The 136,202-nt window shown below is 45.1% G+C and overlaps 1 protein-coding gene and 1 pseudogene across 1 annotated transcript; both read left to right on the top strand.

Moving 5' to 3' along the window:
• The first annotated feature begins 14,660 nt into the window (after positions 1 to 14,660).
• LOC149438133 (U2 spliceosomal RNA) lies at positions 14,661 to 14,776 on the top strand (annotated as a pseudogene).
• Positions 14,777 to 46,931: 32,155 nt separating this feature from the next.
• Positions 46,932 to 77,294, top strand: LOC149438132 (forkhead activin signal transducer 3-like). Its single transcript, XM_089660226.1, has 4 exons — positions 46,932 to 47,008; positions 47,109 to 47,200; positions 47,588 to 47,715; positions 76,558 to 77,294. Exons 1-4 carry the CDS (start codon positions 46,932 to 46,934, stop codon positions 77,203 to 77,205), a joined length of 945 nt encoding a protein of 314 aa, XP_089516352.1. The 3' UTR covers positions 77,206 to 77,294.
• Positions 77,295 to 136,202: the final 58,908 nt, after the last annotated feature.

Genomic DNA, 136,202 nt, shown 5'->3' with positions numbered 1-136,202 from the left:
GGGAAGGGATTGGACCCTTGTCATGTCGGGAGGTTTTCAACAGAGATATTTCTCCTCAATTCCTATGCAAATATCAATGTTTTACTAAACAGGAAGTGGGGAGAACTCTCCAATGGCAACCAGACAAACACGGCCTTCAGTCTATCTGCAGTGTTTTTACATCTTCCCTGCATATGTGCCCAGAGGGCGCCAAAAGCAAGAAAAGAGATGGATTTTGTATTTCCGATGACTGTGAAGTCCGTCTCGCTGCTTCCCTCTACTGGTGGCCAAGAACAGCTGCTGCAAGAAGAGAAAAAGTGTGCATACTGCTCACAGGCTGGAGATTTCTGTGTCTGAAATGCCTGGTTATCACCTAAACAGGAATTGGACTTATTAGGGCATTCTTCAGGCCAAGTAATTAAGGACAAATGTTTAAAGTGCACTTATGCTTTAAGGAAATAGTTAGACCAGCCTTTCTCAACCTTTTGTACCATGAAGGGACCCCTGAAACAGAAAGGTTTTCAGGTGTCAGGAGCCCTCCAGTAAAATGATTAGCCCAGCAGTTCATAGCACATTAGTCTGATCAGTAGATTGCAGAGAGTTTAATAACAGACTACAGAATGGGGTGCACTTAAGCTCTTGCCAGCAGTGCAATGCATATATGCAGCAGCAAGAAAGGTGGGCTGTAATGTCCGGCCACCGCACATACTGTATGCATCCACGCCGGTCTGAGGTTGACAGCATTCTTTGATCATACTGACTCAAAGCTGCTGACTGGGAGCCAGCAGGACAGGCTTCTGATCCCGTGACCAGTGTGGGAGCCAATCACAGCAGTCATCTGATACAGAAGCTGTGCTGGTGACCCTTTAACTGGGCTTCAATGCCCAGGAGGCGGCATGTTGTGATTGGCTCCCACAGTGATCACATGATTGGGAGACCGATGGCTATTGGTTAGCAGCCTTGATCAAGAGCTGTCACTGACAGCTTGGTCAGTGTGCTTGAAGTGCAGTTAGCATGCTCACCTCAGACCTCTATGGATGCTGAGCCCCTTTCTTTGCTCTGCATTACATGGTCAGCAAGGGGTTAATTAGGAAATTAAAGTAAAAATAGTAATTGTCGGTGGTGGTCGGTGTAAAAGTCACTTCTTACGTTGGTGGTCAGTGTACGTAATCTGCCACTACTCTCTTCTCAAGGAACCCCCTAGTAACCTCTAAAGCAGGGGTCTCCAAACTCTCTAAACAAAGGGCCAGTTTACTGTCCTTCAGACTTAAGGGGGGCAGACTGTAGGAAGTCAAAGAAGAAAATGTCCTGGCTTCACTGGGAGTAAATAATGCTAAATCTTTGGAACTAGGGGAGGAATAGTGCCCTATCATTGGTGTCATTGGGAGCAATAAAGCCACATCATTGGTGTTGGTGGGAGGAATAGTACCCCATCATTGGTGTCAGTGGGAGGAACAGTGACCCATCTTTGGTGTCAGTGGGAGGTACAGTGACCCATCTTTGGTGTCAGTGGGAGGAATAATGTCCCATCTTTGGTATCAGTGGGAGGAATAGTGCCCCATCATTGGTGTCAGCAGGAGGAATAGTGCCTCATCAGTAGTGTCAGCGGGAGGAACAGTGCCACATAATTGGTGTCAGTGGGATGACTTGTGCCCCAACATTTGTGTCAGTGGGAGGAATTGTGCCCTAATGTTGGTGTCAGTGGGAGGAATTTTGCCCCATCATTGGTGTCAGTGGGAGGACTAGTCGCCTGCCATTGGTCTCATTGGGAGGAACAGTGCCCCATCATTGATGTTAATTGGAGAAATAGTGCCTCATGGTTGGTGTCATTGGAAGGAATTGTATCTAACATTGGTGTCAGTGAGAGAAATTGTGCCTCACTGTAGGTGTCAATGGAAGGAATAGTGCCCCACTGTTGGTGTCTTTGGGAGGAATTGTGCCCCATAGTTGGTGTCAGTGGGAGAAATTGTGCCCCATCCTTTGTGTGTTTAGGAGGAATTGTGCCCCACTGTAGGTGTCAGTGGAAGGAATAGCGCCCCGTCGTTAATGTCATTAGGAAGAATAGTGCCCCATCATTTGTGTGATTGGGTGGAATTGTAGACTATCATTTGTGTCAGTGAGAGGAATTGCACCCTATTGTTGGTGTCAGTTGCAGAAATGATGTCCCATTGTTGAGTTACTGGATGGAGTAGTGCCCCAAGGGCGGGATGAAAGCAAGCAAAGGGCTACATTCGCCCCGGGCCACAGTTTGGAGACTACTGCTCTAAAGGAACCTCTGGATTCCCCCGAAACCCTGGTTTAGGAAAGGCTGAGTTAGACGCAACACAGTATTATATACCCAATCTTTTGTTGTTTGTTGGGATTTCTGGTCTCCCCGTTGTATACAGTTTTATGAAAATAGAGCTGTTCTGGTTGATAAATTGAAGCGATAATGCTGGAGAAGCAGAGTCTTCCTATCATTGTATGTTTCTCCAGCTCTTGAGGCCGATGTCTCACTCATCTTCCCCGTGCCACGAAAATGCTGATAGGAAGCTGCATTAACAAGATCACATTTCCTAATGGGAAAATGAGGTAAAAGCCTGAGGGAGCCAGGCACACATTTCCCTATAATTGTGGTTTATCTGTATGTTTTCAAGGGTCTGTATAGGCAGAATTAGATATCTGAGTATTTAAGTGAGATAGAAAGAAATATGGTGCCTGAGTGTTCAGGAACACTATTATTATCAACAGATAAGAGATTGTCAGCTGTAATATGTGTACATATAGACGGGGTGGACAAAATAACGGAACCTGATGGATGTGTCAGCCTGGTGTTTTTGGACCACAAGCGGTTGTCAATGGTTTAAGAATTTAGATTAATCTAGGTCCCAGTTGTATAAATTTCATTTTTTACTCTATATTTAAGTACCAATAGTTACAAGCAGGAGACGGTAAAAGGTGAGTGTGCCAGCATCAGCTGCCATTGAGGCTGTAGGCATACGGTCCTAGGAGGTCTCGGATCTGGAAGAAAGTTGGTTCTGGAAGACTTGCCTCTGCCAAACGCTGTGTTCGCAGGTCTGTGCAGGAAGCAACTGGTTATACAGTATGGGTCACTGACTGGGGTCTGATTGATGATATGATCAATGTCTGAATGGTGAAGAACCTTCACTCAGCACCACCAACACAACACACACTTTTAAGTAGTTTTTTATTATTAAATCATAGGTACAGACAGCATTATCCATCAAAATCTTCAAAACCAAAGGAATGATACAAAAATTGTAGACAATACTCATATCTGTGGTAAACTAGGTTATCTAAGGGATGTACAGCTATCTCAGTTGTACAGTATAGCATATCAAAAGTAAATTGCGCAGTTTACACAAACAACCTAAAGAAAAGAATAAGGAAAACCCTTTCAACAAGCACCATTGGTCATGAAACATCCGATAAAGGAGCTTTAGAGAGTCCACAATTTTCTCTACATTCCTAAAACATTAAACATATGGTCCCAAATTGACCACTTAGCATTAAAAGCCTTAAGGCCTTGGTTACTAAACACAAGGAACATCTCATAGGTAAAATGGAAATGAACTCTATGGATCTATTAGGAGTTAATATATTAGGAGTTCATTGATTTCTAGTTATAAGTCATAGTTAGACAAGCCAACATCAGAATATGGGAAACTACAGTTCTAGATTGAACCGGGCAAGTGTCCATAGACAAAGTGAGTAGAGCGAAGTGTGAGGATGGGGTAGAAAGAATAGCAGCTACTTTGGATCCAAGAGAAAACACTGTATTCCAAAAGCTACATACACTTATACACTCACATACAATGTAAGTTACCCAATCTCCCACATTGTCGCCTCCTTGTCGTCAACATACAGTATGCCCTTTCAAAACTGGTCTGAGCTTGGGAGAAAATGATATTTCAATTATGGATGAAATCTGCCAGGCTGGGGTTCACCCATTGGCTTCCCATATCTCTTGATGACTCAAGACATTTATTTATTTCAGGTACTTATATAGCGCCATCAATTTACGCAGCGCTTTACATATATATTGTACATTCACATCAGTCCCTAACTTTCAAGGGTTGTACAATCTAAGGTCCCTAACTCACACTCATACATACTAGGGCCAATTTAGACATATTCCAACTAACCTACCAGCATGTCTTTGGAGTGTGGGAAGAAACCGGAGTACCCGGAGGAAGCCTACGCAGGCAAGGGAGAACATGCAAACTCCAGGCAAGTGGTGCCATGGTTGGGATTTGAACCAACGACCCTAGTACAGCCAGGCGGGAGTGCTAACTATTTAGGCACTGTGCTGCCCCATGGGGTTTTTTGTGTATTTCCAAATTCTGTCCCTTCACATTTCGGAGTTTAGAGTGTTCCTGACCAGGATGAAGCTCATCCTGTTTTGAGTGGGAAGCTTTATAGCCACTACAGCAGTTATGCAGACCTGAGAAAACAAGACAGAAGGTCCACCAATAGAATATCCAAATAAATAGAAGGAACATGTTGGAGGATATAACTCCCCAACATTTACTAAAAACATAAATACCAGTTTTGTTTGGACTGGCCCACTGGCTTCCTATATCTCTTGATGACTCCAGCCATGGGGCGTCTCTTTTTGTAGTTCCTGGCTCTGTTTCTTCACATTTTGGAGTTTTGAATGTTCCTAATCATGTTGGCAGGTTCTAACTCATCCTGGTCTGGGTGGGAAGCCTTTTAATGGCTACAGCAGTTGTGCAGACCTGGGAACACAAGGCAGATATCTCACCTAAAGAGTCTCCAAAGAGATACAAGAAAATTGTTGAAAGGTATAACTTCCCAACATCTAAAAAATATATCATAACCAAAAATGGTGCAGCACATTTAGATTAAATACCCCAAACCTTATACAATAAATATACTCCAAAAAATACTCCACATATATAATTCTTTACAAACATGCAAAAAACAAAGTGCATTATCCTAAAGTACAGTAATGAGGTAGATTACTCATAAAGTGCAATACTAAAATGTCGGTCTAATTCTTCTCTTGTGTATCTTTCAGAGATGTTGTAGTTCATTAAATAATGCATATAACCATAACTGCAATACAGTGTTCTTAAAATAAAGTGCTCTTGAAATGCATATAATGGTGACTGCAATAAAGTCCTCTTGAACCAGGGACTTGTTCCCCAGTCACTCTAGTGCTCGTGTATCACCTTCCAGCACCCCTTAGTGGGCGCCACTCACCAGATCTCATGGAACCCCATACATACATAAGAAGGTCTTTTGCGCTTGTGTCATGCCTCCACAGCTTTCTCCTTCTAGCTCTCCCCCGACTCTCCACCAGCTCCCGGCAGCTCCATCATAAAAAGAGGACTCCCAATAGTGTAATACCGCTTTTATTAGATTTAAAAAACAGTCCAACGCACCAGCATGCAAATAATAAGAATTCAGCTTAGGGTTCCATTGGCTCCGTGCATTCCATGACACTGGAACCTGCGTCACCAGAGGTGACATAAACAGCCGTAGTTAGCGAGGCTCCACCCAGCACGCTTTGTCTGTTATGATGTCTTCAGGGGATCATTGCATTGGATTTGGTTAGATTTTCTGCACTATCGCCCCAAAAGGTAATTGGAGGGTACTCATCAGATAAATTGATATCGGAGGTGAAACCAAAAGCGCAGAGTTTGGTGGTTTCTGGTTTTATGTAAAAGAATAAAAAATATATCAATTTTGGAAGGACTAACCCTTTTAAATAAGCAATATAAATGTAAAAAATATAAATGTAAAAACCAGCATTGTTTGCAGTGTTATAGTTGTTAGATGAAGAGCTTGCTGTATCTTCCCACTAATCAGAATTCAAGGAAATAAGTTTTCATTTTTGTAATGCCTCTCCACTCAGTATTCCACTCAGGAAGTTTTCCAACTATTCTTATACGTTAATGAGGGAAACAAAAAGCTCCGAGAAGGTTATTAAGCTTCATAACTCACTCCACTCTGCCTGCAACTTCCCTTTGTCGTAAACAGCAATACGGCAGATTAATAAAGGTCTGAAAATAAATTGCTAGTTCAGACTTTCAAAGGGATTTATGTAGTGGTGCACCAAAATGAAAATTCTCGTGACGAAAACGAAAATTCAGGATGCACTTGGCCAAAAACCAAAACCAAAATGGACAGTTTTTAACAATTTTTTTTGGAATAACATACACTTTAATAATTGAAGAAAAAAAGACAACATATACTTGTGACAGAAAGCCAGGAAGAACTAGGGGATGTGTCCAGGATGGGAGGTATATTTGTCCCAGATTCATGCTCTACACTGACTGTCTCTCCTTTGTGCTGTGTAGTGAGCCTGTTTAGCTCACTGATGATTTAATGAGCTCAGCTGTAGCAGGTTAGGAGCTCTGGGCTCTATAAAACTCCCAGGCTGCTTAGGGAGAATGCTCCAACCTGGAACCAGTTTGCTGTGCAGGACAGACTGGGGAGCAACCAAACAATACTGTGATGAGAGTAAATCTCTGTGATTTTGGACTTGGAGACGGTCTGTGTGAACAAGGAAAAAATGTCACCAGCACACCGAGGATCACCAATGTGAGTCCAAAGGTTTTAATAAACCATCACATAGTTACAGCAAGGCAACGTTTCGGAGTCTCGCAGGACCCCTTCATCAGGCATGTGACTCACTAACCCTCCTGTAACCCCAACACACCCTAACACTAACCCCCCTGTAACCCCAACAGACCCTAACACTAACCCCCTTGTAACCCCAACAGACCCTAACACTAACCCCCCTGTAACCACAACACACCCCAATACCCTCCTGTAACCCCAGCACACCCTAACACTAACCCTCCCTGTAACACTAAGATCAACACTAATCCCCCTGTAACCCCAACACTACCCCTCCTGTAACCCCAACACATCCTTACACTAACCCTCCCTATAACCCTAACACTAATCCTCCCTATAACCCTAACACTAACCCTCCCCGTAATACTAAGATCAATACTAACCCCCCTGTAACCCCAACACACCCTAACACTAACCCCCCCTGTAACCCCAACACACCCTCACCCTAACCCCTCTGTAACCACAACACACCCTAACACCGCCCTGTAACCCCACCACACCCTAACACTAACCCTCCTGTAACCCAAGCACACCCTAACACTAACCCCCCCCCCCTGTAACCCTAACACTAACCCTCCCTGTAACACTAAGATCAACACTAACCCCCCTGTAACCCCAACACACCTTAACACTAACCCTCCCTATAACCCTAACACTAACCCTCTCTGTAACCCCAACACACCCTTCCACTAACCCTCCTGTAACCCCAACACACCCTAACATTAGCCCTCCTGTAACCCCAACACACCCTTCCACTAACCCTCCCTGTAACCCTAACACTAACCCTCTCTGTAACCCCAACACACCCTTCCACTAACCCTCCTGTAACCCCAACACACCCTAACATTAGCCCTCCTGTAACCCCAACACACCCTTACACTAACCCTCCTGTAACCCCAACACACCCTTACACTAACCCTCCTGTAACCCCAACACACCCTAACATTAGCCCTCCTGTAACCCCAACACACCCTTCCACTAACCCTCCCTGTAACCCTAACACTAACCCTCCCTGTATCTCTTTGGTAACTGGTGGTATAAGGCCTGAAGCAGGTGTACAGGTGACTGTCAACAGGTACCGGTAAAGCCAGGACGGGTCACCCTACAGATGCCGCCACATGCAGGAAGGGTAGTATGGTTTCTGTGGGGTTCTATAGAATACTGTTCTGGCAGGTCCCTACCCTGGGACTGGTTGAAGAGTGGACAGCTCCCCTTCTACATAACAGAAGTATTCCTTGTTTCCCATTTGGTTTGACATCCAAAGGCTCATCCCATGAGCCCCTTCTGTAGAATAATGAAACTCTCCAAACCTGTCAGGCACATCCACATAAAGAGGCCCTGTCACCTGTCTACATTCTTGCTATGGCAGGTTTACCTTATGTGAAGTCAATATAGATAAAAGGTATTTTCTGTATGTCACAGGCGCCATGACTGCATCTTATCACGCAGAATATCCTCAGTATAGGCTGAGAAAGTGAAATCCAGCACCAGTCTGCCAAGTCACTTTGGCTGGACAAAATCTGCTCTAAGAACATAACTGTCTTCTCTTTGGAATGATATGGATACTCTGTGTCAAGGCCAGCTGTGTCTCTTGAAACTCCGGTGCCAGCAGTGATTTAGCGGAGCGACTGTGTTATGACTCCACCATTGTTTGAAAATTGTACTTTATTGCATTCTTTGGTGAACCACATTTACCTCAATGTTCATTAAGTGGCAGATAATACATTTCTCAATACAGTTTTTACTCCGACCGAATCTACTACTTTTATTGATGGGAAGGCATTGCGGTTCATGTGAATTTCATTTTATTTTTATATATAAATGTTCAGAAATCCATAAAGGCTTTCTTTTTTTTTACAGGTCAGTAAATTTCACTGCCAAATTAGTAATCCGTGCTACCACACAATGGAAGATAGCTCCGCTGTGGGCAGGTGACAGTCCTCAGGTGGTCATGTGATGTCAACTATGCAGCAGTTGGTAAATGTACAGATAAAAGAAATCATTGTCATTGCTCATATAGAAATGATGTAACTAATCTTCAGACATAAAAGATGACATGCCTTTGAGGTTAGATCTCATCATAGTTTTTTTAAATTGCAACATGATTTTCTGCATTTGTGAACCTAGAATTAAAGTGGAGAAATAAACTTGATGTTCTGTCTAGTTGTAGCTAACGTGTACATTTGTGATGTGTTATTTTATATAAATAAATCTGATAAAATATGTATAGTACAGTATGATTTTCTTTTGGCTGTTCTGTTGTGTTCTTATCTGTCCATATACTGTATACACTGACCGACCACTTTATTATGTACACCTGTTCAATTGCTTGGTAACACAAAATTCTGATCAGCCAATCACATGGCAGCGACTCAATGCATTTAGGCATCTAGACATGGTGAAGACAACTTACTGAAGTTTAAACTGAGTATCAGAATGGGGAAGAAAGAGGATTTCAGTAGCTTTGAATGAGGCATGGTTGTTGGTGCCAAACAGGCTGGTCTGAGTATTTCAAAAACTGCTGATCTTACTGGGATTTTCACTCACAAACATCTCTAGGGTTTATAGAGAATGGTCCAAAAAAGAGAAAATATCCAGTGAGTGGAAGTTGTGTGGACGAAAATGCCTTGTTGATGTCAGAGATCAGAGGAGAATGGGAAGGTTGCTGCTACATTCAGATGGTAGGGTTAGAATTTGGTGTAAACAACATGAAAGCATGGATCCATCCTGCCTTGTATCAATGGTTCAGGCTGGTGGTGTAATGGTGTGGGGGATATTTTCTTGGCACTAGCAATGTGTACCTAATACAATATGCCAATCAGTACTGTTAAATCACCTTTTAAGAAGTGGAAAGTTCGGGGATCTCTTGACACCAAGCCAAGGTCAGGTAGACCAAGAAGCTTGCAGCCACAACTTCTAGAAGAATTGTTCAGGATACAAAGGGAAACCTATAGGTAACCACAAGAAAAATACAGGCTGTTCTGGAAAAAGACAGTGTGGTTGTTTTGAGGGAGCACAATATGATGACACTTGAACAAAAATAACCTGCATGGTCGAGGTGCCAGAAAGAAGCCTTTACTGCATCAATAACACAAAAAGGCCCGGTTAGGCATGTCAAAGTGTTGTCGGCCATATTGTAACCGGGCTTTTGTGTGGCATTGGTGCAGTAAAAGCTTATTTCTGGCACCTCGACCAAACAGCTCCTTTTGTTCAAGTATCACCGTATTGTACTCCTGAAAAACAACCACACCATCTTTTTCCAGAGCAGCCTGGTTTTCTTTTGAGGTTGTCTGTGGGTTTTTCTTTGAATCCCAGACAATTCTTCTGTCAGTTATGGCTGCAATCTTTCTTGGTCTACCTGACCATAGCTTGGTATCGAGATCCCTGAACTTTCCACTTCTTAATAGGTGATTTAACAGAACTGATTGGCATATTCAAGGCTTTGGACATCCTTATATGTCCTTTTCCATCTTTATAAAGTTCCATTACCTTGTTACGCAGGACTTTTGACAGCTCTTTTCTGATCCCCATGGCTTAGTATCTAGCCTAGTCAGTACTTCCACGTAAGAGCTAACAAACTCATTGACTATTTATACATTGACACTAATTGCAATTTAAAAAGCCACATATGTGGGACATTAACCTCTAACTGGCATTTTAACCCGTGTGTGTGTCACTGTGTGTGTGTCACTGTGTGTGTGTCACTGTGTGTGTGTGTGTGTGTGTGTGTGTGTCACTGTGTGTGTACCAAGGCCAAACATTCCAGGGGATGGAAACGTTTGATGCTGGCCATTTGGGTGATTTCTGTTATTATGATTTAAAAAGGAGCCAAACAACTATTTGATAATAAATGGCTTCATATGATCATCATCCTTCAATAAAAGAGCATTTTTTGGCATGATCAGTCTTATTTTCAATATCAATGCCAAAATTTCACAATTTCTGCCAGGGGATGTAAACTTTTGAGCACAACTGTAAGTTCCCACTGACACCAATGATCTTTTTAGCTATCTGTAAAGAAGTAATTCTTCCCAATGTGTAAGGGCCATGTATAATTGGAAAAAAAAAAGAGTTAATTCCCCCATTCAATGTGGGTGGGGGAATCCTCCCACCGTCCTATTGTATTCTGATAGTGGGGAGCCTTCACTGCCAACAGAAAACAATGATCAGTGTTGCTGGCTATAGTGGCACTGATCATTCAGGAAAATCTCAACAGGTTGGTTGTACACAATTCGATCGATAGATCGACTTGAGTACAACCAGCTAGTGAATACATGGATTGAAATTCGGCTGGTCTCTGCTGAACCGGCTAAATTTCTTTCCATGTATGGCTGGCTTGAGAAGCATTCTTCTCACTGACCATCACACTAATGTATCATGAATTGTACATACATTCATTTTTACCAGGGGTTCCCTGATACTGGAAAGTTTTTTTTTCAATGGTTCCCCTGTGTTGGAAATGTTGAGAAAGGCTGCTATAGAGTGTCACTAGAGTGACAGCTCTGGGTCTGCTGGAGCTGCTGACATCACAAGATGGCGGTGCCCAGGAACAGTCTTGGGGCTTTTGAGAGACACAATGAAGACTTACACGGGTAAATAACAAGCCTAAAATACATTAAAAGTACATCATCGTACGGAAATCTTGTTCAAGTGCATGGACTGGTAACCAGGTCTCCAAGTATATAGCTTGCAAGCTTACCACTCCCATTCAAAGTGTGAGACACACCAGTCATTGGTGGTTTCATATCTAGAGATACAATTTTTTACCTTCACCCCAGAAAAAGATAAGTCATTGTTGAGACTGCCAGAAGAAGGATATTGCATTAAGCAATCTCATTAGTGAGATGACAGAGACAAGTCTCCAGAAATGTCAAATATACAAGGCCGGGTTATAGAGTCACCTCATATAATCTGTGATATCTGGAGAAATCTGATCTCTTTAGTTTGGTGACTAGCTGAAGCTCCAGACTTCCCTTGACAATCACGAGTTGTACATGAATACACACACTTCTGGGAAGGTAATTCTTTCCAGATATGTTACATACAGTCAGGTCAATAAATATTGGGACATCGACACAATTCTAACATTTTTGGCTCTATACACCACCACAATGGATTTGAAATGAAACAAACAAGATGTGCTTTAAATGCACACTGGCAGCTTTAATTTGAGGGTTTTTACATCCAAATCAGGTGAACGGTGTAGGAATTACAACAGTTTTCTACATTTTCTGCAAATTAAACACAATTTTTATAGGTTGGCAATTTTATGCTTAATTTAGAGTTTATTTGTACATATATAATACATTATTTCTTGGGATTATTGTTACTAATTATATATTGAAGTTAATGTAGTGGATACATAGTGTATTCTGCAGCGATATAAAATGTACTTCACGGTATTACTTTATATCAGGGGTCTCCAAACCACAGCCCGCGGGCCACATGCTGCTGGCTACAAGATGTTATCTGACCCACAGCTGATGTGCACAGTCTCTGCTCTGATGGGGTCCCTGATGTAAGGGGGGACTGCTCTGTGAGGGGCCATTCTGATGGACGCTCTGATGTAAGAGTGGCTATGATGGGGGCCCTAATGTAAGAGGGGACTTTGATGTAAGAGGGGACACTGATGGGGACTAAGAGGGAATCTGATGGGGGCTCTAATAGGGACTTTGATATAATGGGGCTCTGATGGGGACCCTGATGTAAGGGGGGACTCTGATGGGAAATTTGATGTAAGAGGGGGCTTTGATGGGACATTTGATGTAAGGGGGCTCTGATGGGAACCCTAAAGTGAGAGGGGACTCTGATGAAGACCCTGATGTAAGGGGGACTCTGATGGGAAATGTGATGTAAGAAGGGGCTCTGATGGGAACCCTGATGTAAGGGAAAACTCTGATGGGGACCCTGATGTAAGATGGGACTCTGATAGGGACCCTGAAGTGAGATGGGATTCTGATGAGGTCCCTGATGTACATTTGCAAGAAAAAGTATGTGAACCCCTTGGGATTACATGGAGTTTTGCATGAATTGGGCATAAAATGTGCTCTGAACGTCATCTAAGTCACAAAAATAGAAGAACACAGTCTGCTGAACATAATACTACACAAACATTAGATGTTGGCATGGTTTAATTGCACATAATATGTAAACATTCACAGTGCAGGGAGGAAAAAGTATGTGAGGCCCTAGCTTAATGACTTCTCCCAGAGCTAATTGGAGACAGGAGTGGGCCAACCTTGACTCCAATCAGTGTGATGATATTGGATGTGTTGCTGACAGCTGTCCTGCCCTTAAAAAACACACACCTGTTTTGGGTTTACTGGTTTCAAGAAGCAATGTCTGATGTGAACCATGCCTCGCAGAAAAGAGCTCTCAGAAGACCTACGATCAAGAATTGTTGACTTGCGTGAAGCCTGGAAAGGGTTACAAAAGTATCTCCTAAAGCCTTGATGTTCATGTGTCCACGGTAAGACAGACTCTACAAATGGAGAAAGTTTAGCACTGTTGCTACTCTCCCTAGGCGTGGTCGTCCTGTAAAAATGACTGCAAGAGCACAGCGCAGAATGCTGCATGAGGTAAAGAAGAATCCCAGAGTGTCAGCTAAAGACCATTGTCATTGATGAGAAAATGAATTCCAGAGTTTATCAAGACATTTTGCAGGAAAATGATTGGGACTCTGGTTTAAAAGAAACTCTTATGGGGACCCTGATACAAAGGGGACTTTGATGAGAATAGTGCAGAATGGGTGTATTTTTGTTTGACCTTTATTAATGGCTCAGGTTTAGTTGAAATGTCTTTGCTTTGCTTTAGTGAAGTTCTTTCTCTGTTGTGAATCATATTGTGCCAATTACAAAAAAAACTCAAAGGAAAATGGATCCATTCTCTTGTAACTCATATATTTTTTTAGCCCGCAGATATTGGCCCTCGTACTGAAAAGTTCAGAGATCCCTTTATATGATTTGGACATTGATAGCTTAGTAACGATTTCCTGACATTTCTATTGGTTAGCGGTGAGATGAACTATTATTCTCCTGTATGGTATATATACTACCGAGTTGTCTTCACACATTGAAGTCTATGATGCTCACAATCTATAAGGGGAAAGCACATTTTAAATTCATGAGATTTGTCATAAAATAATAAAAAATGAATGAATAAATAATGAAATATAACATCAATTTCCACATTTATAAAGATTCCTGCAGGTGTATTATTTGTATTTTGAATACCTGGGATCTACTTTCCTGACAATGAGATGTTGTGATGATTGTACACATTTAGTAGAGGTATACCTAGTGGGAGAGGAAAGAAGAAAAAAAAAGGGGGGGAGGGGAGTAAGGGGGAGTGGAAGGGGAGAGGATGGTTTGTCTTGTTCAGGTGGGGTGGGGACTGATCTAGCCTGAATTCCATACTAACTTATGGGCCTTCTATGTTCATCTAGAGATAATAACTCCTTTCTGGGGGGCTCAGCATAGAATTCTTATGTCCATCAGTCAATTTCCACCTTTATAATAATTCCTGCTGGTGAATTATTTGTATTTTGAATTCATGGGATCTCCTCTCCTGACAATGGGATGTTGTGATGGTTGCACACATTGAGATACATGGCAATCTGCATAACAGGCACTGTTTATGAACAAGGCTCCAGGCCTCCCTCACCATGGTTGGGGTTGTTGAGTTATAAATGAAGGTTGGAGGCACACAGGGAGTGGAGATCATTCATGGAGGGGGAGGAGTGTGTGTTTCCCCCCTGATGGGATACATCAGGAGAACATTGGGGTTTTTATGAATTACTTTAGACTTCTGACATGTACTATTTACTGTGATCAAGATTCAGGCTGAGAAGTGAGACTCCTCAAGGCACATTATGGAAAGTCACTTTCATAAAAGTAATGGAACTGATCACAGGAATGGTGTCAGAATTGTCAAATTAGCCATAAATATTCCATGTTCTTGTGTAAATGGTAAACTGAGAATACTTCCTACAATCAGATACAAATGTGTTGAGATGTAATGGATCTCCTTTAGATCTACTAACAACCATGTAGTGCAAGGGGCTTGCCTGATTGGATGCTTCTCGGCCTTTTGGCTAAGATCAAGTGTAGTATCTGTTCTTATCAGTGTCCAGTGGGGGTGCTCCCGGCCATTCTAGCTTTGCGGGGATGGCTGTTGTATAGTACCCTCACTGGTATGATGGGGGTCCGGAAGGCTGGACCGGAGGGACAGAAACCAGGGAGCGCCATGATTCGTTCTGGGGCCTTGGGAGTAATTCCTCTGGGAAAGCTGGAAAGACCCAGTACCTCCTGATTCGGACGGATCTACCTTGGTCTGGCCAGGGGCTGGGGACGCAAAAAGTCCGCAAACTCAGTGCCCCCTGGGGAAGACGCTCTCAGGAGTGTCACTAGTAACACTTGGGTGTGGGACCCCACGGTGTGAAGATGACACATGGCCACTGTTTTTCACTTCTTTTTGCACAGCGCCCTAAGGACCAGGCCTTTTGGCCAAGTCCAGGGCAATTTTTGCTATGGGCCTCAGGGCCTGGTCTGTGCACGATTTGGCACGGTACCACTTTTTTATTTTCTATTTATTTAATTTATTTCACCTCCCACGTTTGTCACTTTTTTCTTTCGCTTATGTGTGTGTTTTTCACGGATGGAGGGTGTGGGTCCTCGGGCCTATCCTGAAGTCTAGGGGGAGGATGTGTGGCCTTTTGGTTCCTTCCTCCCCTGATCCCTAGGGGGTTTTCTCTTCGGGAGAACCCCCTTGCCTAGTACTGGATGTCCGGCTTCGGCTGGATATAAGGAACGGTGGTCCACCAGGCCTTTTGGCCAGGAGGACCAAATGGGAACCTTGTCCCCGTCAGGAGCTTCGTGCCCCGGGGGATAAGGTGAACGGTCCAACCCTTTCGGGGGTAGGACAAACACACCCCTAAGTGCACTTTTTCGTGTGGTGTTCGCACTTGCACATTTTTTGTGATCACTTACGGGTTTTTTCGTTGTAGTTTGCACGTTTCCGGACTTAAAAAAACAAAAAAAAAAAACCTTTTGCAGAAAGTCCGCAAACTCAGTGTCCCCTGAGGAAGACGCTCTCAGGGGTGCCATTAGTAACACCTGGGTGTGGGACCCCACAGTGTGAAGTTGGCACATGGTCACTGTTTTTACACTCTTTTTGCACAGCGCCCTAAGGACCAGGCCTTTTGGCTAGGACCAGGGCAATTTTTGCTACAGGCCTCAGGGCCTGGTCTGTGCACAATTTGGCACGGTACCACTTTTTTATTTTCTATTTATTTAATTTATTTCACCTCCCACGTTTGTCACTTTTTTCTTTCGCTTATGTGTGTGTTTTCACGGATGGAGGGTGTGGGTCCTCGGGCCTATCCTGAAGTCTAGGGGGAGGATGTGTGGCCTTTTGGTTCCTTCCTCCCCTGATCCCTAGGGGGTTTTCTCTCCGGGAGAGCCCCCTGGCCTAGTACTGGATGTCCGGCTTCGGCTGGACATAAGGAACGGTGGTCCACCAGGCCTTTTGGCTAGGAGGACCAAATGGGAACCTTGTCCCTGTCAGGAGCTTCGTGCCCCGGGGGATCAGGGTAACGGTCCAACTCCTCCGGGGGTAGGACAAACACACCCCTAAGTGCACTTTTTCGTGTGGTGTTCGCACTTGCACATTTTTTGTGATCGCTTACGGGTTTTTCGTTGTAGTTTGCACGTTTGCGGACTTAAAAAAAAAAACAAAAAAAAAAACCTGTTGTTCCCTGTAGACCCCAGCACCTCCAAAGCCCCGAACACACAATGAGAAAATTGGACGAATGATTGTCTGTTTTTTTTTGCATTCTAGCCTCCATATGAAAAACGAAGAGGTTAGGAAAACTCTCCTAAGACAAGACAGGATCCTTTAGAGCAGCGGTTCTCAACCTGGGGGTCGCGACCTCTTTGGGGGTCGAACGACGCTTCCACAGGGGTCGCCTAAGACCATCGGAAAACACATATTTCCGATGGTCTTAGGAACCGAGACACCGCTCCTCGCCGCCGCCGCCACCTCCAGGTGTGGGCGGGATGACATGCAGCCCCTGTCATCTGGACACACCTCGAGATCAATCCTCGCCTGTGATTGGCCACCGGCACTGTAGCTCAGGAGAGGCACACAGGCGGCCAATCACCGGCAAGGAGGTGGAGCTTGGAGAAGAGGAGCCGAGCGGCACCGCGAAGATCGAGCGAGTGAAGAGGAGGAGAGCGGCCGGAGAAGGAAGACATCTGACAGGTAAGTGTCGGTACCATGGGAGAGGGAGGGAGCGAGCGAGCCCAGGCTGGAGCAGGGGTCTGCAAGGTAAGTATCATTGGTGTCAGTGGGAATAGTGCCCCATCATTGGTGTCACTAATACCAATGATGGGGCACTATTCCTCCCACTGACACCAACGATGGGACACTATTCCTCCCACTGACACCAACGATGGGACACTATTCCTCCCACTGACACCAACGATGGGGCACTATTCCTCCCCCCACTGACACCAACGATGGGGCACTATTCCTCCCCCCACTGACACCAACGATGAGGCACGATTCCTCCCCCAAATGACACCAACGATGAGGCACGATTCCTCCCCCAAATGACACCAATGACGGGGCACTATTCCTCCCACTGACACCAATGACGGGACACTATTCCCCCCCACTGATACCAATGACGGGGCACTATTCCTCCCACTTACACCAAGGATGGGGCACTATTCCTCCCCCCACTGACACCAAGGATGGGGCAGTATTCCTCCCCCCACTGACACCAAGGATGGGGCAGTATTCCTCCCCCCACTGACACCAAGGATGGGGCAGTATTCCTCCCCCCACTGACACCAAGGATGGGGTAGTATTCCTCCCCCCACTGACACCAAGGATGGGGCAGTATTCCTCCCCCCACTGACACCTATTATGGGGCACTATTCCTCCCCCCACTGACACCTATGATGGGGCACTATTCCTCCCCCCACTTACACCTATGATGGGGCACTATTCCTCCCCCCACTGACACCTATGATGGGGCACTATTCCTCCTCCCACTGACACCTATGATGGGGCACTATTCCTCCCACTGATACCGATGATGGGGCACTATTCCTCCCACTGATACCGATGATGAGGCACTATTCCTCCCACTGACACCGATGATGGGGCACTATTCCTCCCACTGACACCGATGACGGGGCACTATTCCTCCCACTGACACCGATGACGGGGCACTATTCCTCCCACTGACACCGATGACGGGGCACTATTCCCCCCACTGATACCGATGACGGGGCACTATTCCTCCTACTTACACCAATGACGGGGCACTATTCCTCCCACTGACACCAATGACGGGACACTATTCCCCCCCACTGATACCAATGACGGGGCACTATTCCTCCCACTTACACCAATGATGGGGTACTATTCCTCCCACTGACACCAATGATGGGGCACTATTCCTCCCACTGATACCAATGATGGGGCACTATTCCTCCCACTGATACCAATGATGGGGCACTATTCCTCCCACTGATACCAATGATGGGGCACTATTCCTCCCACTGACACCAATGATGGGACACTATTCCTCCCACTGATACCAATGATGGGGCACTATTCCTCCCACTGACACCAATGACGAGGCACTATTCCTCCCACTGACACCAATGACGGGGCACTATTCCTACCACTGATACCAATGACGGGGCACTATTCCTCCCACTGATACCAATGACGGGGCACTATTTCTCCCACTGACACCAATGACGGGGCACTATTCCTCCCACTGACACCAATGACGGGGCACTATTCCTCCCACTGACACCAATGACGGGGCACTATTCCTCCCACTGACACCAATGAAGGGGGCACTATTCCTCCCACTGACACCAATGACGGGGCACTATTCCTCCCACTGATACCAATGATGGGGCACTATTCCTCCCACTGACACCAATGACGTGGCACTATTCCTCCCACTGACACCAATGACGGGGCACTATTCCTCCCACTGATACCAATGACGGGGCACTATTCCTCCCACTGACACCAATGACGTGGCACTATTCCTCCTACTGCAAAATTACAGTTATGAAGTAGCAACGAAAATTATTTTATGGTTGGGGGTCACCACAACATGAGGAACTGTATTAAGGGGTCGCGGCGTTAGAAAGGTTGAGAACCACTGCTTTAGAGATACTACATCTAAGGGATGTGGACTATTATCTTACCATGTGGTGTGAAATATAACACCGAAACTCCATTAACGGTATCCTTACATCTTTTGATATTACAATTAGGAACTGTTCAAAGCTTTTCGAAAATTCTCTAAGGAAGTTTTTTTTTTTCTATCATACTTCTCTGCTTGTGACTGTCCAGGGACATCCTTATTTCAAAAAGATTTTTGATACAATATTCTATACCTGTGGCCTACCATGGCTTTCAAAAAGGGTTGTTTTAAATGCAACTCTTTAAAGCTTAAGTGATTTTAATTGAAGATGATCTTTTTTGCAATACAAAATAAAGATTTTTTTTTTCTTTTTATATATTTTCATTTTAGATATGTGGTCATAATACTTTCTAAACAAGAATGAAGGTAAAAAAAATCCAAAATGTTAAATTGTCACCTGGAGAGGTACAGAGGGGAAATCATCATCCAATGGGACAAGCTGTTCTAATGACAACTGTCTAAAGCTGGCCGTACTCTAGTAGATTTTCAAACTAATGTTTGAATGGCATTCTTCAACATATTGAATGTAACAAACAAATGTTCATACAAAGATACTTCAAAATTTCTTTTGCTTTTAACAGTTGATTTTGGAATGAATACATTTTCCTGAACAAAAAAATCACATACACTGTTAGAGATTAGTTTTTGTTTTATTTTAAACATTTTCTATCCTGCTCCTTTCAATTTTGTAGTCACTGCAGTCAAAACAAATGTTGATTCACTCCACTAAATCTAGCCATAGATGGGTAGAATTTAAATGACAATTCTTGGGAAAAGAAGGTTCTAAAGGTCATTTGTTTTTCTAATCATTAGTGCGGACAAATTGCTGTTCATTTTTGACCGCAGTGATGAGAAAATTCGAAGGAGTAGGATGGAAATGTTTCTTGAACAAACAAATTCCTAACGCCTAGTATATATGATGAGAAAATCGGACAAACAAACCTACAAGTGTAAAATTAAAACCTTGTCACATATTGTCAAAAACCAAACCCTTTTATTCTTTTTTAACCTCTCCTCACATTTTAACCTCCCAGCTTCATGTCTCTTGATTCCTGTAGTTGCCCCATGCTCTTGGCTCTCAGTTTCCACACAAATCCCATCCGATCTTGAACACTTAGGACGAAATGCTTTGAGAAACCCACCTGGACTATCTACAGCCATCTCACCCTGCTAGCCATTCCTTACCTGTCCTCAATCATGCAAAAGTGGCTGATGGACATTCTAGTCCTAGACACTGATGATAGGAGGGAGATGTGGGACCTTCCTTCCATGCATTTAGTCTCCATAAAGGATAAACTTATTGCATTTAAAAAGATACTTAGAGCTGATGACACCTTATACACGCTCCACGTGAGGCTTTCCTCAATCTCTTGGCCGGGGTGCTCTACAACTACTCACTGGGGGATTCTCACACATGTCTTCTAGTCCTGCCTGGCTGTCATGCAATACTGGCAGGACGTAATAAATGTTGTTGATGGGATAACTCATAACTGCTTTTCTCCCTCTCTATGGATCTGCCTGGTTGAGGACTTACGTGAATTTGCAATTCCGGGTAGGGGGCACGCACGCCTTAACCACACCACCATTGCAGGCCTTAGCTGTTGACCACCGAGTCCAGGCCGGTGATTCCCCCACCATCACCCAGAGATCACCAAGTATCGCTGATGGGAGAGGTCTGTATGCAAAAAATATAGATCTCTCCCCTGTCAGCTCCTGCACACTGCTTTGTATTGCAAGAGCAGAGCCATACAAAGCAATGTGCTGACACAAGCGCACACACAAGGTGCACAGTTAACCCTTTGATCGCCCCAGATGTTAACCCCTTCCTGCCCAGTGCTATTAGTACAGTGTCAGTGCTTTTTATTAACACTGATCACTGTATTGGTGTTACTGGGGATGTCAGTGGCAGTTAGTCAGTCCCCCCCAGTGTCGGAATGCCTGTTGCAGTCCCGCTATTACTAGAAGAAAAAAAATAAATATCAGTATCCATACCGCCATTGTAAATGCTATAACTTTCATGTAAACCAATTAATTTACACGTATTGGGATTTTTTTTTTTAGCAAAGCCATGTCGCAGAATACATTTTGGCCGAAATTTATGACGAAATTTATGACGAAATGTGATTTTTTTAAAAAAAATTTCTACTGGACATGTTTAATAGCAAAAAGTAAAAAATATTGTTTTTTTCTTAAAATTGTCAGTCTTTTTTTGATTACAGTGCAAAAAAATAAAACCCGCAGAGCCCAACAAATACCCCCAAAAGAAAGCTTCATTTGTGTGGGAAAAAAAAGACATACATTTCATGTGGTTGCAGCATTGCATGACCGTGCAATTGTCAGTTAAAGTAACGCAGCGCTGTATTGCAAAAAATGGCCTGGTCAGGAAGGGGGGGGGGGATCCTCTGAAGGGCGAGGGGTTAAAATCAAGCAGACTAATTTGCTCCAGCCTTTTTTTTCTCTCTTTCACTTTCTCTCTTCTCCTCTTTCTCTCCTGTGCTTTCTGACTTATTGCTCTTTCCTATCTCTTTGTCTCTCTTTTTGTTTAACCCCCCTGGCGGTATGATGATTTCAGATTTTTGGTGCTGAAAGCGGTACCATTATTTTGCATGGAAATATGTAGTTTTTTTATTGCAGGCTGTAATTTTTAGGAATAACTCACTGAAATCTGTCCGAACAAGAGTCTATTAAACATCCCGGGTAGGATAAAATTTGAAACACGAAATCATAAATTATAATTTAATAAATAATCATAAAAAATAATAATATAATAATAATACATTTAATTCAATAATATAATCAAACCAAAAACACTGATATTTGAAATAGAGCGCCAAGTTCGCACATCGCTGAGCAAAGTCGCAAAATCGTTTTCAGTGTCTGATGACGAATTTCCCCCACGAATCATTATCACTCAATTCTGCAAGTGGTTCTGATTTACTATCACTGTTCTCTAGCTGATCTAAACCTGCTTTTGACCTAAAGGGACGCTTTTTGGACGCCATGGACTTTTCTAAGTTTACAGGCGGAAAGAACAGACAAAATACAGGCAGGGCACAGGACAAAGCACTCGGGACAAAATGTATGTGAAATGGGTTGAAACAGCAATGTTTTACTATGTAAAATTTGTTTGGAAAAAAATGACTTTTTTTTAAATTTTCAAATTTCCCGCGGGTTCCGGCACCCGTACTTCCCGACGTCACAGGGACCGGAACACAGAAGCCGGATGCCGGCATCGGCAGGAGGAGATGGCTGGGGACGCTGCAGGGGACACATTGCGGGAGCGTAGGACAAGGTAAGCTCTGCAGGGAATCCCTATGCAGCGCCGCATGGTAAGCCCGAGTGTAGCTCGGCGTTACCGCTTTTGGTACTGAAATTTTACCCCGAGCTACACTCGGGAATACCGCCAGGGGGGTTAAACTACAGGGGGGTTTTGACATTTGTGTGTGCACTGAGTTGCCCTGTACACTGCCTTGGGATTGCATTTTCCCTGTACTACTTTGGAATTTATACATGCTTGTATCGCTTTTGATACCGTTCTTCTGTATTTTGTGTATGTTTATATGGATACATGATACGTGTCTTCTGCTGTTCCGTTGTTTTAAGTAAAAATAGAATTTGAAAAAAAAATAAAATCAAGCAAACTAAATCTTTCAAATGACAAACACATTTTCTGAGAATTTTCGTACAAAGTTCCTATTCCTAGCCTTCCTATTCCTTCTGTACTGAAATGTATTGTAATTGTATTGTCTCCCTTCTATTGTAAAGTGCTGAGCAAACTGTTGGCGCTATATAAATCCTGTATTATAATAATAATAGTAATAAAAAAGTTGCCTAAAAATTTTTGTTCAGAATTCTATTCATTTATGGTCAGCCTAAAAAACATTCAGAACACAAACATTTTCGAATTAGGTTCTACATAGAAACATAGAAAAATGACAGCAGAAATAAGTCTGAGCGGTCCATTGAGTCTGCCTGTTTTTTTTGTTTTTATTTAAACTTGTTTTTTTATTTGTGTTGTGTATTTTTTTCCCTCTTCTTTCTTTCTTTCTTTTTTTTTTTTAACTTTCTTTGTCTGAGTATAGATCTATGCTTGTCCCAAGCATGTTTGAAGCCATTTACTTTAGAGGAACTCACTACCTAGAAAAGTGAGGGCAGAAAAGGACTGAGTGGTCCATCAGGTCTGACCAGTTTTTTTTTGTTTGTTTTTTGGGAGGGGGGGGTTGTTTTGTTTTTGCCCCAAGCATGTTTTTAAGCCATTTACTGTTGACTTGCTCACTGTCTCTTTTGGGAGTTTCTTTCAAACATCAACTACCCTTTCAGTAAAATAATACTGTCTAAGGTTAGTTTTGAACTTTCCTCCTCCAGTTGAAGGTCATGTCCCGTGTTCCTGATCTTGGCTTCATAATGAAAATCCTGCCCTCCTGAGCCTTATTCACCCCTTTCATGTGTTTAAAGGTTTCAATCATGTCTCCCCTTTCCCTTCTTTCCTGCAGACAGACTGTACATATTAAGTTTCTGAAGCTGCTCTTGATATGTTTTATCTCCCAGACCTTTCACAATTTGTTTTACCCATCTCTGGACTGGTTCTATCTTATCAATATCTTTTTGTAAGTGAGGTCTCCAGAAATGGACACATGGGGGGGGGGGGGGGGATATTTGCTAAAACTGGAGCACTCCGAATATGGTGCAGCTGTGCATGGTAGCCAATCGGCTTCTAACTTCAGCTTGTTCAATTAGGCTGCATTCACACTTGAGTGTTTTGTAGTTCCAAGCTCCAAAAAAGCTCAAACTTAAAAAAATCAATTGTTCTCTATGGTGCCTGTCTGCTCAATCAGGTGTGAACAGGCACCATAGAGAACAATTGATTTTTGAAAAGTTTGAGCTTCTTTGGAGCTTAGAGTTTCAAGCTACAAAATGCTCAAGTGTGAATGCAGCCTTAAGCTTAGGCAATAAAACCTGAAAGCGGATTGGTTACGAAGCAGAGTTGCACCAGATGCTGACTGGTTATGATGCAGAGTTGCACCAGATGCTGACTGGTTATGATGCAGAGTTGCACCAGATGCTGACTGGTTATGATGCAGAGTTGCACCAGATTTTACATTTAGTAAACAACCCCCAATATTCTGGTCAGGTTCTACAAGTGTATGGCCAGCTTAAGAGTAGATTTCCATTCTTTTGGAAAGATGTCCTGTGTTGTCTAGATCAGGGGTCTCCAGACTATGACCCTCCAGGTGTTGAGGAACTGCAAGTTCCATGAGGCCTTGCAAATCTTTGACAGCCACAGCCAAGACCTCCAGAGTCAGAAGCATGATGGAACTTGTAGTACTTCAACACCTGGAGGGCCATAGTTTGGAGACCCTTGGTCTATAGTATAGGAAGTGAAAAGAAATCTTTTCACCATTTTCTACTCTATCCAAATTTTTTAAAAAAGGTTTTACTTTTTATACATTTTTATATTAGGTTTTGGACAAAGTGTGGAAGATCTTCCATTAATGAAGGCAGACAGTAAGACATCTGGACAAAAGGTTTTACCCCGATCCCACTCCATCCAAAACTCTGCTTCCTCTTCAGACTAAATTCATTTTCCACTTTTACAATAAACAGTTTTGGCCGGAGTTACTTGACTTTATTAAAGGCAAATAGGCTGTTCACTTTGCAGGATAATATACTCCAAGTGTGATGAGTGAGGTGAACTGGATGGACTTTTGTCTTTTTCAGCCAGACTAAGGCTGGCCATACATTATACAATTTTCTGTTCAATTTCTGCCCAATTTCCTTTATATTTACCTTCAACTATGTAGTGCAAGGGCTTGCTTAATTGGATACAATTGAAAGTGTTGTTTAGGTTTGACCTCATATTATATAGTGTTTGGTAAGTCTGAAGCAAAATTCTCAAGAAAATTGTATAATGTATGGCCAACCTTTGGCTGGCCATATATCATACAATTTTCTTCAGGATTTGGGTTTAGATTTACCAGAAAACTTAAACACTTTCAATTGTATCCAATTAGGCAGGCCCTTGCACCACATAGTTGATGATAAATCTAAAGAAAATTGAGCAGAAATTGTAAGGAAATTGTAAGTCTATACAATATTAGGCTGGCCATACATTTTACAATTTTCTTGAGATTTTTGGTTTAGATTTACCAAAAATAATAAATATAATAGAAGGTCAAACTTAACAACACTTTCAATTGTATCCAAGTAGGTGGGCCCTTGCACTACACAGTTGAAAAAAATACTAAAGAAAATTGGGCAGAAATTGGACAGAAAATTATATAATGTATGGCCAGCCTATCTATGTAACTATGAATCTCTGGACTTCCATCATTCAATCATGTGTATGCGAAAATACAGTTTTTAAAAAATATTATTCTTACACATGGTTGGGTTTTTTTTGCAAAGTGAATTTTTACCATATTCACGAAGTTAAAGGAAAATTCCCTTGCAAAGTGACCACCTGTTTGCCTTTAGCAAGTCAACCCCCATTGCACCCAGTTCTGGAGACCTCACTTACAAAAAGATACAGATAAGACAGTTCGAGTCCAGAGATGGGAAACAAAAATGGTGAAAGATCTGAAGGACCAAGCATATCAGGAGAGACTTCAGGAACTTAATATGTCCTGCCTGGAGGAAATAATGGAAAGGTTGGACATGACTGAAACCTTTAAATCCATGAAGGTGGTGAATAAGGTTCAGGAGGGCAGGAATTTCAATATGAAGGCAAGATCAAGAACACGAGGACACGGACTGAAACTAGAGGAGGAAAGTTTCGCGTAAACCTTAGAAAGTATTATTGTACAAAAAAAATACAGAACAGACATCCAGCGAAGGTAGAGATCTATACAATTTGAAAAAAGGAAAACAAAAACTCAAAAAAACCCCAAAACAAAACATAGAAAGGTGCACACTTGCTAGATTGCTTTGTCTTTCACCATTCCTTTGTTTCTACCCTTTCAACTTGTAATAAGTAGGATCAGTGGGGTTTATTGACTAAAGCTGGTACGCTCAGAATCTCCAGCACTTCTGCATAGAAACCAATCAGCTTCCAGGTTTTATTTCTAAAGCCTAATTGAACAAGCTGAGGTTAGAATCTGATTGGCTGCCATGCACAGATGCACCAACCAGCTGAACCATCTTTAGTAGATCAACCCCACAGTCACTATAGCCTAATAATGGTCAGTTTTATATAATTCAATTTAATATGTGGCCTTTGTTATTTTCCTTAATTTATATAATAGCAAACAACACATTACACCAGGGTTCCTCAACCATGGTTCCCCCAGAGGTTACTAAGGGTTCCTTGAGCGATGAGCAATTTCTGCCTCTCAGATAAGTTCACTCTGACACCAATGATCTATTTATCTGTAAAGGGGGGGAATTCTTCCCAATGATCATAGATAGCATATAGAGCGGGGGTCTCGAAACTATGGCCCTCCAGGTGTATGGGAACTGTGAGTCCCATGAGGCCTTGCAAGACCCTGACAGCCACAGGCAAGACTCCCAGAGGCAGAGGCATGATGGGACTTGTAGTACTTCAACAGCTGGAGGGCCATAGCTTGGAGAAAATTGTTCCGACTCACCTAATGGGGTTTATTTACTAAAATCAGACTCCCTTCTGCATAGAAACCAATCAGCTTCCAGGTTTCATTGCCAAAGCTTCATTGAACAAGCTGAGGTTAGAAGCTGATTGGTTTCTATGCAGAAGGGAGTCTGATTTTGGACTCTCCAGCTTTAGTAAATAAACCCCAATGTGTCATGAGTTGTATATATAGCAATTATTAGCAAGGGTTCCCTGAGACCACAGCATTTTCTCAAGGGATCCTCTGCATTGAAAAGGTTCAGAAAGGCTGCATTACTGAAAAAAATGTAAATTTTCAGGAGCTGAGCTCCACTTGGAATCTATCCATTAATAATAGATTATATTATCTGAAATGTGGCACCTAATGGTAACAATTGTGCCATGCCAGCAGCTCCAAAATTAATTTCCCCGTATTTATAAACTGACAAAAGTATTTTAATATACATTTTGCTTGATACAGTATATTTATCATTGCTGGGTATATAATTCCCTAGATGTTTTCTCCTGCTCCGCGTTCTTTCTCCACTGTGTTCACCAATTGCAGATTGTTCCGGGAAATATTGAGCTGCAATACATGTCCTTATTTATAACATATAAGATAGTAAATTCAAGGTATGTCTATCATAGATTTAAAATAGCCATTTTATTACTGGGGTGTCAAATGTTTTAAAAACATTTCTGCTACAAGCAAGAGAAATAAAGTAGCTTCAAAACTGATCCCCATTACCCCTAAACCAATAAGTAATATGGCTTATTTAACTCTCATTAATAATACATATGTAATGCCCATTAACCCCTTGCCTACCAGGCACTTATACCCCCTTCCTTACCAGGCCAATTTTCAGCTTTCAGCGCTGCCGCACTTTGATTGACAATTGCGCGGTCATGCAACATTGTACCCATATGAAATTTTGATCATTTTTTTCTCACAAATAGAGCTTTCTTTTGGTGGTATTTAATCGCCACTGGGCGCTTTACTTTTTGCGCTATAAAAAAAAAAGTGCAAAAAATTTGAAAAAAAAAAGTTTATTTGTTTCTTTTATAAAATTTTTCAAACAGGTATTTTTTCTCCTTCACTGATGTGCGTTGATGAGGCAGCACTGATGGGCACTGATAGGCGGCACTGATGGGCACTGATAGGCAGCACTAAAGGGCACTGATAGGCAGTACTAATGAGGTGGCACGGATAGGCGGCACTGATAGACAGCACTAATTAGGGGTCACGGATAGGCGGCACTGATATGCAGCACTGATAGGCGGCACTGATAGGTGACACTGATTATGGGTACTGATAGACGGCACTGACTGGCATCACTGCTGGGCACTGACTGGCGGCACTGACTGGCACAATCCCTGGGCACTGACTGGTGGCACTGACTGGCAGCACTGCTGGGCTGCACTGGTGGGTGGGCATAGGTGGGTGGCACTGGTGGGCACAGGAGGGTGGGCACAGGTGGGTGGCACTGCTGGGCACAGGTAGGTGGCACTTCTGGGCACAGGTAGGTGGCACTGCAGAGTGGCACAGGTGGGTGCACTGCTGGGCACAGGTGGGGGCACTGCTGGGCACGGGTGGGCGGAGCTAGTGGGCGCACTGCTGGGCGGAACCTGCGGGTCTCACTGCTGGGCACCGATCATCAGGGCACTGATCATCAGTGCCCTGATGGTCGGTGCCGATCCCCGCTCTGACAACTGCCGGTTCTCGGCAGTACTTTCCTCACGATCTGACAGCGTGAGGAAAGTGCAGCCGAGAACCGGCACTTGCATTTCCCTGTGATCAGCGTGTCAATGGACACCGCTGATCACGTGGTAAAAGGCCGGTATGATCGGCCTTTTACTACATCTCGTGATCAGCTGTGTCCGTAGGACACAGCGATCACGGAGATCGCCGGGTGCGCGCCCCCTGGCAGGAGAGAGCGTTCTGGGGGGACGTCATATGACGTCCACCCAGAACTGGCCGGCCGCAGTGCAGCCGTCATTCAGCTATCTGCGGTCGGCAGGTAGTTAAATAAGAATTATTAATCAATTATTATGTACATAGTTACATAGTTAGTCTTGTTGAAAAAAGACAAAAGTCCATCCAGTTCAACCATTAAAAAAAAACAAAAACTATTTAGTCATAGTTACCCATTCCGTGTTAATTTGGTTATTATTAATACACCTCCCATGTTTAAAAGTCTAAAATATTATAAAATAATAAATCAAACAAACAGAAAACAATTGCAAATTTGTGTAAAAAGGCCAATTCTAATTTAATGAATGTACTCCCTAAATTAAAAGATCCTCCAAGAAAGTTACCTTTCCAAGTTTAAAAAATAAAAGTAATTACCAATTTGCAAATTGTCAGAACATCACAGGAGGGGCAGAGACAACACTCCAATAGGTTGATTTTTGTATTTTGTATATTCATGTATACTTAGACTTATACACAATTTTGATAAAAAAAGAACTCCAGCTAAAATCTTAGCACACCTGATAGGGGATCCTACCGTTTCTCACTCTATATAAAGCAAACATTTTTAATTTTGTACATATATTATCCATGTAAAATATAACCATTTATGATAATAGGGGCAGATCCGGGGAAATTATTTGTCTGTATTATAAATAGGCCGTAAGGATCGGTTACCCTGACCCGTAATAGATTTGTGTGAATTTGCTGTGCCGGCCTACGCCTCTAATGTCTTCTCACTCTTTGCAGGTCCTAAAAGATCCACTAAAGCCGCAGGCTAAGGGCAACTACTGGACGGTGGATGTGAGCCGAATTCCTGAGGATGCCATGAAGCTGCAGCATACGAGTGGCACCCGGCAAGAAGCCTACCCTCCTGACCTGGCTCCTTATATCCTGCATGGACAGCCCTACAGATTGTTAAACTTTCACCACCCCCATCTTTCAAACGGAAATACTGTGGTCAGATCAGATGCAGAGGCTGGTCCCTCAGTACAAACCCAACCCCCAAATATAGATCCTGCCGCAACCTTCCCAAACATCTTCTGGAACCTTCCAACATTATATTCACAATATGTGCCCCCTAATGTGGTGGCCCCTCCCAGCATACTCCCTCTCCTGCTTTACCCCAACTTCCCCTTTTCCTCTCGATATAACTACATGCCTACCCCATACTCAAGCTCCACCTATGCGGAGCGGAGGGATGTTTACACTCCCAGTCTGATGCCCCCAATGCCTCCCCCGCCCAGAACTTCCTCTTCAGATTTCCCTCCCCATAATACAGTCTTTGACATCCCCCACAACATGGGGGCTACATGCATACTCAAAATGTCTATGGGCCACAATTTTCTCAGGGTGGGGTGTACCCAGGGTACAGACCTAATTATTACTGATTGGCCAGTTGCTGAGACAAGGCTGGTCTTGGGCTAGTCACTTTTGCCTCAAGGACTAGCTGCACTTCAAGTCTTACCCAATGATGTTGGCACCCAACATGGCACATGGCCCAGCGGAGGTGGCATCAAACATGACCTACAGTCCAAAGGCATTAGTCAAAGATGTATATATCATAGTCATTTTCTATCATGTCTGTCTATTTTTACTTAAAATAAATTTGAATTTGTTTTTTAATCTCAAGTGATATCAAAGCTTTGTTTCGTTTTTTTTAAATAACAAACATGTCATACTTACCTTCTCTGTGCAGTGGTGTTGCACAGAGCAGCCCGGATCCTCTGCTCAGGTCCCCCACTGGTGCTCATGGCTTCTCCCCCTTGACCAGTGCCCCCAATAGTAAGCCTTTTGCTAGGGGGGCACTGGTGCGTGCTCACTCCTGAGCCCCACTCTGTGCATTCATAAGATACATAGAGCTGCGACTTGGTCCCACCCCCACTCTCTCCTCATTGGCTCACTGGCTGTGATTGACAGCAATGGGAGCCAATGGCTCCAGCTGCTGTGTTTCAGTCAATGAGAAGAAAGACATGGGACCCGTGTACATCGCTGGATCAAGAGGGGGCTCAGGTGAGTATTGGGGGGGGGCTGAGGGGGGAGCAACACACAGAAGGCTTTTTACCTTCAAGCATAGAATGCATAAAGGTACAAATCCTTCAGCCTTCACAACCAGTTTAACTTTATCATCAGTGTTGTAATTCTCTAGTTATATACTCTGTAAAAAGTACTGGAAGATAAGATAGGTACTTTAGGGGGCGTGGTTTGCCGCAAGCTGTGATGGCCGCTTAGTCCCGGAACTCCCGCCGGCCGGAACGTGCTTTAGCCTTGCACTGCGGGGACGGGTGAGACAGGCTCTCCCAGCTATGGGGAAATCAGACCGGATGACCTCCGATGCCCGGTCATGGTCCCCACGGGGACCAAATCACCAGGGAAGACATATAAAGGAGCTCTTCCGCTCCCAACAGAAGGAAGGGCCGCAGCCTTCTCCCTCTCCCTCTCTATCCCCCTCCTCCGCTCCCCCTGCAGCCGCAGACATGGCCAGCTCTCTCTGCTCTGCCACGCACTCAGCACCAGACACAGTTCCCCAGCACGATCTCTCCTCCGCTACTCAATCCCTATCACTAAGGGATCTTCACACTGTGGCCGCGGACATAAAGGTCACTTTCACTATCGCCCTGAATGACTTACGTGAAGATATCCAGTCATTGGGCTCAAGATTGGATCAGGTGGAGTTCTCTTCCAGACATAATACGTCCGCCATAGCTGATATACAGCAACAGTCAGCGCTACACACTTCTACTATCCGTGAATTTTACAGGCATATTGATGATCTGGTCAACCGTGGACGCAGACATAATATTAGACTCCACGGCCTACCAGAATCAGTGGAATCAAATGATATTCCTAGGGCGGTAGTAGCCATTTTTAATGACCTCCTCGGTCGCCCCCCAGCAACCCCGATTGACCTTGAGCGTGTGCACAGGGCGATCCGTCCTGGTGGGGAGACACAGACCCACCCAGAGATATCATCTTCTGCCTTGTCAGTTTTCCTCTCACAGAGGATATCCTTAGTGCCAGGGACAGAAGACATCTCTTTTATGAGGGGGCAGAAATAAATCTATTTCAGGACTTATCCAGTATGACCTTGCGCCAAAGGTGAGAATTGCACCCCTTACTGGATACCCTCTGCTCACGCAATATTCCTTACAGATGGCGGTTTCCCTTCTGCCTCTGTGCACAAGCCAGCGGGCGCACCTCCAACTTAGAGTCCCCGAAGATTTGCCCACCTTCTGCACTTTCTTGGATATCCCACTGATCGACCTGCCTGACTGGTATAGGTCCATGAGGTTGCCGTCTGCTCAAGACACGAGTCATGAAGCTAGTGCAATGGACTGGCAAAGCCAACTCCCCCGCAGACGCCGCTCAGTCCCATCAACTCCTCCGAAACTCCCTGGAGGGGGCTCCGCAGCCACCTCCAGCCCGATGGCTTCACCGGCGCTTAGGAAGCCGCAACATGAAGTCTAGCAACCCTACATCCGCCCATACTCCTGATCCTCCTGCGCACTCTCCAACAGGTGACAGACACTTACTATTAATTCTCACGTCTCATTACTGCCTTGCTCCAAGAGTTTTTGCTGTCTCTCTACCTCCCTTACAATGCTCACTGGACTTCCATTTCTTAAATATCCTATACACTTGCACAGTATGTAACCAACACTCCAGAAGGTCCACTCGCAGTCACTGACCCTTGTATACTCTATGGGCCTTTCTCCTCCTTCTTTCCCTTCCACGGGGAAAAGTATTAACCATGCTGCAGTAAGCTCTGCCTCCCGCCTCGGAGAACCAATCCCAAACTCTACCTCCGCAGCTAGTACCGGAGCAGTCCTGGTCCCACTACGGGACCTTTTGCATCCATCTGGTGACTGAATCTGATGGGAGATATTATGCCACGGTGCAGGTGCAGGATGCCAGTGATCTTTCGATTGTCGGCTTAATAGACACTGGATCCCAAGCAACCATCATGTCACAGGAACATTTTGACAAAGTGGCGAATGTCATGCCCACCAAGCCGAGACTTAAAAGCTTTGACAGCTCATTGATTGGTGTAGGTGGAGACCCGTTACAAGTCACGGGTACCGCCTGGCTTAAACTGAAACTGGGTAATAAGGAACTGAGACACCCCGTCATCATTGCTAGCATATCACAGCACCACATGATAATTGGGATGGACTTCCTAAAAAGGCTGAACACCATAGTTGACTGTGTGAACCAAGTCCTGTGGTCACAGGTAAATACCCCAATTAAATATGGGAAACTTAAAACTCCCCATTCCCGACAACACTGCCACCTGGTGGAAGAAAGGCCTGGATCATTAGAAATCCATTTCAGGAACAGCCAACTTCCTGATGTAACGGTTATCAAACCTGATGACCATAACCCTATCAGAAGAGATGAGGAACACATTTTTAGAATTCCCCAAGATAAAAGATATTTCCCTCCAAGATGACATCCTTACGATATCTTTTCATCAGGAGGATAAACCAAGAAAAGGGGGAGATCATACCCAATTCTTGACAGGTATTGAAAGGGTTAACAGCGACTTGTTTATCCCCATCCGGATAAATGGTCTTAATAGGTCAAAATATGCCAAACTAGATTTGAGACAGGAACACAGCTTTGTAAGCCATGGGTTGATAAAACACCTGACCGAAATGGAAATGATCCGTTTCTCCACACCTCAGCGTCATTGGATTTCAGACTCCCTTGATGACTCTGATGATCACAATTCAATGGCTAGGTGTCTATTAAACATCACTGTAGGAAACAAAACAGCCACCCATGTGTTCCTAGTCTTGGATAATCCCCAAACTAAAATTTATTTTGGCAACGATATATTACATCGCTTTGCAATGCAAGTCGACCTAATTAATGACTGTTTATGGAGTCGACTAAAGGGGGACCCCGAAAAATACCAAAATCTGGACTTAGCTTTAAAATCCCAGCAACAGATGCCTTATGCTGTTGAAGTCCAGGTAGCCCAAAAGATTACAATTCCTAAGGGCATAAATAATTTCATACTCCCCATCCAAGTTAAAAAGGGACATAGACTGAAGGGGTCAGATGCATTAGTATGCCTCTCCCATAAAATGCAGGGGGAGGGACTGAACATTACACACACGCCCCTAGTCAACACACATCAATCCCCGATGTACATTTACATACATAATCTGTCCAATCAGGACATCGTCTTACCCAAAGAGACCCTTATTGGTCTAGCGGTAGAGACTGAATATTATACCTTTGGGGTTACTAACCAGGTGATTGGACTCATCCCCGATGAATATTTGTCGGAGGAACAATTAATTGAACAAACATTCCATTCATTACCAGAGGGTATTTTCACCATAGAGTCCATTTATCCATTCGATTCTAAAGATGGCACCTGTCGAATCGAAGAGACATCAATTGTCTTTGATCACCCAATCAAAGAACAAGAGTACCCCAAAGAACCTGGATGGCAGGAGAACACACACACACATCACATACCCAATGACCTCACCACGAAACTTGAAGAGGCATATGAGATAGGTCAGCCGGAAAGCTTTCCTGGATTCAAGGAGTTAGTGGAAGAGATGGTGGCCCTCGCCGACGCGTGTGCCAGTGATCTCGACCGACAATTGCTCCGAGAGCTTCTCCTTGAATTCCAAGAGATCTTTGCCAAGGATTCTTACGATTGTGGGACTACTGACCTACACATCGCTAGGATCCAAACAGATCCAGATGCCCCACCAGTATTCGTAAGACAGTATAGGTTACCATTAGCTTCCTATGAATCTCTAGCTGAGATTATCAGGAAGTTACATGAAAGGGGTATAATTAGGCCCATCCACAGCTCCTACAACCACCCGATCCTGGGTATCTTAAAACCCAATGGACAATGGCGTTTGTGCGCTGATCTCCGTCAGCTAAACAAACGTGTGTACATGTCAGGATGGCCTGTCCCATACATAGACCAGTGTCTCGCCCAGCTCCAAGGATCCCAAGTTTTCACAGCCTTGGATTGTGCACAGGGGTATTGGACCATAAAGGTGAGTGAGGAAGACCAATACAAACTGGCCTTCAGTTTTGGGAATCGACAATATTGTTGGGTACGAATGCCTTTCGGATTCATAAATTCCGGACATGAATTTGCTGTGTTCATGCACAAGGCCATGCCAGACGCCTTCGAAAGGGGGACGTTGGCATATGTGGACGATATCCTGATCAAAAGTACTGATATGGCCAAACACATTACAGAACTTCGGCATGTCCTGGGCCAATTAAAAGCAGCAGGAGTTAAACTGTCCTTACAAAAAGCCCAGTGGTGTCGCACGAAGGTAAACTTCCTAGGCCATGAAGTTACTGCTGAAGGTTTGAACCCACAAAAGAAGAAAGTTGAGGCGGTTCTGAACTGTAAAGTCCCTACTAACCTTAAAGAATTGAGATCATTCCTAGGTATGGTAAACTACTCGCGTAAGTTTATTGACAATTACGCCGAGATAAGCAAGCCACTGCTTCACCTACTGAAGAAGGATGTCGAATGGTCGTGGGGTAAGAAACAGGAGGACGCCATGAAGGAATTAAAGGAACGTCTCACACAAGCGCCGTGTCTCGGATATCCCGAAGGGGGTAAAAATTTCTATCTAGAGACAGGGTTTACGCAGGTAAGTATGAGTTCTGTTCTTTACCAGAAACGTGATGATGTCAGTAAGGTGATTGCCTATGCCAGTAAAACTTTGTCCCCGGTTGAAGTAAAGTTCAGTGACTGTGAAAAAGCTCTATTGTCCACCGTGTGGGCATTACAGAATTTTCGCAGTTACATTCAGGGAGAGAGAATCATTGTTGAAACGGCACACCAGCCTTTACAGTATTTAAAGAGTGAACGTATCAAGGGAGGAAATGTGTCTAATAGCCGCATCACTGCTTGGACTTTGTCTTTGCAAGGGTGGCCTCTTGAAATTCGGTACAAACAGAACAAGGAAAGTCCAGTAGCCCAGGGCCTAGCCGAGCTCCATGATTGTTCCGCAACTACGCCTGTTATGGAGGCCCCGGACACTGACTTTCTGGAAGAACAACTGTTCTCTCCCTACAAGGTTTACGATGAAGAATACTGTAAACAGCTGCCGTGTGTATATGTGGATGGTTGTGCTTTTCATCACAAGGATGGGGAACAGCTCCAACTAGTGGCAGGTATTGGAATCGTTTGGACCCAAGGTGTCACCCCAATTTCTGTGGGATACAAACTTGGACCAAAAAGCAGTCAGGTTGCTGAACTTACTGCAATTCTTAGAGCAGTTGAGATGGCTATAGAGTTCAACATCAGAGAGTGTGCCATCATAACCGATTCCAATTATGTCAGGAATAGTTTTGTGGAGTATTTCCCTAGGTGGAAGCGAAACAACATGAACAAGAGTAATCACAAACCCGTGAAACATGGTAAGCTCTTTTGTCACATCGATGAACTGGTAAGGTCCAATGATCTCACCCTGCACTTCAAGAAGACCAAAGGCCACTCCAAGGTTCTAGGTGCCGAGAAAGAAGGGAACGATCTGGCCGATTCTCTAGCCAAGGAAGGGGCAATCACCGGTGAACTGATAGACATTGACCAATTTTTAGGTACCGTACAGATTGAAGCTGTCACCAGGCAACAGGCCAGAACAGATGGTGATCCAAATGCATTACAATGGAGTCACGATTCTCCTAGTGAGGATTTAATTACTGCCCAAAAAGAAGACCCAATAATTGGCTTGTTTTATAGTCATATAGAAGATCCCAACCAAAATCCCATAAATAAGGAAGTATGTAGTGGGAAGGAGGATTTACGTATCTTAATGAAATCCAAATCCCAATTCTCTTTATACCAGGGATTGTTGATACGAACCTCAAAGGGTGGCGTACAACAATGGGTCGTCCCACTTAAATTTAGAGGTTTGATGCTACAGCATGCCCATGATGCTCCCACTTCCGGTCATCGTGGAGAGAAGATCACGTATGAGATCCTGCGGGATTATGCCTACTGGCCTCATATGTTACGTGATGTGAAGGAATACTGCCAAGGTTGCCTAATATGTCCCCAATTTCAACCTACCAAGCCAACTCACAGAGCACCTCTCCAGAAGAGGGGGATATGTATGCCTTGGTCAGACCTTCAGATGGATTTTATTGGGCCAGTAACAAAATCTTCACGAGGAAATCGGTATATGTTAACAGTTACATGTTTATTCACCAAGTATGTCGAATGTATACCAGCACCAAATAATAGCTCCGAGACATGTGCTGCATTACTAATAAATCATGTATTTTCCCGTTTTGGTTTACCTCAGAGGATAGAGTCTGATAGAGGATCGCACTTCACTAGCGAAGTGATGGCCAAATTGTGGAAAATTTTGGGGGTTAAAAGGAAATTGCATATCGCCTATCGGCCAGCCTCTAGTGGTGGTGTAGAACGATACAATCAGACCATCGTTAATGTCCTTAAGAAATTTGTTAAGGAAACAGGCAAAGATTGGGATGTCAAACTCCCGCTGGTCCTGATGGCGTTGAGGGCTACTCCGAATACAGTTACAAAAATGTCATCTTTTGAACTGATGACAGGTAGACGGATGGTACTGCCCCAGCACTTATTGTATCGCACTACAGATCAAAATTTGATCAATGCTACCACCACACACCAGTACATAGAGGATTTACGTAAACATCTGCAATATGCTTTTGCCTTTGCCCAGCGAAATTTGGAAAGAGCTGCAACTAGTGCTAAGACATACTATGATCTCAAAACCTCCAAGAAGGAATATGAGATTGGTGACAAGGTCTATCTATACAACTTTGCAAGAGACCAGATCAAGGAACGGAAATTCCTTCCATCTTGGAAAGGTCCGTTCTCTATCATTGATAAAATCTCTCCGGTCGCATATAAATTGCAGGTGACACGGTATGGTGAAATCAGTGATAGATGGGTGCACATTAACCAATTACGTGCTTGCCATCCGAAGTCTCAATTGCAGTTGTTGGAGGACTGAACCCACCAATTCCTATCTGGAGATATTGAGATCATTATTAAATTTCCTTTAAACATATAATTCATCTTTTGCCTTACAGGATCCAGTAACATAATTTTATGTATATCCATTACTCAAACTGTTCATTTTAATAATTTAGAAAGGAAGGCCCAGACTATGACCAGACCGGCGATCGGAGGTGTCAATGACCGGACCCTAGAAGGAAGCTATAATGTCCTGTGGGAAAGACCAGATGCCAGAGATCGATCCGGAGACGATAACCTGATGTCCCAGGCCACCAAGGGCTAGTCCAGAGGAAAAGACCCGCCTAGGAGACCGTCTAAGAGACCTGTCGTGCGGAGGACCCATGGACCCCAAGGTGGATGTGCCAGGCCAGGCCGGCCTCATCACAAGACCAGGATCGTCATCGGAAGTGTCCATCTAAAGACGCCGAGTCAAGTTGAGGAACAACCAGCATGACCGCTGCCATTTTATTATCGGAAATTTTTTTTTTATTATTTCAGTCCCTTCACCGGAGAAGACGAACAATCACCCTAGCCAAAAGCCTCACTCATGTTTTTCGATACAGACACCCCTATACACGTGCCTGTACCCCAAAAACAAAGGGGGATTTTGTTGTGGGCTTTTGGAATCATGTCAAAAATATGACTTTTATCAAGACATAATGTTATATAGCAAACAGCTCAGCAGAACCGGATGTTAAGAGTTAATTTTGTCTTGGTTAAACCTTCAAGAATTCTAGTTAAAGAACTGAAGAGAACAGGGAATTAAGACTTTTCCAAGACAATGGGATTGTTTAAACTGTCCACAAGGACTATTTGTATATGGAAGTGAGAAGAATGCATCTACAGAAAGTCAAACACATAGGACTCTGACTTGTAAACATTTCAACAATAATGAGACGGGAACTCAACTGTTTGAAAGCTTAACCAAAACCTGTAGAGTGTGATGAACCAACAAACCTCTGAAACTATTACTATCTACTATTGTTCACCAAGGGTGAAAGCATTAACCATTGTTTACCATGAGTCCAATACAAGGGCTAGGCAAACAGAGATTTTTTTTTCCCTACACAGAGGAAATGTTGATGCTGAAACCAAGGGGTGAAATTCAGGACATTTAAGTTTAAAAGTTCACTGTATATCATTACAAAAATGTACTACAAAAACAGATTATAAATAAGATGTCATAGACTTTAAACACCACTAAATACTCAGCAATGGGAACTATATATCACTAACTTGAGTATTGAGATGATGGGAAGTAAGATGTATTATAAACTAGCATTAGTTACATGTCTTATCAGGAAACAAACAGGATGATACTTCAAGGAGGAATAACCGAATATACACCTATATTCCATGGTCCCTATTTAGAATATCATAGGTATGACCACTGCTATATCTGGATAGAGCCGTATATTTTATTCCTGAAATTACCTGAAGATTCCACCCAAGGTATGAGTCATCTCAAATACTCACATTGTTCTGTGATACATGACCGCCACCTGGCGGGCAGGTGAGAAATAGCTTATGTACACACATTTCTCAACTAGCCAATCAGGAAGCCTGGTGGGAAGGTATCTTAGAACAATGGACTAGTGGATATAAAAAGCCCATGTGCTGTAACATAAAAAAAAAAAACCTCATGAAAAAGAAGAACCCTCATAAGACCTCATGGAAAGACCTGACATCTGAAGAAGATCTCTGCTGAAATAACTACTCTTCCATCTTTTCAAACTTCCTAAAACTTTAAACCTCTAAACTTATAACTTCCTACATTCTCCCCTATTGAATCTCACTTGCCTATATATCAGTCTAAAGGCGTTCCACTGCCAGCTAAATCCACGGGAGAGTTGCCTAGTCTGACGTCCGGGTGTGGTGAGATGTTTATTTGATTTGTATTAATTACTTTCTCTGTTGTGTAGAATCATAAAATTACCTTAGTGTAGTACAACAATATTGGATAGTTAGATATATGTAGTCAGATACTGTGTTACTGTTAAAAAAATTGTTTATTGCCATATTATAAATTTTTCCATATTTCATAATTTATTGAATATTAATAACCAGAGTATCATATATCAAGGGCTTACTTCTTGCAAGCCTATGGCCACGGCATGTAAGAATATAACCTTTGAGATATTCGAAATTATTAATTATTAATAAATTTAATAAATATCATATCATTTAAATTTGTGATTGATGTAATTAGTTAGAGACATTATTAGTGTGTCTTACATTGGTAAGATATATTTTTGATTGTGTGTACCAATATTCATTTATCACCAGTCTTTTGTGTTTTGTGTTAATATATATATAATTTTTGTACATAAATAAATTTTTATATTTATCTATTATAAGGCAAATTTTGTGTGTATGGTACGAAATCATATTGGCTAAAAGAATTCAAGGTACAATAATAAGTGGTGATCAAATTATCAAGGTGTCCAAATTATTGGTTTACTAAATATTTGCCGTATTTTAACGGCTGGAGGCACTGTAATATTTCATCTAAGGGAAAGGGACACGCCCTTTATAAATAATATATATCCTTACATAAACCACCACAACACTGGTTTCCGCTACGCATCCCTATTTAAGCTCATCCACATTTCAACATCACGAAAGCTTCCTGGATGACCATCATCCTCTGCCTTATCTTCCCTGAGACTCTAGAACGTCATTCCGCCGCATCCGAAGGCACCCTGCTGCATCCATGGGAACGCCCGGGCGCACTCGGCCCATCCTGCTCTGGCTTCGTGTCACTCTGCCTATCCTGTTCGGCTGGAAGCTATCCCTACCTATTCCGTATAGTATAATAACATATGTGAATGTAATGGAGGTCTTTTGCTTTTCCTGATTGAGGGATTGGGAGGCGGGAATACTGTATGTAAGGCACAGAGAGATGCTCCGAGGGGATTGCTGCAGCTAATAAGTTAACATGATTTTGGCTTTGTGAACGAGCATCACCTCTCTCCGCCCACCGCCTGATAACTCCTTTTAGAATTTTTTTTCTTTTTTCCTCTCCGTCCAGCCTGCAACCATTATCTGATCCTGTGTGGGAGAGTGGCCTGGGGCCTTCCATGCCTTTCTGAACTTTTCATGTAATTATCCCCTGCATCCTTGCTCCCTTTTCTCAGACATGCGAGAGGTGATGCTCGATTCCTCTGCCACAATAGGGGCCTTAACCAATCCACTTTTTCTTATATACTGCTCAGTTTTTCCCAATTGCATATGGACATTGTCAGGTTTTGATCCTATGGAGCATAGTTGGTCAGTGTATGTAGACGTGGGGCCTTATGTTATTTTTTCCTGTTATTGCACTGTTTTTCACATGCATTGCATATGTTGCATTGTTATACTTTTGCCTCTCTTTCAGGTATGCCTGTACTACTCACTATGGCCCCTATCAACACCCATTATAGACATATTTCTTATACCAGACCTGATCTCTTCTAGGCACACTTGACTTTCACTTATGTACCTGCTTCACATGCACCATGGTATTTTTTCCTTTGCAACAAGCAGCGGTGCTTCTTTGCTGGTTCCCTACCCCCCTTGTGGCACCCTTTTTCCACCCTCCTCGTGTGCAATCCCTATATGCTCTAAGACATGCCGTTTTTCCAGAGACGGTCCGTAAACAGGGGCGGACTGACCATTTGGAAACTCGGGCACTGCCCGAGGGCCCGGGGTCAGTAGGGGGTTCCATGAGATGTCCCTGGTACCTTTTTCATAGGCTATTTTGAGTTTGGGCAAGGACACATGGGCCCCATGATCCCCTATTGCCCGGGGGCCCATGAGTTGTCAGTCCGCCCCTGTCCGTGACTTTACCCTACATATTTGGCGCCGAGGGCCCATTGTTACATTTTCCCCTCTCAAACCCTTCCCCACAGAACCCTACATTTTTTTTCTTTACTCTTTGTAAGAAGCCACCGACCGGCGGTTGTTCTCTTCCTGGTTCAACGCCTACTTCGTTCCCCACACAGTAGGCTCTGTTTTTACTGAAACCTTTTTTTTTCGGCTACTATTATTATTACTATCCTTCTTCCATACTCCTTTTCCCCTTTGTCTTCCTTTTTTTTCCTTTCTGATCCTTTTATTCTCTTCTTGATTCTTCTTCTCTTACGTGGAGAAGCGGGTCTTCTCCTCAAGCCGATTATCTCTAATCAAAGGGTCGGAAGTCCTCCTGCGCTATAAAAGGAAGTATATTTAACCTAAAGCTGCCAACACTCAAAAACTGATACCAAAAACAGTGTTAATCATATACAGTTGCAAGAAAAAGTATGTGAACCCCTTGGGATTACGTGGAGTTTTGCATGAATTGGGCATAAAATGTGCTCTGAACGTCATCTAAGTCACAACAAAAGAAGAACACAGTCTGCTGAACATAATACTACACAAACATTAGATATTGCCATGGTTTAATTGCACATAACATGTAAACATTTTCAGTGCAGGGAGGAAAAAGTATGTGAGCCCCTAGCTTAATGACTTCTCCCAGAGCTAATTGGAGCCAGGAGTGAGCCAACCTTGACTCCACTCAGTGTGATGATATCGATGTGTTGCTGACAGCTGTCCTGCCCTTAAAAAACACACACCTGTTTTGGGTTTACTGGTTTCAAGAAGCACTGTCTGATGTGAACCATGCCTCACAGAAAAGAGCTCTCAGAAGACCTACGATCAAGAATTGTTGACTTGCATGAAGCTGGAAAGGGTTACAAAAGTATCTCCAAAAGCCTTGATGTTCATGTGTCCATAGTAAGACAGACTGTCTACAAATGGAGAAAGTTTAGCACTGTTGCTACTCTCCCTAGGCTTGGTTGTCCTGTAAAAATGACTGCAAGAGCACAGCGCAGAATGCTGCATGAGGTAAAGAAGAACCCCAGAGTGTCAGCTAAAGACCTACAGAAATCTCTGGCACATGCTAACATTTTTGTTGACACATCTATAATAAGGAAAACATTAAATAAGAATGGAGTACATGGGAGGACACCACAGAGGAAGCCATTGCTGTCCAAAAAGAATATTGCAGCACGTTTGAAGTTTGCAAAAGAGCACCTGGATATTCCACAGGACTACTGGCAAAATATACTGTGGACAGATGAAACCAAGATTGAGTTGTTTGGGAAGAACACACAACACTATGTGTGGAGAAAAAAAGGCACAGCACACCAACATCAAAACCTCATCCCCACTGTAAAACATGGCGGAGGGAGCATCATGGTTTAGGGCTGCTTTGCTGCCTCAGGGCCTGGACAGATTGTTGTCATTGATGGGAAAATGAATTCCAGAGTTTATCAAGACATTTTGCAGGAAAACGTACGACCACCTGTCCGCCAACTGAAGCTCCGCAGAGGATGGGTGATGCAACAGGACAATGACCCAAAGCATACAAGTAATTCAACAAAACAATGGCTGCAACAGCACAGAATACGCCTTCTGGAGTGGCCCAGTCAGAGTCCTGACCTCAACCCGATTGAAATGCTGTGGCATGACCTTAAGTGAGCGATTCACACCAGACATCCCAAGAATATTGCTACACTGAAACAGGTTTGTGAAGAGGAGTGGTCCAAAATTACTCCAGATCATTGTGCAGGTCTGATCTGCAACTACAGGAAACGTTTGGTTGAGGGTATTGCTGCCAAAGGAGGGTCAACCAGTTATTAAGTCCAAAGGTTCACATACTTTTTCCTCCCTGCGCTGTGAATGTTTACATATTATGTGCAATTAAACCATGGCAACATCTAATGTTTGTGTAGTATTATGTTCAGCAGACTGTGTTCTTCTATTGTTGTGACTTAGATGACGTTCAGAGCACATTTTATGCCCAATTCATGCAAAACTCCACGTAATCCCAAGGGGTTCACATACTTTTTCTTGCAACTGTATATATAAATAGTGTAGCGCTCATATCAAATAAATGCATACAGTGTGACTCTTCACTGCAAAATACTAAGAGAATAATGAAATTAAAATAAAATAATGAAAATCATATAATGTGACTCATCACTCCAATAGTGCAAAAACATGTATAGTGTCAGACCTAAAATAAATATCTGTGCCCCTCACTTCAAACCGTGCTCACACACTAAATTAATACAATATCTAAAAATGTGCCTTCCACTTGAAAACAAACGTGCTCATACACTTCATATATTAAATATTAGATCATGTATCAACACACCCCCTAACACTTGTCATGAATATTTGATTAATGATTTTATATCCTGTAAAACTGAGGGAGTTGTGTATTGTTTGGAGTGTGATTGTGGACTCCAATATATAGGCAGAACAAAGAGGCCACTGTGGAAAAGGCTCAGGGAGCATGTTCAAAATATTAATAAAGGATTTACAAAACATAGTGTCTCGAGACACTTTGCCATATATCATAATAAGGACCCCAGCAAAATGAAATTTTGGGGGATTGAGAAATTTAAGAAGCATTGGAGGGGGACTAATAAAATAAAATCGCTGAGTCAGGCTGAGTCCAGGTGGATGTATTGCATGAACACACTAGTTCCCAAAGGGTTAAATGTCGAATTCGACTTAAATTGCTTTATCAGTGACTTTTGAATTAGATATAAATTGCGTTACCAATATTTCTCTAATTTTAGTATAGATATTCTAATTGGTACTTATATGTGGTTTTACTATTATAATCAATTTCTCTTTTTATAAATTTCATTTAATTTTAATTTTATTTTTTTACTTTTAATTTTATGGCTGTTATAATTATTTAGTATGAAATATTGATTCTCTATGCATCAACTGTATTTATTAGGGTTGTATTCAATCATGTTAATGTGTGGGTAGATTGCATGATGAAGGGATAGATTTTTAGAATGTTTCTATTTTTATATATATATATATTTATATATTTTAATTATATTCTGAGTGTCAGGTAGAACATAAGGTCATCCTCTCCATCCATCCCCTAGTGGTAGGTTGCAATTTAGCTCCTCAATATCTTTATATTGATGGGTATTATTTTTATATATATGTCCAATTTGTATAAGTCTTATTAATTTTAATATTATTGAAATAATGTATATTTTAATTATTTAGTTTACCGGGATTCCGGGACTCCGGTAAATAATGAAATCAGCGTGGGTATGTGGATTAAAGATTACGTTTTTTTCCCCACATAGTCTAAGGTGTAATATGTGGCATTTCAAATAAAGAAGGTCACCAAGAAAGTGGCCGCGGTTAGAATAGGGGTATGTCTCCGAGAAAATGGCCGCGGTCACCGCTGAATACATGCAAGGTATGCCGTGATTGCCGTTAATTAATAGGTCCAGTATAAAGGGAGGAGCTGCATTCATAATGCGATACCCCAAGGAAGTCACGAGCAGACAGTGACGTAACGCGTAGGTACGCGAGTACGCAGTTTCCGGTGCGCGGTGACGCACCTCCAGCGTGCGACGCCATCTTGGTATACCCAGGAAGTCCCACACACATGCAGTATACCCACACATCGGTGAGGAGGGAGAACTGCGAACTATGTGAGTGTTATTCCTTCTTTTGCAATAAAGGAGTCATATTTGCACTAATACTACACTTAGAGGGTCTCTTTTTTTGGCTCACTGGGCGGGTGAGCCACTGTTCTCTAGAGACATCTGGGCTGATTAGGGGCAATAGGAGCCCCACAAGGAGATCCACTGGAGGAAGAAGGCTGCTGAACCATATGATTTAAGGATCCAGGGTGATCCTGCAAGCGTGTTGGCCCCTAGGGGTCACAGGGAGGAGGTGAGGAGGCAATCTAGCCACATACAGAAGAAAAGTTTTGGCACAATCACGGAATTGTTGAACACCATTACACATTGCATGATTTTATTCATCACTGATTGGACATTTTTTTGATCATTTTGAAGAGTGGACACGTTTCTTGCACTTCAGCACTTTATGTTTAGCCCCATGTTTGTTAGGGGGTGTGTTGATACATGATCTAATATTTAATATATGAAGTGTATGAGCACGTTTGTTTTCAAGTGGAAGGTACAATTTTAGATATTGTATTAATTTAGTGTGTGAGCACGGTTTGAAGTGAGGGGCACAGATATTTATTTTAGGTCTGACACTATACATGTTTTTGCACTATTGGAGTGATGAGTCACATTATACGATTTTCATTCTTTTATTTTAATTTCATTATTCTCTTAGTATTTTGCAGTGAAGAGTCACATTGTATGCATTTATTTGATATGAGCGATTATCTCTAATACTTTTTCTTCTCTGTCTATTTCTCTTCCCTGGGACTGCTCCTTCCCTCTCCCCCCCCCTTTTTTTTTTTTTTGTTTGTTTGTTTTTCTTTCCTTCTCTCATTCCCTCTTCATTCCCCTGACCCCCATGTGTTGCATCATCAGATTTATACGACATTGAACTGTAGATATGCCCTCCCCCAACTCTTTGCCAGGACAACTGTCCTTGAAAGTTCTCTCACTTAATGTTAAGGGCCTGAACACGCCAGAAAAGCGCTCCATGCTGCTTTCCTACTTGCATAAACAAAAAGCGGATGTAGTCTTTATCCAGGAGAAGCACTTCCGTCAAGATTCTATTCCCAAGCTTTTTAACTTCCGCTTTCCTACAGTTTTCCACGCCACTAATCCCTTAGCTAAATCGAAAGGGGTCGCCATCCTGCTCGCCAGACATCTCCCCTTTAATATGACAGATACTCTTCTGGATCCCAAAGGTAGATATCTGTTTATAAAGAGCTCCTTCGCCAATCGACCCAACACGTTTGCTAACGTTTATGCTCCCAATGCCAAACAGGTTTCGTTCACATGCTCGCTCAGCTCTGCCCTAGCCGCTTTCCAAACGGGTGTGCTGATATTGAGGGGAGATCTGAATGTCCCTTTAAGCCCATTGTTGGACTCCTCTTCGGGCAGCTCCTTTTTGCCTTACAAAGCTCTTAAGCAGATACGCTTACAATTACAACACTTGCAACTACACGATTCCTGGCGAACTCTCTACCCTACTGTTAAGGACTACACTTTCTGTTCCACACCACATAACAAATACTCTAGGATAGATTACTTCTTCTTGTCACAGTCAGATTTCCCACTCCTTCATGCTGCCTCCATAGAACCGATGGTCCTCTCCGATCACCATCCCATAACCATGACGTTGCGGTTTCCCGAAAAACACATATGCTCGAAGTACCGGCGCCTGGACGCTTCCCTTCTTACTGACATTGCTATTGAACAAGAGATCCGTTACAACCTGACTGAGTATTTCTCCTTGAATTGCTCTTCAGACACCTCTCCCCTCACGCAGTGGGAAGCCCATAAGTGTGTCATTCGCGGTACACTCATAGCTATAGCGACAAGACGTAAAAGAGACAGACAAGCGTTTGAAACTCTTTACGGACAGGATTCAATCTTTGGAAAAAGCCCATAAGCAGACTCTAGCTGCGTTGACCTTGTCAGAACTTACGAACACCCGCATACAACTTCTCACAGAATTGGGTACGGTGGTCAAAAAAAGATACATTCTTTCACAAAAATTGTACTATGAAGTCGAAAATAAGAGCAGGAAGTTTCTAGCTAGTGCTCTTCACGAGAAACGGTCCAGCATGACGGTACATAAAATCAGAGGCTCCGATGGCACGGTGGCTACATCCAACCCCGACATTGCCTCCCATTTCGAACAGTTTTATAAATCCTTATATAATCTCCCTCCTGAACATCCCCCTCTGCAGACCGACAAAATCCAGAGCTTCCCTGATCTCTGAATTCCTTCATCTTTATAGCCCAGCTGCTCTCTTTGAGGAACAGGCTCACTCTCTGGAAAAAGATCTGACCCTGATTGAGCAACAGTGCGCTGTAAAGCAGATGAAACCTGGTAAGAGCCCGGGTCCTGATGGTTTTTCAGTAGCATATTATAAATCCTTCCTAGACATCCTAGGTGCCCCTTTTCTTTCCGCTTTCAATACTCTCTCTCAGTCTCCCCAGTCACATTCCCGACTTTTAGAGGCTTACATTATCCCCAAAAGCGGTAAGGACGATACTCTGGTTCCCAATTACAGACCTATTTCCCTGCTGAATGTTGACATCAAATTGTTCGTGAAAATTGTTGCTAAACGGCTCCTCCCCTTGCTTCCCGCCCTGATCAATTTAGATCAGGTGGGTTTTATCCCTGGTAGAGAAGCAAGGGACAACACCATTAAGGCCCTTAATCTCCAACATTGGCTTTGTAAATCTAACACTCCTGGATTTTTTCTTTCTTTAGATGCTGAAAAGGCCTTTGATAGGATTGCATGGGACTACTTGAAGGCGTCTTTGATGGCGTTGGGTTTGGGGGAGAGAATGCTAAACTTCATAATGGCCCTATATGCTGATCCAACAGCTCGAGTCCGGGTAAAGAGACACTTATCAAACCCCTTCCACCTAAGAAATGGAACACGCCAGGGTTGCCCCCTCTCCCCGCTCCTGTTCGTCTTATCCCTTGAGCCTTTGTTAAGGAAAATTTGCTCAAATCCTGATATCAAAGGGATCAAGGCAGCAAAGAATATACTGTAAGCTTGCTGCTTATGCGGATGACATCCTCCTGTTTCTTGTCGACCCCCATACCACATTGCCGAATCTATTGAAAGACTTCGCTTTCTTTCAATTTCTGTCGAATCTTAAAATCAACTTCTCTAAGTCCTATGCTCTTAACATCTCTCTTTCCCCTGACCTGGTTTCATTTTGTCAGTCTCACTTTCCGTTTCAGTGGGAAAGGAATGCCCTCTCTTATCTTGGTGTTGTTGTGGTGGTTTATGTAAGGATATATATTATTTATAAAGGGCGTGTCCCTTTCCCTTAGATGAAATATTACAGTGCCTCCAGCCGTTAAAATACGGCAAATATTTAGTAAACCAATAATTTGGACACTTTGATAACTTGATCACCACTTATTATTATACCTTGAATTCTTTTAGCCAATATGATTTCGTACCATACACACAAAATTTGCCTTATAATAGATAAATATAAAAATTTATTTATGTACAAAAATTATATATACATTAACACAAAACGCAAAAGACTGGTGATAAATGAATATTGGTACACACAATCAAAGATATAACCTACCAATGTAAGACACACTAATAAGGTCTCTAACTAATTTCATCAATCACAAATTTTAAATGATATGATTATTTATTAAATTTATTAATAATTAATAATTTCGAATATCTCAAAGGTTATATTCTCGCACGCCGTGGCCATAGGATTGCAAGAAGTAAGCCCTTGATATGTGATACTCTGGTTATTAATATTCAATAAATTATGAAATATGGAAAAATTTATAATATGGCAATAAACAATTTTTTTAACAGTAACACAGTATCTGACTACAGATATCTAACTACCCAATATTGTTGTAATACACTAAGGTAATTTTATGATTCTACACAACAGAGAAAGTAATTAATACAAAATCAAATAAACATCTCACCACACCCGGACGTCAGACTATGCAACTCTCCCGTGGATTTAGCTGGCAGTGGAACGCCTTTAGACTGATATATAGGGCAAGTGAAAGATTCTCAGTAGGGGAGAATGTAGGAGGTTATAAGATTAGAGGTTTAAAGTTTTAAGAAGTTTGAAAAGATGGAAGAGTAATTATTTCAGCAGAGATCTTCTTCAGATGTCAGGTCTTTCCATGAGGTCTTTATGAGGGTTCTTTTTTTTTTAAAGCACATGGGCTTTTATATCCACTAGTCCATTGTTCTAAGATACCTTCCCACCAGGCTTCCTGATTGGCTAGTTGAGAAATGTATGTACATAAGCTATTTCTCACCTGCCCGCCAGGTGGCGGTCATGTATCACAGAACAATGTGAGTATTTGAGATGACTCATACCTTGGGTGGAATCTTCAGGTAATTTCAGGAATAAAATATACGGCTCTTTCCAGATATAGCAGTGATCATACCTATGATATTCTAAATAGGGACCATGGAATATAGGTGTATATTCAGTTATTCCTACTTGAAATATCATCCTGTTTGTTTCCTGATAAGACATGTAACTAATGCTAGTTTATAATACATCTTACTTCCCATCATCTCAATACTCAAGTTAGTGATATATAGTTCCCATTGCTGAGTATTTAGTGGTGTTTAAAGTCTATGACATCTTATTTATAATCTGTTTTTGTAGTACATTTTTGTCATGATATACAGTGAACTTTTAAACTTAAATGTCCTGAATTTCACCCCTTTGTTTCAGAATCAACATTTTCTCTGTGTAGGGAAAAAAAACTCTCTGTTTGCATGGCCCTTGTATTGGACTCATGGTAAACAATTGTTAATGCTTTCACCCTTGGTGAACAATAGTATATGGTAATAGTTTCAGAGGTCTGTTGGTTCATCACACTCTACAAGGTTTGGGTAAGCTCTCAGACAATCAGTTTGGTTCCTCTATTGTCATGTCCAGACCTTGTATATGTTTACCTGCTTATTGAAGTCTGAATAATGGTGTTTGATCACCTGTAGAACTTTAAAATAGTATTGTCTCTAGGAGGAAAGAAAAACAATCTCTTCACCCATTACATTTCTCTAGCTAGATGGTTCAACCAAGACAAAATTAACTCTTAGCATTCGGCTATGCTGAGCTGTTTGCCATATAATATTATGTCTTGATAAAAGTCATATTTTTGAGACATGATTCAAAAGCCCACAACAAATCCCCCTTTGTTTTTGGGGTATAGGCACGCGTAGAGGGGTGTCTGTATCGAAAAACATGAGTGGGACTTTTGGTTAGAGTGATCGTTCGTCTTCTCCGTCTTCTCCGAGTCAAGTTGAGGACCAACCAGCGGTGATGCTGGTTGGTCCTCAACTTGACTCGGCGTCTTTAGATGGACACTTCCGATGACGATCCTGGTCTTGTGATGAGGCCGGCCTGGCCTGGCACATCCACCTTGGGGTCCATGGGTCCTCCGCACGACAGGTCTCTTAGACGGTCTCCTAGGCGGGTCTTTTCCTCTGGACTGGCCCTTGGTGGCCTGGGACATCAGGTTATCGTCTCCGGATCGATCTCTGGCATCTGGTCTTTCCCACAGGACATTACAGCTTCCTTCTAGGGTCCGGTCATTGACACCTCCGATCGCCGGTCTGGTCATAGTCTGGGCCTTCCTTTCTAAATTATTAAAATGAACAGTTTAAGTATGGGATATACATAAAATTATGTTACTGGATCCTGTGAGGCAAAAGATGAATTATATGTTTAAAGGAAATTTAATAATGATCTCAATATCTCCAGATAGGAATTGGTGGGTTCAGTCTTCCAACAACTGCAATTGAGACTTCGGATGGCAAGCACGTAATTGGTTGATGTGCACCCATCTATCACTGATTTCACCATACCGGGTGACCTGCAATTTATATGCGACCGGAGAGATTTTATCAATGATAGAGAACGGACCTTTCCAAGATGGAAGGAATTTCCGTTCCTTGATCTGGTCTCTTGCAAAGTTGTATAGATAGACCTTGTCACCAATCTCATATTCCTTCTTGGAGGTTTTGAGATCATAGTATGTCTTAGCACTAGTTGCAGCTCTTTCCAAATTTCGCTGGGCAAAGGCAAAAGCATATTGCAGATGTTTACGTAAATCCTCTATGTACTGGTGTGTGGTGGTAGCATTGATCAAATTTTGATCTGTAGTGCGATACAATAAGTGCTGGGGCAGTACCATCCGTCTACCTGTCATCAGTTCAAAAGATGACATTTTTGTAACTGTATTCGGAGTAGCCCTCAACGCCATCAGGACCAGCGGGAGCTTGACATCCCAATCTTTGCCTGTTTCCTTAACAAATTTCTTAAGGACATTAACGATGGTCTGATTGTATCGTTCTACACCACCACTAGAGGCTGGCCGATAGGCGATATGCAATTTCCTTTTAACCCCCAAAATTTTCCACAATTTGGCCATCACTTCGCTAGTGAAGTGCGATCCTCTATCAGACTCTATCCTCTGAGGTAAACCAAAACGTGAAAATACATGATTTATTAGCAATGCAGCACATGTCTCGGAGCTGTTATTTGGTGCTGGTATACATTCGACATACTTGGTGAATAAACATGTAACTGTTAACATATACCGATTTCCTCGTGAAGATTTTGTTACTGGCCCAATAAAATCCATCTGAAGGTCTGACCAAGGCATACATATCCCCCTCTTCTGGAGAGGTGCTCTGTGAGTTGGCTTGGTAGGTTGAAATTGGGGACATATTAGGCAACCTTGGCAGTATTCCTTCACATCACGTAACATATGAGGCCAGTAGGCATAATCCCGCAGGATCTCATACGTGATCTTCTCTCCACGATGACCGGAAGTGGGAGCATCATGGGCATGCTGTAGCATCAAACCTCTAAATTTAAGTGGGACGACCCATTGTTGTACGCCACCCTTTGAGGTTCGTATCAACAATCCCTGATATAAAGAGAATTGGGATTTGGATTTCATTAAGATACGTAAATCCTCCTTCCCACTACATACTTCCTTATTTATGGGATTTTGGTTGGGATCTTCTATATGACTATAAAACAAGCCAATTATTGGGTCTTCTTTTTGGGCAGTAATTAAATCCTCACTAGGAGAATCGTGACTCCACTGTAATGCATTTGGATCACCAGCTGTTCTGGCCTGTTGCCTGGTGACAGCTTCAACCTGTACGGTACCTAAAAATTGGTCAATGTCTAACAGTTCACCGGTGATTGCCCCTTCCTTGGCTAGAGAATCGGCCAGATCGTTCCCTTCTTTCTCGGCACCTAGAACCTTGGAGTGGCCTTTGGTCTTCTTGAAGTGCAGGGTGAGATCATTGGACCTTACCAGTTCATCGATGTGACAAAAGAGCTTACCATGTTTCACGGGTTTGTGATTACTCTTGTTCATGTTGTTTCGCTTCCACCTAGGGAAATACTCTACAAAACTATTCCTGACATAATTGGAATCGGTTATGATGGCACACTCTTTGATGTTGAACTCTATAGCCATCTCAACTGCTCTAAGGATTGCAGTAAGTTCAGCAACCTGACTGCTTTTTGGTCCAAGTTTGTATCCCACAGAAATTGGGGTGACACCTTGGGTCCAAACGATTCCAATACCTGCCACTAGTTGGAGCTGTTCCCCATCCTTGTGATGAAAAGCACAACCATCCACATATACACACGGCAGCTGTTTACAGTATTCTTCATCGTAAACCTTGTAGGGAGAGAACAGTTGTTCTTCCAGAAAGTCAGTGTCCGGGCCCTCCATAGTAGGCGTAGTTGCGGAACAATCATGGAGCTCGGCTAGGCCCTGGGCTACTGGACTTTCCTTGTTCTGTTTGTACCGAATTTCAAGAGGCCACCCTTGCAAAGACAAAGTCCAAGCAGTGATGCGGCTATTAGACACATTTCCTCCCTTGATACGTTCACTCTTTAAATACTGTAAAGGCTGGTGTGCCGTTTCAACAATGATTCTCTCTCCCTGAATGTAACTGCGAAAATTCTGTAATGCCCACACGGTGGACAATAGAGCTTTTTCACAGTCACTGAACTTTACTTCAACCGGGGACAAAGTTTTACTGGCATAGGCAATCACCTTACTGACATCAGCACGTTTCTGGTAAAGAACAGAACTCATACTTACCTGCGTAAACCCTGTCTCTAGATAGAAATTTTTACCCCCTTCGGGATATCCGAGACACGGGGCTTGTGTGAGACGTTCCTTTAATTCCTTCATGGCGTCCTCCTGTTTCTTACCCCACGACCATCCGACATCCTTCTTCAGTAGGTGAAGCAACGGCTTGCTTATCTCGGCGTAATTATCAATAAACTTACGCGAGTAGTTTACCATACCTAGGAATGATCTCAATTCTTTAAGGTTAGTAGGGACTTTACAGTTCAGAACCGCCTCAACTTTCTTCTTTTGTGGGTTCAAACCTTCAGCAGTAACTTCATGGCCTAGGAAGTTTACCTTTGTGCGGCACCACTGGGCTTTTTGTAAGGACAGTTTAACTCCTGCTGCTTTTAATTGGCCCAGGACATGCCGAAGTTCTGTAATGTGTTTGGCCATATCTGTACTTTTGATCAGGATATCGTCCACATATGCCAACGTCCCCCTTTCGAAGGCGTCTGGCATGGCCTTGTGCATGAACACAGCAAATTCATGTCCGGAATTTATGAATCCGAAAGGCATTCTCACCCAACAATATTGTCGATTCCCAAAACTGAAAGCCAGTTTGTATTGGTCTTCCTCACTCACCTTTATGGTCCAATACCCTTGTGCACAATCCAAGGCTGTAAAAACCTGGGATCCTTGGAGCTGGGCGAGACATTGGTCTATGTATGGGACAGGCCATCCTGACATGTACACACGTTTGTTTAGCTGACGGAGGTCAGCGCACAAACGCCATTGTCCATTGGGTTTTAAAATACCCAGGATCGGGTGGTTGTAGGAGCTGTGGATGGGCCTAATTATACCCCTTTCATGTAACTTCCTGATAATCTCAGCTAGAGATTCATAGGAAGCTAATGGTAACCTATACTGTCTTACGAATACTGGTGGGGCATCTGGATCTGTTTGGATCCTAGCGATGTGTAGGTCAGTAGTCCCACAATCGTAAGAATCCTTGGCAAAGATCTCTTGGAATTCAAGGAGAAGCTCTCGGAGCAATTGTCGGTCGAGATCACTGGCACACGCGTCGGCGAGGGCCACCATCTCTTCCACTAACTCCTTGAATCCAGGAAAGCTTTCCGGCTGACCTATCTCATATGCCTCTTCAAGTTTCGTGGTGAGGTCATTGGGTATGTGATGTGTGTGTGTGTTCTCCTGCCATCCAGGTTCTTTGGGGTACTCTTGTTCTTTGATTGGGTGATCAAAGACAATTGATGTCTCTTCGACTCGACAGGTGCCATCTTTAGAATCGAATGGATAAATGGACTCTATGGTGAAAATACCCTCTGGTAATGAATGGAATGTTTGTTCAATTAATTGTTCCTCCGACAAATATTCATCGAGGATGAGTCCAATCACCTGGTTAGTAACCCCAAAGGTATAATATTCAGTCTCTACCGCTAGACCAATAAGGGTCTCTTTGGGTAAGACGATGTCCTGATTGGACAGATTATGTATGTAAATGTACATCGGGGATTGATGTGTGTTGACTAGGGGCGTGTGTGTAATGTTCAGTCCCTCCCCCTGCATTTTATGGGAGAGGCATACCAATGCATCTGACCCCTTCAGTCTATGTCCCTTTTTAACTTGGATGGGGAGTATGAAGTTATTTATGCCCTTAGGAATTGTAATCTTCTGGGCTACCTGGACTTCAACAGCATAAGGCATCTGTTGCTGGGATTTTAAAGCTAAGTCCAGATTTTGGTATTTTTCGGGGTCCCCCTTTAGTCGACTCCATAAACAGTCATTAATTAGGTCGACTTGCATTGCAAAGCGATGTAATACATCGTTGCCAAAATAAATTTTAGTTTGGGGATTATCCAAGACTAGGAACACATGGGTGGCTGTTTTGTTTCCTACAGTGACGTTTAAGAGACACCGAGCCATTGAATTGTGATCATCAGAGTCATCAAGGGAGTCTGAAATCCAATGACGTTGAGGTGTGGAGAAACGGATCATTTCCATTTCGGTCAGGTGTTTTATCAACCCATGGCTTACAAAGCTGTGTTCCTGTCTCAAATCTAGTTTGGCATATTTTGACCTATTAAGACCATTTATCCGGATGGGGATAAACAAGTCGCTGTTAACCCTTTCAATACCTGTCAAGAATTGGGTATGATCTCCCCCTTTTCTTGGTTTATCCTCCTGATGAAAAGATATCGTAAGGATGTCATCTTGGAGGGAGATATCTTTTATTTTATCTTGGGGAATTCTAAAAATGTGTTCCTCATCTCTTCTGATAGGGTTATGGTCATCAGGTTTGATAACCGTTACATCAGGAAGTTGGCTGTTCCTGAAATGGATTTCTAATGATCCAGGCCTTTCTTCCACCAGGTGGCAGTGTTGTCGGGAATGGGGAGTTTTAAGTTTCCCATATTTAATTGGGGTATTTACCTGTGACCACAGGACTTGGTTCACACAGTCAACTATGGTGTTCAGCCTTTTTAGGAAGTCCATCCCAATTATCATGTGGTGCTGGGAGATACTGGCAATGATGATGGGGTGTCTCAGTTCCTTATTACCCAGTTTCAGTTTAAGCCAGGCGGTACCCATGACTTGTAACGGGTCTCCACCTACACCAATCAATGAGCTGTCAAAACTTTTAAGTCTCGGCTTGGTGGGCATGACATTCGCCACTTTGTCAAAATGTTCCTGTGACATGATGGTTGCTTGGGATCCAGTGTCTATTAAGCCGACAATCGAAAGATCACTGGCATCCTGCACCTGCACCGTGGCATAATATCTCCCATCAGATTCAGTCAGCTCACACATGAAATTAGTGTGGTTGAAGATCTGTGGGCCCTTCAATAACCTATGACTAGCTCTTATCTCACCGCATGTGGTGGACACATCACCCTTATCCTCCCTGGTGGGATTCTTGGACTGTCTCAAGACAGAAGCACAACTAGAAGTTGGTGCTCCGTCTGGCTTGTCAATCCTGATGACTTCCGATGCCGCGACTATATTAGGGGCAATAGATGGACACTGAAAAGCAGGAGAATCATTAATAACCAACAAATGGTCCCCCTTTGCCTGAGGACTAACTTCTCCATTAGTAGGCGTGTCAGGGACGGGGCACACATCTCCTGTCATTTGACTCAGTGTCCTCCCCTGTTGGTTTAAGGCTTGGTTGCCTGTTAATTCTGTGACCCTTGGTTGGTCACAGGAGCTGCTCCTAAAAAAGGATTGGATGGAAATTGAGTGACAAGCCTGTCCATTTGTTCAGCCATTTTGCTGACCTGTGCCTCTATTTGTCCAATACGCTCAGAGGAGTCATTCTGTTGATTCTCCCTTTTCCTATACTTGCGCTTGTATTTTGGACGAGACTGGTAATGAGACTCAGAGTCAGAACTACTGCTCTGATCCCGACGCCATTGTTCTCTCTGAGGTTTTGGGGTCTCCCTGTTATTAAAGGGAGCCTGGGGTACTGTATCCCCCCTTTGAGCTTGAGGGTGTTCTTGGCGTGGAGGAAATCTTTGGAAGTCGGAGTTTTTATTAAAATTGGGATTCTTATTGTAATTATGGGGCCTGTTGAAATTGGGGTTCCCATAAAAATTCCCATGTTGGTTTTGGCGAGGATAATAGAACCTCTGAGGATACCATTGCCTCCTTTGATTCTCATCACTATACTGGCCCTTACCATACTTTTTATTCTTCTCACTTCCACTACCGTAGTTCCCTGGCTTTTGTCTATCCTTTCTCACCCACTGGTTTTGGGGTGCAAAGTTATGGACCTCCTTCACTTGCTGGGTTTGAGGTACAAATCTAGGGGAACCATTGGTTTTACCCCCACGGACTACTTCCGCATATGATTTCTTCTCTGCCTGCAAATTTGGATTTGGAGGGGAAACGGTAGTGGCTGCTACTATCTTGGGGCTATTTTTGGGTTCTCTTTTTATCCCGCCCTCACTGGACTGTTGGATCGAGAATAAATAGTCACTCTCTCTCACCAACCAATCAAGAGAGCATCCCTTTCTGTAATCCTTTGCAAGTCCCAATTTTATGTAAGCAGGTAATGCTTCATAGAATAGTGTCTTGAATTCTGGCTGGTTAGGATTGGGATCCTTTTCAGCCAGGAAATAGGCATTTCTGAGGACAGCCAGAAATTCTGCAGGGCTTTGGTGAGGACCACACTTTAAATTGTAGGCCGCAGCCTTGGCAGAGGTTACAGTTTTATAAGGCCCAAATTCCATGTGGCACTTATGTTTAACCTCTCTCCAGGACTGATTGGAATAGGCCCTCAAGGTCTCAAAGAATTGCCGGTATTTCTCTTCAAACACCCATGGCAGCAATTCTATTTTGGTGTGGTCATCTCTAATGCCCAGAATCTCTAACGTCTGTTCATATGTTCTCATGTGTTCGGTGATCTCAAGGGACCCTTTCTTAGAAAACATAGGAACAGTGTCCTTCAGGAACTTAATAACCTTTGGGGTGTCATATCTCCTGAATGACCCCTGGGATTTCCCTTCCTGCCTATATGAAACCTCATATTTTTCTTCAGAGCGCTCTGGAGTGTATCTTGAAAGCTTAGGAGGTGACCTATATTCTGACCCTGACTCACTATCAGATACTTCGCTGTGATGCGGGTATCTCCGCTCATCAGCCTCTGGCTTGACTGGGTTGGTCCGTCTTTGGACCCCAGAATTTATTTGGGCCGTCAACCTTATAATCTGCTCCTCCAGAGTTTTCTGCTCAGATTTTATCAAGGTAAGTTCTGACTGGTCATGCTTATCCCCTGGGTGAACTTTAATTTTGACAGGAGATAACCTCTCTGATCTGAAGTACTCCACCTCATCTTTTAAGTCCTGATACTTCTTTTGAAGTTGTTTTAATTCCTGAAAGTTTCTCTCATACAGGTCCTGAGCACTTCGAAAGTCTCCGACCAATCTATCATAATGTTTCTCGGATTCGTCTAAACGAACACCGGCATGACCAAGCTTCCCTTTCAAAGACTCAATGTCCTGATTTTTGCTTTCTAACAAGAGGCGGGCCTCTGACAACTCTTCCCTTAGAGTCATGGTCTGTTGGGCAGCTCCAGCGGTCATGAACCATAACATGGGCCAAGCTTCTAGGAGAAGTCTGTCACGGCTTCTATCACTTTCTGCTCCAGCAAATGCTATTAAAAACCCAACAACCTGGCCCTTTTGGTTGAACAGGTCCTCAAAGGTACTCATGGCCTGCTCTTTCTCTTCATCCACAAATTCATTATTACTATCCCCCAAATTCAATCTCTTGCGGAGATAATTTATTACTTCATTTTCAACATACTTCTGCCAAGCACCGGCAGCTTTCCGAGCTGGCTTCATTACTTCCTGCTCAATGCCTTGAGCCGCCATATTTTCCTCGTTATGCTTGGAAGAGGTGGATCCGTGATTACTGGATGCCATTTTGATACAAAATATATGTTTGATAAAGTGTACAAATATACAATCACCAGTGCGTTTTGTGTTATGGTACGATTTCTATGGATCTCAGCAGTGCCTCCAAATTTATGTTGTGGTGGTTTATGTAAGGATATATATTATTTATAAAGGGCGTGTCCCTTTCCCTTAGATGAAATATTACAGTGCCTCCAGCCGTTAAAATACGGCAAATATTTAGTAAACCAATAATTTGGACACTTTGATAACTTGATCACCACTTATTATTATACCTTGAATTCTTTTAGCCAATATGATTTCGTACCATACACACAAAATTTGCCTTATAATAGATAAATATAAAAATTTATTTATGTACAAAAATTATATATACATTAACACAAAACGCAAAAGACTGGTGATAAATGAATATTGGTACACACAATCAAAGATATAACCTACCAATGTAAGACACACTAATAAGGTCTCTAACTAATTTCATCAATCACAAATTTTAAATGATATGATTATTTATTAAATTTATTAATAATTAATAATTTCGAATATCTCAAAGGTTATATTCTCGCACGCCGTGGCCATAGGATTGCAAGAAGTAAGCCCTTGATATGTGATACTCTGGTTATTAATATTCAATAAATTATGAAATATGGAAAAATTTATAATATGGCAATAAACAATTTTTTTAACAGTAACACAGTATCTGACTACAGATATCTAACTACCCAATATTGTTGTAATACACTAAGGTAATTTTATGATTCTACACAACAGAGAAAGTAATTAATACAAAATCAAATAAACATCTCACCACACCCGGACGTCAGACTATGCAACTCTCCCGTGGATTTAGCTGGCAGTGGAACGCCTTTAGACTGATATATAGGGCAAGTGAAAGATTCTCAGTAGGGGAGAATGTAGGAGGTTATAAGATTAGAGGTTTAAAGTTTTAAGAAGTTTGAAAAGATGGAAGAGTAATTATTTCAGCAGAGATCTTCTTCAGATGTCAGGTCTTTCCATGAGGTCTTTATGAGGGTTCTTTTTTTTTTAAAGCACATGGGCTTTTATATCCACTAGTCCATTGTTCTAAGATACCTTCCCACCAGGCTTCCTGATTGGCTAGTTGAGAAATGTATGTACATAAGCTATTTCTCACCTGCCCGCCAGGTGGCGGTCATGTATCACAGAACAATGTGAGTATTTGAGATGACTCATACCTTGGGTGGAATCTTCAGGTAATTTCAGGAATAAAATATACGGCTCTTTCCAGATATAGCAGTGATCATACCTATGATATTCTAAATAGGGACCATGGAATATAGGTGTATATTCAGTTATTCCTACTTGAAATATCATCCTGTTTGTTTCCTGATAAGACATGTAACTAATGCTAGTTTATAATACATCTTACTTCCCATCATCTCAATACTCAAGTTAGTGATATATAGTTCCCATTGCTGAGTATTTAGTGGTGTTTAAAGTCTATGACATCTTATTTATAATCTGTTTTTGTAGTACATTTTTGTCATGATATACAGTGAACTTTTAAACTTAAATGTCCTGAATTTCACCCCTTTGTTTCAGAATCAACATTTTCTCTGTGTAGGGAAAAAAAACTCTCTGTTTGCATGGCCCTTGTATTGGACTCATGGTAAACAATTGTTAATGCTTTCACCCTTGGTGAACAATAGTATATGGTAATAGTTTCAGAGGTCTGTTGGTTCATCACACTCTACAAGGTTTGGGTAAGCTCTCAGACAATCAGTTTGGTTCCTCTATTGTCATGTCCAGACCTTGTATATGTTTACCTGCTTATTGAAGTCTGAATAATGGTGTTTGATCACCTGTAGAACTTTAAAATAGTATTGTCTCTAGGAGGAAAGAAAAACAATCTCTTCACCCATTACATTTCTCTAGCTAGATGGTTCAACCAAGACAAAATTAACTCTTAGCATTCGGCTATGCTGAGCTGTTTGCCATATAATATTATGTCTTGATAAAAGTCATATTTTTGAGACATGATTCAAAAGCCCACAACAGTGTGCAACTTACCTGTAATCTTGACGACCTCTACACCAAAAATTTCCTTCTCGCCCTTCGTTCTATACAGGAGGATCTCACTAAATGGCATCGCCCTTGCTTCTCTTGGTTCGGAAGGGCGGCGATACTAAAAATGAACATACTCCCCCATCTACTCTCTCTTTTTCAAACATTGCCGATTCTTCTGCCACTCGCTTTTTTTGCCTTCTGTAAAAAATTGTGCTCCCTATTCCTTTGGGACCATAAGCGGCCACGCATTGCATTCTCCCAACTGATCCTTCCTAAACTTAGAGGAGGAATTGGGCTCCCTGACCTTCACCGCTATTATTGGGCTTGTCACCTTTCCCGCATAATCGATTGGCACGTCCGCTCGGCTACCAAAGATTGGGTCCATTTGGAGAATGCCTTTTCACCCTCACCCTTGGCGTCGATCCCATGGCTCCTACCAAGGCATACCCCTCAAGTCCTTCTCACACACCCTCTGCTGGGGCCCACCTTAAAAATTTTCCGCTTGGCTTGTAAGTCTGTATCCATTTCTGATATGCCCAACTCCTTAACCCAGACTTCCCTCCTGGCATGCATGAAGCCTTCCTGTCCAAACACTGGCCGCACCCTCAGATTATAGTAAAACACTTTCTTCATAAAGGCAGGATAAAAACATTTGCTGAATTACTAGACAGCCTGGGTATCTGTGATTTCCCTGTCTGGGCTTATCTCCAGATGAGACACTTCTTGCTTTCGCATAAAGACCGTCACAACTGGGCCCGTCCTCTTACCCTTTCGAATCCGCATGCTCTAAAGCCGAACCCCAAAAGCATTTGATCTCAGAGGTGTACCCCCTCCTTGTTGGGAGTAGGACCTACAATTCTCTTCCTTCATGCCGTGCATGGAACAGAGAGCTGGATACCAACCTGTCGGATTCAGATTTGGACCTAATTTTTAGTTACTCCCACAAATGCTCCCTCAATGTTTCGACGCAAGAAAACAGCTACAAACTGGCCTCCAGATGGTACCGAACTCCTTCAAGAATTCATCGCTACAACCCTTCCTTGCCCAACAGCTTTTTTTTTTAGGATACTTTACATAAGTATAAAAAAACATGATACTCGTTATCGGGGTACAGCTCACCCTATACTGCGACGCAGCGCACCACATTGCAATATAGTTCCAGGCATACGATAAATACATTCGATAATACATTCACTCAGCGGTATGATGCCTGACGTGATGTGCGTGGCGGACGAATCCCCAGACCAACACGTCATGCATAACGCCGCTTACCCCGAGACCATAGCATCCTAAGACAAAGAACATTTCCTACCATTACAAAGTCATGCAAGATACGATTAGTTACAATATACAATAAGCATCGGGTGTGGGGGGGGTGGGAAAGGGTCACAGGCCCGAAGCTTTATTGAAGGGACAAAGACACGCAAGGGGGAGTAGGGGGAAGGGGAGATCTTCAGATGTCCTCTTCCGCCTTAAAGTCCATCAAGGTATAGTCCCTGAGCAGACTGAGGATCAGTCTGCGGCAGTCCTCAATGTACATCCTCTCCCGCTGGTGGATGAGGTGCTTCCTGGCGCACCATAAAGCGTCCTTAAAACAACACAGCACCCGCCAGGCGCTGTCAATGTCCTCCAGAGAAAACGTTCCACAGAAAAGTCCATTCAACACTCCAAAGTGTGTGATGGTTGTCTGTGGCACAAAGTGCTTGAGTTCAGGTTCCAGGGCCCTCAACAGGTCCTGAGCAAAAGAGCACTCCCAGAAAACGTGATGAACCGTTTCCTCGTGGATGATGCAGAAGGGGCAGTGTCTGTATCTGCTCAGGTTCCTGGCATGCATAAATGTCCTGAGAGGCAACCCCCCTTGGATTGCCATCCATGCCAGGTCCTTGTGCCTGTTGGTGAGGATGTTTGAAGAAACATTCCTCCAGACCACCTTGCAGGTGTCTGAAGGCAGGCCTGGAACCGACTCCAAAATGTCACTTGCTCTGATGAGCTTGTAAATGATCTTTGGCTTCCACAAGTCAGGCTTGACTCCCTGTAGCCCCTGCTCCTTGATAAACTTGAAGGTATCCAGGTAGTACCAAGGAGTGTCCCAGTTGTAGGGGATGGAACTGTCCCAATTGTCCCATCCGAGGGACCTCCAGAGAGGCAACAGGAAGAAGCGTGACATTACGTTCCTGCCAGAGTCCATAATCCTTTTTGGCAAAGTTCTGCGGATGCAGTTGCAGGCAAAGAACACCCTCAGTTGGGTGGCGATGTCGGGCACGCCCTTACCGCCCTTGAGGGGTTCCTTGAACATGACTGCCCTCTTCACTCTGTCCATCTTGGAGCCCCAGATGAAGTGAAACACCACCCTGGTGATGGCCTTACAGGTGTTGACCCGTGGGGGCCAGGCCTGGGCGAGGTACTGCAACACAGGGAGAATCTCGCTGCGGAGTACCAGTGTCTTCCCTTCGATGGTGAGGTCTCTGAGGCTCCAAAGTCCAAACTTTTGTCGCATCTTTGACAGTCTCTCCTCCCAAGACTTCAGGGCTGCACCCTCGGCACCAAACCAAACTCCCAGGATTTTCATGAAGTCTGTCTTGATGCCAAAGGGCATGGATGCAGAAGAAGGCAGGAACCACTTTCCGAACAGCATGACTTCTGACTTCCCGCAGTTGACTTTTGCCCCCGAAGCTTGGCCGAAGTCCTCGCAGGTCTGGACGAGCAGGTCGATGGAGCGCTGGTTGGCACAGAACACCGTCACGTCGTCCATGTAGAGCGAGCACTTCACTTCCCTTCTGTCTGGTCCCGGCGCGGTGATTCCCCCGATCTCTGGATTCCGTCTGATGCATTCGGCAAAGAGCTCTATACAGCAAACAAAAAGCAGAGGTGAAAGAAGGCAGCCTTGTCTGACCCCGGAGAGGACCGGGAAGGGGTCAGTTTTCCAGCCGTTCACCTGCACAGTACTACAAATGTCGTTATACATCAGGTCAACATACCGACAAAACATTTCCCCAAGACCAAACCTGCGCAGGGCTCTGCACATACACCCATGGGAGACACGGTCAAAGGCCTTTTCCTGATCAAGACTGACCAGGGCCGCGTGCACACGGCGGTCCTTGATGTATTGGACCGTGTCCCGGACGAGCGCTAGGCTGTCTGCAATCCTGCGGCCAGGAATGCCGCAAGTCTGATCCGGGTGGATGATCTGTCCGATGACGGCCTTCAGCCTGTTAGCCAGGACTTTGGCGAGGATCTTGTAGTCCACGTTCAGGAGAGAGATGGGACGCCAGTTTTTCAAGTCACATCTCTCCCCCTTACGCTTGTACAAGATCGTGATCATTCCCTCCCTCAACGAAGGAGGCATCCTGCCCTCCACCACCATCTCCTCGTACAGCTTGAGCAGGTCCGGGCCCACGAGGTCCCACAGCGCTACATAGAGCTCTGCTGGGAGACCATCGCAGCCCGGGGTCCTGCCCCGCCTGAAGGATTTAGCCGCAGAGTGCAGCTCCTCCAACGTCAAGGGGGCGTTGGTGGCCGACAAACCTGCAGGATCAATGGTGTTAGTGATACCTGACAAGAGAGAATCCTTGCCCAACAGCTGTTGGAGATGCTGGACGTCAGATGGGTCATTTCTCCACATCTGGTGGTCTTGCCCAATCATTCAACCATTCTGGCAAGAGGTCTATCGGATTGTGGTGTCTGTAACTACCTTACCATTGATTCTTTCTCTGACTCAGTTCCTCCTCCACTATTCCTCCCTTCCGTGGGGACAGTATTTTAAATCCTTAGCTATGCATATGTCAACGCAGCCAGACTCTGCTTACCTGTATTTTGGGGCTCCACTCGCCGTCCCTCCATACAAGATTGGCTTATCCGCTTGGGCAAAGTGGCGGAGATGGAAAAACTGATTGCGACTGCACTTGATACCCTGACCAAATTTTCCCACACTTGGGCCTGTTGGACTCACTTTCAGACCACCCCTGCATATCAGTCCCTCATGGACCAATCTACTTGATCTAATTCAGCTCACCCTCCTATGACACCCCTTTCTCTTTTTCCGAATGGCTGGCAATGTGTTTCCTTAAGTGTATCTGCCTCCATTTGCATGTCCCCTGTGGCGGTTCAGGTTCTGTCTACTTCTGTTTATATCCTAACGTATAGACGATGACACTTAATTCGCACGTTACTCCTCCCCTTATTCCACCCTCTCCCTTTGTCCTTCCTCCCCCTTTCCTCTACCCCCTCCCCCCCTTTTTTTTTTTTTTTTTCTCTTTTTCTTTCTCTTCTCTTTCATCTCTCCCATCTCCCACACTCTTTTCCTTTTCTTCTCACACACTCTTCTGCACTTAATGTAGTCTTCAAGAGATCATTGGGCATAACTACATCAATATTATCTTATACTTATTAGAGTCTCTACGACAGTTTTCATTTGTATTCAGATACCTTTGCTACATAACGACTGTCGCCACATTTTTTGTATGTGCACTACATTCGCCCCCCCATTGCGGGCCTATGCCTTGAGGTATATCTACATGAGGTTCTCTGTTATCAGCCTCTATTATGCCTTTTCATGCTGCCTGAGTATTACATGCATAACCCGGTTGTGGCCTAGTTATTTGTCGCTGTCTATGTTCTTGCATATGATCTCTGTTTTCTCATGTTGTACCTATTGATGACTGCCTTATCCTCTTGTATTTTACAAGTTCCTTTGTAATTCTGTAATTCACCAATAAACTTTTATGAAATAAAAAAAGATAGGTACTTTATTGTCATTGCAACGTAAATCACAATGAAATTCTATAAAAAAAAAAACTCCACACACACATGAACATATAACATTCTCAACATGCACACATGTGAACATTGTCCCCATCCCCCCAGATAAAAGCCTAAAAGAAACGACGACCACAACATCAAGCCAAGTCACTTGGAGCGAGATAATAATACTCAAAATGACCATTTAGGGCCTTGATAGCTATTGGAAAGAAAGAAACCTTCCTCGAGTCGTTTTGTCCTCACCTTTTTTCTTTTTCCAACCTCCTGCCAGATGGTTTCCAGGTTTAGTAATTTATATTTACTAAAATAATTGCATTTCCATGTTCTGTGTACTGTGGGAGACCAGATATAGTGAATGCAGGGTCTGGGGAGAGCGGATATAGTGAATGCAGGGTCCGGGGAGATCAGATATAGTGAATGTAGGGTCCGGGGAGACTGGATATAGTGTATGCAGGGTCTGGGGAGACCAGATATAGTGAATGCAGGGTAAAGGGAGACCAGATATAGTGAATGCAGGGTCCGGGGAGACCAGATATAGTGAATTCAGGGTCCGGGGAGACCAGATATAGTGAATGCAGGGTCTGGGGAGATCAGATATAGTGAATACAGGGTCCAGGGAGACAAGATATAGTGCATGCAGGGTCCAGGGAGACCGGATATAGTGAATGCAAGGTCCGGGGAGACCAGATATAGTGAATACAGGGTCCGGGGAGACCAGATACAGTGAATGCAGGGTCCGGGGAGACCGGATATAGTGAATTCAGGGTCCGGGGAGAGCGGATATAGTGAATGCTGGGTCCTGGGAGACCAGATATAGTGAATGCAGGGTCCGGGTAGAGCAGATATAGTGAATGCGGGGTCCGGGGAGAGCAGATATAGTGAATGCAGGGTCCGGGGAGAGCAGATTTAGTGAATGTAGGGTCCGGGGACACTAGATATAGTGAATGCAGGGTCTGGGGAGACCAGATATAGTGAACGCAGGGTCCGGGGAGACCAGATATAGTGAATGCAGGGTCCAGGGAGACCAGATATAGTGAATGCAGGGTCCATGGAGACCAGATATAGTGAATGCAGGGTCCATGGAGACCAGATATAGTGAATGCAGGGTCCATGGAGACCAGATATAGTGAATGCAGGGTCCAGGGAGACCAGATATAGTGAATGCAGGGTCCTGGGAGACCAGATATAGTGAATGTAGGGTCCAGGGAGACCAGATATAGTGAATGCAGGGTCCTGGGAGACCAGATATAGTAAATGCAGGGTCCAGGGAGAGCAGATATAGTGAATACAAGGTCCGGGGAGACCGAATATAGTGAATGCAGGGTCCGGGGAGACCAGATATAGTGAATGCAGGGTCTGTGGTTTAGTAACACTTTAATACCTAAAAACTTAAAAGCAGATACCGGCTCTACTACGTCTCCTCTGGTGTAGAATGGAACCATGTCAGTCTTGGTCTTCCTAAAATCAGCTTTTAACTCCTTGGTCTCCCCAGTGTTTAGGGACAAATTGTTTCCCTCACACCACTCTACTGAATTGGCCACTTCTTCCCTGTAATGCTTCTCATCCCCTCTTGTGATGCAACCTACTATGGTGGTGTCATCTGAAACTTTGATGTTACGTTTTGTAGAAAAGCAAGGAGTGCAATCACAAGGGTATAGAGAGTAGAGAAGGGGACTCAATACACAACCATGTGGTACTCCTATGCTGACCACACCCTGGGATGACACATGCTTACTCAGTGTGACCCCCTGTGGGTGCTCTACCAGGAAATCCTTTATCCAAGAGTAGGGGTCTCCAAACCTTCTAAAGAAAGGGCCAGTTTAGTGTCCTTTAGACTGTAGGGGGGCCATGGGAGTAAACAATGCCCGATCTTTGGTTTTATGGGGAGAAATAGTTGGTGTTAGTTGAAGGAATAGTGCCCTATTGTTGGTGTCAGTGGCAGGAATAGTGCCCTATTGTTGGTGTCAGTGGCAGGAATAGTGCCCTATTGTTGGTGTCAGTGGCAGGAATAGTGCCCCATTGTTAGTGTCAGTGGAAGGAATCGTGCCCCACTGTTGGTGTCAGTGGAAGGAATAGTGCCCCATTGTTGGCGTCAGTGGCAGGAATAGTGCCTCATTGTTGGTGTCAGTGGCAGGAATAGTGCCTCTTTGTTGGTGTCAGTGAAAGGAATAGTGCCCCATTGTTGGTGCCAGTGAAAGGAATAGTGCCCCATTGTTGGTGTCAGTGGAAGGAATAGTGCCCCCTTGGTGCCAGTGGAAGGAATAGTGCCCCCCTTGTTGGTGTCAGTGGAAGGAATAGTGCCCCACTGTTGGTGTCAGTGGAAGGAATAGTGCCCCGTTGTTGGTGTCAGTGGAAGGAATAGTGCCTCGTTGTTGGTGTCAGTGGAAGGAATAGTGCCTCGTTGTTGGTGTCAGTGGAAGGAATAGTGCCTCGTTGTCGGTGTCAGTGGAAGGAATAGTGCCTCGTTGTCGGTGTCAGTGGAAGGAATAGTGCCTCGTTGTCGGTGTCAGTGGAAGGAATAGTGCCTCGTTGTCGGTGTCAGTGGAAGGAATAGTGCCTCGTTGTCGGTGTCAGTGGAAGGAATAGTGCCTCATTGTCGGTGTCAGTGGGAGGAATAGTGCCTCGTTGTCGGTGTCAGTGGAAGGAATAGTGCCTCGTTGTCGGTGTCAGTGGAAGGAATAGTGCCTCGTTGTTGGTGTCAGTGGAAGGAATAGTGCCTCATTGTCGTTGTCAGTGGGAGGAATAGTGCCTCATTGTCGGTATCAGTGGAAGGAATAGTGCCTCGTTGTCGGTGTCAGTGGAAGGAATAGTGCCTCGTTGTCGGTGTCAGTGGAAGGAATAGTGCCTCGTTGTTGGTGTCAGTTGAAGGAATAGTGCCTCGTTGTTGGTGTCAGTGGGAGGAATAGTGCCTTATTGTCGGTGTCAGTGGAAGGAATAGTGCCTCGTTGTTGGTGTCAGTGGAAGGAATAGTGCCTCATTGTTGGTGTCAGTGGAAGGATTAGTGCCTCGTTGTTGGTGTCAGTTGAAGGAATAGTGCCTCGTTGTTGGTGTCAGTGGGAGGAATAGTGCCTTATTGTCGGTGTCAGTGGAAGGAATAGTGCCTCATTGTTGGTGTCAGTGGAAGGAATAGTGCCTCATTGTTGGTGTCAGTGGAAGGAATAGTGATTCATTGTTGGTGTCAGTGGGAAGAATAGTGCCCCATTGTTGGTGTGACTGGCAGGAATAATGCCTCAAAGGCCAGATAAAGGCAATCAGAGGGCCACATCTGGCCCCAGGGCTGTAGTTTGGAGACCACTGTCCAAGAGCAAAGGGATGGGGGCATATTCAGCTTCAGCATCTTCCCCACCAATAGATCTGGGATAACGGTATTAAAAGCCGAACTCTAGTCAATGAACAACATTCTTCCATAGTTGCTGGAGTGTTCCAGGTGACATAAAGTGTTACTAAACCCACAACAGTACAATCAGTCTGGCATTGTATGCTGGCTGATCACTGAAGACTGGGAAATGTGAAAACATTTTACTTCTGACTGCTGCTGACTGCTGGTGCTTGTAGTTGTTTTATTTTCTTCTTTGGGTCTTGCTAAAAGATTTTACTTTTTTAAATACCTTTTTCTGTCACTTTTTTTTCTTCCTTTCCTTGTCTTCCTTCACTCTTCTAATTAAGGGGCGGGGTTAATTGGTCCCAGGTGATACAGGTCCTATATAACTTGCTGTGGAGCTCACTCTGAGCTTGCCTGTATTTTGCTTGCTGGACCTTTAACTAAGTCAGCGGTTCTCAACCTGGGAGTCGCGACCCCTTTGGGGGTCGAACGACGCTTCCACAGGGGTCGCCTAAGACCATCGGAAAACACATATTTCCGATGGTCTTAGGAACTGAGACACCGCTCCTCGCCACCGCCGCTGCCACCGCCGTCTCCAGGTGTGGGCGGGATGACATGCCGCCCCTGTCATCTGGACACACCTCGAGATCAATCCTCGCCTGTGATTGGCCGCCGGTACTGTAGCTCAGGAGAGGCACACAGGCGGCCAATCACCGGCAAGGAGGTGGAGCTTGGAGAGGAGGAGCCGAGCGGCACCGCGAAGATCGAGCGAGTGAAGAGGAGGACAGCGGCCGGAGAAGGAAGACATCTGACAGGTAAGTGTCGGTACCATGGGAGAGGGAGGGAGCGAGCGAGCCCAGGCTGGAGCAGGAGTCTGCAAGGTAAGTATCATTGGTGTCAGTGGGAATAGTGCCCCATCATTGGTGTCACTAATACCAATGATGGGGCACTATTCCTCCCACTGACACCAACGATGGGACACTATTCCTCCCACTGACACCAACGATGGGGCACTATTCCTCCCCCCACTGACACCAACGATGAGACACGATTCCTCCCCCAAATGACACCAACAATGGGGCACTATTCCTCCCCCACTGACACCAAGGATGGGGCACGATTCCTCCCCCCACTGACACCAACAATGGGGCACAATTCCTCCCCCCACTGACACCAAGGATGGGGCAGAATTCCTCCCCCCACTGACACCAAGGATGGGGCAGTATTCCTCCCCCCACTGACACCAAGGATGGGGCACTATTCCTCCCACTGATACCAATGATGGGACACTATTCCTCCCACTGATACCGATGATGGGGCACTATTCCTCCCACTGATACCGATGATGGGACACTATTCCTCCCACTGATACCGATGATGGGACACTATTCCTCCCACTGATACCAATGATGGGACACTATTCCTCCCACTGATACCAATGATGGGGCACTGTTCCTCCCACTGATACCAATGATGGGGCACTATTCCTCCCACTGATACCAATGATGGGGCACTATTCCTCCCACTGATACCAATGATGGGGCACTATTCCTCCCACTGATACCAATGATGAGGCACTGTTCCTCCCACTGATACCAATGATGGGGCACTATTCCTCCCACTGATACCAATGACGGGGCACTATTCCTCCCACTGACACCAATGACGGGACACTATTCCTCCCACTGACACCAATGACGGGACACTATTCCTCCCACTGACACCAATGACGGGGCACTATTCCTCCCACTGACACCAATGACGGGGCACTATTCCTCCCACTGACACCAATGACGGGGCACTATTCCTCCCACTGACACCAATGACGGAGCACTATTCCTCCCACTGACACCAATGACGGGGCACTATTCCTCCCACTGACACCAATGAAGGGGGCACTATTCCTCCCACTGACACCAATGACGGGGCACTATTCCTCCCACTGATACCAATGATGGGGCACTATTCCTCCCACTGACACCAATGATGGGGCACTATTCCTCCCACTGATACCAATGATGGGGCACTATTCCTCCCACTGATACCAATGACGGGGCACTATTCCTCCCACTGACACCAATGATGGGGCACTATTCCTCCCACTGACACCAATGACGTGGCACTATTCCTCCTACTGCAAAATTACAGTTATGAAGTAGCAACGAAAATAATTTTATGGTTGGGGGTCACCACAACATGAGGAACTGTATTAAGGGGTCGCGGCGTTAGAAAGGTTGAGAACCACTGAACTAAGTGGACATTTAATAAGTGGAGTTAAATAAAAAATGGAGTTGGAAACAGGAGATTATAAGAGGAGTCTACTAACCTGTAAGTGACAAGTGATCTTTCCTGTTAGTATTGTGATGGGATATGAGTGCTAGCGGGGTGGAAGGTTTGTGCAGTGCACAGTGTGCCGCATGTATGCAACAATGGAGCAACAGCTCCGGGATGGATACCGCTGTGACAGATGTGAGCGGCTTGCCTTTCTAGAATCTCGTGTTAGAGTTCTGGAGGAGAAAGTTGCAATGCTGGGCAGAGCTATCAACCTTGAAAGGGGTCTTCTGCTCTCTGAGCAGGTAGCTAATGGGACTGATGTGGAGGGCAGAGGGGATAATTAGGATTATCAGGTAGGAAGATGGGTTACTGTAATGAGGGAGTGGTAGGGGCTCATAGAGAAGGAAGGCTGGCCCTGGGTTTGAGCACCCAAACAGGCTGGGCAAGTTGGTTGAAGATGTGGGGGTGGCACCCCTGGATGTCACTGCTATCCCTAACAGCCGGGATGGCAGACCATCTGGGAGGGGTGGTGAGGGTAGTGCAGGAAGGCTTAGACAGCTGGTGGTAGTAGTAGTAGGATTCTATGACCAGAAGGACTGATAGAATTTGTCGCCAGGATCACCTCAACCGAATGGTTTGCTGTCTCCCTGGTGCCAGGGTTCGGCATGTGGTGGACCGGGTTAATAAATTACTGGGAGGGGCTGGGCATGACCCAGCGGTCTTGGTTCATGTTGGAACCAATGACAGAATACATGGAAGATGGAGGCTGCTTAAAAATCAATTTAAAGTATTAGGCTGCAAGTTGCAGGAAAGAACCTCCAAGGTGATATTCTATGAAATATTACCTGTGCCATGCGCAACTCGGGAAAGATGGGGAGATTAGAGAACTCAATGCATGGCTGAAGACCTGGTGTAAGAGGGAAGGATTTGGGTTCCTAAAGCACTGGGCTGACTTTTCATTGGGGTGCAACCTATATGTTAGAGATGGTCTGCTGTGCTGGGGGAGAGGTTTAAGGGAAGGCTGGAGGAGTATTTAAATTAGGATCAAGGGGGGAGGGAGAATTAGATTATAACTGGGTAGACAGATCAGACGGGTCAGTACTTATTGGTGGGTGGAATGGGGGAAGATGGGGGGAAGGCTATGGCTGATAAGACCGTTCCCATGATGCAAACAACCAGTGGAATCGGTACCATTTGTATGACAATAAATATGCAAAATACGTGTGAACAAGGTGTCAGTGTTTGTTCAACAATGCCAGAAGTCTGTCAAGCAAAATAGGTGAGTTGGAATCTTTTTTGCATGGAGAGCTATGATTTAATTGGTATTGCTGAATCTTGGCTTCATTCTTCGCTTGACTGGACCATTAATATTCCTGGCTATGTTCTCTTTCGGAGAGACAGAGTAATAGGAAAGGTGGTGGTGTCTGTCTCTATATGAGAAGTGATCTCAGAGCGAGTGTAAAAGAGGACCTAGTTGATGGGGAGTGTGATGAGGCTGAAGTATTATGGGTGGAACTGCACATGGGGGTGCATACTAAGGTAGTCATTGAAGTTTGTTATAGGCCTCCCAGTGTTAATGAGGAGATGGAGACTCGGCTCCTTACACAGATCTAAAGGTCTGGGACAGTGATAATAATGGGGGATTTTAACTACCTGGAAATTGACTGGAGTAATGGTACTGCAGGAACAGTTAAAGGGCAAACCTTTTTAAACCTACTACAGGACAATTTTATGGTACAATTCATAGAGGCCCCAACTAGGAATGATGCTCTGCTGGACCTGGTAATCTCAAACCATGCAGAGCTTTTTACGAATGTGCATATAAAAGAACATCTGGCCAGCAGTGACCATAACATGACTTCATTTATTAACTGTAAACGGCGAGCACATACAGGAAAAATAAAAACCGCTTAAGTTCAAGAGGTAATTTTCCAAGACTTAGACTGGGAGGGAATATTGGCATTGATGAACACAACACAGAAATGGGAGTTCACACTGCAAAATATAATCCCATGGGCAACAAGTTTAAAAGGCTAAAAATCAAACCTATGTGGCTGATAGCCAAAGTTAAAAAGGCTATAGATAATAAGAGAAGAACTTTTAATAAATAAAAAAATGAAGGATCACTATTATCGTTTAAACATTACAAAGAATATAACAGAATATGGAAAAAGGAAATAAAGGCCGCAAAAATTGAAAACTAACAACAGATTGCAAAAGATAGCAGGACCAACCCCAAAAAATTCTTCAAATATATTAATAGTAAGAAGGTCCGGTCCGAGCATGTAGGCCCTTTACTAAATAATCTAGAGGGGGTGACTGGGGACAAAGAGAAGGCAAATTTATTGCCTTCTTCAGCTCTGTATATACAAAGGAGCATGTGGGAGCTCTTGTTCATAATGGGCATGGTACTGATACAGCTCCAGATGATCCACATTGGCTCACAATTGATATGATCTAAAAATATTTATACAGAATAAAGGTGACTAAAGCCCCTGGACCAGATGGCATACACCCACAGGTCCTTAAAGAATTGAGCTCTGTCTTTTCAAAGCCATTGTTTCTAATTTGTAGGGGCTCTTTAATGACTGGCATAGTACCACTGGATTGCTGTAAGGCCAATGTGGTGCCTATATATAAAAAGGTCAAAATCTTTACCAAGTAATTACAGACCTGTTAGTTTAACTTCTATAGTTGGGAAGATACTGGAGAGTTTAATAAAAGACCACATAGATGAGTTCTTGCTGGAAACAAATATTTTAAGCAACAGACAGCATGGATTCATGAAAAACAGAAGTTGTCAAACAAATCTGATTTCTTTTTGAGGGGGTGAGCAAAACCTTGGACAGGGGTGGCGGTGGACGTGGTATACTTGGATTTTGGAAAAGTGTTTGACACAGTTCCCCACACACGGCTAACTTGTAAGGTAAAGTCTACGGGCTTGGAAAAATCCATATGTAAATGGATAGAAAACTGGCTAAAAGATCGTGTTCAGAGTAGTTAATGAATGGTCTGGGGTCATCAGTGGTGTACCCCAGGGTTCAGTGTTGGAACCCTTTTTTACTAGGGGGAGTACAACTGGGGAATCAATGGTGAAGGATCTGGGGGTTCTGGTAGATCACAATCCTAATAATGGCATGCCATGCCAAGCTGAGGCTTCTATAGCTAGCAAAATCCTCTTGTATTAAGAGGTATAGACTCCAGAGAGATCATATTACCCCGGAGCAAATAATTAGTAAGACCTCATTTGGAATATGCAGTTCAGTTTTGGGCACCAATTCACAAAAAGAACATTGGGGAACTGGAGAAAGTACAGAGAAGGGCAACCAAACTGATATGAGGCATGGAGGAGATCGGCTATGAGGAAAGATTAGAGGAACTGAGTTTATTCTCTTGAAGAGGAGATTAAGGGGGGATATGATCACCATGTATAATACACAAGGGGGGGATATGATCACCATGTATAATACACAAGGGGGGGATATGATCACCATGTATAATACATAAGGGGGGATATGATCTCCATGTATAATACACAAGGGGGGGATATGATCACCATGTATAATACACAAGGGGGGGATATGATCATCATGTATAATAAGGGGGGGATATGATCACCATGTATAATAAGGGGGGGATATGATCACCATGTATAATACATAAGGGGGGGGGATATGATCACAATGTATAAATACATCAGTGGTTCATATAGTGAACTTGGTGTAGAGTTATTCACCCTGAGGTCATCAGAGGACAAGGGGGCACTCTTTATGTCTGGAGGAAAAGAAATTTAATCTCCAAAACACAAAGGTTTCTTCAGTGAGAGCTGTGAAAATGTGGAATAGACTCCCTCAAGAGTTGGTTCTGACCAGCTCAGTGGATTGCTGTAGGAAAGTCCTGGATTCTTTCTTGGATACACAGAATATAACTGGATATAACATTTATAGGTAAAGTTGATCCAGGGAATATCCGATTGCCTCTCGGGAATCAGGAAGGATTTATTTTTTCCCCAGCAGGTGCAAATTAGATCATGCTTTGCTGGGGTTTTTTGCCTTCCTCTGGATCAACTGTGGGTATAGGATTATTACTTTTTTTTTCAGCCTAACTAACTATATGCAGTAAAGAATGCTTGTTATACTCACCGTGGAACCTAAGGGGTTAATCCTCTGCGGTGTGTAAAAATGCTGTTTGATCCTGTCTTCTGATTCTCCCCTTAGTGTTCCCCCTGTTACATCCTGATAAGACATATCGTGTGAAGACACTCTGCACATGCTCAGTTTGGTGTGTATTGCTAGAGGTTTTTTCTTGGGACAGTACATGAAATTAGCACAGGGCCAATCAGCATTGTCCAGAGGTCAGGGGTTCTGCATGCCACTAAAGAAGAAAGTAAGCTCCTACAAGCTTAAGCCAGTGCTCTACTGGACACTGATAGAAGTCAAGACTGCTATATACTGCTGATGAGAAGGTATTTAGCAGTTTATATTTACTAAAATAATTGCATTTCCATATTCTGTGTACTGTGGGAGACCAGATATAGTGAATGTGGAGTCCAGTGTTTAGTAACACTTTAATACCCCAAAAAAACTTAAAAGCAGATACCCACTCTACCACTTCTCTGGTGTAGACTGGAACCATGTCAGTCTTGGTCTTCCTAAAAACCATTAACTCCTTGGTCTCCCCAATGTTTAGGGACACATTGTTTGCCCCACACAACAAGCATCTAAACTACCTGGTGAAGCTGTTTTGATGCATTTTTAACACCAATCCCTCAAAGAACTTCATTATTACCGGGGTGAGCACAATTGGCCTATGGTCCTTCAAACTATCTGTTTGCTACTTTTGGTTTGGGAGTAATAGTAGATTTTTAAGCAGGTTGGAATCACAACCAATGATGATGATTAGTTAAGACCCCTGCAAGGTGGTTGGCTCAAGAAAATTGTATAATGTATGGCCAGCCTAATGCTGGTGCACTCAGAATCTGGTGCAGCTGTGCATGGTAGTCAATCAGCTTCTTACCTCTGCTTGCTCAATTAGGATTTGTCAGTAAAACCTGGAAACTGATTAGGTATTTATGCAGAAGTGAACTTGATTTTGCACTCTCTAGCTTTAGTAAATACACCCCGGTATGTGTAGATGTCCACTCTGCTTCATTACTCTACCTTGTGTTTTTACCCTCCCTCATCCTCCCATTACCCCACACTGATTCTACCTATTGCATCATTATATTCTTCATATGACCACCCCAGGGCATTGCCACCACCTCTACTGCAGGTTTGACCCTCTTCTTCCTTTCAGCACAGAGTATTGTCCCCCCCCCCCCCCCAGCGCAGGGCATTGCTCTATCTTCCAGTGGAGGGAATTGCCCCTCCTGCAGCAACCATTCCTTACCATTCTCCCAGAATTTTCAAATTGCCAGAAACATCACAGGAGGGGCAGAGACAACACTGCAATAGGTTGATTTTTGTATTTTGTATATTTGTGCATACTTAGATTTATATACAATTTTGATTAAAAAAAAAAGAACTCCAGCTAAAATCTTAGCACACCTGATGGGGGATCCTACGGTTTTCCACTCTATAGAAAGCAAACCTTTTTAATTTTGTACATATATTATCCATGTAAAGTATAACCATTTATGATAATAGGGGCAGATCCGGGGAAATTATTTGTCTGTATTATAAATAGGCCATAAGGATTGGTTACCTGACCCGTAATAGATTTGTGTGAATTTGCTGTGCCGGCCTACGCCTCCAATGTCTTCTCACTCTTTGCAGGTCCTAAAAGATCCACTAAAGCCGCAGGCTAAGGGCAACTACTGGATGGTGGATGTGAGCCAAATTCCTGAGGATGCCATGAAGCTGCAGAAAACGGGAGGCACCCGGCAAGAAGGCTACCCTCCTGACCTGGCTCCTTGTATCCTGCATGGACAGCCCTACAGATCTGTAGACTTTCACCACCCCCATCTTTCAAAAGACAATACTGTGGTCGGATCAGATGCAGAGGCTGGTCCCTCAGTACAAACCCAACCCCCAAATATAGATCCTGCCGCAACCTTCCCAAACATCTTATGGAACCTTCCAAAGTCATATTCAAAATGCATGGCCCCTAATGTGGTGTCCCCTCCCAGCATTCACCCTCTCCTTTACTCCAACTTCCCCTCTTCCTCTGTGACTACATGCCTACCCCATACTCAAGCTCCACCTGAGCGGAGGGATATTTACACTCCCAGTCTGATGCCTCCCCTGCCCAGACCCTCTGAAGCCAGAACCAGAATATCCTCTTCAGATTTCCCTCCCAATAATACGGTCTTTGACATCCCAGTGTATCCACACCACGGGGGGGGGCTACATACTCAAAACATCTATGGGCCAAAATTTTCTCAGGGTGGGGTGTACCCAGGGTACAGACCCAATGGTTACTGATTGGCCAGTTGTTGAGACAAGGCTGGTTTTGGGCTAGTCACTTTTGCCTCAAGGACTAGCTGAACTTCAAGTCTTACCCAATGATGTTGGCACCCAATGTGGCACATGGTCCAGCGGAGGTGGCACCAAACATGACCTACAGTCCAAAGGCATTAGTCAAAGATGTATATATCAGTCATTTTCTATCATGTCTGTTTCTTTTTACTTCAAATAAAATTGAATTTGTTTTTTAATCTCAAGTGATGTAAAAGCTTTGTTATTTGAAAAAAAAAAAAAAACATGTCATACTTACCTTCTCTGTGCAGTGGTTTTGCACAGAGCAACCCGGATCCTCTTCTTCTCAGGTCCCCTGCCGGTGCTCATGGCTCCTCCCCTCTTGACCAGTTCCCCCAATAGTAAGCCTCTTGCTATGGGGGCACTGGTGCGTGCTAACTCCTGAGCCGCACTCTGTGCATTCATAAGACACAGAGCAGCTGCTCAGTCCCGCTCTGAGTCATTTTGTCCTCACCTTTTTCTTTTCTGAACCTCCTGCCAGATGGTTTCCAGGTTTAGTATTTACTAAAATAATTGCATTTCCATGTTGTGTACTATGGGAGAGCTGATATAGTGAATGCAGGGTCTGGGGAGAGTGCATATAGTGAATGCAGGGTCTGGGGAGAGTGCATATAGTGAATGCAGGGTCTGGGGAGAGTGCATATAGTCAATGCAGGGTCTGGGGAGAGTGCATATAGTCAATGCAGGGTCTGGGGAGAGTGCATATAGTCAATGCAGGGTCTGGGGAGAGTGCATATAGTCAATGCAGGGTCTGGGGAGAGTGCATATAGTGAATGCAGGGTCTGGGGAGAGTGCATATAGTCAATGCAGGGTCTGGGGAGAGTGCATATAGTCAATGCAGGGTCTGGGGAGAGTGCATATAGTCAATGCAGGGTCTGGGGAGAGTGCATATAGTGAATGCAGGGTCTGGGGAGAGTGCATATAGTCAATGCAGGGTCTGGGGAGAGTGCATATAGTCAATGCAGGGTCTGGGGAGAGTTGCAGGGTCCGGGGAGAGTGCATATAGTGAATGCAGGGTCCGGGGAGAGCGCATATAGTGAATGCAGGGTCCGGGGAGAGCGCATATAGTGAATGCAGGGTCCGGGGAGAGTGCATATAGTGAATGCAGGGTCCGGGGAGAGCGCATATAGTGAATGCAGGGTCCGGGGAGAGCGCATATAGTGAATGCAGGGTCCGGGGAGAGCGGATATAGGGAATGCAGGGTCCGGGGAGAGCGCATATAGGGAATGCAGGGTCTGGGGGGACTGGATATAGGGAAATGCAGGGTCCGGGCAGAGCGGATATAGGGAATGGGGGGACCAGATATAGTGAATGCAGGGTTTAGTAAAACTTTAATAGCTAAACACTTAAAATCATATACCGGCTCTACCATGTCTCCTCTGGTGTAGAATAGAACCATGTCAGTTTTGGTCTTCCTAAAAACCGTTAACTCCTTGATCTCCCCAATGTTTAGAGACAAATTGTTTGCCTCACACCACAATGGTCACCTGGTCACAAAACTACCTGGTGAGGCTGTTTTGATACGTTTTAACACTAATCCCTCAAAGCACTTCATTATCGGGGTGAGCACAATCCTTCAAACTATCTATGTTTGCTACTTTTGGTATGGGAGTAATAGTAGATTTTAGGCAAGTTGGAACCACAGCCAATGATAATGATCAGTTAAATATATTAGTAAAGACCCCTGCAAGGTGGTTGGCTCAGGTCTTAACAGCCCTCCCTTGGACCCCATCTGGACCCACAAATTGACAGATTTAAATGCCTGACTCACCTCGTGTTCCTGTATCACAGGTGCGGCATCACCCATGTGCGAGCTCAAGAAATTGTTTGCCGGGGTACTGCATCCTCTTGTGAGAAAAAGCTGTTGAATTCTTCAGCCCGTTGGTGTCAGGGCAGGGGCCGAGGAACGGACAGGCAGGCCTAACAATGTAACGCACTGGCTGACGACAACCACCACCCACAGACCGAAGTCCCTCAGGGCGCGGAGTCTAAGTCCCAGGCTGCCCTTCACCAGGGCCCCGATGGTGGGGATGGACTTGATGCAGCCAGGAACCAGGTCGCGGCCCCTGAGGCACCTCAGCTGCGGTAATGGCCGCCGCCAATGGCGTGTAGCTGGTGGAAGAGGCAAAAGAGTAGTCAGACAAGCCGGGTTCAGCAACAGGACAAAACAGTACAGGACAGCAGACGAGAATCACAGGTCACGAGCCGGGTTCAGCAACAGAGGGTCAGATCAAAGGAGAATACAAAGAATAGTCAAGTCACAAGCCGAATCAGATACCAGGAGAGTCAGAACAGAGTAATAGCAACACAAAGACACAAGTGCAAAGAGCATGTGCGGGCCACAGGCTTATATGTCATCAGCCACACCCCTCTGGGGGATGGACCACAAAGACCTGAAGGCATAAAAGGATTCCCATCATGCACAGCAGAATCCAAGATGGACGCCAGCACATGGAGTAACATAACCTCAGGGAAAAGGTAGGACCTTGACAATTGGATAATAAAATGTGCACCCTGGTGAGTGTTCTCTCTGTGGTTTAGGATATCCTGTATCCCTTTCCAACCTTCCCGTACATCAATCTCTCTGCAGTATTCAATTTTAGGTTTGCTCTAGCAACACTATACTTAACCGTATCCCCATCCCTAAAGGCACCATCCCGTTCTTTCAAGACAACGTACTCTCTTGGTCATCCAGGGCTTCTGATTAGGAAAAACCTTGATATGCTTCCTAACCAGGGGCCTATTTACCACAAGGCACTTGCCTAGGGTGGCATTTTTCAAGGGGGCAGCTCCTCTTACACCCCCTCCCCCTGAAGAAAGGATGAAAGAGAGGGAGACGCGCACTGTGGGAACCAGATGGGATCCGATAGACTGATGGTGTATGTAGAGCCTAACTTTTGTTCGCAGGGATGTCCAGAACTGTGAAGATGAGTGTCTCTACCACTGGGGGGGGGGGGTAGTGGAAGGCTCTTCCGGGTTGAGGGCAGAGGTGTTGTTGGTCAATGTTGTCAGGCTCTCTCTGCAGGAGGGGGAAGGGGGACAGGTTCTGTTGGTCGGTGTCCCTGGGGGCAGACAATGTTTGTGTTGCCTAGGGCAGCATTAAACCTAAATACACCACTGCTCCTAACTGTAACAAAGTCTACACAAGTGCTGATGTAACTCAGTATTGTATCAGTGTACGTATTTAGGTCTAGTGATGGGCCGAACACCCCCCTGTTCGGTTCGTGGTTGAACATCCAAACCTACAGAATGTTCAACCGCAAACTTCAAACACAATTTACTGAGCGGTATCTTACCACCTGAGTATGTGGGAGGATCCCGCTCAGTTACAAATATCCGGCATGAGTCATATTAAGTCACACGGTATTATAGTAGTGAGACATTCATTAATGTCTCCGCTGTCAGTGGGATTCTGACAGCTGAATGTAAAAAGAATTGTTGGCATTGCCCAACAATTAAACTTTTTTTCTTTTTTAAACGGCGTGGGGTTCCCCCTCCCATCCATACCAAGCCCTTCGGTGCTGCTATGGATTTTGAAGGCAACCCCCACACCAAAATAAAAACAAAAAAAAATGGCATGGGGGGTCCCCCCTAAAATCCATACCAGACCCTTATATGAACATGCAGGTCAGGAAAGGCGTGTACGAGCAAGCACCCCCGCCTGAACCATACCAGATACATGCCCTCAACATGGGGGAGGTACTTTGGGGCATGGGGGGGCTCCCCTTCCCCAAAATACCTTGTCCCCATGTTGATGGGGAAAAGGGTTTCCTTCCCACAACTCTTAGCTGTGGTTGTGGGGGGCTTATTAGAATCTTGAACCCCCTTTAAAAAGGGGGCCCCCAGATCCCTCCCCCCCCCATGTGAATGAGTATGTGGTACATGGTACTGTTGGTATGGTCAGGTGCATTGCTTTGACCAATCACAATGCACTGTCAGGGCGCAGTGCATCGTGGGGCATGGCAGGCGAACAGCCTACCGAACACCTGTACTGTTTGTGTGCTCAGCCAACACACAAATGGCCCGTGTTGAAGTCGAACTTAGGTTCAACTAGAACATACAGCCCAACACTATTTAGGCCATGTTTAAAAATTTCCCATTTGGTCCTCTCAAAGCAGTCCTGTAACTGCTCGAGAGCCACCTGACCAAATCCTTGTCTCCTTGCTTTCTGGAACAATTCTCTGCCTGATTGGGCTGTACAGTGGAATGAGAGAGGAATAATCTGAGTGGCCAAGATGAGGTAATGGAACAGCTTTGTATGCTTCCCCAACAGAGTATACCATACAACCAATTTATTTGTCCTGGGACTTTAAATGAGGCACAACACACGTCTAACAAATAACTTGTTTCCAACATAAATATCTAATAAATGAATAAACTTCTCATTGCTTACAAAAGGAGGATAATTTATATAATGTATATCCAAATTTCTTTCCATAGTAACTACTTTGAAAATGGGTGTGCAATTCTGATAGCACCCAATCCGCTTCTGGTTTGTCCCCTTGGGTTCTCACGGAGTCATCCTTCCACAGCTCCCAGGTGAGACTCCCCTGGCCATCACCATTTGGAAATACGGTCATATATTTTTAGCTGATTTGTTAGTATTAGGGACCCTCTGGTGACCCTTGAGATTGGAACTACTTCAAATATTACAAGATATTATTAGGTTGTTATATACTTGATGATTTACCTTGCACATATTATATCTGCATCTACTCCTGAAGAAGTGAACTAAGAGTCACGAAACACGGCGAGTTTTTGGATGCAATTTTAATGTCATTCTGTATTGACATCTGGATTGTATACAGTCAATTGTATATCCAATGATGTATGGAATGCATTAATATGGATTTATTATAAATCAGCTTGTTACCATTTTATCCTTTTGTGAGCGATGAGAAGTTTGCTCGTTGGTCGTGTGTGTTGTGCCTCTTTTAAAGTCCCAGGACAAATATATTGGTTGTTTGGATATATTAAGGGATGGAGGCACATCACTGGGTGCATCAGGTCACATTCTATTTTTGTTATATTAATTTGGGTGGACACCCCAGTCCATAGTGGCCTCTTGCACCATGCAGATGTACAATAATGACATTGCGAGATACTGACCAGAATTTATTGTATTACTACACAGATTATGTAAACTTCCCAGTATGACATTTCTGGTTGGGATTGATGGCCAGGGTCTGCCTCATCCTCCAGATGTGATGCATTGAGGAGACTTTTGACTTTTTTTTTCCGCCCAAGCCTGCTTATACAGGTGGGGTCTGGGCCGCATCGGCACCATGTCTGTGCTTGATGTGTGATGTCAGCGTCATTGCGGCATCATCACACCAATGCGCTTTGTTTCATCTTGCTGCAGCCTTGAGGGGTATGGTACTCACGTCGCCGTTGTGCCTGTGTGGCGGTGGATGCCTCGTTGTTGAACGCTTCCCCTTTTAGACTGTTGGGAGGGACCAGCGCCTAGCCCCTGGGGACAAATGGTGGAAGCAGATGAAGATTTTTTTTTTTTTTCCTTTGAGGACACTGAGAAGCCACACTTGTTGTTGAGTGCCTCCCCTCTTTGATTGCACACGCAATGTTGGGAGGGACAACTGATTAGCCCATCCCCCCGGGATAAATAGTTGTAGCTTATGGGGGTGGTTTGCCCCATGAGGATACTGAGAAGCAACACTTTGATGTATAGTGTTTGAGTCATGGTTTGGCTGCTTTTATGTATGTTTTTGCATATGGCCTTGGTGGTCTATTTTTCATTGGCATATTCTTTTATCTTTGAACTGGATTCTGTGATTTGGGTCCTCTTTTCTTTTTTTCATACCACCAGGTGCAGTACATTTCATAAACTGATCTTGTTTCCTTTTATTATTGCTAAATTACAGCCAGGGCTGCATTCCATTTTTGTTGTATTGTTACTCAAATATCCAGTATTACAATGACCGCTTCTGATCCATGGTGGTTTATGCTTTTGTCTGCCTACATTTTGTTTTCGTTCGGCTCTGGGTACTTGGTGGTCTTTCTTTCTTTATTCCCACATTTTATTTTTGTGGGAAAAAAAATGAAAAATGTCATTTGTGTACAGCGTTGCATGACCATGCTATTGCCAGTTAAAGAGAAGTGGCGAATAGCAAAAAAATGACCAATGTACCCCATACTCATTCACATGGATGGGGGGGGGTTTAGGTTGGCAGGATCTGGGGGTCTCCCCCCTTTACTGGCCAGCCTGGCCACATGCTCGGATAAGGGTTTTTTTTGGCATGGGGTTACTCTCAAAATCCATACCAAACCAGGACAAGCAGCCAGCTACATGGCCCCCTCCTTACCCTCTTCCCGTCCGCCCATTCTACATAGACGGCAGACGGGAAGCAGCGCCGATGCGGGCTAATGTTCCTGTACGTTAGGCTGCATCGATGGCTCGTGTGCGGCTCACAGAGCGCTCACCATGAAACCCGGTGATCGGTGTGTCACCCGGACACAGTGGATTATATTGTCTTTTTGTTCACTAAAATTCATTAAAGTGTTTTTTTACCCAGAAATATGCTTTTGAAAAACCACTGCGCAAATACCACGTGACATAAAATATTGTAACTCCCATCATTTTATTCTCTAGGGCCTCTGCTTAAAAAATATAATGTTTGGGGGTTCTAAGTAATTATCTAGCAAAAAATATATAATTTTTCCATGTAGGAGAGGAATGTCAGAATTGGCCCAGTATGCAAGTGGTTAAATAATAAACATGTCTATACTTACCTGCGGTGTGCAGTGGTTTTGCACAGAGCGGCCCGGATCACCCTCTTCTCGGGTCCCCCGCAGGTTCTCCTGGCTCATCCTGTCTGTCGGGTGCCCTCACGGAAAACAGCTTGCTATGGGGGCACCCACTGCTACGAGTGTCCATTCACACATGGTGCCATGGCTTGGCCCCACCTCCTCTATCTCCTCATTGGCTGACTGGCTGTGATTGATAGCAGTAGGAGTCAATGGCTCCTGCTTGCTGTCTCTGCCAATGAGGAGGCAGAGACCTGGGACAGTGAGGCTGTCATTCATATTGCTGGATCTTGATGGGGCTCAGCTAAATTTATTCTAAAAATATTCTTCCCATATATATATTGACATATTTGAAATACTATAACTTTGGCTATATTTAAAATAAATAAAAAACATATAATATATACTGTATGTTGAAATATGTCTTTTTATATATTTCCAAATATATGAACATTTTTTTAAAAAATACATTTTCAAATATACTGTGTCTTTAAAAATAAATTGAATCTACATTTTTAGAGTGCATTTACAAATATATGCTAAAATGAGTTCTGTAAAGCAAAATCTGAAGGATATATTTTAAAATATTTTTCATATATTTTGTAATATATAAAAAACACATTTCAACATACGGTATGTGTGTGTAAAATATCCTTTTTTTTAATTTAAATATATTGAATATGGCCAAAACTGTAGTATTTCAAATATATGCCAATATATTTGGGAAGAATATTTTTCTTCCATGTGTGTTGGCACACCTTTCTGTGAACTAGACTGGGACCTAGATGTCTTTCCATTTTTTTACCACTAGGTGCAGTCTTGCACCTTTCATATAATCGCTCACTATGTCTCCCTACTCACTTCTGCACTGCAGCCAGCATTACATGTTGTTTTTGTCGTTTATCACTCATCTTGATTTGGCCATCACCATTTGGAAATACGGTCATATATTTTTAGCTGATCTGTAAGTATTAGGGTCCCTCTTGTGACTCTTGAGATCAGAACGACTTCAAATGTTACAAGATCCCACTAGGTTGTTATATACTTGATGATTTACCGTGCAGATATTATATCTGCATCTACTCCTGAAGAAGTGAACTAAGTCACGAAACACGGCGAGTTTTTGGATGCAATTTTAATGTCATTCTGTATTGACATCTGGATTGTATACCGTCAATTGTATATCCAATGATGTATGGAATGCATTAATATGGATTTATTACAGATCAGCTTGTTACCATTTATCCTCTTTTGTAAGCAATGTGTCACGATCAGGGGTCAGGTTCAGAGACCAGTTGCTATAGCAGTGGAAAGGCTTACCTGAAACCAGCAGGATAGGTACACAGGCAGGTCACTGTGGCAGAGGAGTGGGATCACCCGAGGTGTGGAGTCTAAGTACCAACCGGTGTTCACCAGAGCTCCTAATGGTGGAGATGGATTTGGCTGCGTGTTGGTACCAGGTCACAGATCTCAGGATCACCCCACCAGGGAATGAGTAAGCCGGAATCCAGTAGCAGATCGAACAAGTTAGGGATCGAGCAGAAGCAGAGTCAGTCAACAAGCCAAGGGTCGGTCACAAACGGTAGTAGATGAGGCAGAATCGTAGTCCAGGAACAAGCCAAAGGTCGGTAGCGAAGGTATAGATGGCAGTAGGAGAGACAAGCAGGATATTAGCTGGTGAAGGCACAATAATCTGGCAAAGAGGAAATGCAGAGACATGGCTTTTATCAGGAAGTTCATGGGAGGAGAAAAGGGTTCAAGACAGACAGGGCCAAGGAAGGATCATCCAAACAGTTGTCAAGGGAGCTGTCCAGCATTCCAGGTTGCTCAGCAAATAGCGACATTGCCTCTCACCGCAGAAGGCCCAGGTTTGATCCCAGGCTCTGACAGTCTATAAGCAAGCCTGTACTCCGAGGTCAAGATAAATATATGATTGCAGTAATGCCGGGGATTTTTTTTACACAAGAGTCGGGACACGTGGTTGGGGGAGTGATAAAAAAAGGTGGTCGACCTGTATTTACTGACCTCCCCAAGCTGCAAAGGTAGCTTAGCAAAAATGCATGCCGGAAGTAATTGTCTCTGTTGAGTTTGTAAGGCAGCTGCGGTGAGGGATTTTAGGAGTTCAAATAGGCAATAGGGAGGTGATGTAATGTCAACTCACTGCCTTTCAATAGTCCTCTGAAAAGTGATCTACCACAGATTGCTTTTTCAGAGGGCAACACAAGGGTAAATGAGAGTAGAGAGACGTACTGAGAGTTTGTTGGGTGAACTATGTGCAGGAGAGGAGTGTGGAGGGTATGACAGGGGGAAGTATGTGCAGGAGAGGAGTGTGGATGGTATGACAGGGGGAAGTATGTGCAGGAGAGGAGTGTGGAGGGTATGACAGGGCAGTATGTGCAGGAGAGGAGTGTGGAGGGTATGACAGGGGGAAGTATGTGCAGGAGAGGAGTGTGGAGGGTATGACAGGGGGCAGTATGTGCAGGAGAGGAGTGTGGAGGGTATGACAGGGGGCAGTATGTGCGGGAGAGAATTGTGGAGGGTTTGACAGGGGGAAGTATGTGCAGGAGAGGAGTGTGGAGGGTATGAGAGGGGGAAGTATGTGCAGGAGAGGAGTGTGGAGGGTATGACGGGGCAGTATGTACAGGAGAGGAGTGTGGAGGGTATGACAGGGGGCAGTATGTGCAGGAGAGGAGTGTGGAGGGTATGACAGGGGGCAGTATGTGCAGGAGAGGAGTGTGGAGGGTTTGACAGGGGGAAGTATGTGCAGGAGAGGAGTGTGGAGGGTATGACAGGAGGCAGTATGTGCAGGAGAGGAGTGTGGAGGGTATGACAGGAGGCAGTATGTGCAGGAGAGGAGTGTGGAGGGTATGACGGGGCAGTATGTGCAGGAGAGGAGTGTGGAGGGTATGACGGGGCAGTATGTGCAGGAGAGGAGTGTGGAGGGTATGACGGGGCAGTATGTGCAGGAGAGGAGTGTGGAGGGTATGACGGGGCAGTATGTGCAGGAGAGGAGTGTGGAGGGTTTGACAGTGGGCAGTATGTACAGGAGGCGAGTGTGGAGGGTATGATGGGGCAGTATGTGCAGGAGAGGAGTGTGGAGGGTTTGACAGGGAGAAGTATGTGCAGGAGAGAAGTGTGGAGGGTTTGACAAGGAGAAGTATGTGCAGGAGAGGAGTGTGGAGGGTATGACAGGGGACTGTATGTGCAGGAGAGGAGTGTGGAGGGTTTGACAGGGGGCAGTATGTGCAGGAGAGGAGTGTGGAGGGTTTGACAGGGGACTGTATGTGCAGGAGAGGAGTGTGGAGGGTATGACAGGGGCAGTATGTGCAGGAGAGGAGTGGGGAGGGTATGACAGGGGGCAGTATGTACAGGAGAGGAGTGTGGAGGGTATGCCGGGGCAGTATGTACAGGAGGTGAGTGTGGAGGGTATGCCGGGGCAGTATGTACAGGAGGTGAGTGTGGAGGGTATGCCGGGGCAGTATGTACAGGAGAGGAGTGTGGTGGGTATGCCGGGGCAGTATGTACAGGAAAGGAGTGTGGAGGGTATGACGGGGCAGTATGTATAGGAGAGGAGTGTGGAGGGTATGATGGGGCAGTATGTACAGGAGAGGAGTGTGGAGGGTTTGACAGGGGGCAGTATGTGCAGGAGAGGAGTGTGGAGGGTTTGACAGGGAGAAGTATGTGCAGGAGAGGAGTGTGGAGGGTATGACAGGGGACCGTATGTGCAGGAGAGGAGTGTGGAGGGTTTGACAGGGGGCGGTATGTGCAGGAGAGGAGTGTGGAGGGTTTGACAGGGGGAAGTAGGTGCAGGAGAGGAGTGTGGAGGATTTGACAGGGTAGTTTGTGCAGAAGAGGAGTGTGGAGGGTATGATTGGGCAGTATGTGCAGGAGAGGAGTATGGAGGGTATGACGGGGCAGTATGTGCAGGAGAGGAGTGTGGAGGGTTTGACAGGGTAGTTTGTGCAGAAGAGGAGTGTGGAGGGTATGATTGAGCAGTATGTGCAGGAGAGGAGCGTGGAGGGTATGATAGGGGGCAGTATGTGCAGGAGAGGAGTGTGGAGGGTTTGACAGGGGCAGTATGTGCAGGAGAGGAGTGTGTAGGGTTTGACAGGGAGAAGTATGTGCAGGAGAGGAGTGTGGAGGGTATGACAGGGGGAAGTATGTGCAGGAGAGGAGTGTGGAGGGTATAATAGGGGACTGTATGTGCAGGAGAGGAGTGTGGAGGGTATGACAGGGGACTGTATGTGCAGGAGAGGAGTGTGGAGGGTTTGACGGGGCGGTATGTGCAGGAGAGGAGTGTGGATGGTATGACAGGGGGAAGTATGTGCAGGAGAGGAGTGTGGAGGGTATGACAGGGGGAAGTATGTGCAGGAGAGGAGTGTGGAGGGTATGACAGGGGGAAGTATGTGCAGGAGAGGAGTGTGGAGGGTATGACAGGGGGAAGTATGTGCAGGAGAGGAGTGTGTCTGCATGACTAGGGGCGTGGCAGGGGTGGAGCTCTTTACCTGCTTTGGGAGGTATGGTGACATCACCACCAACAGGAACTCCATCCCTGGAATTCATAGAGGGTCACAAATGTGGCCCCTCCTAGTGTAGGATGCTGGGTAAATTTAGCTTTTGGCTCCTCCTGTTATCAAGATAGCAGTGATCATTTCTCTTGGTCTCTTTAGTGGTTTCACAGGCTGGTTCGCTTTCCCTGCCTCTAGAAGAAGCTTCCAGAGCTTAGGGAAGGAGGTGCAAATAGCCAGCTTGGATATTTATCATACTCCAACCAATCCCTGGAGAGGAGTGTCCAGTAGGGGGCTGGAAAGGTGATAAGTAGTCTGAAGCGCCAGAGAGCTGGGTCTCTCTCTCAGGTGAATTCTAGAGCCGGAGGGGCTGCTGCCCTCAGCCAGTTCATGGACTGTGTAGCTGCTGAGGGTCTGGTTGGATTTTCTTAGGAAGTGATTGTAGGACCTCACCACAAGGGATCTGCTCTGGAGAAGGACTGTCTCACTCACTGGACTGTGTTTAGAGTTAGCTGGAAGGTGGCAGCTGTACTGGGGACTTATGAGTAAAGACCCAAAATTGATCCCTGTGACTGTGCTGTGTTCTGGATGACACATTGGCTACAAGTAGTTGTATGTAGGCACAAGGTAGCCAGAAGCCAAAGAAACTTGCCGCATGTTCTCCAGCTGTGAGGCTTTAGACTGTTCAATACTCCCAAGCCTGTCCTGTAATTGCTGTGCGCCATTCGTGTTGCAGTCCCCCCACCCCCGAACCCTCTCCTGTTAAAGTTTCTTCACCCAGTAAATCTTAAAAAGCCGTCCCCTAGACCAGGGGTCACTAAATGGTGAGCTGCGAACAGCGCCAGCAGTGCTGCCCCCCGGACCACCAGCCCTCAATGAGAGATCCGCCACTGAGCAGGGCGGTCATCATGGCAACATGACATCACGTGTGCGCCCCGCACCTTTCATCACACTGTCTCTACGGCTCCCTCTCCCTGCCTGTACACAAGAGTCCAGCAAGGATCCCGGTACAGCCCCTGGCTGCCCTCAAGGTAGGGTGTAGTCTTACAAGGGCACTCTGATGGGCACAACATAGAATATGTCCATCAGAGTGCCCCTTAACATAACATGTGCCCAGCAGTTTCCCTTTACATAACATGTGCCCATCAGTGCCCCTTTACATAACACGTACCCATCAGAGTGCCCCTTAACATAATGTGCCCATCAGAGTGCCCCTTTACATAACATGTGCCCATCAGAGTGCCCCTTTACATAACATGTGCCCATCAGAGTGCCCCTTTACATAGCATGTGCCCATCAGAGTGCCCCTTTACATAACATGTGCCCATCAGAGTGCCCCTTTACATAACATGTGCCCATCAGTGTCCCTTAACATAACGTGCCCATCAGAGTTCCCCTTTACATAACATGTGCCCATCAGAGTGCCCCTTTACATAACATGTGCCCATCAGTGCCCCTTAACATAACGTGCCCATCAGAGTTCCCCTTTACATAACATGTGCCCATCAGAGTGGCCCTTTACATAACATGTGCCCATCAGAGTGCCCCTTTACATAACATCTATCCATCAGAGTGCATACAAAAGGAGAAGTTGTGAAAAGAGATTCACAAGAAAGCGGCTACATTTTGGACAGAATACGATACTCAGAATAATTTCCAAAAATGATGCTTTATTAAACATTAATAGCAGACAATAGGGTAATTACCCCGGTTCACCATCACCTCAGTATGAGATATTACTCAGACCTAAAACCACATCAAGACCAGTATAAATATGGATGTGCTGCAAAGACAATGACAAATACCTGTCTAATGCATTTGCAGCACTGTCACATTGGTTACACTACCAGTAGGAGGTATTTAAAAAAATTGTACCATCAGGTATTATGATAACACGCTAAGCAAAATGGCTAATATAGTCACCATATGGTCCTGACGAAGCTGAGTGAGATCCGCCCATAGGCGAAACGTGTTGACGTCATACGTCAGATACGTCACTTCCGGTCATGCGCATTGACGTTACACACGCCGACCAGCAAGGAGGCGGCCATTTCTACATGCCACGAGCTATGCAAGGCTGTATTGGCGCCAGGGAGAGAGCAGAGCCCGCGAGATATCGGCTGATGTAAGCAGGTGTCCCCTGGATCAACACGTTGCAGCAATTACGGAGGATATCTCCACTATACATCACCCATGGCACAGGTGGTCAGTGGACTGTTACAAGGTTAACCAAGAAGGTTTCTTGTTACTCTCTTCATATATTTAAGCAGAAGTACCCAGATTGACTGTCCATTTATTATTTGTTTTATTCCAGGACGGGGACATTATGATGTATCATCTAGGTGCAAGGCATCCATTATATATTACAACCAATGGAAAATTCACCAGGCCTTACTTCATCACGTCTATTACAGTGGTTCATAGTCCACACGTTGTGGTGAAGAAACCATGTAAAGCAGGGCCTTGCTACCTACATCATTTACTTCATCAAGGACATCTACAGGGACTCCTTCATATATAATTTGCAGATTTGCATTTGCCTAGTGTGGATGTGTACCACTCACATGTGCCTAAGAGGGGTTGTATTGTATGAGTCTATATAGATATCATTGGGGCTCTAATCCTCCCTATATCTAATAATAATAATAATAATTTTTTACCCACATTGCCTTTCATGGGCTAAGGGTTATATCTCTTCCATATGGTGACTATATTAGCCATTTTGCTTAGCGTGTTATCATAATCCCTGATGGTACAATTTTTTGAAATACCTCCTACTGGTAGTGTAACCAATGTGACAGTGCTGCAAATGCATTAGACAGGTATTTGTCATTGTCTATGCAGCACATCCATATTTAGACCGGTCTTGATGTGGTTTTAATGTGGTTTTAGGTCTGAGTAATATCTCATACTGAGGTGATGGTGAACCGGGGTAATTACCCTATTGTCTGCTATTAATGTTTAATAAAGCATCATTTTTGAAAATTATTCTGAGTATCGTATTCTGTCCAAAATGTAGCCGCTTTCTTGTGAATCTCTTTTCACAACTTCTCCTTTTGTATGCATATTTTTTGGCTACTGAACAGAAGCCATCTATTGGGTGATACAATAAATATCTATATGAACCTCTACCCCTTATTTTTCATTACCCATCAGAGTGCCCCTTAATATAACATGTACCCATCAGAGTGCCCCTTTACATAACATGTACCCATCAGAGTTTCCCTTTACATAACATGTACCCATCAGAGTGCCCCTTTACATAACATGTACCCATCAGAGTGCCCCTCTACATAACATGTACCCATCAGAGTGCCCCTTTACATAACATGTACCCATCAGAGTGCCCCTCTACATAACATGTACCCATCAGAGTGCCCCTCTACATAACATGTATCCATCAGAGTGCCCCTTATTTTATGATAAGGGGGCACAAATGGGCACATACAGTGGAAAGGGGAACTCTGATGGGCACATGTGATGTAAAGGAGCACTCTGATGGGGAAATATGATATGAAGGGGTACTTTGAGTGTAAAGGGGCACTCTGACGGGAATACCTGATGTAAGGTGGCAATGTGATGGGGATACCTGATGTAAAGGGGCACTCTGATGGGGAATATGATGTAAAGGGGCACTCTGATGGGGAATACGATGTAAAGGGGCACTCTGATGGGGAAATATGATAGAAAGGGGTACTTTGTAATGGGGCACTCTGACGGAAATACCTTATGTAAGGTGGCAATGTGATGGGGATGCCTGATGTAAAGGGGCACTCTGATGGGAACTGATGTAAAGGGGCACTCTGATGGGAACAACTGATGTAAAAGAGCACTCTGATGGGCACACCTGATGTGATGGGAATACATGATGTAAAGTTGCACTCTGATGGTGACCCCTAATATAAGGGGGCACACTGATGGGCACACACTATTCAGACCTTGGCCAGAAGATAATTTTAGTGACCAGATCTCCTTGAATTTAATTCAATCCCCCTGCCCTAGACTGTGGTATTGGCGCCGCTGTCAATGGACTGGTGCTTGGTGGTGGGCAGTCTGTGTACTGTTAGGGAAGAACCAGTTTTACCAAAGGCCCCTACATTGCACGCACTGAGACCAGTGATGGGGGTTATTTTTACACTCATGGGCACCTACATTGAGGGTTGTTACTGCACTCACTGACACCAATGTTGGGGGTTATTACTGCATCTACTGACACCAGTGTTGGGAGTTATTACTGCATCTACTGACACCAGTGTTGGGGGTTATTAGTGCACTCACTGACACCAATGTTGGGGGTTATTATTGCATCCAGTGACACTAATGTTGGGGGTTGTTATTGCAATTACTGGCACCAATGTTGGCGTTTATTATTGCATCGACTGACACATATGCTGGGGGTTATTATTGCAGCTACTGACACCAATTACTGTCACACAAAGCAATCAATATACACAGATTGGGATTTTTCTACCAAAAACATGGAGCACAAAATATTTTGGCCTAAATTTATGGCTAACTTTGAGCTTACTATATATTTTTTTAGCTGAACGTAAAAAAATATTGTTTTTCTTCAAAATTTCTGGTCTTTTTTGTTTATACTATACTATAGTGCGAAAAATAAAAATTGCACAGGTGATAAAATACCACCAAAAGTGTGTGTGAAAAAAAGGACATAAATTTTGTTTGGGTGCAGCACTGCATGACCGCGCAATTCTCAGTTGAAATAGTGCAGCTCCGAATAGCAAAAAGAGGCGTGGTCATTAAAGTGGAGTTCCACTCACTCTGTAAAAAAAAGAAGTCAGCAGCTACAAAAACAGCCACTCCCCTGTCCCCGTTTCACCGGCCGTCGGTTATTCCAGGCGCCGGCATCTTCAGTGTGGGCACCCGGCAGTGACAGCTTGCGGCTTCACAGCCGGGTGCCCACTGTGCATGCGCGAGTACCACTGCACTTCCTGAATGGCCCCGTCGTCTTCTGGGATCTGTCACGTGTCCCACAAGACTTCAGGGAGGGAGGGTAGGAGGACAACTTCCGTTTCCGATCGCCTAGGCTAGGGGTAGGCAACCTGCGGCTCTCTAGCTGTTGTGGAACTACATTTCCCATGAGACATTGCAAAATTGACAGTTACAGCTATGACTTGCAGAGGCATGATGGAACTTGTAGTCCTGTAACAGTTGGAGGGCCGCAGGTTGCCTACCCCTGGCCTAGGCGATCGCAGTGGAAGCGGCAGCGGGTACCTGTCAAATTCGAATACCCGTTCCCCCCGCCCCTCCCCAAAGGTGCCAATCCTTAATGGGGAGCGGGGGACCAATCTATAAAGCGGGACATCCCCTTTTGGATGGAACTCCGCTTTAAGGGGGGTAAATCCTCTGGAGGGCAAGTGGTTAAAAAAAATAAAATGTATTTTGCACCGTTTTTCCTCCTTGTTTCATATCATCATTGCTGGTCTCCTGCAGCCTCCTTGCCGGCACTTCGTGTTTGCATCTGGGATCTAGATCTGTGCAGGCCAAAGACATGCTTTACTTTCTATCCATTGCTGAACCACTTGCCTACCTTTACCCCCTCTAAGCACCTGCCTCCCCCCATTGGCCTGGGCAGGAAGGGGGCACTTTTACCTCCTTCCTGCCCAGGACAATCGTCAGCTTTCAGCGCTTTGAATGACAATTGCGCGGTCATGCAACACTGTACCCATGTGACATTTGTATCATTGTTTTCCCACAAGCAGAGCTTTCTTCTGGAAGTATTTATTCCCCACTGGGGGGTTTATTTATTGCAGTATAAACGAAAAAAGAGAGAAAATTCTGGAAAAAAAGGTTTTCTTTGTTTCTATGATAAACATTTTGCAAACAGGTAATTTTTCTCCTTCACTGATGTGCACTGATAGGCAGCACTGATAGGCGGCACTGATGAGGCAGCATTGGTGGCCATTGATGAGGAGGCACTGATGATGCTACACTGATATGCAGCACTGATAGGCTGCACTGATGAGGTGGCACTGACAAGGCAGCACTGGTGGCCATTGATGAGGAGGCACTGATGATGCTACACTGATAGGCAGCACTGCTAGGAAGTAACGCTGGGCACTATTAGGTAGCACTGAAAGGCACCGACTGGCAGCACTGGTTGATTGGCTCTGATGGGCACAGATTGGCAGCACTGTTGGGAACTGATGAGCATTGTTGAGCACTAATAGGCTGCACTGATAGGCAGCACTGATAGGCAGAAATTATGGGTTCTATTAGGTAGCACTGACTGATTGGCACTGATAGGCGGCACTGACAGGCACAGATTGGCAGCACTGCTGGGCACTGATGAGCACTTTTGGGGCTGCACTGATAATCAGTGCCCTGACTATCAGTGCAGATGTCTGCTTTGACAGTTGCCTGTTATGGGCAGTACTTTCCTCACACTGTGACAGCATAAGGAAAGTACTGCTGATAATGTTTTAGTATTAAAAAATAAAAATAAAAAAGGTTTTACTGTTAAAAGATCAAAATAAAAAATATTTAATGTTATGAAAATAACAACTATTTTAGTGTTATTAGATAAAATTATTTTTGTTAAAAAATAAAAAAAAGTTTTAGTATTAAAGAAATAAAAATATTTTATCGTTAAGAAAAATTTTAGTGCTAAAAAAATAAAGATAAAAATTATTTTGTGCTAAAAAATAAAAAACCTGTTTTGGTGTAAAAAAAGTTTTACTGTTAAAAGATAAAATAAAAAAATATTTATTGTTATTAAAATAACAAATATGTTAATAAATACAATTTTTTTTGTTAAAAAAATAAAATTTGTTTAGTGATTAAAGAATAAAAAGGTTAAGTTTTCAAAAATAAAAAAAGTTTTACTGCTAAAAATGTTTTAGTTTTACACAAAACAGTTTGTGTTAAAAAAATAAATAAAACAAAAAATGGTTTATGTGCTAAAAAATGAAAAATGTATTACTGTTAAAAAAGAAAAAATATTTTTTGTTAATAAAAAAAGTGTTAAAAAATAAAAAATGTGTAGTGTTAAAATAATTTTTTTAAGTGTTGGGGTTAAAAATAAACAATTTTAATGTTAAAAACTAAATAAAAACAAAAAATGTTTTTGTGTTAAAAAATAGAAAATGTTTTAATGTTATTTTTTTTTAACTTGTAGTGTTAAAAAAAATTACAAAAAGTTTTAGTGTTAAAAAAAATAAAACGTTATTATGTTAAAAAAAATTTTTAAAAAAAGTTTAGTGTTAAGTAAAAAAGAAAGTTTTAGTGTTAAAAGAAATACAAATAAAAACGTTTTAGTGTAAAAAAAAGAGTTTCGTGTTGCCTGTGTTGTGTATGGATTGGTGCAGGTCAGGACTACAATCCCCTCCCCCTCCATACGAGGACAGGTGTGTGCTGTGAGTGGGGAGTTGTAATTCCAGCGCACGCCTGCAGTACCCATGTTCTCACACTAGAGGTCTCCCCCGCTCAGCCCCGCTCCGACGGCTCTCCATCCCCGGCTGTCCTCATTAACCCCTGTGTGTCCGGCAGGCGGGCGGGGTGCCGGTGGGGTGTCGGTGTCCGTCCCTCCTCCCCGGTGTGTCTCCTCCTCCGTGCTGGTCGTCGGTGTGCTCAGTATGGAGGGATGGCGGTAGAAGGCGGGGTGGAGGTGCTGCTCCGGGACGGTTGGTATACAGTTGCGGGGAAGTTGTCGGAGGTCTCCCTGGTGCTGAGCGCGGACCGGTCCGGGGTCACTGGCACCGACCTCCGGGATGCCACACATGACGAGGGCGGGCAGGGAGGTCACCCTGGAGGGTAAGTACCACCTGTGGCATGGGATGGAGGGGGCATGTATGTGTAGGGGGCATGGGGGGGTAACTACCACCGATTGGATGGGGGGCATGTATGTGTAGGGGACATGGGGGGTAAGTACCACCGATTTGGATGGGGGGTGTCATGTATGTGTAGGGGACATGGGGGGGTAAGTGCCACCGATTGCATGGGGGGCATGTATGTGTAGGGGACATGGGGGGGTAAGTACCACCTGTGGCATGGGATGGGGGGGTGTAATGTATGTGTAGGGGACATGGGGGGGTAAGTACCACCGATTGGATGGGGGGCATGTATGTGTATGGGGCATGGGGGGTAAGTACCACCGATTGGATGTGGGTATGTATGTGTAGGGGACATGGGGGGTAAGTACCACCTGTGGCATTAGATGGGGAAGGTGCTATGTATGTGTAGGGGGCATGGGGGGGTAAGTACCACCTGTGGCATGGGATGATGGGGTTCCTTGTATGTGTAGGGGACATGGGGGGTAAGTACCACCTGTGGCAAGGGATGGGAGAGGTGCCATGTATGTGTAGGGGACATGGGGGGGTAAGTACCACCTGTGGCATGGGATGGGGGAGGTGGCATGTATATGTAGGGGGCATGGGGGGGTAAGTACCACCTGTGGCATGGGATGGGAGAGGTGCCATGTATGTGTAGGGGATATGGGGGGGTAAGTGCCACCTATGGCAAGGGATGGGAGAGGTGCCATGTATGTGTAGGGGACATGGGGGGGGGGGGGTAAGTACCACCTGTGGCATGGGATGGGGAAGGTGCCGGGGACAACGGGGTGACCAATGGATCGTTCCGGGGCCCCTCCGAGCCCCCCCTGCCCGAGGCCATCGCCAACCAGAAGCGGACGGTGCGGGTGGTGGAGCCGGGCTGGGGATCCATGAAGGGGGGCCTGGAGAACAAGATGCCCGTCCTCATCTCCAAGATCTTCCGCGGGCTGGCCGCCGACCTCACCCACTCCCTCTATGTCGGGGACGCCATCCTCTCCGTCACTGGCACCGACCTCCGGGATGCCACACATGAAGAGGGCGGGCAGGGAGGTCACCCTGGAGGGTAAGTACCACCTGTGGCATGGGATGGAGGGGGCATGTATGTGTAGGGGGCATGGGGGGGTAAGTACCACCGATTGGATGGGGGGCATGTATGTGTAGGGGACATGGGGGGGTAACTACCACCTGTGGCATGGGATGGGGGTGTCATGTATGTGTAGGGGACATGGGGGGGGGGTAAGTACCACCGATTGGATGGGTGGCATGTATGTGTAGGGGACATGGGGGGGTAACTACCACCTGTGGCATGGGATGGGGGTGTCATGTATGTGTAGGGGACATGGGGGGGTAAGTACCACCGATTGGATGGGTGGCATGTATGTGTAGGGGACATGGGGGGGGGGTAAGTACCACCGATTGGATGGGTGGCATGTATGTGTAGGGGACATGGGGGGGTAACTACCACCTGTGGCATGGGATGGGGGTGTCATGTATGTGTAGGGGGCATGGGGGGGTAAGTACCACCGATTGGATGGGGGGCATGTATGTGTAGGGGACATGGGGGGTAAGTACCACCGATTTGGATGGGTGGCATGTATGTGTAGGGGACATGGGGGGTAAGTACCACCTGTGGCGTGGGATGGGGGCATGTATGTGTAGGGGACATGGGGGGTAAGTACCACCTGTGGCGTGGGATGGGGGCATGTATGTGTAGGGGACATGGGGGGGTAAGTACCACCTGTGGCATGGGATGGGGGCATGTATGTGTAGGGGACATGGGGGGGTAACTACCACCTGTGGCATGGGATGGGGGTGTCATGTATGTGTAGGGGACATGGGGGGGTAAGTACCACCGATTGGATGGGTGGCATGTATGTGTAGGGGACATGGGGGGGGGGGTAAGTACCACCGATTGGATGGGTGGCATGTATGTGTAGGGGACATGGGGGGGTAACTACCACCTGTGGCATGGGATGGGGGTGTCATGTATGTGTAGGGGGCATGGGGGGGTAAGTACCACCGATTGGATGGGGGGCATGTATGTGTAGGGGACATGGGGGGTAAGTACCACCGATTTGGATGGGGGGTGTCATGTATGTGTAGGGGACATGGGGGGGTAAGTGCCACCGATTGCATGGGGGGCATGTATGTGTAGGGGACATGGGGGGGTAAGTACCACCTGTGGCATGGGATGGGGGGGTGTAATGTATGTGTAGGGGACATGGGGGGGTAAGTACCACCGATTGGATGGGGGGCATGTATGTGTATGGGGCATGGGGGGTAAGTACCACCGATTGGATGGGGGGCATGTATGTGTAGGGGACATGGGGGGTAAGTACCACCTGTGGCATTAGATGGGGAAGGTGCTATGTATGTGTAGGGGGCATGGGGGGGTAAGTACCACCTGTGGCATGGGATGATGGGGTTCCTTGTATGTGTAGGGGACATGGGGGGTAAGTACCACCTGTGGCAAGGGATGGGAGAGGTGCCATGTATGTGTAGGGGACATGGGGGGGTAAGTACCACCTGTGGCATGGGATGGGGGAGGTGGCATGTATATGTAGGGGGCATGGGGGGGTAAGTACCACCTGTGGCATGGGATGGGAGAGGTGCCATGTATGTGTAGGGGATATGGGGGGGTAAGTGCCACCTATGGCAAGGGATGGGAGAGGTGCCATGTATGTGTAGGGGACATGGGGGGGGGGGGGTAAGTACCACCTGTGGCATGGGATGGGGAAGGTGCCGGGGACAACGGGGTGACCAATGGATCGTTCCGGGGCCCCTCCGAGCCCCCCCTGCCCGAGGCCATCGCCAACCAGAAGCGGACGGTGCGGGTGGTGGAGCCGGGCTGGGGATCCATGAAGGGGGGCCGGGAGAACAAGATGCCCGTCCTCATCTCCAAGATCTTCCGCGGGCTGGCCGCCGACCTCACCCACTCCCTCTATGTCGGGGACGCCATCCTCTCCGTCACTGGCACCGACCTCCGGGATGCCACACATGAAGAGGGCGGGCAGGGAGGTCACCCTGGAGGGTAAGTACCACCTGTGGCATGGGATGGAGGGGGCATGTATGTGTAGGGGGCATGGGGGGGTAAGTACCACCGATTGGATGGGGGGCATGTATGTGTAGGGGACATGGGGGGTAAGTACCACCTGTGGCGTGGGATGGGGGCATGTATGTGTAGGGGACATGGGGGGGTAAGTACCACCTGTGGCATGGGATGGGGGCATGTATGTGTAGGGGACATGGGGGGGTAACTACCACCTGTGGCATGGGATGGGGGTGTCATGTATGTGTAGGGGACATGGGGGGGTAAGTACCACCGATTGGATGGGTGGCATGTATGTGTAGGGGACATGGGGGGGGGGGTAAGTACCACCGATTGGATGGGTGGCATGTATGTGTAGGGGACATGGGGGGGTAAGTACCACCGATTGGATGGGAGGCATGTATGTGTAGGGGACATGGGGGGATAAGTACGACCTGTGGCATGGGATGGGGGGTGTCATGTATGTGTAGGGGGCATGGGGGGGTAAGTACCACCTGTGGCATGGGATGAGGGGGTTCCATGTATGTGTAGGGGACATGGGGGGGGTAAGTGCCACCTGCAGATAATTATACAATTAGTTTCCTGTTCTTTTAATTCATCTTGAAGCTCATTGTAATACAATTTTGATAAATGACATCATTAATTCTACATAATAGTGTTTGAACTTTTGTGTTTGATAATAAGCTGTTCATTGGAAAGTCTCATTTTGTAAAATAAACAAAGTGTGTTATTTTTCCTTTTTTAGGTCAATTAAGAAAAAGCAAACCATTGACCCAATCTTCCCTGTTTTTATTCCATATTTAGATTCTGTTTTTGAAGTGGTTGTAAACCCTTACATATACCCAGTGATACACAGAGATGAAACAAATCCTCCTACATACGTTGTATTTGTTTATCTGCAGCTCCCTCTTCTCTACAGCTGTTCATAGTGCAGAATTAATAAAGCTTGTTTGAGATTTCAGAAAACAGGGGGCATGGAGCTGAAGTTACTCTTCAGAGCTCAGTGAGAAGAGCTGTGAGAGCTGATTGTAGGGAAGGGAAGGGACCCCCCCCCCCCTTCACACAGAACACAAGAACAGAGCTGAGGCTGTCAATCATAGGCTGTGTGCTGAAGCTCTCTCCCCATCACCATTTTTGTAGTGGTGTCAGGAACACCTGTCAGAAGTAACTCAGAAGTGGTCATTTCTGGCAGTAGAACCATTTTATGAATTTCAGCGATTTCTCAAACAAAAAAAGAAACTAAGCAAATTAGCAAAAAGCAGAAGTTATTTAGGGGCACTGAAGGGTTATTTTTGTATTTTTTTTTGGGTTGAGAACTTTATATATTTTTGCTGAAAGATTTGATCAATGACTTATTTTTATCCTGTAACCGTATGTGCTAAACTCAACCCCCCCCCCCCCCCCCCCGTTGTGGCACCGTTATTTTTTGCTCCTGTAGTTAATCTGCGGCCATTCCGGGTTCTACAACCTCCTCCGCTTGTCTATGTCAGTCACTTGGGTTGAATGTTACCTTTTCCTGACTTGTCCAGGCTGTGATTGATATCCTTTCTTATAATGCAAATATTTGATGAATTTGGGTGTTTTCTCAGAACATGTTTCAAAGTAGTAAAAAGGAAATGAAATAAAATAGGAAAAAGCAGAAGTTTTTTGGGGGCACTGAAGGTTATTTTTGGACCGTGAGAGCAATTTTATGTAGGGGGGTTTCAAGACTCAAAGTCCCATTGATAAGTGGCGTATCCCAGTATTTCTTGACGTTGTTTCAGTCGCGGCTCCCTTTAAAACTATGCAGAATGTCGGCATCTCAGTGTAAAAATGTACTGTAAGTGTTATTTATCAATGTGACATCCATGCCTGGGATGATGCAGACAACCACCTTGATGATATGAACTTCACAGTTCCCCCATCACATCAGAGACCCCCATCACATCAGAGACCCCCATCACATCAGGGTTCCCAAATCAAGTCAGAAGTTATCCCATCACATCAGAGTCACCTTTTCACATCAGAGACCCCCATCATGTCAGAAGTCCCCCTATCACATCAGAGTCACCGCTTTTCATCAGAGACCCCCATCACATAAGAGTGCCCCCATCATGTCATATGTCCCCCCCTATCACACCCCTGCCCTCATCTCATCAGAGTCACCCCTTCACATCAGAGAATCCCAATATATCAGAATTCCCCAATCATGTCAAATGCCCCCTCATCACATCAAAGTCACCCCTTCACACCTGAGACCCCCCCCCCCCATCTCATCAGAGACCCTCTCCATCTCATCATAGTCACTTATTCACATCTGAGACCCCCTCCCCATCTCATCATAGTCACCCCTTCACATCAGAGACCCCCAATATATCAGAATTCCCCAATCATGTCAAATGCCCCCTCATCACATCAAAGTCACCCCTTCCTTAATGCTAGAGGTCCCTGTCATGTCAGGGCCCCCCATACATCAGAGGCCCCCTATTCACAAGAGCCCCCATCAAAGCATTGTCACTCTTGTGCATAAAAGACCCCCTATACATGAATACCCCATCACGCAGCCCTCCCAATCAGAGAACCCCTCCCAGTCACACAGTCCCCTCTTCACTTCAGAGCCCTACCTTTTTGCTCCAGTAGCACAGCCGAGAGCAGAAAGTGGAGGAGACTGACTTCCATCTTCTCCTGAAAGCTGGGGGTGGCCCTGCATGGTGCCTGCCATAGGTCAGAGTCATGGTTTGCTGGCAGGCTGGCTGCCACCACCATAATAATGAATGGTGCCGTGCATCCTGGCCCTAGAGTGCCATTGGTTGTTATTGGGCTGGTGGCCAGTTCATCTGCACCATGACAGCTTATGACACTGATCCAGGACAAAGTGGGTCCAATGTTTGTGACATCCTGGGGAGCCCAGATGGCACCCTGGGTGCCAAACACTGGTACAGTATATCATAAATAGGCAACATGGGTTTAAAAGCCTGTAAAGATGTATTCACTCGTGAAACAATCAAACCCCAAACAAGAAAAATGGTATACCAGATCTTTACTTTACAAATGAAGAAGCAATATATATTTTTAAATAGTACTGAGTCCTCCTTTGAGATTGCTAACTGATATCACTGTCCAAATAGACAATTTGTCAGACTGTCACCATCTCCCTCCTCATCTTTTCTGACTGTTTTTCACTACTGGTAGCATGAGGCGATACCAGGAACCTACAGAGGTTGCACAGGCAGTCCAGTTCCTCCAGGATGGCACATGAATACGTTCCATTGCCAGAAGGTTTGCTTTGTCTCCCAGCACAGTCTCAAGAGCATAGAGGCACCATAGAGCTCGATTGGCATTTGCCATTGAACACCAGAATTGGCAGGTCTGCCACTGGCGCCCTGTGCTTTTCACAGATGAGAGCAGGTTCACCCTGTGATAGATGTGAAAGGGCCTGGAGAAGCCATGGAGAACATTATGCTGCCTGTAACATCGTTCAACATGACCATCTTGGTGGTGTGTCAGTGATGGTCTGGGGAAGCATATCCATGGAGGGACGCACAGACCTCTACAGGTTAGACAATGGCACCCTGACTGCCATTTGGTATTGGCATGCAATCCTTGGACCCATTGTCAGACCCTACGCTGGTGCAGTGGGTCCTGGCTTCCTCCTGGTGCACGACAATGCCCGGCATCATGTGGTGAGGGTATGCAGGCAGTTCCTGGAGGATGAAGGAATTGATGGCATTGAATGGCCCCCATGCTCACCTGACCTAAATCCAATATAAAACTTCTGGGTTATCATGTTTCGGTCCATCTGACGCCGCCAGGTTGCACCTCAGACTGTCCAGGAGCTCAGTAATGCCCTGGTCCAGATCTGGGAGGAAATACACCTGGACACCATCATCGGCTCATTAGAAGCATGCCCTGACGTTGTCAGGCATACATACGAGCACGTGGGGGCCATACAAACTACTGAGGACCGTTTCGAGTTGCTGCAATGAAATTTTAGCAAAATGGACTAGCCTGCTGCATCATTTTTTCACTTTAATTTTCAGGGTATCTTTGAATTCAGTCCTCTGTAGGTCGATCATTTTCATTTCCATCAAACGATGGGGCATCCTTACGTTCCTAACACATTACCTAGTCCATGTCAATATAGATATCCAGCATGATATTTTTCTCCATTGAGAACTGACGTGTTTTCAAAGTGTAACTTTCATTTTTTTGAGCAGTGTATATGCGTCAGACCCCCTCCTGGCACTTCTGCTATTTGCTCTTGTACGCCTGGGCCTCTTTGAAGTGAACCTGTGTTTGTCCATGCAGGACACAGCAACATGTTCACTTTGGCTTCATACATATGGCTGTACAAGAGCCGTACATCGTGACGTCACCACCTCACCCCTCCAGTTGTCCAATCATAGAACACATTGCATTCATTCAGAAAATGCAAAGCATTCTCTGAATGGTGCCCATGCTAAGTGACTTACCTCCTGTGTTCACAATGCATAAGGCTGGATACCCTGAATGGGACCCAGAAGAAAGTGGGGTACTGGTGTGTACTTCAGTGATTTCCACCTTCTAGGAGGATTGTCCAGGTAATGTATGCATAGATACACTGATCCAAGCTGGAACTTTGTATAAAATAGCAATACCTGGAATCCTATTTAAAAGAGAAGTGTTGGAAACTTTTTTTTTACATCATACTTACAGTACGTAGGTGTACCTAGAAAGTGCAGAACAAACTGCAGTCCTGTGATCCATAGGTGAAGTGCAGCCAAAAGAGCTTTGGCTGTAGTTCTCCTTTAACCACCTGAAGACCAAGCCTATTCTGACACTTCTCTCCAACATCTAAAAATCTGTAATGTTTGCCAGAAAAATAACTAGAATCACCAGATATTTTCTATATTTTGAAACCGAAGCCCTAGAGAATAAAATGGTGGTTGTTGCAATTGTTTATGTCACACAGTATTTACACAGAGGTTTTTGGAAACATTTTTTTTAGTAATGCCCATGTTGAGGGTTAGGTCCCAAAAAAATTTTAATTCGGAAACCGTAATGAGTTTCCCTGCGAATGGTCTGGCAAGGTTTGAATTTGGGTTGGCGGCGATAAATGTTTGTGCATATAAAATGCTTTGTTCCACAGTCAATGCATACAGATCTTCTGTGAAAAACAGCTGCAAAAAATAAAGGGGAGTAGTTAAATTTGCAATTTCCACCTGAATTCCAGGTTGGGTAGGGAATGGGGGAAGTACGGGTGCTGCAGAATTTGTGGGCTGCCAATCTGGATTTGCAAGCACGTCTGGAAGGATACTAGGGGCTCTACGGGCCTGTGTGCAAATCCCGGGCTAATCCCGTTAACGCTGCATTTTTTGGGGATGCTTTACTAATGTGAATGCTGGTTAAGTGCTGATCTGATCAAAGATGTTGATCCGTTCAGACACTATACTAACAATGGAGGTTTGTGTATGAGCGTGTTCCTGGCAATCAAGGGGTTAAATGTGATGACTGGTGTACTGATGGGCAATCTGATGCTATCTGGGAGGGGCGTGAAAACCACAGGAGTACAAATCACATGTGTGTATATATATGTGATTTTGCACACCTGTGCCGCCCTGTAGCAGTATTTCTGCTATAGGGCGGTCAGGAAGCGGCTACATAAGCGGTTTGTGTTATGGTGCTACATCACTTTAACTGACAATTGCACGGTCATGCAACGCTGCACCAAAATGAAATTTACATCCTTTTTCCCCCCATGAATTGGGCTTTCTTTCGGTAGTATTGATCGCCTGTGCATTTTTTGTGTTTTGCGTTATAAAAAAAAAACAACAATTTTGAGAAAAAAAAACAATATTTTGGACTCTTTGCTATAAAACATGTCTAGTAAAAAAATTAAAATCAAATTTCATCATACATTTATGCCAAAATGTATTCTGCGACATGTCTTTGCTAAAACAAAATTCCAATACGTGTAAATTAATTGGTTTACGTGAAAGTTATAGCGTTTACAAATGGCGGTACAGAACTGAATTTTTTTTTTGTATACTAATAATAGTGGCAATCAGTAACTTATGGCGGCAATCAGTGACCTATGGCGGGACTGCGGCGGACATTCTGACACTGGGGGGAAATGACTTGGGGTCACTGACATCCCCAGTGACACCAATACAGTGATCAGTGCAAAAAAAAAGCACTGACACTGTAGTAATGGCACTGGGGAGGAAGGGGTTAACATTTTTAGGCATTCAAAGCGTTAACTGTGTGAAGGGAGTGTTTTAGTAGTGGGCGGGGGGGGGGGTGTTCTTCACAGGAACACACTGTCCTGGAAAGCTAAGCTCTGCTCTCCGGAACAGTGTGCTGAAAACTGACAGGGAGCAGAGCTGCATTGAAAACACTGCAGCTGTGCTTCGTGTCAGTGTTTGCCGGTAATTGCCGGGATCCGGTGGCTAATCACCGGCCGGGACCCAGTAATTGACACCCGCGGCCGCGATCGGTGCCGCGGGCAGGGCGGTCGCACACGCTCCTTACCATGTAAACAGGATGATGTTTATAAACGTCATCGTGCCTACAGGGGCCACTTTGCCGCAGTAAATGTACTGTGGGCGGTCCCCTGGTGGTTAAGCAGGCATGTCGCCGATCCCAAATAAATGGACAACCTTGACTTGCCCTCATGTGGAGGCGCCTCTGTGAAGGATTTGGAAAACATTTCAGGCTTTTTTCTGCCTGGCCAAGTGCATGACACGCCGAGAACGAGACGGTCCGTTTGTGTCTCCCCGTTACCAACAACTGTCCTCAGATGCAGCGAACATACTAATCAGAGAACGCCGTAGGTCTTATGTCTGAAGCCCCGAAATACCGATCCATTCGTGCTCTCTAGCAATCAATTGGGAGAAATTCTCTGCGGTTCTCTAGGCTGGTGATGGGAGCTGCTCGGCGGCAGCTATCTGGGATCACAGCTATTACCTGGGACACAGTAAAAACTCCCATAGACTGTAATGACATCTGGCAGGTGAGGTCTGGGAATGCATACAACTCGGGGATTACCTGGACCATTTCTTTTTAATATGAAGACGCAGGAAAGTCATATCGCTGAAATTCAGAGATCGCAGGAGGGAGGGGTCAGAGGGACGTGGAATTAGTGAGAAATAGTCTATTATTGGATTTGGAGAAATACGCTATTTATTGTAGACTGGATCCTTTTCACTTTCATGATAATTAAAGGAAAGTTGTACGGAGTTTCTCTAAAATTGCAAGTCACCTGATTGTTCTGATCTGTTGTCTTCAGTACTCTAAAATTAGAATCCCTGATCTGCATAAAAGTTCAAAGTGGAACTAAACTGTATCTGAGCACCATAAACTGAGAGCGCGATTTCATCCATTTTTAATATTCACCGCAAGCCCACCCATCCATCTATGTCTCCGTGCTTTATTTTGTTGAGAAATCACTTTTGAGAAACACCTTTTTAGATTTCCAGCTGTGGCCATCTTGAGTAAGTGCAGAAGATTCATGTAGCTTCTACTTCCTGGAATCCATCTGCCATTAGCTCAGGCATGCAAACAGGAGGATGTGCTTGACTGAGAAAGTCCCCACTCCTCGCCTCCAGATGAAAGGAAAAAAATGCCCATGAAGACTCCTGGGATCTATGACATCACAATGGCCCAGAAACCGGAAGCAACTCAAGAAATGTAAACAAAAAAGTTTAAAACAAGTAAATAGGAAGGTATATTTTATCTATCTATCTAGCAGTAAAAGGATTAAAAATAGGTAATGTTGATTAAGAGAGAGAGTTTAGCTTCGCTTTAATTTTGGGCTAAAGTTTTATTTGTAAAAATGCAGTCTGCATCTCTTGTATCATGTCCGCAGTCTTTGACCATCTCTTGTATCCTGTCCGCAGTCTCTGATCATCTCTTGTATCATGTCCGCAGTCTCTGACCATCTCTTGCATCATGTCTGCAGTCTCTGACCATCTCTTGCATCATGTCCGCAGTCTCTGACCATCTCTTGTATCATGTCCGCAGTCTCTGACCATCTCTTGTATCATGTCCGCAGTCTCTGATCATCTCTTGTATCATGTCCGCAGTCTCTGATCATCTCTTGTATCATGTCCGCAGTCTCTGATCATCTCTTGTATCATGTCCGCAGTCTCTGATCATCTCTTGTATCATGTCCGCAGTCTCTGACCATCTCTTGTATCCTGTCCGCAGTCTCTGACCATCTCTTGTATCCTGTCCGCAGTCTCTGACCATCTCTTGCATCATGTCTGCAGTCTCTGACCATCTTTTGTATCATGTCCGCACACTCTGACCATCTCACAGCCACCCCCTGACAACAAAACAAGAGGTCTTTACAAAATCTTTATTGTCATTTTACCAGCTTGACCTCCATAGTCCTGTCACATATTAATAAATGGCGGCCTTGCCTATTCCTGAGACAGGACCTTGGAGCTTACAGCTAAAATCCATAGCCCACTTTTACTTAAAGAAGAACTCTGGGCAAAACCTTCATTACATGTCCTTGCTGATTTCCTACCTTCACTGAATATGTCTTCCATCTTCTGGTTCATTCAGTAGTTGCTGTGAAATAATCTTTTCATTTTCAATTCAAACCGTTAATGTTCCTTGGTTTCCTGTTTGTAAGAGCGGTGGCTGCTATGCCACTGGTCTTGGCACATCCCTTCTGTAGTTCTTTCTCCAGGAAGCAGTGATGTAATTCAGCCCCACTTGCAGTGGTGGGCAGACCGAGACTCTCAGATACATTCAACATGTACAGGCCTAGTGTACCCGCCCACATTCACTACAATTCCCTGTGGTTGATGGGAACTGTAGTTTCCTTTTACTGCAGAGAGAGGAGAGGATATGATGTAATCCCGGCTGTTACTCCTCCTCCTTGGTACAGAAGATACTGTTATCTTTTGAATTACAGAGATGAGGTCATGAAAATTCAATTAGACTTTTCTCCTAAATGGTAAAGCTTCTCAACATTTTATTATCTGTTTAGTGTTTTGTGTAGGGTGGTGTACTAATGGGTGATTTTTATGCCTATCCCGGAGTTCTTCTTTAAGTGCGACCCTTTTAAAATGTGAAGGACTGCACTTGAGGCTCTTCGTATTAAGCAAGTTGACCACCACCGGAATAAATGGGTCCGCATGGAGTAACTACTTCAAGTGTTTGTTCACCTTCTCATTCTGTTCATTTTTTCTGGAAAGGTGAACCAACCCTTTAAGGAGCCTGTAGCAGCAATCAGTCTGGTAGGATTGCACATTGCTCCATCCATGTGTGCTATGATCCATTGCTTTGGAATACCGATAGCTATTGGTGGAGCTCACCACCAAGCAAACCATCGTAAACGAGATGGTGAATGCATCTGGCCATACACCAGGATGTTCGTTTGAAAATGTTCTCTTTGGGTGTTGATTTGAATTTCCAAAGAGTAGTGGGTTCAAATCAATGTTTGTTTTCAAATGTAGTGATGAGAAAATTCGAAGGAGCAGGATGGAAGATTGCTTTAAATAAATGAACTTCTAACAGAGAATGTGTATTTTGTTCAGGAAATTACATTTCATTCCAAAACTGAGTGTTAAAAGGAAGAGAAATTTTGAAGTCGGATGTTCGCACGGTCAACACATGTACAAAGGATTTGCAGATGAACGTTTGAAAATCTACTAGTGTATAGCCAGCTTTACTGCTCTCCAGCCAACCAGGTTGGATGGGTTGACTGCCTTCTTCCTCATCTCAAACAATGGTTCTTCCCACCACGCTGGCTATCATGTCGCCGCAGGATGCCTGGACCACCATTTCCAAATATATATATAAAAAAAAAATTGCCTTCAGTTATGACTGCGATCTCTTCTACAGGAGGAGGGATGACTGCCCCCCTCCCCCGCCACCAATTCCTTTCCTGGGCTCTCTCATTCCATTGGGGATCCTGGGACCGCTCCAACTGGCAGCACCGACTTCAATACACACAGAGAAAGGAGCTGATGTAGTTCCTCCCTCTCTGTGGGATCATGAAATGGAAGCGACAAGGATTTTGTCAATTTTGGTTCTGGTTCTGTGTTTACTGGGCAGTTGCCGACCAGCTACTGTGCAGACCAATATGTGTCTGATCAGCTGCATTGGAGGCCAGAGGAGAGATCTGGGGTCTGATAGAGCCAGATGTCTCCATAAAGAGGACCTGTCATAGCCCATGCTGTCACAAGGGATGTTGTACATCCCTTGTGATAGCAATAAAGTTAATTTATAAAAAAAAAAGGGAGAGTTAAAAAAAAGTTTAAAATAAATAAATAATTAAAAACACATTTTAAAGTGGCCCTACCCCCGTGCTCATGTGCAAATGCATACACATATGTAAATCCAGCAGCCATATGTAAATGGTGATCACACCATACATGTGAGGTATCACCACGAACGTCAGAACAAGAACAATAATTCCAGCACCAGACCTCCTGCATCACTCTAAACTAGTAACCTGTAGAGGCTTTTAAAGTGTCACCTGTGGAGATTTTTAGGTACCGTAGTTTGTAGATGTTCCACGAGTGTACTGCACAGTCTATTCCAAATCAAAACAAAAAGAAAAATGTTTCAAATTTGTTATTACTTTCCAAAAAGTGAAGAAAAAGGAATATTTGGCTGTAAAACATGACTTGTTGAAGTATTTGGATGTGTTCAATCTGATCCATGATCCCTGGTATGCGATAAATAAGCCCAAGACCATAGTATGAGACATATCCCCATATCATGATGCTTGCACCACCATGCTTCACTGTCTTCACAGTGTACTGTGGCTTGAATTCAGTGTTTGGGGGTCGTCTGACAAACTGTCTGCAGCAGATCCAAAAAGAACAATCTTGCTTTCATCAGTCTACAAAATGTTGCTCCATTTCTCTTTTGCCAGTCAATATGTTCTTTGGTAAATTGTAAGCTCTTCAGCACCAGTCGTTTTTCCAACAATGGGACTTGAGGAGGCTTCATGCCGATAAATAATATATAGTTGCAAGTGCACTAAAAGCTGCTAAGCACTCAGGTAACCAATAAAACCTCAAACAGACAAATTATATTATAGTGCAGCGCTAAAATATATAGACAAAAATGACCAATAAAATGCAATCACTGTATAAAATAGTTCATATGATAGGTGGTGTCATAAAACGTGAATCCTGTATTCAACTGGAAGTTGGTGCTTGTGCAGTCAAAAATGATAAGAATGCGCACTCACCAGAGCGCATGATAAAATGCGCATTTATATGTAAATATCCTGATGTCACCGAATGTTATCAAGGTCTAATCAGGAATGGAGTAGAATCCATCACTGAGTGTGCCTGGATCTTGTAGCCTCTGGTGTGTGATGGAAAGGTAACCGGGGTCCCTGTAAGGGATGGACAGGTCAGCTCACCAGGTATATGGAAATCCTACTGCGAGTCCTGCGAATCTGTAAAGTAATCCATTAATAAAATAGATCGGGAAGGTATTCAAAACAGAAGCCAGGTCTTGGATGCCAGAGCGGGTTACCAGAAGATCCAGAGTTAGGAAATACAGTGGTGTCCTCTGTTCACCCCCAACCGTCTGATTGGATGGTGAAACAACAGCAGCAGACTGATTAGGTCATCTCTTTGCTCTCTTCTCCTATCAGTATGTTCTATGTTGGTACATGTGCATGCAGCACACCTGATTGGCTCTCGGTTCTGCCCCTCCTTCTTCCAGTGCTGCTGCATAGTAAGAGGCTGATACCAAATCAATTTCAGGCACTTCCACTAGTGGCATTAAAAAACACACATTTCAAAATTTATTAAGCCCTTCCTGTCGGATGTATGTATATATGTGGCAGCACAGAGATTGGCCGTATTCTGTGCCTCCTCGTATACGCATACCTGTTTTATGTTGGCAGCATGCCCCCAGCACTCTGACAGTACCGTCACTGACAATTGGAAGCTGGTAGGATGGGCTTCCAATTATCTAATCACTTTGACATCCAATCACAGTGATCACATGGTGCGGAAGCTGAGCAAGCAGGTGACGATGCTCCGGTGTTACTATCTCTTAAAAGGCTGGGAAGAAGGGGTTAATGAATACAGAGTTGCATTCATTTGTGTCTATTATATCTGTCTGGAGATTAGTCCAAAGATGTACAGTTTTTATTCAACTGTGTGTGGCAAAATATCCTAAAAATCCAGAGCTATGAACAGGGGATTATAAGAAGATCCTGGGATTTCCCGCTGTAAACGCATGTGTTCTGTATTGCAGACATCTAGAACTGCATTCACCTGATGCCAAGCATACTGCTGTGCTGCGAGCAAAAGATCCTGCGGCGGCCCAGACCTGGTTCAACGCAGTTCATGGGGCGGTGACGGAACTTCTTCCCAAGGTGATGGCCGAAGTCCAAACTCAGCTGAGAAAAAACGGAATCTCTGGAAGTCATGAAATTCGGCACATGGGCTGGCTAGCAGAAAAGGTCAGTTTGTTGTGTCTTTGGCTTTATATTGTTTATCTCACGAGCTAAATGACCACAAAAATGTCTCATCTGAAGTCCCTTTAACTCTTTTCCGCCTACTCCGGTGTCCTTGTACAAAGTTCTGAGTACCTGGGGGGCGGGAAGATTTTCGATCATGTGACTACTGTGTTTGGCTGTCATAGTGGTCACATGATCAGGAGTCGTTCCACTGGCTATGGATTATTAGTGAGGGCCGAGAGCTGTCTTTGACAGCCCAGTGTCTGTGCTGGGAGCTTGCAGTGAGCTTGTTCTCAGCACAGAAACATTGGCTGCCCAACAACGCACATGTGTGGGTGTTAAAGCCCACCCTTGCGGCTGCAAATATGTGTTATTTGGGTGACAACAGGTTAAAGTGGAACTTAACCCCCCCAGGTTTAATTTTACTGTAAACCCCCTCCTACCTTGTGTGCTGGGGTGAACTTAAATAACATACCCAGCCATCAACTGCAGCATTGCCCTGCAGTAATCTGCTGAAAGCGGAACCCACAGGGCCTTGTGCCGCCATCATTGGAGCCAGCTTTCTCTTCCAAGTCCTAGCAAGCAGCTCCCGATGACACTCCACTGAGCATAGACAATATTCGTAGTCCTCCTGGGCTTAGGTGAACCTGCGGCTAAAGCTGCTAGTACCTAACCATATACCAGAAATGGTCATTCCAAAGTGTAAAGTGAGGTGCTGCTCTAATAACTAAACTATATGTAAATCCAAATGTGAATAAGTGATGAACAGTAAATAAATGAGTGAACAATACTATAATACCCAGTGACTATATTAACAGCATAAGTGACATCAACCCCAAACTAAACATCTACATCGCCTCTCCTAAATGGGTGAAATCAACATAAAAAAATCTATAAATACAATAATTAAATACACATACATATAATGAATGCCGTGGTACTGGATATGCGCCTATTACACAACACCAGTAAATACATATCATGTGGTGACATAAACGCATGTATGCATTACATTCCCAAAACCAACTGATGTGAAAGAAATGGCAGTGATCCCACTAAGGGATAACAAACAAAGTGAATCAGTGAAACCACTCCTTGTGGTAAACGTATGAAAAAGGGAAGAGGAATCAGATTATAAACGCATGTATACCTACATGCTCAAGGATAACTGGTGAATAAGAACAATAGCAGTGATCCCACTAAGGGACAAAGAAAGTGAATCCGTGAAACCACAAATTGTGGTACTTGTGAAAAAAGAAAGAAGTCAGGCTCACCGCCTGTAAATCACTAACAATCACTAAATGTACACAATTGTGACCCCCCTACTGGGGATAAGTGAACAGAAAACCTATAAATAATGAAGGGATTTGTAACCCCAAATGTAACCTCTTCAGCACATGTCTTTGTTCCAACAGTGGGACTTTGCGGGGGCTTCTTGCAGATAGCTTGGCTTCACATAGGCGTCTTCTAATTGTAACTGTCCTCACAGGGAACGTCACACCTTCTTTCATCTTCCTGGAGCTGATTGTTGGCTGAGTCCTTGCCATTTTGGCTATTCTTCTATCCATTCGAATGCTAGTTATTCGCTTTCTTCCACGTCTTTCAGGTTTTGGTTGCCATTTTAAAGCATTTGCGATCATTTTAGCTGAGCAGCCGATCATTTTCTGCACTTCTTTATATGTTTTCCCCTCTCCAATCAACTTTTTAATCAAGGTACTCTGTTCTTCTGAACAATGTCTGGAACGACCCATTTTCCTCAGAATTTCAGAGAGAAATGCACTGTAACCAGCATGTCCAACATTTGCTGCCTTCCTTCCTTAAATAAGGGCAATAATTGCCACCTGTTTTTCAAAGAATGAATGACCTCACTAATAGAACTCCACACGGCTATTATTTTGAACATGCCCCTTTCAATGAGTGATTCAATGACACAGAATCAGCAGCATGCATGTCATGACTGTTAGGTCTGTTGGATTTCTATTACTCTACTACACCTGCTAGGAAATTATTTGCCATGTAGAAATATCATTTCTACCAAAAACCATGTAGAAATATCATTTCTACCAAAAACAGTGATTGATCCGGTTAGTGATGTCTGACTGCTAATATTTTGAACACAACTGAATAAACTTCACAAGATCTACAAGATGTCTTATCGATTGAGTCACTGACTGGTATCCAACTAAGATTGAAGTTATCGCTATCTCATCACAACTGAGCCATCACTTCTAGGACCACTGAGAGGAGGCTGCATGCAGGACCTTGCCCACCAGAGAGGGAACTGACACAGCGTTGTACCTGACATCCGTTGGAGAGAGTCCGGGTTCCAGACCGGTGGTGTTTGATTATCATAAGGTGTTTTAACCCTGCAGGGTCACCGCATGGAGGTGAGGGGCCATTGCACCTAGAGTGGGATTTATAGTATCCTGTTGCAGATTTATGGTGATCACAGGACTACAGAACACCTCCACCATTTGCATGGTTTTGGACACCTTCTGTAGATTGGACATTTATTTCACCTTTTAGGACACGTTAATAATTTTGTGTTTTGTTTTTTTCTGTTCATGTTGATTGCTGGATTATCCATGTTTATTTATGTTTGTGGATACACGGAGAGTGTGAGGCACTGTTTGCCGTCACTTATTTCTCTGCTTATTCAGAACCCCCCATTTGGGGTTACAAATCCCTTCATTATTTATAGGCACTATAGCCTATGTTTTCTGTTCACTTATCTCCAGTAGGGGGGTCACAATTGTGTACATTTAGTGATTGTTAGTGATTTACAGGCGGTGAGCCTGACTTCTTTCTTTTTTCACAAGTACCACAATTTGTGGTTTCACGGATTCACTTTGTTTGTCCCTTAGTGGGATCACTGCTATTGTTCTTATTCACCAGTTATCCTTGAGCATGTAGGTATACATGCGTTTATAATCTGATTCCTCTTCCCTTTTTGTACGTTTACCACAAGGAGTGTTTTCACTGATTCACTTTGTTTCTTATCCCTTAGTGGGATCACTGCCATTTCTTTCACATCAGTTGGTTTTGGGAATGTAATGCATACATGCGTTTATGTCACCACATGATATGTATTTACTGGTGTTGTGTAATAGGCTCATATCCAGTACCACGGCATTCATTATATGTATGTGTATTTAATTATTGTATTTATAGATTTTTTTATGTTGATTTCACCCATTTAGGAGAGGTGGTGTAGATGTTTAGTTTGGGGTTGATGTCACTTATGCTGTTAATATAGTCACTGGGTATTATAGTATTGTTCACTCATTTATTTACTGATCTCCACTTATTCACATTGGGATTTACATATAGTTTAGTTATTAGAGCTGCACCTCACTTTACACTCCACTGCACATGCGCAGCGTATTGTACATAGCCCCAAAGCCACCTGGGATACATGATGTTGGTATCCTAGGGGGCTTCAGGTGGGGTGGGGAGGATGTCATTCTTGCCTAAGCGAGGAAGGCAGAAGCATGGGGTGTGTTTGCCTGAAAAAAAAAAGAAAGAAGTACAGGAGTTGGATAAAAATATGGAAACACTACATGATTTGCAGGTGTGAAAGTAACGACATGGTTTGCGTTGAAAGCGGAAGTGACGTAACATTCTTTTGCTTCCGCTGTGTGATGAGACACCTAGCTAACAGGTGGAAAGCCTCACGTCTGTCATTTACTGCGTGCGCAGCTAGTAATATGGAGTCATGTCAGAGCTTACTGAGCTTCAAAGAGGGCAAATTGTTGGTGCCATTTAGCCGGTGCCTCTGTGACTGAAGTTGCCAATTTATTTGCCGTGTCACGAGGTACAATATCAAAGGTTATGGCGGCATATACAGTTTGTGGGAAAACAATGTCTGGGCAGCCATATCTTGGTATTCTGCAGGTCCCATTGTCACCTTGAAATATAGAGTCACTGCCAGTGACTATGTACAAATTTTGGCAGACTATGTGCACCCCATGGTGCAGACATTGTTTCCCGAAGACCGCGCCATTTACCAAGCTGACAATGCTCTGAATTCACACAGCTGGCGTTGTCAAATCATGGTTTGACGAGGATGCAGACAAGGTTTCACACCTTTCCTGGGCGCCACAGTCGCCAGACCTCCATATCATAGAGCCATTATGGTCAACGAGATTTGGGCTTGTTTTCCTCCTCTTGCATCTCTGCGAGAACTGGAACGATTTTTGTATGAAGAGTAGTATCAGATTCCATTATCCACCACCCAAGACTTATATTTGTCAATTCCCAGGAGAATTCAGACCGTCTTGGATGCTAAAGGCAGTCCAACACTATAGGAGCTAATGATTTTGTTCTTTTACCTAGTGTTTCCATAATTTTGTCCAACCCCTGTAACTGGGACTGAAGGTTCGTATTAAAATCTTAGTAGTTTGACTTCATCGTGTTCTTGCTCTATATCTGTTTAATGTGCTGATTGTCTGCTTGTTATTTGGGTCCACTTTAAACTATGATCAGTTACTTAAGCGGAGACCTTTCTCTGCCACCTACTGGAAATTGTCATTTCTGTGCAATGTATGCGATTAAAGAGGGGACTCCGTATGCAGCTTTCATTGAATGTTGCCACTTAACAGCAAGCACTGAACACATCAAATATGCCACAGTCTCCTGGGAAGTGTAATTAGTCGGTTTGTTTGAATTTGGGGTTTTACTGTTACACTTAGGAATCGGGGGAGGCTGAGGATAGGGCCACTGTAGCTGACAAGCCCCCTTTGCCAGTCACACTTCGTGAACAGGGGATTGTGGCAGCTATGCTGTGTCTGAGATCAATGTTAGTGACGCCCACTAATTGGGCATTCGTCGGGGAGGAGCAGAGAAGCTGGAAATTAAGGAACCAAAAAGAGATTTACTTCACATTTCAATACTGTTTCATTGGAGAAGTGAATACAGGCATTTAGACATGCAAGGATGGATCTGTATTTATGTTTTTAATTCCTTCAGGAGTTAATTTTTTAAGGCCCAACACTGGAAACACTTTTTAGTCGGTTATTGTGTACCGAGAATACTATCTCTACAGTCACTGACCTTACATTTTCCAAAATACAATATTTTTCCCTAAAGCGGGCCTTTAACTACCTGCCGACCGCAGATAGCCGAATGACGGCTGCACTGTGGACACAGCTGATCACGTGACGTGGTAAAAGGCCAATCACAGCGGCCTTTTACCACGTGATCAGCCGTGTCCAATGACACGCTGATCACCGGGAAATGCAAATGCCGGTTCTCGGCTGCACTTTCCTCACGCTGTCAGATCGTGAGGAAAGTACTGCCGAAAACTGGCATTTGTCAGAGCGGGGGTCGGCACCGATCATCGGGGGTCACTAATCATCAGTGCCCTGATAATCGGTGCTCAGCAGTGCCACACACAAGTTCCGCCCAGCAGTGCGCCCACCTGTGCCCAGCAATGCACACGCCTGTGCCCAACAGTGCGCCCACCTGTGCCACCCACCAGTGCCACCCACCAGTGCCCATCAGTGCAGCCCAGCAGTGCTGCCAGTCAGTGGCCAGCGGTTGTCAGTCAGTGCCCAGCAGTGCCGCCAGTCAGTGCCCAGCAGTGATGTCAGTCAGTGCCACCTATCAGTGTTGTCTATCAGTACCCATTATCAGTGTCGCCTATCAGTGCCACCAATCAGTGCCACCTATCCGTGACACCTCATTAGTGCTGCCTATTAGTGCTGCCTATCAGTGCCCTTCAGTGCTGCCCATCAGTGCCGCCTATCAGTGCCTATCGGTGCTGCCTCATCAACGCACATCAGTGAAGGAGAAAAATTACCTGTTTGAAAATTGTTATAATAGAAACAAAGAAACTTTTTTTTTTTTCTTCAAATTTGTTTGCACTTTTTTTGCTTATAGCACAAAAAGTAAAGTGCCCAGCGGTGATTAAATACCACCAAAAGAAAGCTCTATTTGTGAGAAAAAAATGATAAAAATTTCATATGGGTACAATCTTGCATTACCGCGCAATCGTCAATCAAAGTGCGACAGCACTGAAAGCTGAAAATTGGCCTGGTAAATAAGGGGGTATAAGTGCTCGGTAGGCAAGGGGTTAATGTCTTAAGGGGCCATGCACGGTGCTTACAAGAAGGTGTCCGTTCCGATATTGGGAGCACGTGTAAAGGTAAAGGTACTCTGGGCTCTGATTTGGGTCACGCCGTGTACATCGTTCTCTGGGGAGGTACAGTAGTAAGTGTAGATGGTGAGACGACTTGTTCAGCTGAGCCAATGCAAATTTAATGAGCATCACACTTCCTAGCGTTGGCGGTTGGATTGGCTGGATGTCTGTAAAGACAGATGCATCCAGTGAATGCTTCCTGTGAATATGGAAGATGGACAGTCTAGGTGTTGATAGACATCGTTTATGTATTTACTTTGTACAGTTATTCTTATTTGCTTTTTATGAACACGTAATTTCCAAAAGTTTTGCCCATTTATAACAGTCCCTGAGCGATTTCTCTGCTCCTTTTTTGTTATGTTTCCACAGAAGTTGAAGCGTATCTGAACCCGAGAACAAAATCTTTTCCAGTTTACCAATCTTTAGATTTGGTGGCTGCCATTGTTTCATTTTTATTAGGATTATCTAGTTTTTATGTTAAGCTGGTAATCATGTTCACTTCCTGTCCTAGGGTGACAACACTCAATGTACTATATCTATTGTAATGTTTGGGGGGTTTTTAGCTCAGGGTAGCGTTCACCAGCAAGTAGAATCCACACCAGAAATTGTTGTTTTAGAGTTTCTTGGCCCAATTTTTATTAAAGAAAAAAAAAAAGTCCATACAATGTATGTTTGCCACATCAACAGAAAACAACCAATCCAGCCTCCTGGCTTGCACTTGTAACAAACTAGTTGTTCAGCCTCCTGGCTTATGTACAGCAGTTCTGCTCAGGCCTTCCACTATAGACCCTCGTCAGTCCCCCATAGACCACTTCCTCGCCAACACTGTCCACACAGCTGGCAGCCCCTTGCTGCCCTGATCCTCAGGCTCTGGACTCTGTCCTTTCCAATGCACATATGCACTCCTCTGGATTCTCCCTTGCACATACCTGGATTCCTCAGGAGGATAGAGCCCAGAACCCTGGTTCTATCTCTACAAAAAGCCCAGAACCCACCTGCATAATCAGTGTTCTGGCTATTTTTCAGAAATTTTTCCCAGGTGAAAAGCCTAAAAATTGCTAACTGGTGTCACTATGGTACCACCGAGCATCATGACATCAAAGCCCCTCAGGACGCTGGATGGTACCATACTGACACCAGCTGGCAATTTTAGGATTTTCACCTGGGAAAAAGTTCTGGAGGACACATTTTGTGCACAAAGCAGTTTTAACATAGAGTAAATGTGAGTGCATTACTTTTATTAATGAAAATGATTTTTAAAGGGTAATACACTATGATTTGATGTATTCCTCTATAACCATTGTGGAAGGGGAGTTTATCGTCTGAGTGGAGAAGGACCCCAAACAGCAGGATACCGTCCCATCCACACTTTGGTCCATTTAAAGGGACACAAGCGCTATATGACCTTACTTAACGGTTTGTTCATTATTTGAGGTGAGAGCACAACCGGTGGGGGGGCACATTTATGCAAGTTATTCGCACCAAATACTTTTTAAGAAGCACGGGATAGTATACGGTAAAGCAAAGTTTGCACGTTTGAGGGAACTCATATATGGATTTTTCTTTTGACTGCTTATAACAATCATATGGACACTGTTGTTGAAAATCATCATTGGTTTATTCACTTTTTCATTTATTTTGATATATAACTAATAGTAACTGGATGCACAATTACATATATTTATATTCATTTATATATTTTGATATGCATTAGAAATATTAGTGATTGGATACACATATTATTTTTGAATTGAAGAACGGCACATTGTGGGGTTTTGGGACTACAGAACACCTCCCCCTTTCTCCATCTATGCAAGGCTAGGTTCACACCCTCTCTATGCTTTTTCTCTAAAAAGTTATTCACTATAGCGTATGGATGTATGTATATTAATAGCCAAAGGAATGACCGTTTCTGGCCTTCCCACCCCTTTCTCATGCTCAACGCACATTTGAAATTGTGAAAGGGCAGGGATTCCCAAAACTCAAGAAGCGGCTAATTAGGCGGTCGCTTAAAACCTCACCCTCACAGGGGCTTTGCGGCAGCATAATTTTCCTAAGGCAAAGTTCACACATGTCTGGTGTGAATTTCCTGGTCATTTTCACTGCCAATTTCCAATGCAGCTATTCAGCGGTTCAGCTGCGGTTTTCAAATATGGTTCAGATGAAGATTTATGGCGCTGGTTGCCACTGGCGTCTTTAACAATACCTGCTCCACTTCAGGTCCAGACACTTGCACCGCCTTCCAGTCTAGGACAATTTTCAGCTTTCAGCACTATCACACTTTGAGTGACAATTACTCAGTCATGCAACACTATACCCATATTACATTTTTGTCTTTTTATTGTGACAGAACTTTCTTTTGGTGGTATTTGATCACCACGGGCTTTTTTATTTTTTGCTATATAAACGAAAAAATATTGGAAAGTTTGAAAAAAACAAAACATCTTTTGCTTAGTTTTTGTTATATAATTTTGCAAGTAGATAATTTTTCTTCATAAATTTAGGCCAAAATGTATTCTGCTACATTTTTGGGATAAAAATAACCCAAAACAGTTTATAATATTTAGTCTGTGTGAAAGCTATAGAGTCTATAAACTATGGGATATATGTTTGAAATATATGGCATATGGCTGTGATCGGGATGCTGGTATGGGGTGTGGCTGTGATCGGGATGCTGGTATGGGGTGTGGCTGTGATCGGGATGCTGGTATGGGGTGTGGCTGTGATCGGGATGCTGGTATGGGGTGTGGCTGTGATCGGGATGCTGGTATTTGGTGTGGCTGTGATCGGGATGCTGGTATGGGGTTTGGCTGTGATCAGGATGCTGGTATGGGGTGTGGCTGTGATCAGGATGCTGGTATGGGGTGTGGCTGTGATCAGGATGCTGGTATTGGGTGTGGCTGTGATCAGGATGCTGGTATGGGGTGTGGCTATGATCAGGATGCTGGTATGTGGTTTGGCTGTGATCAGGATTCTGGTATGGGGTGTGGCTGTGATCAGGATTCTGGTATGGGGTGTGGCTGCGATCAGGATGCTGGTATAGGGTGTGGCTGCGATCAGGATGCTGGTATGGGGTATGGCTGTGATCAGGATGCTGGTATGGGGTATGGCTGTGATCAGGATGCTGGTATTGGGTGTGGCTGTGATCAGGATGCTGGTATGGGGTATGACTGTGATCAGGATGCTGGTATGGGGTGTGGCTATGATCAGGATGCTGGTATGGGGTATGGCTGCGATCAGGATGCTGGTATAGGGTGTGGCTGCGATCAGGATGCTGGTATAGGGTGTGGCTGCGATCAGGATGCTGGTATGGGGTGTGGCTGCGATCAGGATGCTGGTATGGGGTTTGGCGGTGATCAGGATGCTGGTATGGGGTGTGGTTGTGATCAGGGACACAAGGAAACTAAACTGGGGCCCTGGGGAGGCTGGCAGTGCAGTGTGTGAGGGTACAAGCAGCCTGACATTCAGTGTAAACTCACACACTGCAGGATCGTTCACACTGAGAGCAGAGAGAAGCGATTGGTCACAGCAGTCACATGTGATACACCACGTGATCGCCCTAACACAGCGGTAATGTGATCCACTGTGTCTGGGCGACACCCCGATCACCGGGTTTCGTGGTGATCGCTCTGTGAGCTGCACACGATGCAGCCTAACGTACAGGAACATTAGCCCGCATCGGCGCTGCTTCCCGTCTGCCGTCTATGTAGAATGGGCGGACGGGAAGAGGGTAAGGGGGGGGGGGGGCCAGGTAGCTGGCTTCTTGTCCTGGTTTGGTATGGATTTTGAGGGTAATCCCATGCCAAAAAAAAAACCCCTTATCCGAGCATGTGGCCGGGCTGGCCTGTAAAGGGGGAGACCCCCAGATCCTCCCAACCCAAACCCCCCCCCCCCCATCCATGTGAATGACTATGGGGTGCATTGGGCATTTTTTTGCTATCTGTCACTTCGCTTTATCTGGCAATAGCACGGTCATGCAACGCTGTACACGAATTATATTTTTCATTTTTTTTCCCCACAAAAATAGAGCTTTCTTTAGGTGATATATGAACACCACTAGGTATTTATTATATAAATGAACATTTTGAAACAAAAAAAAAAATATTTTTAACTTTTGTTATAAAACATATCCAATAAAAATGTAAACAAAAATCAAATTTCTTCATAAATTTAGGCCAACATATATTCCGTTACATGTTTTAGGTCAAAAAAAAAAAAGCAAATCAGTAAATGTGTATTAATTGGTTTGTGTGAAAGTTGTAGCGTCTACAAACAATGGGATAAATAATAAATACTGGAAGTTTTCTTTATCTTTTTCATTTATTTATTTATGTTCATACTATTAATGTTGATGATGAGTGGGGCTGTGATAGTGCGCCGAGCGATCTGACACTTTGTCGCAACTGACACTGACATCTCCAGTGACACTGATACAGTGATCAGTGTTAATACTATACACTGTCACTGTATAAATTAAACTGACTGGGAAGGGGTAACATCTAGGGGCAATCAAAGGGTTAGCGGTGTGTACTGTGTGTAGTATGGGCTGCTTTTACTAATCCATTTGGCTGATTTTACTCTCTGCTTTGCAGGGAGAAAAAAATAAGACACATTGCTGCTGTTTGTACAGAGGTCTGTGTTGCTTGTCAACACAGAGCTCTGCTAAGTCATTCGCTCAGCCGTTCAGCAGATCTCAGCCATAAATCATTTGGCTGAACCTGCTGATTGGCTTGGGCTGTAGCGAATGGCAGCACAGATGGGGGTAACGGGCACACATGCCCCCTACCTAGAAATGAAAGATCACATACATGTACATGATCTGGTGCAGAAGAGACCCCAGGCTGCTGTATATTTGCATGGGCCTGTTGGCAGCTGGTTAATTCATGGAACAGAGTTCTACTACCTAGTAGTCTCTTATATGTTGTGGTGAGATGTCTGGAATCGGGATCCCAGATCTTCACATCCAGTGCAGCCATTACTAGAGGGTTCAACTCTTCTAGATGTGGGATTCATTTTATTGGATGGTCCATGCAGCAGAATTAGTGGGAACAGATGATACTATGAGAGACAGAAGAGGCCAGAGGGTGACTAAGCCCCGTAGACTCCACTGGTAACTAAAATATCACTTTTGGGTGGACTGACCCTTTAACTGTACAGGATATGGTGGTGGTACACAAATGAAAGGAGTACGGGACACACGGAATGATAGAAATGCCAGTCACCACAGACTTGGAATTACACTGTATCTGAGCACCACAAAGCCAAAATGATAATTTATTCATTTGTAGTAATCAAAGAAAACTCCCCCATCCATCCATGTTTCCATGCTTTATTTTACTGAGAAATCACTTTGAAAAACTCTTGTCTAGCATTTCTGGCTGTGGCCACCTTGAGTAAGGGCAGATGACTGATGTAGCATTTACTTCCTGGAATCCATCTGCCCTTAGCTCAGGCACGCGGGTGTGCTTTGGTGAGAAAGCCCCTGCTCCACTCCTGAATACTCTTGGGATGTATGAGTTTATTTGCCTAGGCTAGAAACCAGGAAGTAACTGAGGAATTGTTAATAAAAAAGAATATGTTTAAAACAAGTAGATATGACCTACGTTCCTAAATACACTGCTCAAAAAAATTAAAAGAACGCTTTTTAATCAGAGTATAGTGTCAAGTCAATTAAACTTCTGGGATATTTATCTGGTCAGTTAAGAATCAGAGGGGGTTGTTAATCTGTTTCAGCTGCTTTGGTATTAATGAAATGAACAGTTGCATTAGATGGGCAACAATGAGACAACCCCCAACACAGGAATGGTTTTACAGGTGGAGGCCACTGACATTTTTTTCCCTACTCATCTTTTCTGACTGTTTTTCACTAGTTTTGTATCATATGACGCCCTCCCAGAACTGGACAACCGCGCTCTAGCTGTTATTCGGCTATAGCGCACTTGGGAAGTGGTTAAAAAGATATCCCAGCATCCTCTGGGATACCATGTTTCAGTCCATCTGATGCTGCCACGTTGCACCTCAGACTGTCCAGGAGCTCAGTGGTGACCTGATCCAGATCTGGGAGGAGATCCCCCAGGACACCATCCGTCGTCTAATTAGAAGCATGCCCTGACGTTGTCAGACATACATACAATCACGTGGGGGCCATACAAACTACTGAGGACCATTCTGAGTTGCTGCAATACAATTTTAGCAAAATGGACTCGTCTGCTGCATTTTTTTTTCACTTTGATTTTCGGGGTGTCTTTGAATTCAGTCCTCTGTTGGTTGATAATTTTCATGAAATGATGGGGCGTCCTTACATTCCTAACACATTACCCCGTCCATGTCAGTATAGAGATCCAACATGAGATTTTTCCCCATTGAGATCTGATGTGTTCTCAAAGTGTTCCTTTATTTTTTGAGCCGTGTATTTGCTAAGGATAGCAGCAGAAGGATCAAAAATAGCTCATGTTTATTGAGATTGAAGTTTATTTTATTTATTATTTATTTCAGGTACTTATATATCGCCGTCAATTTACACAGCACTTTACATATATATTGTACATTCACCTCAGTCCCTAACCCTCAAGGGGCGTACAGTCTAAGGTCCCTAACTCACATTCATACATACACTGTCTGTCTATCTATCTATCTATCTATCTATCTATCTATCCAGTTGTATCCGACCCTTGGCGATTTTATGGACCGTCACTCGTAAGCGACTTTTGCCATGAATTCTCTTAAAAGTTATTTACAGGGTAGGTTGCCAGGTCTTTCTCCAACCCCCACCATGCAGGAGATCCCACATGGCCAGGGATGAAACTAGGACAATTTAGACAGGAGCCAATTCACCTACCAGCATGTCTTTGGAGTGTGGGAGGAAACCCACACAGGCACAGGGAGATTATGCAAACTCCAGGCATGTGGTGCCGTGGTTGGGATTTGAACCAACGACCCAAGTACTGCCAGGTGGAAGTGCTAACCATTTAGCCACTGTGCTGCCCAAGTTGTGCATTAAAGTTTTTCTGTTGCCTGAAGTTGCCCCTCCTCTGATCAATTTATTGTGTTCCATTGAACGGGCTGCCGACACACGCCAGAATAGACCAAATATCGGACACGCATCGTTTCTTCTGACTGGATGTGCAGTGTGGTGCGCTGCAATGCATGTTTGTCAGATGTGCGTTCGGTTCCTATTGACAATGGATGGCACTGCAACACGCTAATGCATGGACCACGTGTCGACCTATGTTGCAGGAATGCATCTTACCGCAACACAAAAGTGTGATTGGATGCTTCATGTAAGGTGCGCATAGGCAGGGCAATTCACAGAACGTTACAATACACAGAGTCCTCCAGCATACTTACCAGCCAGCCAGCAAAATTGGAAAAAGCCTAAAATGTTTCAGCAATTTGTGTTCAGTTTGTTGGATACATTTGCAAATATATGTAAAGCCGCACTGCCACGTCAAGGCTCCTCTGTACAGTGCGGTCCCTAACTCCACTCTAATGTCATTTCCAAATTGTGACATACAGAGCAAGAAATACATTCAGAATGTAAACTAGTTCAACAAAAATTAAATCAAAAACAGAGGTTTTGGTTGCATATATTTGCAATCATATACGAAACTACCATCTATAGACGTCTAAAACATGAGTGAAAAAAAAATGCTGGCCTCCAACCTCCCCTTATAGCCAGTCCAACACACGCCTTTAAAAAAGAATACCGGCCTCCAACCTCCCCTTATAGCCGGTCCAACACACACCTGGAAAAAAAATATTGTAGCTCTCTTGTGGGTGAAGAGAGCTGGTGTAATTGCTTTCTTGGAGGCAGGTGCTGATGACAATCCTTCAATAGAGCGATGACGGAGCCTCCACGTGAATGTCACATGCTGACGGAGCCTCCACGTGAATGTCACATGCTGACAGAGCCTCCACGTGCTTGGCACATTCTGACAGAGCCTCCACGTGCTCGGCACATGCTGTCGGAGCCCCCAGGTGCTCGGCACAAGCCGTCTGAGCCCCCACATGCTCGGCACAAGCCGTCGGAGCCTCCACGGGCTCGGCACAAGCCGTCGGAGCCTCCACGGGCTCGGCACAAGCCGTCGGAGCCTCCACATGCTCGGCACAAGCCGTCGGAGCCTCCACGGGCTCGGCACAAGCCGTCGGAGCCTCCACGGGCTCGGCACAAGCCGCCGGAGCCTCCACGGGCTCGGCACAAGCCGTCGGAGCCTCCACGTGCTCGGCACAAGCCGTCGGAGCCTCCACGTGCTCGGCACAAGCCGTCGGAGCCTCCACGGGCTCGGCACAAGCCGTCGGAGCCTCCACGGGCTCGGCACAAGCCGTCGGAGCCTCCACGGGCTCGGCACAAGCCGTCGGAGCCTCCACGTGCTCGGCACAAGCCGTCGGAGCCTCCACGGGCTCGGCACAAGCCGTCGGAGCCTCCACGGGCTCGGCACAAGCCGTCGGAGCCTCCACGTGCTCGGCACAAGCCGTCGGAGCCTCCACGTGCTCGGCACAAGCCGTCGGAGCCCCCACGTGCTCGGCACAAGCCGTCGGAGCCCCCACGGGCTCGGCACAAGCCGTCGGAGTTTCCACGGGCTCGGCACAAGCCGTCGGAGCCTCCACGGGCTCGGCACAAGCCGTCGGAGCCTCCACGAGCTCGGCACAAGCCGTCGGAGCCTCCACGTGCTCGGCACAAGCCGTCGGAGCCTCCACGAGCTCGGCACAAGCCGTCGGAGCCTCCACGTGCTCGGCACAAGCCGTCGGAGCCTCCACGTGCTCGGCACAAGCCGTCGGAGCCTCCACGTGCTCGGCACAAGCCGTCGGAGCCTCCACGTGCTCGGCACAAGCCGTCGGAGCCTCCACGTGCTCGGCACAAGCCGTCGGAGCCTCCTCGTGCTCGGCACAAGCCGTCGGAGTCTCCACGGGCTCGGCACAAGCCGTCGGACCCTTCAAGGGCTCGGCACATGCCGTCAGAGCCTCCACGGGCTCGGCACAAGCCGTCGGAGCCTCCACGTGCTCGGCCCTTGCTGTCGGAGCCTGCCAGGCGGAAGTGCTAACCATTTAGCCACTGTGCTGCCTCCAACCATTTAGCTACCGGCCTCCAACCTCCCCTTATAGCCGGTCCAACACACACCTGGATAAAAAAATATTGTAGCTCTCTTGTGGGTGAAGAGAGCTGGTGTAATTGCTTTCTTGGAGGCAGGTGCTGATGACAATCCTTCAATAGAGCGATGACATAGGGGACTTTCTGATGATGAAGGTCCTCCTCTTCTTCACCTCCTAGTGTAAAATTTCTTCCAACTTCTTGGCCATCTTAACTCCCAGAACAGTCGCACCCTGGCCATTTAAGTGCAGTCCGTCCCTGCTGTAGAGCTGGTAACTGAACAAAAAGTCTGCCCAGTTCTCCATGAACTCAAACCCCTCCTCTCTGCACCAGTTCTTCAGCCACTTGTTAAGCTCTCTAATCTCATTCTGCCTCACTGGTGTGGCTCGAGGTACAGGCAGTATTTCTGAAAATACTGCCTTGGAGGTTCTTTTCTTCAATATAGCTCCCAAGTCTCTGAAATCTTTTTGTAGGGCGTTCCATCTTCCTCTGACTTTGTCGTTGGTACCGACATGTACGATGACAGCTGGGTCCTCCCCAGCCCCTTTCAGCAATCTGTCCATACGATCTGCAATGTCCCGAACCCGAGCGCCTGGTAAACTACAGACTGTTCGGCAATGACGGTCTTTGTGACAGATTGCTTTCTCTGTACCTCTAAGAATGGAGTCCCCTACCACCAGTATATGTCTATCCTTAATTGTATCCTTGCCCCCATCTTCACTGGAGGAGATGTTCCCCTGGCATTTTGGTAGGGTATTGAAATTAACGTCGCGTTCTGTCGGAGTCTCCACGTGCTGGGCACATGCTGTCGGAGCCTCCACGTGCTGGGCACATGCTGTCGGAGCCTCCACGTGCTGGGCACATTCTGTCGGAGCCTCCACGTGCTCGGCACATTCTGTCGGAGCCTCCACGTGCTCGGCACATTCTGTCGGAGCCTCCACGTGCTCGGCACATTCTGTCGGAGCCTCCACGTGCTCGGCACATTCTGTCGGAGCCTCCACGTGCTCGGCACATTCTGTCGGAGCCTCCACGTGCTCGGCACATTCTGTCGGAGCCTCCACGTGCTCGGCACATTCTGTCGGAGCCTCCACGTGCTCGGCACATGCTGTCGGAGCCTCCACGTGCTCGGCACATTCTGTCGGAGCCTCCACGTGCTGGGCACATTCTGTCGGAGCCTCCACGTGCTGGGCACATTCTGTCGGAGCCTCCACGTGCTCGGCACATGCTGTCGGAGCCTCCACGTGCTGGGCACATTCTGTCGGAGCCTCCACGTGCTGGGCACATTCTGTCGGAGCCTCCACGTGCTGGGCACATTCTGTCGGAGCCTCCACGTGCTGGGCACATGCTGTCGGAGCCTCCACGTGCTGGGCACATGCTGTCGGAGCCTCCACGTGCTGGGCACATGCTGTCGGAGCCTCCACGTGCTGGGCACATGCTGTCGGAGCCTCCACGTGCTGGGCACATGCTGTCGGAGCCTCCACGTGCTGGGCACATGCTGTCGGAGCCTCCACGTGCTGGGCACATGCTGTCGGAGCCTCCACGTGCTGGGCACATGCTGTCGGAGCCTCCACGTGCTGGGCACATGCTGTCGGAGCCTCCACGTGCTGGGCACATGCTGTCGGAGCCTCCACGTGCTGGGCACATGCTGTCGGAGCCTCCACGTGCTGGGCACATTCTGTCGGAGCCTCCACGTGAATGTCACATGCTATCTGAGCCTTTACGTGCTCGGCACATGCTGACGGAGTCTCCATGTCGATATCATATCTCTTCTCGCTCACTGTGGCAAGCCTGCCGGGTGAGCTGTGTTTGCAGTAAATATTGTTTACATCTGCAATAAAAAAGAATTGAATTTAGCACCTTTAATATACATTTTATATATTTTTCTTTATAGAAAATTAAATTACAGAGAATAAAGTTAGAATCACCTGTGCCAGGGACAGCAAGGAAACCTGACATGATAGGGACACAGGGATGACTATAGTGGCCTTCATATAAAAATGCTAGTTGGGTGGCAGTTATGCCAAGCCTCTACAATTAAATGACTGAAGAAACCGGGAAGTTAAATGAGTGGGCGGGTCACAAGGGAAGTGGCAGTAGGTAGTAGTGGTGTCACCTGCCTGGCTCTGCATTGTGGCTGGGGTTTGTGAATCATTGAGCCAGCTAAGCACAGCCTTTTTTTACTGGCAGTTTTACCCAGAAAGTGTGTCATTTATCAGCCCTGAGGTCAGACAGGATACGGGTCACCCACTATGGGGGGGTCATACACCAGCCTGACAACAGCTGATTGTTTGCATTGGCACGGAGAGTAAACATGTGACTAATGTAGTAGGAATATTTATGTCTAGTCATATGTTTTTATCAATGTTATATGGATATTCATACTTTTGCTGGTGGAGTTGCAATGTGAGCGTCACATGTATTCATGAACATCCATATACATGTGTGCATATGGGAATGTCAGCCGTCATTAGTGTCTATGACCATCCCTATACATGTGTGCATATGGGAATGTTAGCCGTCATCAGTGTCTATGACCATCCCTATACATGTGTGCATATGGGAATGTCAGCCGTCATCAGTGTCTATGACCATCCCTATACATGTGTGCATATGGGAATGTCAGCCGTCATCAGTGTCTATGGCGATCCCTATACATGTGTGCATATGGGAATGTCAGCCGTCATCAGTGTCTATGGCCATCCCTATACATGTGTGCATATGGGAATGTTAGCCGTCATCAGTGTCTATGACCATCCCTATACATGGATACATATGGGAATGTCAGCCGTCATCAGTGTCTATGGCCATCCCTGTACATGGATACATATGGGAATGTCAGCCGTCATCAGTGTCTATGGCGTTCCCTGTACATGGATACATATGGGAATGTCAGCCGTCATCAGTGTCTAAGGCCCAGGGATGATGAATTCCTATCTCCCTACACCTGCTGCGGGCAAAATTAAAAAAAAAATTGCTAATTTTTTTAGTTGTAAAAAATGAAAGGTACACCCAAGTACATATCATCCAATCCCCCCCCCTCCCCCCCAGACATATACACACGTACAAACGTAAAAGCACACGCTGGGGCGCCTACACATGAAAACGTCGGTTGCGATACACGTTACATATCGCCGCTCACGCCAGAATGAGCGCAATAATTCTAGCAGCAGACCCCCTCCATACACTATACTGATCACCTAGAAGGGGCTGTAAAAGCGTCAACTACAGAAAATGTCGGACTGTTACAGCCCCTTCTAGGTGATCAGTATAGTGTATGGAGGGGGTCTGCTGCTAGAATTATTGCGCTCATTCTGGCGTGTGCGGCGATATGTAACGTGTATTGCAACCGACGTTTTCATGTGTAGGCGCCCCAGCGTGTGCCTTTACATTTGTACGTGTGTATATGTCTGGGGGGGAGGGGGGGTTATGTGATTGGGTGGAATTTTAATTTTTTCAATTAAAAAAAAAATATATATTTTTTTTTCTCAATTTGTTTTCATGACATAGGGAACAATGTCCCGTCTGTGATGTATTTTGGTGACAGGTTCTCTTTATGGAGACATCTGAGGTGTAATAGACCCCGGATGTCTCCCCTGTACTACACTGGATGGACTGCAATGCACATCGGATCGGATTCCATATGTCCCGCCCTCAGTGGGCGGGGATCTCTGACCGGTAACCAGGAAGTGACATCACACCATCACTTCCTGGTCAGGACCAGACGGGGACGGGCGCTCTCTTCCTTCCTCTCCTGCTGAGGGCGGTGAGCTGGTCCCGGGGCCCGCAGGTGAGGGAGATAGTGGGCGAGGGGAGGGTCACACGGGGCGGGGGGGGGCGGCACTGTGTGGAAGCGGCTGCGCTGCCCCTCCAATGCTTCCACCTGACAGGTGAGCCCCGCAGCAGGGATGAAGGGGAGAGGAAACTACCTGCCCCACCCCCGGGACGTGTCCGGACATGCCCGGCCATATGAATTCCCCATCCCTGCTGGAATGTCAGCTCTCCTCAGTGTCTATGGGGATCCCTGTACATGTGTCCATATGGGAATGTCAGCCGGGAAAAAGGGGGAAAAAAGGGTCCAGTGAGAGGAGGTGAGTTCCCTCGTCTCTCTCTAGATCCACAATACATACCATTTTGGTGTTCTGCCTTGTGGTGGCGCCCATTGACTTTACTGCCGGCGCGTAAACATCCAGCAACGGCTCTGAAGCAGCCGCGCAGAAAAGCCCGAGTCCTCTTCATGGTGGTGGGCCTCTTGGTGGTGGGATCTGCAGACTGCTCAGTGATCCCTCCTTCCATAGGGGGTTTTCCTTCCCTCGATTCCTCTTTGGTGGTTTTCTGAGAAATAAACGTTTTAATCTTTAATTGTCTCATTACGGAAAATAATGAAACCCGCTTCAACCTGTGTGAGAGAGGCAGTGCAGCCAATCGGATCAAATCCGAACCGATGAGACTGCAAGCCAAACTCAGGAGAAGGAACAATCACGTCTGCTCTGTACCGGGTACAAGGAGCGACTGAAGGGACTCTGGCAGAGCTGGCTTAGGGGGGAGAAAGGGGGGGGGGGAAGGGGGAGGGGTCAGGCGATGACATCACGGTGCTGGAGAGCCTTTTTTTTTTTTTTTTCCAAAGTTTTCTTAAAGGGGCCACGTCCTTTTCAAATTCAGCCACCTGCAGGTTTAATTCAAAAACAAGGACATGGCCCCTTTAAGAACTCTATGTGACTGTTTTTTTTTTTTTTTTCAAATCTCCTGGTACTCAGACAAACACAACTGACGATTTTTCCTAAAGGGGCCGCAGTTATGTGAATGCAGCCTCAGTATATAGATCTCATATACCAGGAGAAGAGGTTTTTTCTTTTTTTTTTTAATTTAAGTGAGTTATTTTGATTGATATTTCAACCTTACAGTCCCACGGCTTAAAATAAAGGTCTTTATTCCTATGAGAACTCTGTGATTGGAGCCTTATCGCTGAATATAAAGATTTCCTGCCGAACAAATATTTTCATTTCTGTCTTGCTTTTTTTTTTTAGTCTTTTATCGTTATTTCCCTAAATGATGGAATTTTTTTTTTCAATGCGAAAACGCCTCCCATAGACTTTAATGCGAAATCCCCTCCCATAGACTTCAATGTGAAAACACCTCCCATAGACTTTAATGCAAAAACACCTTTCAGTAGCAATCCTATGTGAACACTTATGTTCTCTTGAGGCTCTGCTCTATCACTTGTGATTCTGGAACGCACCGCAACAAACTCGCACAGAACCCTTTCCATAATGGCACTCAAAGCACAATGCGTGTGGGTGGCATCTGTGTGAACCTCCTCAATAGGAGCACATAATATCTAGCCTGTCATGTCAATCTGTGAGTTTGAAAATGCATCCAGAATGGCATATGTGTGAACCAGGGCTGCTCCTTTCACATTTGGGCATTTTGGGATTGCGGCAGAATCGCTGTGATCGCAAAACGCAGGTTCAGGCGCCATTATTTATTATTAGGGCTCATGTACACGGGGTGTTTGGAAAACTCTTCTGACCTCTGGAAACTGACTGCTAGAAAACATAGGTTATAAAATGTCAGTTTAGCCGCGTTTGCATACCGCGTTTATGCGTGTTTGCTTTTAGACGCGTTTTTAAACAATAGCATCAGGAGACCTCCCAAATACCCAGAATGCCCTGAAAAATAGTAAATCATGAACTATTTCAGACATTTTGAGAGGAATAGAGAGAGCAGAAGTAGAGAGAGCAGTATGTGTGGAGATGACCTGTCTATTCTGGTTGTAGTCACTATGGATCCCATCATAATGCGGCGCGTTTTACCATTGTTTCCTTCACGCGAAACCTGGACCTGACTGCGCTGGTGTACCGGGTCCATTGGAATACATGGAAAATGCTTTGCATTCGGCTCTGGACAGCATCTGGATATGGATCTGTCAAAAAAAGTGTCTAAACGCAAACACTTGTAAAGGCGGTTAACAGCGTTCATAAGCGTTTGGCGTTTGAAATGACGGTAAAATCTACTCCTGAATGCAATTTTGGGGCGTTATAAAAAAAGCCGACTAAACTGATCTGCCTGTAAACGTCTGTAAACGCCTGTGTGTACATGGACACAGGAAGACATAAAGGAGAGTTCAGGGGCTGCTGAAAAATCTGCTCCACAGTTCCTGAACGTCAGTGTAGCAGCTGCAGTGTACATGAGCCCTGAAAACGTTTCAGTTTTGCCGTGATTGTCGTGCGGTAAGTCACATAGTGTGAAGCTTGTCCCCCAAAAGTCGCCTTGCCCCAGGAGCTGACAATCCACGCTACTCTTTACAAAAATAAGTCCGCTGGGTTGAATGAAAACAAAGCTTGTAGTGTGTACCCGGCTACAGCGCCCTCTGCTGGAGGTAGTGAGTAAACAGATGAAGGACTCCATCTCTTCCACTCTCTGCCCCTGATAACAGGCAGGTCTGCGATGTTTGAACAGTGACTGATGAAAGGTTATAGCCTGTGATAGCCGGGTGTGAAGAAGGCAATAAACTCACAAATGATAATGTGTTCATTTCCAGGTCTTATCCCAGAGAGGTGCCTCTATGTCTGTACCACAGGGTGTTGCAGTTCATCTGGTCAGCCAGGATCAACTCTGTTGTCTCTCTTGTTGCAAACTGTTCATGACCATTGTGGTTCTGGGTATGGTTCTGTGTGGTTCTGGGTATGGTGCTGTGTGGTTCTGGGTATGGTGCTGTGTGGTTCTGGGTATGGTGCTGTGTGGTTCTGGGTATGGGGCTGTGTGGTTCTGGGTATGGTGCCGTTTGGTTCTGGGTATGGTGCCGTGTGGTTCTGGGTATGGTGCCGTGTGGTTCTGGGTATGGTGCTGTGTGGTTCTGGGTATGGTGCCGGGTATGGTGCCGTGTGGCTCCCGGTTATGGGGCTGTGTGTGTGGCTCCTGGGTATCGGGCTGTGTGTGGCTCCTGGGTATGGGGCTGTGTGTGTGGCTCCTGGGTATGGGGCTGTGTGTGTGGCTCCTGGGTATGGGGCTGTGTGTGTGGCTCCTGGGTATCGGGCTGTGTGTGGCTCCATGGTATCAGGCTGTGTGTGTGGCTCCTGGGTATGGGGCTGTGTGTGGCTCCTTGGTATCGGGCTGTGTGTGGCTCCTGGGTATCAGGCTGTGTGTGGTTCCTGGGTATCAGGCTGTGTGTGTGGCTCCTGGGTGTTGGGCTCTGTGGCTCCTGGGTATGGGGCTGTGTGTGTGGCTCCTGGGTGTTGGGCTATGTGGCTCCTGGGTATGGGGCTGTGTGTGTGGCTCCTGGGTATCGGGCTGTGTGTGTGGCTCCTGGGTATCGGGCTGTGTGTGGCTCCTGTGTATCGGGCTGTGTGTTGCTCCTGTGTATCGGGCTGTGTGTGGCTCCTGGGTATCGGGCTGTGTGTGGCTCCTGGGTATCGGGCTGTGTGTGGCTCCTGGGTATCGGGCTGTGTGTGGCTCCTGTGTATCGGGCTGTGTGTGGCTCCTGGGTGTCCTGACCCGGAAGTGACGTGATGATATGACTTCTGGGACCCCATTGACAGACTCCTGACCATGGAGGCCAGGATAGAATGTAATGCAGTGCACTGTATTCCTGTCAGTGTAGTACAGGGGACACTCCCGGGGGATTTTAGACTTTTGATGTCTCAATAAAGAGAACCTGTCACACAGAAAAAAGTAAAAAAAAATAAAAGTAATAAATGAAAGTTACACCCAAGCACATCTCCTCCCCCCTCCAAAAAATAAAAATTGAGACTCCCCACATATATGCACGTTGAAACGTCAAAGCACACAGTGGGGCCCGTACACATGAAGATGTGGATTGCGATACACGTTACATATCACCGCACACGCCAGGATGAGGCAATAATTCCAGCACCAGACCTCCTCCATACACTACACTGATGACCTTTAAGGGGCTTTAACCCCTCCCACCTGACCAATGTACATAAACGGCCGGCTGGGAGCTTCCCCGTTTTGATTGGACGTTCCTGTACGTCCCTCAGAACATGCGCTTGTGTGCGGCCCCGGGGCCACGCAACAGCACGGATCTGTGATGGCTGCGCCTGTCGGACTCAGCCCATTACGGGTTGGGATATGGGCTCTCTGATTGGACCTTCCAATGGTGATGGCAGTGACCAATCACAGCCATCTCTGAATGTCAGCAGACACGTGTCTCTGTAGCTGTTCCCCTCAGCTGAGGTCTGTGAGAGCTCAGTGAGGGGGGGAGGGGGGGATGCTGCAAATTGTGACAGTTGATGTGTGTAGCTGATGATTTTATTCCTCCATTACACAGCTCTGCAGCCCCCCCCACACCAGGACACCAAGCAGCATCTGTCCCTGTCCACATGTCAGCGTCTGTCAGTGTCCCACAAACATGTCATCGCCTGTCAGTGTCCCACAAACATGTCATCACCTGTCAGTGTCCCACATACATGTCATCACCTGTCAGTGTCCCACATACATGTCATCACCTGTCAGTGTCCCACACACATGTCATCACCTGTCAGTGTCTCACAAACATGTCATCACCTGTCAGTGTCCCACAAACATGTCATCTCCTGTCAGTGTCCCACAAACATGTCATCTCCTGTCAATGTCCCACAAACGTGTCATCACCTGTCAGTGTACAGGGCACAAAACAAAGAATTAAAAACAATGTAAAGTGCCCCCATCCCCCCTCGCTGAAGTGCAAAGGTGAACGCAGGCATTGGTGTCATACACATACATGACCGGTGATCACATCACACATGTGAGGTATCGCCGTGAATGTCGGAGCGAGAGCAATAATTCTATCACCTGACCTCCTCTGTAACTCTAAACTGGTAACCTGGAACGGCTTATAAAGTGTCACCTATAAAGATTTGTAAATCACGTAGTTTGGCGCCATTCCATAATCGTGCGCAATTATAAAGCGTGACGGGTTTTTATCTATTTACTTGGTGCAACACCAGATTTTATATTTTACCAAAAATGTGGGTATTATATAGTGTTTGTGCATCAAAATTCTTCAACTGCTTCCCCCCCCGACCACTGCACATAATCGGCCAGGTGGGATCATCGCTTTTCTGATTGGACGTTCCTGAACGTCACTCAGAACATGGCCACGCAGCTGTGCGCTCTCCGTGTGCCTGTGTCCAATGGACACAGCACAACGCCACATGTCAGAAAAGCTCTCTGATTGGCCCTTCTGATCACATGATGTCTGTG

The sequence above is a fragment of the Staurois parvus genome, unplaced genomic scaffold (genome assembly GCF_062004578.1).
Source record: "Staurois parvus isolate SC_StPar_1 unplaced genomic scaffold, SC_StPar_1.0 ptg001215l, whole genome shotgun sequence".
Classification (NCBI taxonomy): domain Eukaryota; kingdom Metazoa; phylum Chordata; class Amphibia; order Anura; family Ranidae; genus Staurois; species Staurois parvus.
Note: the sequence above shows the minus strand (reverse complement) of the source record. Positions and strands in the feature narration are given on the sequence as shown.

Bases quoted from the DNA above. Each gene is read 5' to 3' on its own strand.
- LOC149438132 (XM_089660226.1), top strand. From the start codon at position 46,932: ATGACGGTACATAAAATCAGAGGCTCCGATGGCACGGTGGCTACATCC. The intron at 47,009-47,108 runs GTTTTATAAATC...TCATCTTTATAG, and splicing joins ATTGCCTCCCATTTCGAACA to CCCAGCTGCTCTCTTTGAGG. The intron at 47,716-76,557 runs GTAAAGAGACAC...CACTCTTTGCAG, and splicing joins ATCCAACAGCTCGAGTCCGG to GTCCTAAAAGATCCACTAAA.